Source organism: Ascaphus truei, chromosome 8 (genome assembly GCF_040206685.1).
Source record: "Ascaphus truei isolate aAscTru1 chromosome 8, aAscTru1.hap1, whole genome shotgun sequence".
Lineage (NCBI taxonomy): Eukaryota > Metazoa > Chordata > Amphibia > Anura > Ascaphidae > Ascaphus > Ascaphus truei.
The window spans coordinates 71,437,605-71,547,246 of NC_134490.1; the positions used below are offsets into that span (position 1 = coordinate 71,437,605).

Genomic DNA, 109,642 nt, shown 5'->3' on the forward strand with positions numbered 1-109,642 from the left:
ACCAGCTAAACACAGATAACTGGATACTACATACAGGCATACCCCGCATTAACGTGCACATATATACAGGCATACCCCACATTAACGTACGCAATGGGCCCGGAGCATGTATGTAAAGTGAAAATGTACTTAAAGTGAAGCACGACCTTTTCCCCACTTATTGATGCATGTACTGTACTGCAATCGTTATATACATGCATAACTGATGTAAATAACGCATTTGTAACAGGCTCTATAGTGTCACCGCTTGCGCACAGCTTCGGTACAGGTAGGGAGCCGGTATTGCTGTTCAGGACGTGATGACAGGCGCATGCGTGAGCTGCCGTTTGCCTATTGGGCGATATGTACTTACTCGCGAGTGTACTTAAAGTGAGTGTACTTAAAGCGGGGTATGCCTGTATAATATATCTTAATATATAAATTTGAAATTTGTGGGGTTGTTGGTAGATGTGGTGAATCTGATTGGTCCGTGGGTCTGTCACTCAGCCTCTGGCCAATCAGTTTGGTCCATATCCCTGCCCCGCCCCGCACGCCTCTCATTGGCCTGCGTGGCTCTATGACGTCACCCAACTGCCACTCTCTTCTCCTCCTCACTCGCAGCTCACCTTCCCCCTCGGCCTCACCCAACTGCCACACACACGCACCCAGCGGCCTGGACCGCCGGCTCCCCCCCCATCATCCCCCCACCCATCACCCCCCCAGCTCACCTCCCCGCCGGCTCCCATCATCCCCCTCCATCACCCGCAGCTCACCTGCCCACCGGCTCCCCCCCCTCCATCACCCCTCCTCACCCGCAGCTCATTGCGCGTGCGCACAATGCTCCCGTTACCTAGGGAGGGAGATGGGCGCGTGGGGGGTGGGGTGGTGGATGCCAGTCATGGCGCCACCGCCGGACTACATCCCCCAGCTTCCCCTGCGAGCGGGTGACGAGCCGGTCCCGTGACCCATCCCGCCTGGCTGCTCCTTCCCTTCCCTCTGGTCCCCTTCCCCACGGCGCTCCCTTGCTTGCTCGCGTGGGGAGGGAGATGGACGTGGGGGGGTGGGGTGTGTGTCTGTGTTTGATACTGTGTGTGTGTTTGTGTGTGTGTGTGACACTGTGTGTGTGTCTCACTGTGCATGTGACACTGTGTGCTACGCAGGGGGGGGGGACCAGAGCTGCGCAGGGGGCGGACCAGAGCTGCGCAGGGGGGGCAGAACTGCGCATGGGGCGGACCAGAGCTGTGCATGGGGCGGACCAGAGCTGCACATGGGGCAGACCAGAGTTGCGCCGGGGAGGGGGGGCAGAGCTGTGCAGGGGGGGACCAGAGCTGCGCAGAGGGTGGGGGGGCACGAGAACGGAGTTGCGCAGGGGGGGGTGTGGGAGACCGGAGCTGCGCAGTGGGGAGGAGCGGAGAAAGAGACGGGGGAGTGGAGAGAGCAGGGAGAGCAAAATTTTAATCACAGGCAACGCCGGGTCTCTCAGCTAGTCAATAATAGAAATACATTTGAAAACATGACTACAAATTCCTCAATTTAAAAACTATTAAAAGACAATAAAATCTTCATAAAATGAATCAAATAACATGAGTTATCTACAAAAAGGACTCATTAAAGCATGAAGGACAGGGAGTTCCAGCAAACAAGGTGATGCAAATGTACTAGTGTTTGTAAATCTGATTATACAGCAATAGACTGGAACTATCATACGCTATAAAAAGGCAGCCACATCAATACCTACATTGAGTCCATGGGGTATCAGGGTGTTCAGTTTGTGTATCCACCATGTCTCTCTCTGCCGGAGTCTCAGATATCTATCTCCCCCTCTATCCCTCTTAGTTTAAGTCCTTAAGTCCTTATAATGACAATCCGAAAAGTGTTCCGATAAATGTTCAAAGCCCTTATTGATGTTCCTTCTATGCTCTAGGAATCTCTCGTGTAACGTTCTTTTTGTTCTTAATATATATAATAATTTACAGGGGCATTCAATCAGGTATACCACAAAGCTGGTCCAGCAGTTAATAAAATCTTTTATCAGAAACTGTTTCTCATTCATAGTGCTGGCCTTATTGTTTGAAGCAATACATCGACAAGTGATACATGCTGTGTGACCGCATTTAAAACAACCCTCAAGCTTCCTAGAGGATAGCCACGGTAACGTACTCGCAGACCCTCCTTTATCCTTCAGTTTGAGTACTGTAGGAGCTATTGGAATAATAGCCTTCAAAACTGGATCACTCTAGAGTCTAAAGGATCTGCCAATGCCTATGGGTGATTTTATTAATGAGCGGAGCTGCCTCGTTGTACCTTGTGATAAAGGGCAAATCATTATTACTGTAACCATATGTAGCTTTCCTTTGAGTTTTCTTTACTCCTTTCAGTAACACTTGCCTATTCAGTAGTTCTATATTTTTCTTTGATTCCTGAGTAATTTCTTTTTTATAGTGTTTCTCCGCAAACCGTTCAGCTAGAATACCTGCACGTACATTAAAATCACTGTCTCTTGTGCAGTTATTCTGAATCCTTTGGAACTGACCATAAGGGATGTTCTCTATCCATTTCAGATGGTGGTTGCTGGTAGCTTATTAACGCTTGCTAAGATATACCCAGTGATAACAATAATTCTAAGTGTGCAATGCAAAATATAAAGAGTGTGTAGGTGTGAATCCACATACAGTACACACTCAAAACACAAAATAGTAACTTAGATGAGAAGAGGACAGTGAAAGTGCCAAATCAAAAATAGTTAGTGAATACAACTAATGTGGAAGAGTCCACGTGCTAAACAAAGCTCAAATCAATAGTTCAGAAAAGGAAATGATATGTGCAGTGACAGGTCCGCAGCGTCTGGAGGGATGAACAACATCCACGGAAATCTAATTGAAAAAAGAAGCGCGTACCACATAGCATAAATCTGTGTTGACATTTAATATCACAGTAAAAGTTATCAAGATTGGCACACTCGCAAGTGTAAGAAGAACATGCTCATTTCAGAGATTAACGATTTCTCACGGAGGTGGTAATCATCTGTTGCAGTCTTGTTATGGTGCTGCATGGAGAGCTACCATCCCGCTAGCTGGTCCAGAGTCCTCGATTCAGTCCGTGGGATAGGGGATGCCCCTGGCCGTCTAGGGGAAAGTGACACAAAGTTTGTAGCAATAAGTGCCCAACCAAACGAGGACGGCTAGTTTGCGCTAGTGTCTGGGAGCACAGCTGCTCACGAAAGCGTGGTGACGTAGCACACAATCATCCAGGTCACAACGCGTTTTGTCACACGCAACGTGACTTCGTGAGGGGAGCGTAACTTCCCCTCACGAAGTCACGTTGCATGTGACAAAATGCGTTGGGACCTTGATGATTGTGTGCTACGTCACCACGCTTTCGTGAGCCGCTGTGCTCCCAGACACTAGCGCCACCACCACTACAAGCTCAGAGCAGTTCTTTGTACCAATGAGGCACCCAGTGTTACTGTGTGTTTGCCTATAGAGAGCAATGTCTCCTGTTCTGAGTGGTTCACCTACCCATGTTTCGTTCCCCCCTGCTTACAATCTCTGATTACCTCTGCCCGTTCTGCAGCCTATGCATTGAAGATACTTGGAATGCAATGTTTATTGCATGATCTTTAATTATTTATCTGTGTTTCAAGTGATTCCTTTGTTGTGTTCACATTTGGTTTGCACTTAGTTGTACACAGACTGTGGTCTGGTTGTCAGGGACTCGTATTATGTCCCTTCAGGGTGTGGTTGATTATCGTTGCTAGGCAACAGCTAGGGTGACTCACAGGTCTCCTGCCTGCGCACTCTCTTTGGAGTGCACAGGGTTTTGGGGGAAGGGTATTTAAAGATAGGTATCTCACTATTTGGCTGTCCTGAGAAAGGCTCCTGAGAGAGCCAAAACGTGGCTGTGTAATAAACGCTTTTATTTTTATTCACAAGATCTGAGGTACCTGCTATTATATATATATATATATATATATATAGTCATGGTATAGAGATTTGCACTCACGGTTTAGTTTAGGAGGCAGATGCTTGTCCCATACGTCGCATATAGACGTGTGGTAACCAGGGGATCCTGATGACCAAAGAAGACAGCACACTGCAAGGTTGATGTCAAAAAAGTGTATTGTGGAACACAAGGCCGCCAAGTAGGACCTTCTGTAGGACCGAAACAGGGTTTCTGGATGTATTTTTGCTTTCACTAATACACTTTGATTTTCAACACTGAGTGCTGTCTCTTGTTTACCAATCCTTGGAACGGTAACGTATAACTACATTCTCTATATGGGACGTGCACCTGTGGCTTACCAGCACCTATTGGAGTGCCAACTGCCTTATCTGACTATATATATACATACACACACACACACATATATACACTGTATATATTTATATCATTTTCCAGAACCTTTTGCATCATTATAGTTAATGTAACTACTGTTTCCCCACTGTACCAGGCTGTGTAATATGGTGTTGCTTTTAAATAGATGGTAATAATAACCATATAAAATTTACTAACCATTTTGAGTAAGAAAATTACAAATCAAAAGGTAAATCTCCCCCATTACTAGACATTTCTCAGGGGACTCCCACCCACTCACAGACTGCAAGAACAGTGAAGAAAAAAATACAAAATTCCCAATATTGCTTTCTCACAAAACTCCCTTATTCCTGTGTTTTTCTCACTAACTTATGCATAGGGGAAATGGCTCTCAGCATTCACAAGCCCAGTTACTACATCATGCCCAAAGAAGTTTGTTTTTCCTGCTTACACAGCGCCCTGCGTTGCCATGGAGCCCAGGGCAGGACGCGATCTGCACAGTAGTGAAACTGAAGATTCCTCATCTTCAGTTTCCTGGAAAATGGCCGCCGTGGTCCCATGACCGCCATTGAAAGCGTTCACGTGGTCGCAATGTGCCGGAGGGGCCGAGCCACTCAGGTACCGGGGCCCCTCCAGCATTCAAAGAGTTAACAGACTTTATTGCATCTGTCCCTTAATCCTCTCACTTCTTCATGTACTGTTGTGTGAAAAAGAAAGTACGCCCTCTTTGAATTCTATGGTTTTACACATCAGGACATAACAACAATCATCTGTTCCTTAGCAGGTCTTAAAATTAGGTAAATACAACCTCAGATGAACAACAACACATGACATATTACACCGTGTACTTTCTTTTTCGCACAACTGTATGTGTATATCTTTATTTGTATAGTGCATTCCATGTACATAGCGCGTCACAGCAGTAAGGCACGCGATGGTATCATAGGCGCAGCAGACATAAAAGTAAATATTAGGTGAAGGAGTCCCTGCCCTGAAGAGCTTGCAATCTACTGTAAGTGGTAAGTAAGGAAAACTTACACTGATAGTAGATGGGTGTTATGGTAAGTGCGTCTGTGAGGGGCAAGTACTTTGGGGCTACTCAAATGCTCCACTAAATAGGTGTGTTTTAAGAGGGGTCTTAAAGGTTTTGAGAGAGGGTGCCAGTCGTATATTGAGGGGAAGGGCATCCCAGAGGCAGTGAGTGAGAGCAGTTTTAGGTGAGGAGAGGGCTTTAGATGCAAAAGGGGTAGACAGACATCATTGAGCAGAACACAAGAGGCAAGCTGGTGTATAGCAATACAATAGGGCTGAGATGTAAGGAGGAGCAGAGGAGTGCATAGCCTTAAAGCAGCAGTTCAAGCTGTCATTTAAAAAATAATAATATTTTTTTCATTCAATATGTGCATCAATACAATCTACACACTGTCACATCCCCTTCCCCTTCTGAAACAGCATCACCTTTTAAGCCCTGCCCTCTCTAGCAGTGAACCAATTGAATCTAGTGCCTGCCTGGTCACATGATCTTCCTCACAGAACTTTGGCTGTCAGTGCCACAGAAGAAGACCTAAGATGCATTTATTGACCCCGAGCCGAATCTTCGCCGATCGATCACATGAGAACGGATCGATCGGCAACTTAGCTAATCACTTGTCAGTGTGTAGATTGTATTGATGCAAATATTGAATTAAATATATATTTATATATTTTTTAAAGTGACAGCTTGAACTGCTGCTTTAATTCTTCTGGAATGCAACAGCTATTACTGGTCATTACCAACAATTCAGTGAAAAGATTCAGTTAGACACCTTTGTCATTTCATTAATGTGTCTGTCTCTCTCTCTCTTTCTCTCTCCCTTTCCTCTCTCTCTCCCTCTCCCTTCCCTCTCTCTCTCTCTCTTTCATCTTTTTTCTTCCCTCTCTCATTTCCCCCTCCCTGCCTCTCCCAAACTCTCTCTTTCCCTACCCCTCCTCCTTGTCCAGTACACATTCTCCCTAGGGCGCTCTGTGTCAGGAATCGGTAATGAATACGGCCCCCGCTAATCATACAAGAAATGTAATTCAGCTCCTTCCAAAGCAAACAAGCAACAGAGACTGAAGTTACAGGAGAGAGGTGGATGTTTTCATGTTACAGAGCAATTACCTTTAAATTAAAACACAAGGTTGATGTTAACCAAAAATATCTGACATTCAAAAAAAATCAAGGACTTCTTGTGCCTTTTAACCCTTTTCCCAGAAGGAGACCCAATTTATATAAACCAAATAATGTGACACACATTAGCTATCTTAATTAACCTCATGGCTGCCGCAGGGGTCAAAACTGTTTAGAAATGGAAATGAAAATGAAATCCATATCTGCTCAATTCTTTCTTATTTTTTACAATTATAGCATCACCATAACTAGTCTTAATACATTCTGATGGAAATTCCTTTTAAATGTGATGCAAAATCTGTAATCAAAGAAAGTCGAATTACATCAGAATCTGTTTTCGCGACATCGAGCCCAAAGAGAATAACATGAAGGAGCCTACCGTAAGAATATGAAAAGATCCATATTAAAGCTGCAGTTCAGTCTTTTTTTTTTTTTTAATTTAGTTTTTTACTTCAATAGTTTCATGTGGGCAATCTCTACTTACCTAAAGAACTGCATAGCTGCCGGTCAATTCGTTCTCCGTCTATTGATCGGCAAAGTTTGGCGACATCTTTAAATATGGGGAATGTAAATCGTTGCTATAGGAACAAGCATGCTTGTTAAAATAGAATACAAGAAAATTGGTCTCTCAAAGTTGTTGTTTTTAAAACAGAAAATGCTAAAAGTATTTTTTCTTACTACAGAACTGATTTATTAAAAAAAAACACACATGCAGGATATTGCCTGAACTGCAGCTTTAAGTATTGTCTTCATTCTTTATTTTGTGCAGCCACTTCCTGGTTACGGTTACTGAATAAAGCTCTCAGTCCAGGATTCCTAGTGCCGAAATGCAGGGTATCGTAATCCGATGCAGCGTTACTTGCCATTGACTTGAGTTAACCCCAGATCAGGGTGCGATGCCCCTTGCCATGGCTTAGTGAGTCTCAGCCTCAGACCCTTATTTAACCGTGTTCGATCGCATGGACTTAAACAGGGACGTTAGTGTGAGAACGTTTTGGGTAACATGGCGCCCAGGGTGGCAAACGCAGCTCTTCCCTGATCTCTTCTTGCGTCTGTTCACATGACACATAACTGTTGTAACAGAGCTTCCTCTCGGCTGCTGGTATCTTCAGGGACATATACACTATCCTTGTGCAACAGGGATCCTTTATTTAAAAATGAATTACAGCAACACATCACCTGGATTGGGTTGCCGGCACCACCCTTTACCATGGGCACTTCACTTAGAGGGCAATGAACACATTATGGGGTAGGTAGACTTGTTATAGGAACTGTGACCGGTCTCTGGAAGGTGTGAGTTTACAAGGAAGTCTACTTTTTTAGCCAGAAAGTCATCCTTCCACCTCCGCTTGGACGAGTTTTGGGAAACTACTCTAACTTGTCCTCGCCTCCAGCTGGTAAGTCCAGGAGCAGGGGTGCAGCTGAACCCCATAGCTATCGTAGCCTTGCATGGTTAACTAAAAACTGGAACTGCAATAACTATGAAATTAGACCTCTGAACTGAACTTAGTACTAACTTAGCCCAAGCTCAGCACCCTTAGGCCGAGTCCATAGAAAGCAGGCCGCGCTAAGCCGTGCGGACGCTCTGCGCTGAGCCCCTCAATGAGGATGCCTTGAGAGGGGACTCACGCGAGCGTCCGCAGGCGTGCTGAGGCGTTGGATTTTTCAGCCGACAGCCAAGCTGTTTTTCAGAGCGAAAAAACATCCAATCAGCGCGGAGCAGCGTCAACGTCACGGCGTCGTGACGTCGGTGCCGTGACGTTGACGTCGGTGCGTCGCGGGCGATTGGCCCAGCGACGTCACTGCCCCGCCTCCCTCAGTCTCCCCCCGCCTCCGATCGCGCCCGCTGGCTCGCCTGCATGGGCATGAAATCGCGCAGATTTCAGCAGGCGAGCCTCAGCGTCAGCGCGGTCCAGCCCTGCTTCCCTTCTATGGCCCCAGCCTTATATAACCCCTCCCTTTAAGCTTCCACAACATGCCAGAAACCATTGCTGAGTTCCTCCAGGGTGGCCAAAGTCACACATATGTCACAATGTTGCAAAACCTTTAGTTCTTACACATATTCCCCCAGCAACAACCCTAAGAAATGGATTTAACCCTTTAAACCCCAATAGATTCCAAGAGTTCACAATATACTACTCTAACCAATGAGCGTTCAGGTTCATTGCACTATTGACGATATGATTACACATGTAGTGTAAAACACAAGTGCACGTTCAGTCCTTAAGGGCTAAGAACAGGACAGGTTTTCAGCGAAATACAGATAACTAACTTTTAGTGATAATGAACTTTTCAATGCCAGAAGTTCAGCAGGACGTGAGTGACACTGGACTTCTGAGATCGCAACCATGTGATTACTTGGGTAGCGATCACATGGTCGCAACCGTGACCTGGGTGACAGAAACAGAAGTGAATTGGACTCCACTTCCATTTCGATCAGGGCCCAATGGAGCAGTTAGCCCCTAGAACATGACGAGTATAAGTATGATTACGTACCGAGTACTGCAGAAGGGTCTCTGACTTGCTTGGGCCTGGTAATGGCATAGCAGGTAATGCCAAATGGTTCATTACTGTTTGTGTTTAAAAAGCTGTCCTGCTAGTAGCCCATATGATCTGAACCTTAGCATCCCTGGATGTAAAATGCAGGAATAACACAAATATGCTACTCAGAAAAGTAACCATTGGGAGAAAATTGCTGACACGAAGAGCTTACAATCTAATTTGTAATGTACACCCGAAACATGGAATTTGATGGCAGATAAAAACCGCTGGGTCCACCTAGTCTGCCCATTTAAATCCCTAGTGTAAAACGTCAGACTATTTGATCTTTGGCTTTATTTCATAACTAGGATTATCTTATATCTATGCCAAGCATGTTTGAATGACCTTACAATACAGGGATAAAAGTAACTAAGGAGATGGAAATCCATGAGCATCACCTCCAATTGATATTGTGGAGGATGTCACGAGACAGTATCATAAATAGTAAATGCATTTGGCGTGTAACTAGGTATCGGGAACTGTTTTGAGGACACTGTACTTTGCTCCGTGCCCTTGAGTTTCTGTATTTTTGGCTGGTTTCGCTTTTCTTTCCATTGCGCTTAATCTCTGCAATTGAGGCTGTTTTCAATTCTGCCACTGTCTCTTTGTTCAGTCTCATTGGTTTGCTTGTAACTAATTAGTTTGTCTTTTTATTGTGTACCCTTATTTACACTGCGCACCATTTCTTCCCCTGCTCCTGTGTGTGTCTGCGAGCAGAGCTTGGTTATGTAAGAAGGACACATTGATACCGTGGGATAGTTGGACACACTTCTTCGACACTTCCGTTTTATGAATTGTTATTTGCACTTTGTCATTCCAGGTGTCTTTTGTGCTGGTATCAGGGTGTTTGCGGTGTCCCTATGTGCTTTTGTGCTGGGATCAGGGTGTTTGCGGTGTCCCTATATGCTTTTGTGCTTGGATCAGGGTGTTTGCAGTGTCCCTATGTGCTGGGATCAGGGTGTTTGCGGTGTCCCTATGTGCTTTTGTGCTTGGATCAGGGTGTTTGCGGTGTCCCTATCTGCTTATGTGCTGGGATCAGGGTGTTTGCGGTGTCCCTATGTGCTGGGATCAGGGTGTTTGCGGTGTCCCTATGTGCTTTTGTGCTGGGATCAGGGTGTTTGCGGTGTCCCTATGTGCTGGGATCAGGGTGTTTGCGGTGTCCCTATGTGCTTTTGTGCTGGGATCAGGGTGTTTGCGGTGTCCCTATGTGCTGGGATCAGGGTGTTTGCGGTGTCCCTATATGCTTTTGTGCTGGGATCAGGGTGTTTGCGGTGTCCCTATGTGCTTTTGTGCTGGGATCAGGGTGTCTGCGGTGTCCCTATGTGCTGGGATCAGGGTGTTTGCGGTGTCCCTATGTGCTTTTGTGCTGGGATCAGGGTGTTTGCGGTGTCCCTATGTGATTATGTGCTGGGATCAGGGTGTTTGCGGTGTCCCTATGTGCTTTTGTGCTGGGATCAGGGTGTTTGCGGTGTCCCTATGTGCTGGGATCAGGGTGTTTGCGGTGTCCCTATGTGCTTTTGTGCTGGGATCAGGGTGTTTGCGGTGTCCCTATATGCTTTTGTGCTTGGATCAGGGTGTTTGCAGTGTCCCTATGTGCTGGGATCAGGGTGTTTGCGGTGTCCCTATGTGCTTTTGTGCTGGGATCAGGGTGTTTGCGGTGTCCCTATCTGCTTATGTGCTGGGATCAGGGTGTTTGCGGTGTCCCTATGTGCTGGGATCAGGGTGTTTGCGGTGTCCCTATGTGCTTTTGTGCTGGGATCAGGGTGTTTGCGGTGTCCCTATGTGCTGGGATCAGGGTGTTTGCGGTGTCCCTATCTGCTTTTGTGCTGGGATCAGGGTGTCTGCGGTGTCCCTATGTGCTGGGATCAGGGTGTTTGCGGTGTCCCTATGTGCTTTTGTGCTGGGATCAGGGTGTTTGCGGTGTCCCTATGTGCTTTTGTGCTGGGATCAGGGTGTTTGCGGTGTCCCTATCTGCTTATGTGCTGGGATCAGGGTGTTTGCGGTGTCCCTATGTGCTGGGATCAGGGTGTTTGCGGTGTCCCTATGTGCTTTTGTGCTGGGATCAGGGTGTTTGCGGTGTCCCTATGTGCTGGGATCAGGGTGTTTGCGGTGTCCCTATGTGCTTTTGTGCTGGGATCAGGGTGTTTGCGGTGTCCCTATATGCTTTTGTGCTTGGATCAGGGTGTTTGCAGTGTCCCTATGTGCTGGGATCAGGGTGTTTGCGGTGTCCCTATGTGCTTTTGTGCTGGGATCAGGGTGTTTGCGGTGTCCCTATCTGCTTATGTGCTGGGATCAGGGTGTTTGCGGTGTCCCTATGTGCTGGGATCAGGGTGTTTGCGGTGTCCCTATGTGCTTTTGTGCTGGGATCAGGGTGTTTGCGGTGTCCCTATGTGCTGGGATCAGGGTGTTTGCGGTGTCCCTATGTGCTTTTGTGCTGGGATCAGGGTGTTTGCGGTGTCCCTATGTGCTTTTGTGCTGGGATCAGGGTGTTTGCGGTGTCCCTATCTGCTTATGTGCTGGGATCAGGGTGTTTGCGGTGTCCCTATGTGCTGGGATCAGGGTGTTTGCGGTGTCCCTATGTGCTTTTGTGCTGGGATCAGGGTGTTTGCGGTGTCCCTATCTGCTTATGTGCTGGGATCAGGGTGTTTGCGGTGTCCCTATGTGCTTTTGTCTGAATTCATAGCCAGCAGAATGACACTATAAACTCTGGTCAGTTTTCTACAGCTATCATACCATTCTCGACTCCTTTTCTCTGTTACAGTTTAGCAACTCCTGGAATATCCTCCAAAATTATTAGGTTGTGATATTAACTCTTATTATTTCAACTGCTTACTGGAAATGTTTGTTACTTTTGGTTAACCCTGTGTTTGCAAGAGGGATCTTTGTTCAGGCGGTGAAGAAGATGGACTGTGGTTGGCATTTAATTGGTTCATGGCTCCCACAGCCCTTAATCTTAATTTTCTAATCCCTTCCATACCCTCTTTCATGTTTTCAACCTGTCCACCTTCTTCAACTCTTAGATGCTTATTCACCGCAATTGGCCCGAAACCGCCTATTTACGTTAATGGGATATTGTATCTGAATAAGCCCATTTATTGGACAGAAGTCAGTCATATAAATAAGAACCAGCAATCGCCTCTGAAATGGAAGACCCAACAAAAGCTCCATGTGACCTTAAGAGAGTCACCTCCTCCCCTTCTCCAACATTTACTGAATATTGTAGATTTGATTGTGTACAGTGTAAACAAAACAATGTGTCCCAAACATGCCCAGACTTGTAGGCGAAAGGAAAGTACGAGGTGGACATGGAATGAGGATCAAGTTCTGCATTTCAGTTTCTGTCCTGTCTCAGCCTTGCTCTGAAGGTATGAAACTATCGTAGCATTGTTAAAAACAAAGTCTTATTATTACTCTGATGTGTATGTTCTGGAGCCAGCACTTTCAGCATAATCACTTTAAGAACAACTAAATATTTTGACTCCATCATCATAGATACATTTAAAAGTGTCTTCGCTGGCTAAAGAACAAAATGCCTTCAAGGCAAACAAGCCTCAGAGACAAGAAATGTACCTGGGATTAAGTTTTAATTACTTAGTGAGTAGCTACCGTTTAATGAAGTCCTCATGTTTCATCAATGAACAAAGGACATAGAACATGGACTTAAAGGGGCAATTCTTCCTAGGACCAAGGTGAATGAATACCAGAGACATGATGCTACAAGGTCACAACTGGGTGATTGATACCATCTTCATCCAAATCTAATGCCTATAAGTATTTTTTTACATTATTTTTAATGTTAGACTAGGGGGATGGGGGGAGGTTTGATTTCATCTGACTGCTCCCTTTTATCTGATGCTAATGTGTGATCAGCAAGTGCTTGCAGACAGAGCCCCCTCTCACCCCTTAACTTTATGATTCTCTGATAAGGACAGGGTGGGATAACGGGAGGAAATCACATGATTGACACACCACCAATCAGAGAGCCATATGTAATTCACCCAATTTCCCCCCAAAATGAAAGCAGACAAATCTGTTAGGCCTCGGATATAGTACAGGCGCGCATGGCATGACGTCACACGCGCCTGTACTAGAAGCGATCCGTGACCTGTAGGATTGCTTGACGGGGGCATGGCGAGGGCAGGCTGGAGGCGTGGCGGATGCTGTGACGTCACGTGAGTGGTTCGCTCTTATTGGCTGAACCGCGCATGTGACCCGGCCGCTGTGTGGCAAAATCAAAAAAATTTGTCTTGTGAAGTATCGGCCGCCCCGTCGCTCTTGTACGCTCTGTGGCCGTGTGCATTGCCTTCCGGCATTTTGTTTTTGGCGCGCGCGGCATCGCTCTTACTATGGATGCGGGCTTAGACTTCTTTAGGGAAGCAAGTTAGACTGTTACATTTCTGGACGACTGTGTGATTGCACCTTTAATGATTTATGGGTGCAGGGAGACAGACTGGGACCCAGGGTTAACTAACATAAGGGAAACTCAAAGGTATAGACTTAGAGTTATACAGAAGCGCTCACTGAATAGACATGAATCATGATCATTCAGAGCCTGGCTCATTTAGGGCTGAATGGCTAAGCCGGCATGGTTCAGTGGACCGCGCTGAATAGCATATGTATAGAGAGCTTGTGACCTCTAGGACTGGGTGGTTTAGTGGGTACATAGAAGTGACCAACGATACAACTTTCGGAGCCAGAGATTGAAGTGCAAAGACCACAAGTAGGTCCTGAGTACCACTGAATACCACTGAGTGCCACTGAGTACCACTGAGTGCCACTGCTTTTACATTTACAAACCCAAACGATCACTGGTGTTTTTTATTTACAAATTTACTGTTTCACTTTCTTTTTAAAGACAAAGGGACGCGTGCTGCAGATTCAGACACAAGACACAATATCTGTTCTGTCACTTTATTTAGGAAGCTTTTATTGTCTCCGTGCCAGAAAACGCACAGCAGCCCTGGTTATCTTTTCTGTCCGCCTCCCTTCTCTTTTCTACCTTATTCCCTACTCTGACTTCACTTCTGCTCTCCTCCCTTTCTGTCCCCTCATCCCCATATTCTTGGTAGAATGTATTCCTTTCCATTTCTCTCCATATCTTCTCCCTACTGTATATCCCTCTCCCACCACTACCCGTCTCTCCCCCTTCTCATTTCTCTTCCTCTCTCTTATTCTTTCTTAGTTGCTTCAAGGCTGCTGAATGCATTTTTTTGGTACATTACGAAATCATAACCAGAAAAAAGAGAGAAATATCTACAGCAGGGGTCTCAAGCTCAGTCCTCAAGGGCCACCCACAGGCCAGCTGTTATGGCTATCCTGTTTCAGCACAGGTGGCTCAATCAGTGGCTCAGTGGAAGACTGGAAAAAAATATAGGGAGGACCCCAATATATCGAGGCCACTAACCAGGCACTATGGAGTGTGTCTAGGAAAGAGGGTTGGACGCCAGTATAATAAGTGATACAGGTAATAAAACCAATATTAGGGCACCTCCGATACTAACAAGGGGAGTGGGGTACTGGAAAACCGGTAGAGGTACAAGGGGACACCTCACGAGGGGGCGCCCCCAAGTAAATCACGGCCCGGCTACCAATATAACCTCACCTGTCTTCCCTGTGTACCGCGTGGAGGTCCCTTGAAAGCCGTTCCTGTTTTCAGCTGAAAGCTTGATCCTGGAGGCTCTGTAGGCTGGAATCCCGCTTGTTGGCGTCTGCGTGCTCCAACCGGATATGACGTCACAGGTAAAAAAGTAGAATACTTCCGAGGTTCACAGCACCTTCACTCAGCCAATCGTATGAATGTAAAAAACTTTATTAGCAACCAGCAATGTACAACAGCATTGCTGGTTGCTAATAAAGTTTTTTACATTCATACGATTGGCTGAGTGAAGGTGCTGTGAACCTCGGAAGTATTCTACTTTTTTAGTGGAAGACTGAACCAATGATTGAGCCACCTGTGCTGATGCAGGGATATCCATAAAACCTGGCCTGTTGTTGACAATTAAGGGCCGAGTTTGAGACCTCTGGTCTACAGTATGATCAGCCCACTGAGCTCATTTGCTCACCCAGAAAAAAAATCACCCAGAAAATTAGGTTTATTAAGAGAGAAAACACTGAAACATCTCCTGAAGTCTGAAGAACATCACAGGCACGGCCTAGAAAGAAAAGAAAAAATAATTAGTGCCACATAGTGGCCGGCACGTGGAAGCACCAGAGACAAGCGAATCTTGCCAAGTATTAGCAATACTGTCTGTCACTCCGGGGACGTGTTCTAAAATACATTGCATTGGATCGACATGTAAATTATTCATGGATCTTCTAAAGATCCCTAGATCTCAGGTGGTCCTGCCAGATCCATGCTAAATACAAAGCTAGGAGCACTCACATCGCAAGCAGGATGTTGCCTCTGAAGCACAGTTACACCGTGTAGGGGTAATCTTTGCAAAGTGAACCATGGCCCCGCGTTTGGACCAAAACGTTGATCCGTCCACAATAAAGCCACTTTTTTTGTTATATTTTAAAGACCTTCGGGGTGCCGTTTTTTTCTCAACAGGAATCACTTTGCCTGTCCCGTCCTTGAAATGTGAATTTGGCACTATAGCGCTAAGGTAATTCTTCCATATACAGTATAGTAATTGCTGCTTTTTGGCCCTTTAGTCTTTCCCAATATCCCAGTTACTGCAACCCTGATGTAGCAGTTTTATTGTTCCCTTTTGGTGGGATACACATATGTCGGTCAATAGAAAGAGGTGATCTGGCACACAATCAATGAAGCACTATAATGTCACCTGCCGGTGCCCACAGACCAAGGGGGGTCGTCCTAGGAGGTCCCCAAGTGGTATCAGGGTAAAGAGAATAGTCCAGGTACACGGTCTTATCACAAAGTAGAACATTTAATCCAGCATAAATCCAACGTTTTGGCTGCACACAGGCAGCCTTTGTCAAGGTTCTCACCGTGTGCCTGGACTATTCTCTTTACCCTGATACACATATGTCGGAACATCTAATAATATTCTCCACCGACACTGCCATTAAGTGTTATGGAAAATATGTGATATTCTGATTATAACAGGAACAATGAGATTGGCTACATATGTATTGTACTTGCGGTGCTTTTAATAGTTGTTGCATAACAACCTGTGGGAAATCTGGATTGCATGTAAAGGTGGTCTTTTGTTATAGAGATCAGTAATGGGTTCCATTTTCCAGGATATGGTGCGGGCTGCTCTTTGGAGAAAGCAGGAAATCGTGGGCCTCATTTTGGGACAAGTGGGGTCCAAATATTGTCCGGGTAAGGTGGTGGAGGCCTATTAAAAAGCTCATGCTCCTGGTGAAGATGACCACCCTGGGCTATTTTCAATGAATCAGCTAATGCCTTTTCCTGACGTATAGCATTTTTATTTTGCTGTTGCCACAAAAGACACGCATGCACGCGCACGCGAACAGGAGCCCAGACAGATTACAGAGTGTAGGAGGCAGACACGGAACATACCGTGGATCGCGGTGGCCATTTTTCCCGCTATCCCGGTTATAACGCGGTTGCATCGTGTGGACCCCGAGCACCGCGTTATAACGGGGTTCAGCTGTATATATATATATATCAGTCCAGAAAACAAGGCACTCCCATATGCGTAGATAAAAGTGGTATATAGTGTGCAGACCGTCCAGCAGCACATCTGATATGAGAAAACAGTACAGGCACTCCAAGATCCAAAGGTGACATGTATTCCATAAGTAATAAATATATTTCAGTTTTGGACCCTTGTGTGTCTGTGTGTATGTGTGTCTGTGACAAGACTGTAACAATGGTATTTGGGACCAAGGCTACATTTTTGAGGCTTCCAATGACTGAGCTCCAGATCAGAACCAACGCTAACACCACCCTGACTCCTGTTACTAGTTTTAAATACCTGGGCATATGGTTTGACCCCCACTTAACATTCAGGATGCACATGGATACCCTGACATCCAAAACCTATGCCAAACTTGGTGTACTTTACAGGAACAAATCCTCCCTAAGTCTGCTGGTCAGAAAGCGTATTGCACAGCAGATGCTAATGCCAATTATCAACTTACCGTGCACCCCAAAACTGGAACAATCTACCGGACACTCTCACAGCCGCCACCAGTTTAAGTTCTTTCAAAACTAAAGCTGTCTCACATTTTAATCTGGTCTGTAACTGTTACATACGCCTATAATATATATTATCTCTAACTATGCAAGCTATGTCTTGTATATAATGTATACCCTGTTCACTTATGTAATGTATTTGTAACCATATATTATTTGTCTTAACTCTGTGCCCACGACATAATTGGAAATGGAATTAACTCTCAATGCATTACTTCCTGGTAAAACATTTTTATAAATAAATAAATAAATAAAGTATATATTATATATAGCTATGTTGAAATAATATTTTTAAATAATAATACCCTATATTGCGCACCAGGTCTACATTCCTGATCAGTGGAGAGCTTCCCCATATGTGATATATATGCAACTCCTCTTTGGGATTACTATGGCCTTAGGTGTTAACTGCGTTGGTCTAGACAGTTATAATGCCCTTTGCCATCACATGGTGCTAGGCAACTGGGTAGAATCATAGCCTGCCCAGTTGTGCCTGTGTGACAGTGACATCATAGTAGGGTATTTATAGTGAGAGAGAAGGTTCTAAAGGTCAGGTCCCAGAAGGAGTCACAGAGGATGGACCTCACTGTGAATAGTGTATTTTTTTTACATTATGTCGATGAGTCTAGGATATAGGGTAAGGATCCCCTTCTATGGTTTTATAGTTAGGGACAGTGCCCTACTTAGATAGCATTCCCAGGAGTGGCTCCACACTACTCTTGCCTCAAAGGGGTTCTGCAAGACTGAGCCCTGAGGCATAGCTGGGTCAACCCAATTGGAGTGTCCATAGCCGACTCTCACCCAGACAGCCACGAGATGGCATTCAGTACCCGAGATGAGGATACTGACAGCAGACAGACAGAGAGTAGTACAAGGCTGGCAGAGGCCCACAGGAGATGGAGCACTACCAACGCTACACAGCACAGGGATCAATTTAATAACCCATAAGCAGCCAAACATAAGCACCTCCCTAGCGGTCTGAGATTGGGGGAAGCTAGGGAAGAGGATACAGACAGCACAGACAGCGAACACTAATGAGACTATGCAAGGTATAACGTATATGTAGGGATTGAGACTTTATCAACGGTGATAATAAAGCTGCTGTTTGTGTGAATAAAGTTCCTGACGCCCACCATTGCATTACCAACGCCCCCAGCCTGCACTAACCCAGCCTCCTGTCACTTTTATGATTGTAATATACACACAAAAAATATAAAAATTGTCTTTGCATGTGTAGACCTATATTAATTGCAGTAATATTAAACGTTAAGTTTTAACTGCCCTGGTTTGCACCACTAGTGTGCTTCTTCCTAGAGAATAGTTGGTTTTACCAACCATATCTCTAATTTTGATAATATTTCAATTCAGCACACAGGTATCACCCATTGCCACTCTAGGCATTAGGGCAAATCTATATTTACATTGTATTGTATTGTATGTCTTTATTTATATAGCGCCATTAATGTACATAGCGCTTCACAGCAGTAATACATGTGGTAATCAAATAAATAACACATAATATAAATAACAGATCATGGGAATAAGTGCTTTAGACATTAAGGAAGAGGAGTCCCTGCTCCGAGGAGCTTACAGTCTAATTGGTAGGTAGGGAGAACGTACAGAGACAGTAGGAGGGAGTTCTGGTAAGTGCATCTGCAGGGGGCCAAGCTTTATGTGCCATGTGTTCAGAATAGCCACAGTCCTATTCATATGCTTCTTTAAGCAAGTGTGTCTTAAGGTGGGTCTTAAAGGTGGATAGAGAGGGTGCTAGTCGGGTACTGAGGGGAAGGGCATTCCAGAGGTGAGGGGCAGTCAATGAAAAAGGTTTAAGGTGGGAGAGGGCTTTAGATACAAAGGGGGTAGAAAGAAGACATCCTTGAGAAGAACGCAAGAGTCTGGATGGTGCATAACGAGAAATTAGGGCTGAGATGTAAGGAGGGGCAGAAGAGTGTAAAGCTTTAAAAGTGAGGAGAAGAATGGAGTGTGAGATGCGGGATTTGATCGGAAGCCAGGAGAGGGATTTCATGAGGGGAGATGCTGAGACAGATCTAGGAAAGAGTAGAGTGATTCTGGCAGCAGCGTTAAGGATAGATTGTAGGGGAGACAGGTGAGAGGCAGGAAGGCCGGACAGCAGGAGGTTACAGTAATCAAGACGGGAGAGAATGAGGGCCTGAGTCAGAGTTTTAGCAGTCGAGCAACAGAGGAAAGGGCGTATCTTTGTTATATTGCGGAGGAAAAAGCGACAGGTTTTAGAAATGTTTTGAATGTGAGGGGCAAATGTGAGAGAGGAGTCGAGTGTGACCCCAAGGCAGCGTGCTTGGGCTACTGGGTGAATGATCGTAGTTCCAACAGTAATGTGGAAGGAGGTAGTAGGGCCAGGTTTGGGAGGAAGTATGAGGAGCTCTGTTTTAGCCATGTTGAGTTTAAGGCGGCGGAGGGCCATCCAGGATGATATAGCAGAGAGACATTCAGAAACTTTGGTTTGTACAGTAGGTGTAAGGTCGGGTGTTGAGAAATATATTTGTGTGTCGTCAGCATAGAGGTGATAATTAAACCCAAAAGATGTTATTAGGTCACCTAGAGAGAGTGTATACAGAGAAAAGAGAAGAGGTCCCAGGACAGAGCCCTGGGGTACCCCCACAGAGAGATCAATAGAGGAGGAGGAGGTATTAGCAGAAGAGACACTGAAAGTACGATGGGAGAGGTAGGATGAGATCCAGGATAGAGCTTTGTTCCGAATGCCAAGAGTATGGAGAATGTGAAGGAGAAGAGGGTGGTCCACGGTGTCAAATGCTGCAGAGAGGTCGAGTAATATGAGCAGAGTGTAATGACCTCTGTCTTTGGCAGCATGGAGGTCGTCAGTTATTTTAGTGAGGGCTGTTTCCGTGGAGTGAGCAGTACGGAAGCCAGATTGTAGAGGGTCTAGGAGAGAATAGGTGTTGAGAAAATGGAGCAAGCGAGCGAATACAAGACGTTCAAGGAGTTTAGAGGCAAAAGGCAGGAGGGAGACAGGTCGGTAGTTAGAAAGACAGGTAGGGTCAAGCTTGCTGTTTTTGAGTAATGGTATGACTGTTGCATGTTTGAAGGAGGATGGAAAGGTTCCAGAGCAGAGGGAGGAGTTAAAAATGTGCGTGAGCGTAGGGATTATAGTAGGAGCAAGAGGTTTTAGGAGATGGGAGGGAATGGGGTCAAGAGGGCAAGTGGTAGAGGGAGAAGAGGCGATCAACAGCGACACATCCTCCTCTGAGACAGTGGAAAAAGAGTCAAGGAAGGCAGGAGGAGAGTTAGGAAGAGGTGTAGGATGGGAGGAAGAAACAGAGGGGATGTTCTGACGTATGGATTCCACCTTTTCCTTAAAATAGTCAGCAAAGTCCTGAGCGGAGATGGAGGAAGGAGAGGCAGCGGAGGGTGGTTTGAGTAGAGTATCAAAGACAGAGAACAGTCGGCGTGGGTTAGACTTGTGCATGTTGATTAGTGAAGAAAAGTAGGCTTGTTTAGCTTGCGAGAGGGCAGAGTTGAAACAGGATAGCATAAATTTGTAGTGAAGGAAGTCTGCGAGAGTATGAGATTTCCTCCAGAGGCGTTCAGAGGAACGAGTGGAGGAACGCAGCATGCGCGTGTGGGAATTTAACCAGGGTCTAGGGTTAAAAGGGCGAGTGCGGCAGAGAGAAAGCGGGGCATGTAGATCAAGAGAGGAGGACAAGGCAGAGTTGTAGTTCCTGACCAGTTTGTCAGGGTCTGTAGCAGATCTGAGAGAGGAGAGGGAGGAGTGTAACGTGGACTCAAAGTCAGGTAAGTGAATAGAGCGCAGGTTTCTGCAGAACCGGGGTGTAGATGGAGGTGGAGAAGTTGAGAAGCGAGATAGAGAGAATGAGATGAGGTGATGGTCAGAGAGAGGAAAAGGGGAAATGGAGAAATCAGAGAGAGAGAAATTTTTAGTGAAAACCAGGTCTAAGTAGTGGCCATCCTTGTGGGTGCTGGCTGCAGCCACTGTTGAAGGCCAAAAGAAGAGGTTAGAGAAAGAAAGCGGGAAGCCCAAGGGAGAGAGGGGTCATCAATGTGGCAGTTGAAGTCCCCAAGGAGAAGAACAGGGGAGTCTGAGGAGAGGAAGAAAGAGAGCCAGGATTCAAAGTGAGAGAGAAAGGCAGAAGGGGGATGAGTAGAGGTAGGTGGGCGATACATGACCGCCACATGAACAGGGAGAGGAGAGAAGATCTGGACAGTGTGAACCTCAAAGGAGGGAAAGGCAAGAGAGGGGGGAATAGGAATAGTTCGGTAACGGCAGAGAGAGGAGAGCAGGAGCCCCACACCTCCTTTGACTTTGATTGTATTACTCAATAGTGAGTGGTTTGTCCTTTTTTGAAGTTACACATACACAAACCCTGATTCCTTACCTCACATGCAAGGGGCATTATAACTTCTCTCAACACGCTCCTCTGTGGAAGATAAAGAGTTCAGTTAGGTAATGATTTAAATATAATACTGTAATGAAAATAGCAAGGGATATTAAGTATTGGAGCCAGTCTGGCACTTCAGGGGTTAATGTGGTTACAGTGTGTCTTAAAAGTACAAAGAAATGTTTATGGCCTGTCAAACCCTTGACCAGGACTAGTTAAAAAGGTCTGAAAGGAAAGGCTACTACAGAGTGTCAGGGGGCGTGACGAACCCTACTGTTGAAAAATATGAAATATCCAGATACTGTATCATGGACCTGACACCTATTCTGAAGTATCCCAGATACATATTTGTAAATGTTGCAATTAAACAAATCAAATGTCCCCTTCATGTCAGGAAGCAGCAAGGGGCCAGATATCCATTTGTAGCTCAAATTTAGGAGCAAGTCGGTCTCGTTACATTCAGCAAACCCGCCTGAATCTATTGATGTGACTCACGTGTGTCTCAGTGTCATGGCCATAAAGTTATGAGGCCTATTATACATTGAGCCAACTTTTAAACGTCAAAAGGGAAGTGTTTTCTTTTCTGTCGTAAAACTGTCAACTCAGTGGCTGATTTACGACAGGGTTGGGCTTATGTTGCTAAAATGGGAGAAAAACGGTACATAAGACTTAGCAAGAAGTTATTAAAATTAGAATTGAAAAGAGGTGTGTTTTGGGATCAGACACGTGAATTCCCCAATTTTCTATGCCAGTGACCTCTCTGGGAAAAACCTGACATGTGGCAAAGTTTAGTTATTTGTACTTACAGTATGTTTTATCCTTTTATTTTAAGAAACTGTTCCGCATTTATTTTAACTGTATGGTTTTGTAATCATTTTTATGTAATCTAAGCACTGTCTTTTTATATATTAAAGTCAAACTGTATCAAGGGATGCTTTGGGCTCTGAAGGAACTGTTGCACGCTTTGTAGAGAGTATTTACATTTTCGGACACATTTTACTACAACAGATTTTTGTGTGATAAAGGCATAGTTGTTTCTTTAATGAACAGTGACCTTAGACTCTGCAAATTTACTTGATATTTCAGGGGTGGTGGCAACGTATAGATATGATTCCAATCGAGTAAGGGAGGAGAAAGGTGAGTTGGCTAGAGTAGCCGTGTGTATTAACCCTGGTTGTATGTCTAAGTTACGTGCTCACAAGTGTATTGTTCATGACAGATGGTATATTGAGACGAATTGAGGGGAGATATTGTTCATTTCAGAGACCTTTTGTGGAAAAGTGGGCCAGCTAGAGAGCTGTGTATTAACCCTTGTCCCATATGCAGGTCACATCCTCACAAGTGTGCCGTATGTGACAAATACATTCTAAGCTCTACTGGTCAGTGGGTTCTGTACATTCAGAGGTACAACCATGTGAGCACACAGCATCCTCTGGCATTCAGAACATAATCCTTCCCGTAAGGAAGGCTTCCCTCTTATGTATCAAGGAATATGCCAACTCACTGGTTATGTAATAATCATAGAGGATTATTAGTGCCGGCTTCAGGTTGCTCACTGGACATTCCTGCTCCACTTCAAAGGAGAGAGTCACCAGGGTGGAGTCGAGCTGGAGAGAGTCAGAGAGATAGAGGGTCAGACAGATAAAGTCAGAGAGATGGAGAGTCAGAGAGATAGAGTAAGAAAGATAGAGAAGAGGACAAAAGAGAGGAGGGTAGGGGGGGGAAGGAGAGAGGAGGAGGAGGGGGGGGAAGGAGAGAGGAGGAGGAGGGGGGGAAGGAGAGAGGAGGAGGGGGGAAGTGGGGGGAAGGATGGAGGAGGAGGGGGGGGGGGGGGAAGAGGGAGGAAGGGGGGAAAGAGGGAGGAGGGGGAAAGGATGGAGGTGGAGGAGGGGGGAAGAGAGAATAGGGGGGAAAGGAGAGAGGAGAAGGGTGGGGGGAAAGGAGAGAGGATGGAGGGGGGAAAGGAGAGGGGGAAGGAGGGAGGGGGAAGGAGGGAGGGGGAAGGAGAAAGGAGGGAGGGGGAAGGAGATAGGAGGAGGGGAAGGAGATAGGAGGAGGGGAAGGAGAGAGCAGGATGGGGGGAAGGAGAGAGGAGGCGGTAGGGGAAGGAGAGAGGAGGAGGGAGGGGGAAGGAGAGAGGAGGAGGGAGGGGGAAGGAGAGAGGAGGGAGGGGGAAGGAGAGAGGAGGGCGGGGGAAGGAAAGAGGAGGGCGGGGGAAGGAGATAGGAGATGGGGGGAAGGAGAGAGGAGGATGAGGGGAAGCAGAGAGGAGGAGGGGAGGAAGGAGAGAAGAGGAGGGGGGAAGGAGAGAGTTGGAGGGTGGAAGGAGAGAGGAGGAGGGGTGGAAGGAGAGAGGAGGAGGGGGAAAGGAGAGAGGAGGAGGGGGGTCCCCCGAGATAAAGTGAGAGAGTACACGTGTCCCAGTGAGATGAACACTTCAGTGCACAGTATGCAGCGCTGTGCAGATATTTTGTTCAGGGGCCAGTCCCCGGCTCGCAGAGCTTGCTATCTAATTTGGGTTACTGGAGGAGATAAAGGGACTCGCTTAAAGTCACAAGGAGTTGATAATGGTGTTTCGAGCTGGTTTACCCACCTCCAAGCACTATCACTGAACTACTCCTCCCTACTTGGTGTCATAAAGCAGGACAGATCCTAATTTGCTGCGTTAAAAACAGAAATCCTAAACGTCTTCATAAGACTACAGATCACAGAAAAAATATATATACAGAACCATGTTTTTATACTGTGTGCAGCACCATGTATACTACTACCCCATGTACACTGCATACTGTGCACAGCATATATAGCTGTATCCTTAGTACCTTATTCAGATATATAATGACGGCTGATTTGCTGATTTCTGTTCTCTTCACCACTGGATTGGCTAAAAGCTGAAAGGAAAACACGAGAGGGAGTGTCAGAGACTGTGCAGAGAACGCCCACAGAGAGACTGCTAAGGACTGGGAATTGTAGAGAAACTGTGACAGAGCAAGAGGATACTAGGAGAGAGTCTGCTCAGGGATAAACCATGAATAGAGAGAATTAGAGAGACTACTTACAGCAGGGGTGGGCAACTCCAGTCCTCAAGGGCCACCAACAGGTCAGGTTTCCAGGATAACCCTGTCTTTGACTGAGCCACTGATTGAGGCACCTGTGTTGAAGCAGGGTTATCCTGAAAACCTGACCTGTTGGTGGCCCTTGAGGACTGGATTTGGCCGCCCCTGGCTTACAAGGACCTAAAGATATTACAAGGAAGACAGCAGAAACGCTCCTCAGATACTTGTGGAACACACCAGAGTGCAAAAGGAAACTGCACTACAATAGTCACAGGTGGAGACACTCAAGCTAGAATGACAGATAGTGGGAGAGCCATCACAGAGACAGCGGGGACATATAATATAGCCAGGACTCACATTATTCACGGATTGTGTCACAGCTGCATAACCAGACAGCAGCTTCACCTCAATCAGAGCCATGTTAGACACCTTGCGGCTCCCGATATAGCTGAAATAAAGGATCACACAATTGTATTCATTATGGGCAGTGATTCCCAACAGGGGTTAAAGCCAGAACACCCTAGGGGTTCGTGAGGTGTCTCCAAGGAGTTCATCTAAAAAAAAATATGTAAATGGTTGGTCCTAGGCAGTATAGTAGATTCCTGAGCATGTGTCAGGACTGTGCACTTAATAAGGCCCCTTAGTGTGGGTGGTATAGTTGTCACATACAGCAGGAGCTTCCAAAGTCGCTCCCTACAATGCTATGCATCCACAGAGGCAAGGCATTGTGGGGCGTGACTTTGGAAGCAGTGATTGACAGATATACCACCCATGCTGTCTGCATGCACTGAGGTGCCGTTTGGGGCCTTATTAAGCATCTGTTTCCTCCACGAACTCAAGACACTATGCTGCCTGTGATCGGGAAAACATTTATTAGCAATAGTGTGATGACGAGTTGGCAATAAAATTGAGTAATTAGTGCTTCATGGAACAAATATTTTCTAGCAGGGGTTACACAATGTAAAAAAGGCGGAGAACCACTGATTTAGGGCAAATATCTATCTCTCCACCCTACCGCGTCTGAATTTAAATTAAACAACTTTCCTTCCAGACCTTGTGTATTTTATGGTAGATTCTTAGCAAAAGGGCCAGCAGCAAATAGCAGAAATTAAATTTTTTTGTCCTAAAATATTGTGGCCAATATTTACTAAACAGTGCTACCCCATAAGACACTTTTCTACCTATAGACACCTTATGGAGTATTGAAGTGAATGAGCTGTAATGTGTCTTCTGGTGCTGGAAAGTGTCTCATGACATAACACTGCTTAGTAAATATGTCCCTGTGTATTTTAAAGACCTATCGGTATTAAAAGCATAACTTCATATTTCTTACAAACACTTTGTTTTTGGATGCAGTTTCTTCAACATAAACTCAAAGCAAAGTGAGATTTGGAGTATTCTGTTTAGAAAGTGATTGCGCCGAAAAAATAAAAGGCATAACAAAAATCCCTGTACGCGACGGGAGAAGACCTGCCAGCAACTCCCTGACACTGTGCAGACTGTTCTGACCTTTTTAGATAAATTGGAACACATGAAAGTATATTAAATATATTTACTATTTTCATCATTTGATTGTGTGATAAAGCCTCTATAAAAGAGTCTCCTTGTCCCAAAGAGCTTACAACCTAAGTAGCATGGTGGGAAACATGCAGAGATAGTAGGAGTAAAAGTATCCATATCTCACAGTGAAGCAAAGTGCATTAGTGTATTCAGGTAAAGATAGATTCTACAGGAGTAACACCTCCCAAAAAGACCCAGTGGGCTGCTCACCTGACATCGAGGGTTAGGGTGAAGCTTGGCAGAGGGTGTGGGGGGCAGTTGATGGGGGTGGTCTTCACAACAAGAGAAAATTTCCCCTCAATATGTGGTTGTGGGATGTTATACCTGAGAGTGAACTGTTACACAGATAAATGGGTGAGATGGGAATGAGAGCGAAATAGGGTTATATTTACTAAAGTCCCTTAGCTGCAGAAACTGTGCAAAACACAGATAGTGAGAGAGAAACTGGTGGAGAAAGAGTGCAAGATAGAAAGTTGGAAAGGGGAGCACAGAGAATAGAGGAACATTGTAGAGTAATAAAGGGAGAGAGACAGAAATAGAAAAGACGAGTGGGAAATCTAAAAAAGAATAAAGGAAACAGATAAAAGGGAGTGAGCCTTACACAGTATGCAGGGTGTAACTGTGAGAAAGAGATACCGTATGTAGAGTGATAGAGAGGGAAAGAGAAAGAAAGAGGAATATAGGATGAGAAAGAGAGGATGAGAAAGAAACAGACAAAAAAATAAAAGAGGGAGAGTGTGTGCATCTCCTCTCACCTGCACATAGGCACAGCCGTTCCCTGTGACTGACGTTGTGTAAGTCGCGGGTATATGTGGCAGATTTTCCTGCTTCAGGAGGAGCCAGTTTTCTGAATTCACCAAAATGTTTCCACTAAAGCCCATGCTGGAGCTGACAGTGATAATTGGGCTACTGCCTGGGGTGTAGGTGCGTCTTGCATACATTGAGAGGGCTTGTAGAGCTACCACGGTGTCCTGCAGGGACAGGGATCACGACAGAGGTGAGGAGATGCTGCATTATAGTGTAGGACAATAGGGTTAGTAACAGCTCCCTTCTCATGTGATAAGAGGGCGTCTCGCCACTTGGAGATCCTTGATGAGACTCTCTATTGTTACGAGATGTATGTTCCCTTAACCTTATGACCCTGATATAAATGAGGAACTACTGTAAGTTTAAATAAAATGTGTGTTTTATATTACAAATGTAAGATGAATTCACCATGAATTATGGATGAATTGAACTTTCAACACAGTAGAGCACAGTGCAATGTTTAGCTCCTAGTCTGTGCAGGAGACACCTGTATTGTTACAATCAGGGCTGCACACTTGCTGCGCCGTGCGCATGCGCGGCACTTATAATTGGCTGTGGATAGTCAGCCTTTCTATAATAGGGCCAAGCGCGCGCCAAGCATTGAGCGCGGAGCCGGCCGACAGGGGAGAAAACAGGGAAAATAATGTTTGCGCGCTGCTACCACCGCTGTAATGTGTGTGTGTGTGTGTGTGTGTGTGTGTGTGTGTGTATGTGTGTGTGTGTGTGTATGTGTGTATATATATTTATCAACATTGCACAATAAAAAATTTTTTTATTCATACAACATGTCTTTTTTTTATTTAAAAAATATTATTTAATAAATTATTAACTCACACAATCTATATACACACATACACACACACACATACACACACACACACACACACAGTACCTTCCAAGACTGTTGCTCACAGCATACAGTACACACAAAAAATGTGCGTCACGTGCGCACGCGTTCGCACTGGCACGCGCACCCGCATCTACTATAGAACAAGCTTTATAGGGTACTGGAGATTTGGAAATTGAAGCATTATAATTGGTCACACCCAGGATATAATGGAGATCAGAATGTATCATTCAGAATATGACATGAGATCCTGTGTGGCTGGTAGTCTGGGGCTCGGTACGCACCGTGTAATGACATGAAGGTGGTCACAATGTACCCCCATCAATGGGGGAAGCCAACACCACGTGACAAGCATTAGCAGTGAGCTCACTATGTACGGAGAGGACCATTTAATACTCAGGGTGGGCATGTACATTTTTGTTTAATGGATTTTGGTTATTTAAAGAAATTGCAGCCTTACTGAAAGCACAAGTCTAAAAATTTGCATTCTGTGGGCAATCCTCCTGTTGGGTTGGTAGAGTTCCTCCTGTAGAGAACCTGTAAGTGTGTCAAGGGTTGATCTATGGCTGGAGTGGATCCAATTGGTAGGAACAGCAGGTGTCGGGGTCACAAGCAGTGGTCGGAAGCAGGCAGCAGATTGCGTGGTCTGGGTCACAAGCAGCGGTCGGAAGCAGGCGGCAGATAGCGTGGTCTGGGTCACAAGCATAGGTCGAAGGCAGGCAGCAGATAGCGTAGTCTGGGTCACAAGTAGAGTTCAGAGGCAGGCGTCAGATAGTGTGGTCAGGGGGTCACAAGCAAAGATCGTCAACGAGGAGACAGGACTGGGACTCAGGAACAGGACTGGGACTGAGGAACAGGGTGATAGCAAACAGTAACAGCAGCAAAGTAGCAGCAGCAGAGAATACTGGAACCTAGCAGGTGTTGGAGGAACCAGTATAAACAGGCAAGGAGGAACAGGAAAGGGAGGTTTATATAGGTTTGGCTGCAGGCAACGGACAGGTGCAAAGGTGTCATGTTTCAGATTCTGGAAGGTTATTTAAGAGAGCTAGCAAGAGCAGCAGCAGTCCCGGTGGATGTGCATGGGTGCTGCAGGCTAGAACCTGACAAAGTGGGTGCATTAGGCTAAGGCCCCGCTGCCTCAGTCAGCGCGCCTGCACTGCATGCAGGCAGCGCGCTGAGAGGAGGCAATTGACCGCTACTAGCAGTCTGTAGGGAGCAGGTGCTGGAGGGGGGGGGGGGGGCGTGTGGTTTGAGCGGGGGGGCATGGTTTGAGCGGAGGGCTCTCATGCTGTCCCTCCCCCCCCCCCCCCGTCGGTCCCTCTCTCACTCCTGGAGCCCCTCACACTCTGAACTAAAGCACGCCAGGATTCCCAGGGGCGAACAGCACTGGAGAGAGAGACCTAGCTCTGATAGAGGGTCCCCCCTGCTGACACAGACATGCGGCTAGCTGTATGTGTGAGGACATGTCCCGGTATATGTGGCAGAGGTTACAATCACTCAATGGCGATACTCTCGCACTCTCTCAGCCCCCCACCCACCTCCCCTCCCAGAGCAGGGGCAGCCTGTGAAACAAGCACCAAAGGAGGATGGCGCTATGCACGGCTGCACAGACTTCCCTCCCGTAGCTCCAGACAGCTCCACTCCTCATTGGCTCACTGCGAGGCCACGTGACGCGTCGCCGCTTGGGATCACGATCCTCGTGTATCCCCTGCTGGCTGACGCGTCACAGTGCGCAGCGAGCCTTGCAGTGAGGAGGGACTGGGGCTGGCTCGGAAGGAACTCAGGTCTGGTGAGTGATGCGGCCGCGCGCGCCGCCGGATGCAGTGGGACCCAGGACTTACCTGAGTGCTAGAGAATTCTCCATTAGCTTTCTGCTGAGAGGTCAGCCAGCGGACACCAGGGACAGCTTTCCCTAGATCTGTCGGAGAAGGTTCTGACTGTGAGAGCAGTGCCAACAGCACATAGGATGTTGTCTCCACGGATGCTGGCTGCGGGTTGGACCACACCGTATCATCTTCCAAGTCCGGGTACTGCGACCAGTACATTTTTTTGGCTGGAAGACACCAGAAGATAGTGTCCTGAATTTTGAAGCCTTAGCAGAACCCATGAGTTTGGTTACCCCTAAAGATGTGCAAACGTGGGTTGTTCATGATGTAATTCAGCAATGATAGCAAGTACAATCAGTGGTCATTTTCCTCAAAATTCATTGCATTTTTAAAGACTCAAATCTTTGATAACGGGTCTTGAAAATGCTAGTGTCTCTATCTGGACCTAATGGCTTATATTTATTATGCAGTGCTACTGTAAGCCATAAGACGTAAGGTATCTTGCAACACCAGAAGATGTCTTGTGCCATAGCACCGCCTGGTAATTATTACCATTATTTCATGAACTTTCAATACATGTAATTGCATGTTCATCACACTGGGATCTCAAAAATAAGTTGTTGTTTTTTCGCCATTAAGATTTAGGGTTACAAATGGGGTTTGGTGTTTTTGTTGTTTTTGCTTTTTGAGACATTTTTGCAAAAATGATCTAAACTGATAAGCCTTTCCAAAGACAAATTCAATGTAATTGTTATCTTGTGTTGCAGATTTTCTAGCAATATGCATATGTCAGAAGAATTTATCTCTGGACAACAGGAGATAATCCACCCTGTTATGCAGTGTGATGTGATCCTCGGTAACCAAGCATCCATCAAACCGAAGTGAAAACACAGCACTGCAAGGATATGAGAAGGAAAAGGCTTGCCGTACCTGACTTGATGGCCAGTTGGTCAAGCTGGTCCAGAAGTTGTTGTCTCTTCTCTGTGTCCCCAGACAGAGTGAAGGCATATGCACAGATTGCCTTAGTGTAAATGCTGGTTTCTGGAGCCAGGCTCTTTTCAAGGTACGCCTTGGAATTATCTACTATCTCTTGCTGTAAGAGGGGACAATAACAGAGCAAGAAAGGAGACAAAGAAGAAGTAGGAAGTCGGAACAAAGGACAAGAGGAGACAAATAGTGAAAATAAAACAAGGAAATTAAAGCATAAGCAAAAAAGCAAGAAAACAGGAGTCAGAGATGGGAACAGAAGACAAAAGGCAGAGAAGAGGAGACGGCAAATATGTATTTATAAGAGATATGAAGGAGTGAGAGTGAGGTATAGAAAGATGTAATGAAAAATAGGGAGCTATACAAAAATTCAAGTGTGCCAGCATAGTGTGTAAGTAAAAAGCACACAGTCATTGATTAAGTGTGTGGGAATGTCAGAGATGTAGAGGATCCAGAGCTTGAGAACATAAGAAAGAGAAATAGATGACACTTACATATCCTGGGTTTCTTATTTTCAGAAGTGCTATTACGACATATGCTGTGAGAGAGAGCTCGTCATTCACCCCACCCTGAGATAGATGAGAAAGGGATCAGGAGGAAGAACAGAGACAGGGGCAGACTGAACTATGCTGGAGGAAATATACCAACATTCAGTTTGTTTTTGCCCCAGCGATAAAAGCCAATGAAATGTTTCCACTGAGGAATCTGTTGATATTTTCATATTTAAACAGGAGTAAACTGATAAATCCCCAACTAGTGGGAATATAAATACACCCACACTGTAGCTGTTTAAAGGCTTTTTTTGTATCCTTCCCTTTAACAGCTGATTAAGATCTCTGCATGTTAGAAAGCGGGAGAATTATCATGTTAGACAATGGAGTTATCATGAATATACACCTTTGTATGGAGAAGCTGCTCGGGATACACTGTTATCATGGGAAGGCACTATTCGTTTATGACGTTGAGTTGTAATTTTGATGCATGGGTTGAGAAGACCTGTTATTGTCCTTAGTAAGGATGAAGAAGATACTGGGCTTCTGGATCATTGTATTGGAAAGAGGCTTTCTCTTTCTATAATGAATTATTGATATTATTTTATTAGACGCTCTTACTGTATTTAATGATATTGTATCAAGTCTAAGACACTCTTCATTACACAGATGTTGCAAGATTTACTGTTCCCCTGAACTTGGGTAAATAAGTTAAATGCGTCGGCCCTTCATTGCATATCAGCTGACTGCATTTGGAAGCGGTGTTTAAAAAGCGTCGGCTCCTTGAAGTAACAGGCACAATCACAATGCAACCACTGTGATTTGCTCAAAGGGGCTATATAACATATCAACAACCTCATTACGTAAAGCACATAATGAAGCACGTAAGTGCGAAATGCAGCACGTAAGTGCGAAATGCGTAGAGGTCACGTGAGGTTGCTGCGAGCGTTCCTATTGGCTGAGCTACAGACCAGTGGAGAGAGCACGTAAGATCTCATCCTGCTGATGGTCTTTTTATACACATTATAAGTTTCGTTATTACTTTTTGTTTGAATGTTTTAATAAGCTGTTGTCTTTTAGAGGACTTTTTAAAAAAAAACTACAAACAACTACTGTATTTGCAAACTGATTCTCGGTGCGCTTTCTGCTCCTTGTCTTTGCGAACTTGTGGGGAGCCTAAAAAGGTTCTTACAGCGTAACATCTTTTTGGTCTCCCTTAAGAAAAGTTGCATGATCTTAGAGTGAATCCTATAACAGAGCAAATATTGGTGTGTAAAAACCATATAATGCTACAATATTATTGTGACGATAGGGGTAAATGTGACTGTGTTTAATAAAGGTGAAGTCCGCCATTACCCCTACGTGTCAGTAATACATCTGTATTATGTTATATGTCTATATGTATTCTGCAGCCTGCTTCCAGCACTTCAGGGACCAGAGGTTCATTTTGTTTTCATTTTAGACTGTTGCAAAGTCGTCTGTGATCTTCCCAAGTAACTGTGTTTGTTGTTGCACTTCCCCCCACAAATCAGGGGCTGGGGTCATATTGCAAACACCTGGGGGGAATGGGGGGGAAGGAGACCCCTAGATAGTGAGATTAGATCGCAGCTAGCTGCTAGTTTCTGTTGGCTGTGAGCTCAGATATCTTTAGTTGAAGCAGCTGGGAGAAACTGCGGTGTCCACTCCAGTGCTGGTGCCAAGCCTGGAGTCCTGTTGCAGAGGACTTCAGGAAGGAAAAACAGGGTAAATATCTTTAGGGAGGTCTCTGCAACCAGGTTTATAGGGTAACCCCAGTTTACCAGTTGTGTGTGTGTGTTGCTTTACTGTAAATAGTTGTGGATATTTCTTTTTCCAATAAATTAATATTATAAACTCTGTTTTTCTGTCTGGCGAATTGATCCCTCGTGTGATAGTCCTGGTCTTTCATGACAATTACTGTATTATTTATACTGTTAAGTACTTGAGCTATTCAATAGTCTCTACGCGGCCATCGACAAAGCTATTTACTGTGCCATCTGGTGGACAGATACTGGAATTGCAATAAAAAAAACACCTAACAGTGGGATGTCATTTCGTAGGCTAGTACGTGGAAAACCAAGTCTTCCCGCTGGTGGAAGTTTGCTGCTTGCCCTGACACTACTGGGAACATTAATAAGTCTTGCTACATCTTTACATATCATGATATGAAACCAATCTAAGTTCTACATATTTTAGTAGGAGGGTGATAAGAGAGACACATAACATCTTTCTGAGTGGGATGATAACGACAGAATACCGGCAGGTCAAGGTGATACAGTTGTCCATCATTCTTGAACGAGCCATTGGGTTGCTGCTTTCCTTTCAGCCAGTTCACAGCATCCGCTATGTGTTTGCTGTCTATGAATATAAATTCTTGTGCCTCATGAAAACTGTAAGCTATGAAAGCCGTCAGCCTGGAAAGAGAGAGTCCAAGGAGTATGGAGCGAGGAGAAAACAAGAGGATGCAGGAGAGATGTAAAGACGTTAGTGAAAAGAGAGTGATGGAGAGAAAGCAAAAAAGTATGAGTGAGGTATGAAGAAGAAAGGATAGAGTAAAAGAGTATAAAATAGATATAAACAGAGAAGATGGGTTAAAAAGAGAAAGAAAACAAGGGATAAAAGGAGAAAAAAAGATCAAATAAGTGGAGCAGGAAAGAGAGAAATATGGTCGATAGTTAGAGGGTGCTGGAGTTCTCACCATGTATTTCCGGAACCATCAGCTATCCCAAAAGCACTATAGGAACCATCTGGGTGCTTGTTGGCCATCTGCTTCTGGTAACCTGGAGACAACAGAACCACTTCTTGCTTGACTTAATCACTCTACAATAGGTTTGTGTCCCTTATATAATTCGGGGCTGCCACCTCTGAAAATAAATCCTGAAACAGATTTCAGAGGTGGCATAGGGTAATGTCTGAAAGGGAGAGGGACGCCATGCCAACATGCGACATTCAAGATTACAGTGATGGAGATGTGTTACAGATCATTTGTAGTAGTCCTTGGGACAGTGCACAGTCCTTAAATCTCTCCAGGCAGTAACCCTCTGCTTCTCAGATCCTGTGCTTACCACTTATCATATAGCTGTTTGCTTTCACTACAATCTCATCTGTCAGCTGCCCAGTGGTCTTCAGGTAAACCATAATGGCAATGTTGGGAGAGAAGTTGATCATTATCTGCTCCCCGCACCCGGACGGCATCTTAAGCAAGCCACCTATGTTGTTCAGAGGAGTCCCCATCACATCACCTGAGAGACAAAAATACCTTTCAGCACCCTGGACACCGCAGGTGGAACAGCCTCACCAGGGTGGTGATGTACAGTAGCAAAACAAATGTGGAGCAAAGTTGACTCAAAGTGGGCCGTTTCCATCCTGCGTTTGTTTGCGTCAATGCATCATTACTTTACAATCCGAAACCTACAGTATAAGCATTGTAAAATAATTGTAATGCTCGTTTGTAGAGGTGGGAAAGGCTTTATTTCTAATTATGTGATCAGCACGTACAACAACATTCAGAGCCCACATTGCAAAGAAAAACTCTCTGAATATCTCCTCCCCCCCAAAAAACAAAGAGCTGCATTTTTGCTTTTACCATGCTTACATTTGTTCCAGGAACGAGCACTATTATTTTTGTGAGCTTCCCTCAGTAGGATTTTCCCCTTTAAATTGCTCCATGCTGAAATACTAATGCAGGTGGCAACCCATGGATTTATTTCTGTGACATTTGATTTTTCAATTGATATATATATATATATATATATATATATATATATATATATATATACATAAGACTTTGATAAATTAGTCTTAATATATTTGCAAAGATGTAGTTGGGGATTGATACATCGAACACAGACACACAAAGTCTTGACTTGACTCTGATAACCATGTATTACTCCAAAATGCAAGAAACGCTGAAACAACTTAATGAAAATGAATATTATCAGTGGCAATGAGTTACTACCCACTAAGGTAGTAGGTGGGGTAGGTAGTGTAGTTTTATGTTTATATTAACCCCTTCGTGGCCCTTATTGATGATCCAGTCATGGAAACCCATGACTAGTTGACCTGTCTGCTACTAAGGGGTTAATACGTACTGTAATGTATTTTATCATCTATTTCAGGTTGTTTTCGCTTATCTTGCTTATGTATATAATGGCCAATATATACATAGGAAAGACAGGACCAATGTCAGCGTCAACTAGGTGATGTATATTTTTTTATTTTTAAATATGTTTGAGGCAGGGTGTTTCCGGAGCTGAGCCCCATTCATTTCAGGTCCAGGGGCCCCCTGCGTCCCAAGATACCCCCCTCCATAGGCTTCCTATTGGCCCACGTGATCGGGACATTGAAACTGAAGAGAGATACCGGCACCCCTTATGGAGGTCAGTATCTCGGAAAATAGGGGGTCCCGGGAGCTGAAATTAATGGGGTTGAGCTTCGGAGATCCCCTGCTTCAAACCTAATAAAAATTATTTTAGAATCAGCTCTGATTTTTTTGTTGCCAACTCAGTGGGCAGTTTTTAGTGTGGGGGGTGTGGGGGGGGGCAGATTTAGTCTAAAATATCCAGGAAAATCCGGGGAACGGATTCAGACTGTTCCATCCCTTTTTATACCCGGGGGAGTCTCATGCCCTCGGCCCCGGGAAAGCTGTTGGAATCCCAAATAGTGTCCCTCAACACTGCAGACTATTCTTACCTGTCACAGTGACCACTGCTGTCTGTGACCCGTCCACTGTGTCATCAGGAATACTCAAGTGAATCTCTTCTGATTCTACAAGAGAGAATAAACCAATATCAGAAGAACAGCTCTGTCTGAAACCTGCTCTGAAGCCCCCTCTGCTATTCCTGCACTGACGCCCCATACAAACACACACTTAGTGTTCCCCTACTGACTTTCCCTACACACACACACACACACACACATCTGTCACTGTTACTCCCACCCTGCAACACCCCAAGACTTGTCTGCACTAATCCCTCTTGGGCTTCTCAAGCGATATTTATAACAAAATACATTGTTCCATAAAGGGAATGACATACCCAAAGCACACAGCAGAGAACTGTGTGTCTTCTCTACTCTCATTCCTTCCGGCTGCAAAGAGAAAAAGGCATCAGATAAAAAGAACGAGTTTCCAACTCTCTTTGTCACCCAGCGGCAAGATAGACTGCATGAGCCATAAGCCCATTCTGTTTTTGTGTTAATGTTTCATCCTGCAGTGGGAAGGGTAGAGTCTTCTGAATCTATGTCACTTTGTCACCTGTGCAGTGATTCAATGAGCCTGCATGAATGGGAGATACTGTTCTTTCTGTTTCAGTGTCACCTTGCAGTGTGAAGGACAGACTCAATGAGACTCTGCTGTTTATGTCGCTATTTCACTCACCAGAATGAGTGACTGACCAGGTAGGTGATAAACCCTTCTGTGTCATCTGTCAATCGGAGATGCGGACTGGGTGTCCTGGTAGACCAGGACTTTTAACACCATATATATTTAAGATATCAGTCACCGGGCAAAACACAGTAAGTGAAATAAAATGAGGGTTTTATTTTGAGAAATCCTCAAACACACAGAACTACAAAATACAAAAAATATACACACTTACACAGGTCTGGGGGATGAAATCTACCTTTCCTAGGTGCAAGGACCCACTTCAAATGGGTTTCCCCTGTCCTCTTCTCTGCTCCAGGATATCAAAGCTCTGCACACAGCAGTCCCTCTGAAATATATCTCCACACGCCTTCCAAGAGGTGAAATCTGATTGACTTCTGCGGGAATCTCCACACTCCCTCCCAGAGTGTCTCTCCCTCTGGGGGTAACTCAGATGGTCCTCTCCCTCTGAGGGATAACCCATGCACTGTCCAGCAACACCCCTTATATACCCCATGGTGGCTATTGAACAAAGGCAGCCAGCCAAGAGAAAACAGTGCCTGGGGCTCAGACCTAATAACTGATTCATTTAACTAATCCCCTACCTTTGTTCTGAACTATTTCTATGGAGAGCTTCAACTGAGCGAATTACTAGTCTTTCTCCATATAAATAACAGGTACATAATTTAATTTACATTTGCAGGGCTAACATGTTAATTTCATCACCACACAATACCAAACTACTTTATCTAGCTGGGGAGAATTGCTAACACATGCATACATACTGTACAGACATAAGATAATTGTGTAAAAGCCAGGACAGCTATCCCAAATTCCATGTACTTCCCCAGACATTACATACATTGGCCTGAAATATACATTACTTAGCCAGTCAAATTACACCTTTATTTTAGGGGGAAATAGCTGTGATTTCTCTTTATTAGATCAGCCAGTGACCCCTACCGTCACACTGGGTTGGTGATAGGTCCCTGATGTAACACAACATTTGATTACCTCTACCAGCAGACGCTTCAGAACTGTGTCTGATTGTCCCTTTTGTGGCACTACAGGCTTCTGTCCATCACACAAATCATTAGTGTTCAAAGCCTCTGCGGTAATGAGGATATCTATTAACCCTGTGGAGAAAACAAAAATAGTATAATTAAGGAATAGCTATGCAAAGTGTCAACTTGCACAGAGATCATATTGCTGCAGGTCATAGCAGGGCCAGTCTCTCTATTACACGCTCACTGCAGGACCAGCCTCCCCCTTAAACACTCCCTGCAGGACCATCCTCCTCAATACACACACTGCAGGAGTATCCTACTCCTTACACATTCACTGCAGGACCATCCTCCTCCTTACACTCACTGCAGGACCATCTTCCTCAATACGCACTCACTGCAGGACCATCCTCCCCAATACGCACTCACTGAAGGACATCCTACTCCTAACACACTCACTGGAGGACCATCCTCCTCAATACGCACTCACTGCAAGACCATCCTCCTCAATACGCACTCACTGCAGGACCATCTTCCTTCGTATGCACTCACTGCAGGAGCATCCTCCTCCATAACCACTCAATGCAGGACCATCCTCCTTCTTATGCACTAACTGCAGGACCATCTTCCTCCTTACACTCACTGCAGGACCATCCTCCTCCTTACACTCACTGCAGGACCATCCTCCCCCTAACGCACTCACTGCAGGACCATCCTCTTCTTTACACACTCACTGCAGGACCATCCTCCTCCTTACGCACTCACTGCAGGACCATCCTCCTCAATACGCACTCACTGCAGGACCATCCTCCTCCTTACACACACTGCAAGACCATCCTCCTCCTTACACTCACTGCAGGATCATCTTCCTTCTTATGCACTCACTGCAGGAGCATCCTCCTCCATAAGCACTCACTGCAGCACCATCCCCCTTCTTACGCACTCACTGCAGGACCATCCTCCTCCTTACACTCACTGCAGGACCATCCTCCTCCTTACACTCACTGCAGGACCATCTTCCTCAAAACGCATTCACTGCAGGATCATCCTCCTCCTAATACACTCACTGGAGGACCATCCTCCTCAATACGCACTCACTGCAGGACCATCCTCCTCCTTACACACTCACTGCAGGACCATCCACTTCCTTACACACTCACTGCATGACTAACCTTCTTCTTACACACTCACTGCATGACTAACCTTTTTCTTACACATTCACTGCAGGACCATCCTCCTGCTTACGCACACTGCAGGTCCATCCTCCTTATGCACTCACTGCAGGACCAACCATCTCCTTACACACTCACTGGAGGACCATCCTCCTCAATACGCACTCACTGCAGGACCATCCTCCTCCTTACACACTCACTGCAGGACCATCCACTTCCTTACACACTCACTGCATGACTAACCTTCTTCTTACACACTCACTGCATGACTAACCTTTTTCTTACACATTCACTGCAGGACCATCCTCCTGCTTACGCACACTGCAGGTCCATCCTCCTTATGCACTCACTGCAGGACCAACCATCTCCTTACACACTCACTGCAGGACCATCCTCCTCAATACGCACCCACTACAGGACCATCCTCCTCCTTACTCACTCACTGCAGGACAATCCCATTCCTTACACTCTCACTGCAGGACAATCCTCCTCCTTACACACTCACTACAGGACCATCCTCCTCCTTACACTCTCACTGCAGGACAATCCTCCTCCTTACACACTCACTACAGGACCATCCTCCTCCTTACACTCTCACTGCAGATATATAGGAAACTGGTGCTTCAGACATGAACAAGTCCCTTTAGAGTATAAGGAATCTGCGTTAGGACCACTCCAATAAACACTGTATGTAATATGAATTCCTTAATGGGGATAGGGGACTAGTACCTAGTGCTCCTGAGCACAAATATAAAGTACATAGAATGTCCCATACAGTAAAAGATAAGGGCATAGAAACCCACAGGCATAACTCACTGTTAGCTTCCAAAGTCCACAGGTGCTGTCCCCACGCAGTATTCAGCGGCGTTCAATCCACCAGAGTAAAGCAGCAGGAACAGGTGAAAAAGGCAGTGCACTGCCTAAGAAGCAGGAGGAGGCTCACGGTAGCATAAAAAACACTTATATCCATAATTGATCAGACATAGTCCACACAGTGTTATCTGCTGCTGCTATGGGGGGGCTATGTCTGATCAATTATGGATTAAATTGTTTTTTATGCTACCATGAGCCTCCTCTTGCTTCTTAGGCAGTGCACTGCCTTTTTCACCTGTTCCCACTCTCACTGCAGGACCATCATCCTCCTCCTTACGCACTCACTGCAGGATAATCCTCCTCCTTACACTCTCACTGCAGGACCATCCTCCTCCTTACGCACACACTGCAGGACCATCCTCCTCCTTACACTCTCACTGCAGGATCATCATCCTCCTCCTTACGCACTCACTGCAGGACCATCCTCCTCCTTACACTCTCACTACAGGATCATCCTCCTCCTTACACTCTCACGGCAGGACCATCCTCCTCCTTACACTCTCACTGCAGGACCATCCTCCTCCTCCTTACACTCTCACTTCAGGATCATCCTCCTCCTTACACTCCCACTGCAGGATCATCATCCTCCTCCTTACGCACTCACTGCAGGATCATCCTCCTCCTTACACTCTCACTGCAGGACCATCCTCCTCCTTACACTCTCACTGCAGGACCATCCTCCTCCTTACACTCTCACTGCAGGACCATCCTCCTCCTCCTTACACTCTCACTTCAGGATCATCCTCCTCCTTACACTCCCACTGCAGGACCATCATCCTCCTCCTTACGCACTCACTGCAGGATAATCCTCCTCCTTACACTCTCACTGCAGGACCATCCTCCTCCTTACGCACTCACTGCAGGACCATCCTCCTCCTTACACTCTCACTGCAGGATCATCATCCTCCTCCTTACGCACTCACTGCAGGACCATCCTCCTCCTTACACGCTCACTACAGGATCATCCTCCTCCTTACACTCTCACGGCAGGACCATCCTCCTCCTTACACTCTCACTGCAGGACCATCCTCCTCCTTACACTCTCACTGCAGGACCATCCTCCTCCTTACACTCTCACTGCAAGACCATCCTCCTCCTTACACTCTCACTGCAGGACCATCCTCCTCCTTACACTCTCACTTCAGGATCATCCTCCTCCTTACACTCCCACTGCAGGATCATCATCCTCCTCCTTACACTCTCACTGCAGGATCATCCTCCTCCTTACACTCTCACTGCAGGACCATCCTCCTCCTTACACTCTCACTGCAGGACCATCCTCCTCCTTACACTCTCACTGCAGGACCATCATCCTCCTCCTTACACTCTCACTGCAGGACCATCCTCCTCCTTACACTCTCACTGCAGGACCATCCTCCTCCTTACACTCTCACTGCAGGACCATCATCCTCCTCCTTACACTCTCACTGCAGGACCATCCTCCTCCTTACACTCTCACTGCAGGACCATCCTCCTCCTTACACTCTCACTGCAGGACCATCCTCCTCCTTACACTCTCACTGCAGGATCATCCTCCTCCTTACACTCTCACTGCAGGACCATCCTCCTCCTTACACTCTCACTGCAGGACCATCCTCCTCCTTACACTCTCACTGCAGGACCATCCTCCTCCTTCTTACACTCTCACTGCAGGACCATCCTCCTCCTCCTTACACTCTCACTGCAGGACCATCCTCCTCCTTACACTCTCACTGCAGGACCATCCTCCTCCTCCTTACACTCTCACTTCAGGACCATCCTCCTCCTTACACTCTCACTGCAGGACCATCCTCCTCCTTACGCACTCACTGCAGGACCATCCTCCTCCTCCTTACACTCTCACTGCAGGACCATCCTCCTCCTTACACTCTCACTGCAGGACCATCCTCCTGCTCCTTACACTCTCACTGCAGGACCATCCTCCTCCTTACACCCTCACTGCAGGATCATCCTCCTCCTTACACCCTCACTGCAGGACCATCCTCCTCCTTACACCCTCACTGCAGGATCATCCTCCTCCTTACACTCTCACTGCAGGACCATCCTCCTCCTTACACTCTCACTGCAGGACCAGCCTCCTCCTTACGCACTCACTGCAGGACCAGCCTCCTCCTTACGCACTCACTGCAGGACCAGCCTCCTCCTTACACTCTCACTGCAGGACCATCCTCCTCCTTACACTCTCACTGCAGGACCATCCTCCTCCTTACACTCTCACTGCAGGACCATCCTCCTCCTCCTTACACTCTCACTGCAGGACCATCCTCCTCCTTACACTCTCACTGCAGGACCATCATCCTCCTCCTTACGCACTCACTGCAGGATAATCCTCCTCCTTACACTCTCACTGCAGGACCATCCTCCTCCTCCTTACACTCTCACTGCAGGACCATCCTCCTCCTCCTTACACTCTCACTACAGGACCATCCTCCTCCTCCTCCTCCTCCTCCTCACACCCTCACTGCAGGACCATCCTCCTCCTTACACCCTCACTGCAGGACCATCCTCCTCCTCACACTCTCACTGCAGGACAAAGCCCTCCATTAAATAAACAATGGAAGTAAAGTGCTGACAGTGGCAGAACCATTCTTCCCTTCACTTATTTTCTACCTCAATCTAAAATCAGGCAAATACCAGGAGGCAGAATCAGTTCTCCATGCGTCAGTGTGTGTGATAAACCAGGAATAGAAAGAATTGGAGAGACTGCTTACAGCAGAGGGGGCCAACCCCAGTCCTCAAGGGTCACCACCAGGTCTCGTTTTCAGGATATCCCTGCTTCAGCACAGGTGGCTCAATCAGTGGCTCAGTCATTTTGACTGAGCCACCTGTGCTGATGCAGAAATATCTTTAAAACCTGACCTGTTGGTGGCCCTTGATGACTGGCGTTGGTCATCCCTGATCTAGTAATGATCTATATGCGCATACCTGACTATATAATTTATAAACCCATGACCTGTCTGAACTAATCACATACATCTACAGTGCCATACCCACATTCATTTAAAGTATCTGCATATACAGTACTGTATGTCTGTGCAATACTCACCCAATCAATGGGCTGTCTCTGTGACAATATCTGTCTGTGTTATGTTCTGCATTGTCATTTTAATGTTTCTGTCTGTATGATAATATGCAGCGTTTTAAGCCCATGCATATGTCTGTGTGATGCTCTGCAGTAATAACTCCATGCATATGTCTATGTGATGCTCTGCAGTAATAACTCCATGTATATGTCTGTGTGATGCTCTGCAGTAATAACTCCATGTATATGTCTGTGTGATGCTCTGCAGTAATAACTCCATGCATATGTCTGTGTGATGCTCTGCAGTAATAACTCCATGTATATGTCTGTGTGATGCTCTGCAGTAATAACTCCATGTATATGTCTGTGTGATGCTCTGCAGTAATAACTCCATGCATATGTCTGTGTGATGCTCTGCAGTAATAACTCCATGCATATGTCTGCGTGATGCTCTGCAGTAATAACTCTATGCATATGTCTGTGTGATGCTCTGCAGTAATAACTCCATGCATATGTCTGCGTGATGCTCTGCAGTAATAACTCTATGCATATGTCTGCGTGATGCTCTGCAGTAATAACTCCATGCATATGTCTGCGTGATGCTCTGCAGTAATAACTCCATGCATATGTCTGCGTGATGCTCTGCATTAATAACTCCATGTATATGTCTGTGTGATGCTCTGCAGTAATAACTCCATGTATATGTCTGTGTGATGCTCTGCAGTAATAACTCCATGTATATGTCTGCGTGATGCTCTGCAGTAATAACTCCATGTATGTCTGTGTGATGCTTTGCAGTAACTCCATGCATATGTCTGTGTGATGCTCTGCAGTAATAACTCCATGCATATGTCTATGTGATGCTCTGCAGTAACTCCATGCATATGTCTGTGTGATGCTCTGCAGTAATAACTCCATGCATATGTCTGTGTGATGCTCTGCAGTAATAACTCCATGCATATGTCTGTGTGATGCTCTGCAGTAATAACTCCATGCATATGTCTGTGTGATGCTCTGCAGTAATAACTCCATGTATATGTCTGCGTGATGCTCTGCAGTAATAACTCCATGTATATGTCTGTGTGATGCTCTGCAGTAATAACTCCATGTATATGTCTGTGTGATGCTCTGCAGTAATAACTCCATGTATATGTCTGTGTGATGCTTTGCAGTAACTCCATGCATATGTCTGTGTGATTCTCTGCAGTAATAACTTCATGCATATATGTCTGTGAGATGCTCTGCAGTAATAACTCCATGCATATGTCTGTGTGATGCTCTGCAGTAATAACTCCATGCATATGTCTGTGTGATGCTCTGCAGTAACTCCATGCATGTCTGTGTGATGCTCTGTTTTGTCGCATTGCTCCAAAACCAGCGCAAATAGCTTAATTTTTTACTCTGTGTGACTCAAACACCAATGTATCAAAGTGCTTCTCCACTAGCTCCATAAGCACTTTGGGGAGAAGTTATAGGAGTTAGGGGAGTAGAGAGTCAAAGCAATATTATAATGAAACGTGTCCAGAGGTCTGCCTATAACTGCAGTTTATCTGTCATTGCGCCATATAAATATGCCAGGGTTTGGTGGGGTTAGCCCCTGCTCCAAAGAGATCTCCATACATATGCCGTTGTTCATAAATTGATGCAGGTGCTCTGTGTTTAGTGCAATTGGCACTCTTTTTGGTACACATCTCCCCCTGTCTCTTACAATCTACATACCCAGTTCTATTGGTCTGATGGCCCAGGTGAAGGTGTAGGAGGGGTCACTGCACAGACAGAAGCTGTAGGTACATTCTGCACATGGTAGAAGCACAAAGTCCGTAGACTGGAACAGACTCACTTGAACCTGGAGCAGAGCACAAAGGTAAAGTCAGCGGTAGAGCTGGGAAGCATGGGAAGGGGGTGTTCTTAGCCTCTTGTAAGCTCCTTCTCAGATAGCAACAGGCATATTGTCCAGTCCAGTCCAGTATGATTGTGTTAACCTCTTCCCTGCTGGAAGGCTGCAGATCATCATTTCATTAACCTCTTCCATTCACATAAACCATCTTTTTAATCAACCCTGACCCCCTAAACTGAGAGCAACAAATATTATCCCAATCTAGATTGGGAAAAGGTTGAGCGGATATATAAATCCGTAATGGCAGAATAACACTCAATCACTAATTCACACACCATAAGGATCCACCGAAATGATCAGGTAGTGTACAGTAAATAAAATGTAATACACAATTATTTTTCTCTGCTTACACCCATGTAGATCTCATCATCACTTAACAATGCAACTACAAATTGTACCAATCAGTTTGAAAATAAATAAGATGTATTTATGGATGGCAGGTCCAAAGATGGCTTAATTACCTGGACACTTAAAAGTCTATGGGGGCTTCCTCTGTAAGCTGCGAGAGCTCCAATCCAGTGCTATCACATGGAAAACACCATTGTTTCAAGAGCTTTCTGTGCGATTGTGCTGGATCTAATCTATCGCAACTTTCAGAATAAGCCCCTATGTATCCCTCCTAAAGCCAGAAGCAGGGAAGGGGCATTTTAATATAGGTTCCCTGGTCTTAACCTCCCCAGAATTCAACACTAATGGTCTCTATTGAAAAGGACACTGAACTGATAGTCTATGTGATCGGATCCGGTAGCATCAGGTCTTATGTTATTATTAAGTACATCGGTAGCACAAGTCATTTATTGAAAACTCATACAAAACTGAAAGTGGTCCTCTTTCTTATTCTGCATACTTGGAAGTTATCACCACGTAACATTATAAACTCCTTATATGAGCTAAAAGTCACATTGATGGAATGGGTAGGAGAGAGAGAACATTGTAATGAAGCAGACTAAGGCCGAGGGCATGGTCAGCGCTTCCCCGCTGAGCTCACGCTTACCGGTGAGCACCTGCAGCCGCAATGAGAGCGGCTTTAGCAGGGGCTCGCGAACGCTTGCGCAGGCGTGCAGAGGAGACAGTGAGATTTACATTTGCACGCTGAGGGGAGCGGAGGGCGGTTACGTGAGCGGTTCACCCAATGAGGGCGAACCAGTTCAGTGACATCACTGGCCCGCCCCCAGACACACCCCCAGACGTGGGCGCTCTAAGGCCAGGGAAAGCACCCGCTTTCCCGCAGCCTCCGCGCACCTCCGCATGGCTGAAGTCCCTATGGACTCAGCCTAAGTGTGTAACAAGGTATGGAGTTTATACAGTTATAAGAAACGATCTCACAAACCCATTCTCTGTATGTTACAGGAAAGAGAAACATTGAGACAGGGGAAGGATGGATGGTAAAAGAAAGAAAGATGTTGACAGATATGGATAGAGTTAGACATACTCCTGCACTCTTACCTTTATGCACTGCTTCATGTAGTTGAAGACGGTCGCCTTGAGATTGCAAGTCTCCCCTCGTACAACAGAGTATGGCAAAATCACGTCTATAAAGAACGGTTGGAAGACTATCAGAGAAGCTGGGGGGGAGAAGCCCAGACCCCCTCCCCCTGTGCACAAGGCATCTGCGTGCCACTCCGTGATGGTATCTGGGGCAGTTATCCGCTTGTCTACCTGATTAGAAGAGCTGCAAATAAAGGGAAAGATGACAAAGGGAGATATCGTAATGATGGAGACAAAAAGGGAGAGAGAAAAGAAAACCTGATGAAAGCATTTAAGTATAAAAGGCTAAGGCTTTTCTCTGTTCTGGAACCCCGACTGGCACAACGTCCTAATAGAACAAAGTGGTCTAGTGTACAATTCTTGAAATAAAGGAATCCAGTTGAAGACCAAATGTCAGGGTATAGCACACATACTGTAGTTGATTTTCCCACCATTGACAGTAACTAGGGAGGCTATGGGCTTTGTGGCCTAGATAATCAAACTTAATATTTATTTATAAAAAATGTTTTACCAGGAAGTAATACATTGAGAGTTACCTCTTGTTTTCAGGTATGTACTGGGCACAGAGTTATAAAAATACATTGTTACATTAATGTTACATTGTTACATTAAAAGAACAGAGGTTATACAGTCAATTCAATGACATTTCATGGATAGCTAGAGTTGGAAAATTGGGTATAAGAGATTAAGAGCTTGTGAGTTTCAGATTGAAATAGAGAAGCTTTAACATCACCAAACATCAGCGAATGGCAGCAAATGGCTCACACCCTTTAGCTGCGCCAAAGGCTGTCCGCCTTTGGAGCAACACAGATGTACACTGGGGTGGTTGAGATTCAATGCAGCTGTGAATACAACATTCTTTGTCTTCTTGGCTCATTAAAATTCCAGTAAGTAGGGTTGACGTTCCACAAAGTACAAGCAAATGTTAACTCTTAGCACGCTGGTCCTGCGCAGAGGGGAGCAGTTCTTAGGGAGCCCAATCAGGCTGTACGCCTTTGGGCAACGCTCCCAGTAAAAAATAAAATACCGGGTCTTATTACCACAATTTTATCACTGACATCATCAAGATTGCATTAATAATTTGCAGGGTGCAATAACACATGTTGTGAATTGATGTGATAATTAACACAATGTGTTAATACCGCATTAATTACCAGATTGTGATCGTATGCTTAACATTTCTACCATAGGGTTCTGTAATATCAATTAATACAGAACCCCATGGTAGAAATTACATTAATATGTTTGATGCCTGTGCCTATCATGTTATACCACAGATATCAAAGGGCTTAATATTACTAAAATGACACTACCTAAACTAGTAATGCATTGCCAAGCTCCCCCCTTGGTTGGAAAAATCCCTGGTGTAATCTTAAAAGGAGGGAACCACATGGTATACCAAGCAAGGTATTGGTTGATGTAAAGTACCATGTGGCCCCATTACAAGTCTTCTGCGATATGGGCCCTCGCAGAAGATAGTAAGTTCATCCAGTGGCTGAAGAATACAGAAGAAGAGGACTGAAGAAAACAAGCAAATAAAGAAGAAAATACTCATAGATGAAGATTCTTTAAGCAACTTTCATTGAGGATCCCACATCACAGGCCACGGATGACCACAGATGGCCTTGGATTACAAATAGGCCATTGGCCTTGAATTACTTTTTATGTTATTTTAATGTTTTTTGTTTAGGACATCGGGTGTTGGATTTGTTTTATATTTTTTATTTTTAAACTATCAGGCCTTGGATTATTTTTTATGGCTTTTTTTATGGTCGGGATTAATTTCCAGGGGGCTACAGCCTTTAAGATTATGGGGACCTTCTTCCGCGATAGGGTAAGTAAGCAAATGTTCTTACAGGTATAAACCATTGATTGTCACTGTGGCTATGTAAATAATGTTTTTAAATTAATATTTCTACTTAGTATTTGTAATTGTAATCTGTTTCTTTTTTAATTAATGTAAGGTTTTATTTTTATTTTTAGTGGTCAAAAGCCCTATTAGCCACATTTGGCTAATAGGGAGTTTGGCCACTACTCAAGAGTGGGGTCAGGCGGTTAGATTGTTTGGGGGGTAGTTGCCCTGGGGAGGGTGGTTAGGCCCCCCAGTGGGTGATGGTAGGTTTTAACCCCTGGTTTGCCTTAGCGGTTAGTAAAGCATTACATGACAATGCTTTATTAGTTACTAAGGTAGCCAAGGGGGTCAGGAACTGGTCTTCCTGGTTAATATTAACATCTTTTCTAGCCCTTAGGGGTCAGCTAGTCATGGAATCCCATATGAAGGTAAATGTGTTCTAGTTAATATGTTATCACCTATTTCATGTTGGTTTAGGTTATCTTGCCTATGTATGCAATAGATATATTGACCATTATATACATAGGCAAGACAGACGTAACAGCAGCCTGGAGTAGGTGATAACATAGATGATGTATTCTTGGTGTTAGGTGATCTTGATAATTATCGGGAGTTGATGACTGGCAAAGTGACAACATTTGCGGTATTTAGTCATGTGGTTTCCACTCAATATTTTTATCAGCCATGGTAAAAAAAATCATTATTTTCAGTGGTACAAAGTTGATGACTTGCACCATAAAAATACCGCTCTCCACCCCCACCCCCCCTCTGAAAATACCCCCAAAAATTGTATCGGCCCCTGATGTGTCAAATTGATTTTTTTTCTATCTGAAATGCAACATTTATGAAGTGTAATTCTACTGTTTTAGAATTTGGCGTGTGCTAGAATTCTGCGCTAAAAAAATACGGAGAAAACCACACATTTTTAATACCTAGACCTGCACCAATATGCAAATGTCACCAGACCCTAACTCCTCCCACTTTCTCCATAAATCCCTCATCTTGATGCAGAAAGATGCAGACGTCCCCAAAAATGCTACAACTTAGATTAATACACAGGTGCTCCCTGGCGCATGTCAATTTTGGCGCGAGTTGCGTCAAAATAACGACTTTGCACTGGAATACATCTATAATACATAGGGCTAGATACATTAAGCTCCGGTAAGCCAAAAATCTGGTATAGTCGCCAAAATTGTTTTTGTTATGGTGCAATACATCCATATCGGGAACAGTATCCACATGACTAAATACCGCAGTTTTAGCCAATCACAGGCTATTTTTCTCAAGGAGGAGACATTCACTTAATGAGCGGGGCATTGATGGAACCGTTATGAAAGCCACACCACAGGACGCTTTTAGTCTGGACACTCCTCATGATACACTTAAGGATATAAAATATCTAAAGTGCAAAGAAATTGAATTACATTTACTGTACATGTGTAATGCTCCCCGCCCGGCCCCTGGGGAGTTTACATCGGATAGTCTATGTATTTGGCTTCCTCAGTGTATTTTAGCGATTGCCAAATAGAGGCATTACGCCTGCCCAGAGGCAGATCTTAACGACCTCTCACTAGTATTCCAATTTGGGAGGTCGATGTGATAGCTGAAGAAGCTGAGGATCTCACGTGGATTGACAGGCATGTAGCTCGTTTTCTTAAACAAAAAAGAGCCTGTTTAGGCCAGCACTATATTTATTACCTCAAGTGCACAAAACGCTTATCAGCCCACCTGGGCAGCCAATAATTGCAGATACCAATTGTATTGCACAGCCATTGGCTCAATTTGTAGATAGTTTCCTTCAGAAATGAAACTCTGGCACATTTAAAGGACACCTATGACGTGTTGCTTAAATTAGGTGCATGCCCTATCATTCCATGTGTTGATATTCTTGTCCCTAAGGATGAAATGTTTATATACCAACATACCGAATGATGGTTGTAAGGAATCGGGGAACAAGCCCCTTGCGGCAATTGCATCCCGCTGCAAGTGATCCAAGAGCGCGTCCCCCGCGGCGTGCTTCCTCCTTGCCTCCTGCTGAACAGCCTCCTGCGCACCTTACAGAGTGTGCGCGCCCACGCAGGGCTTTCATAGTTCCTACGGAGCTTGGCTCCGCCCCTCCACTTGTGCACTGCTCCCCAGCTGCGCATAAACTCTAGTATTGCCCTCACCTGTCTCCTGTTTCTCACAGCCTATCCCTGCCTCCGCAGAGGCCGCTCTTCCGCTCCACCCCCTTCTCTCATTGGACTCATGTCTCCATATATGCTCAGCTCTGTCACTTCCTCTTTGGCTGAGCATAGTTATTGGTAGACATATGTTCCCACGTCTCCGCCTTGGGCCTTGTGCTTTTCTTTTCTTGCTTCTTGCCTCCCTGTGTATCGACCCGGCTAGACTTTGGACCCTGCTTGACTACACATGAGGAAGTCACACACGTGACGAAACGCGTCAGGACATTGTGACATAGTAACGCTCAGCAAGGAGGAACGGAGAGTTTGCTGTGAGGTGCTTCAATCTCTGAGATCAGCCGCGGTGTATATGCGACGCCAGTGAGGCAAAATAATCATCGCTGGCATCGGGGAGATCGTGGAGCCTTGCTGTGGACCCTGGTTATCAGAGCTGCACACGCCTCAAGGCTTCTCCAGTTTGATTCAGCACAACATTGTTTGTGATTCATTACCTGACTCGTCCTCCAGTTGGTGACGTCTGCTTACAGCTGCTCTCAAATGAGTGCTTTGCATTTCCCTATGTGAGTGCATGTCCTTGCGACTCTTTTACAATAAATCTGCATCCAGTATTATGCTATGGAGCTGGCGCTTCTCTTTCTTTTTTCTTTGTAGGTATCCATGTGATCAGGCTAGATCACATACAGTAGAAGCTACAGCCTCCTCCATAGAACTGTTTTCCGGAACTGGACTTCTCTTATCACATCTTCACTGGGATTGGTTTGAACATGTATATTGATATTGTTGTTATTATAGCACTATTGTTATTTATGTCACTTTCTACACAGCGCATATATAAATACACAAATCAGTTCGCTTCATTTTTCAAGCACATTTGGCCATTGCTACTTTCAATTAGTTTTTTGTTATATACATATACACACACACACACACACATGTATGTAAATTGCCCTGTATGACTATACTGAGTCCAGCAACAACTGATCGGTTGCACATCGGTACCTGTGGGGTGAAGGACTCCTGGAAGACAGTGGAGATTACCAAGAAGAGAGAGAAAAAGATGGAATTGGTTTTGTTATTGCACAGAACGTGGACAGAGCAGCGAGCAGAGGAAATATCACAGAAACAGGAGAAAGGACACTTACCCCATTGCCAGTAAGTCAAACATCCAGGTCTCAGGGAATTTTTTTCGGAGTCGGGGTGGTGGCTTTACTGCCTGTCCTGATTGTAGTGTAATAAAATGTAGTGTTCCATTTGAAAAGTCCACCTTCTCCGGAATGACAACTACTGTAAAAAGACAACAAGCGGATTTTGAGATGGTATTGAATGAGTACTGCACCTTATTTTTACCTTATAAAGTCTTATGTATATTGGCCCAGTTTATAATTATATACCAGAACAGTCATATACTAGGGAGGAATGACTCTCTTCACCTTTATTTATTTTTTAAATGGTGTCTGTCATCTTTACTACTACTACTACTAATAATAATAATAATTATAATAATTTATTTTGTACATAGCACTGATGTAAACAGTGATATAAAGTTCACAAGCAGAGCTGGTACTGGGGTTTGAACCAGATGTCCCTGCTTGAAAGACAGGGACATTACAATTAAGCTACTCTCTCAGCCATACCTATTAACGTTTGTGAAAAATGATTGGTGCCTGTAAACTTATTCATATTCATAACCTAAGAAGAAACTGACAGTATTTACAGAAAGTGAGGCAACATACAGGAGGCATAGTCCCTCTGACTGGAGATAGACTCAGCGCTTGAGATGTTACTCAGTGCTAAGGTGAGATGTTCACCTAATATCAGCCGATACGAACTGTTATTGTCTTTTTCTCTACCTTTCTGACACTTGACCGAGTCCCGGATCATCCCTACTGGAGTTACAGGAAAACATGGGCTGACCTGGTCTCATCTGAGAGTAGTGGCATCTGTTGCTGGTACCGAGCATTGTATGTACAGTATGCATGGACAGAGCATGCGCCTGTAATAGCAGGGCAGTTTACCTTCTTTGTTTATAACATGGGCATAAGGGTGAAGTCCCTGATGGAGGTGCTCATATTAAGTGGTAGGACACGTGTTTTCAATGCATGTGATGGAAATGACAGAGCTCACCTGTATTTATGGGCAGTAGTAACGTAGGATAACATTCCACTGGCTCCCTGATTCTCCAGTTGGTAAGAACTTTCATCCCCGAGTCCTGTGTTATGAGATGAAATAATTACTTGTACAGACCAAAGGGACAGAAACATTCACTGAACTATCGCAGAGGTGCTGGTCTATATAGGGACAATTAAGTAAGTGGATAAAAAAAATGTGGTACTCCTTTCTATTGGTGAACATTACATTTGACTATCGCCCTAATCTACTCTGTGTATGATCTGTCTATTTAGTCTCAATCCCAGAAACACTTAGCTGAGTCACGCCCGTACCTTTATCCAGCAATACCTCGCAATGTTCCAAGCAATACTACGTTCGTATTCCTACACTTATCTCCTTAATCACCCAGTAATACACTTTGCAGCTATTCAGTGCTAGAGGTGTGCCAACCACTCTCTGGCAAATGAAAATTAGGCAATTTTTGACACTTCATAAAAAATATTACGTATGTTCCAAAATTGCTGGACACGTTCTCACGTTGAAAGTGTTGGAAATTAGGCAATGCATACATATTGAAAAGAGATCGCTTACAAAAATTAGCTTATTGGTAACTCTAAATTGAAATGGGACAGAATTCATCAAGCAATTAGCAGCAACATCCATTAATTCTATATTTAGCAAAGTTGGGAATGAATGAAGTTCCCAGCCATTGTGTAGCTCGGTGTTTTTTTAACCGTTGGGTTCCCCAGGCATCCCAAAAGGGTACCCTGCAATTTTCTGGTCATTTGAAAATTGCATCAAATACAGAAGAATGTACAATGCATCTGATCAGAGTTGCTATTAGAGAGGGCTGGGGGTTCCTCAGAATTTCACTTGGGGTTCCTTAGCCAAAAAAGGTTGAAAACCACTGGTGTAGCTGGTTCACACATCTCGAGATTGCATGCAGATTAGAGGTGGGGAGATACCTCGAAAATGCTGAAGGTGTCGGTGTGAGCCGGCATGGGCCCTGGTAACGATCTCTTGGCACGTGAAGCATCACTTATGAGAGGTACAGGATGAGAGCATTCCTGAAACTCGGCCACTTCAGATGGATAACCCTCAGGGCTAAAATGAGACTGCAAGAAATCCACCTAAAAAGTGAGAGAGACCGATGAGAGAGAGAGGAGAAGATGCTGAAAGGGGGGGGGGGGGGGGGGGATTAGACAGAGAGGGAGAGAGGTTGACAGAACGTGGTGAGAGGATGATTGAGAGAATGTCAGTAATTGAGTGTGTGTGAGAGACAGACAGATAGATAGAAAGAGAAACTAGAATAGTGAGTAACAAACAGAAGGTTAATGAAAGAGAAGGGCAGTTTTGCTGTATTATCAGTATATTGCACAGTACACAAAAGAGACAAAAAGGTCCCAATGCGACATCCAACAGGACAAATGCTTTAGTACATTAATATGTATTTTATCTATATTCTTTCTTCAAAAACATGGGTCATTTAGTTCAGTACTTTGGCCAAAATATTTTAATCCTATACCCACGTCACGGGTACCCCATTCAGTAGGTCCTACACGACCAATATTATACTGTCTTGTACATCTCTTCCGCTGCATAGTGTGTGGGAAGGAAACACACGCTGCAGCTTACAGCAGGGGGTGAGTGACATGTGTGCAGTGCCTAAAGGGGAAAGGCTACTGAGAAATACGATTAGGTGATAAAGCTTATTTTCTCTTTCTTATTCATAGTAATGACTATTCACTATTCAATTTTCTCTAGTCCAAGTAAGGATTGATAACATTTGACTCATTCCTAAACCATTATCTCATTAGGAGATTTCTCTACAGTACCTAAAGTTTCCACATCCCCAGAAATGTTTCGTACTGTAAGTATTGTTGGTCATACTGGTGAATTTTCTCATCAATAATACATCCCAAACTCTACTAATATCTTGCTTATTAATGGGAGGTTCAGACTGTCTCCAAGCTGCTGCTATAGAGCATTGTAGTATATAATTAACTTGGATATAAAGCAGCAGTTATTGTTATTGATATTACCCAAGAATAATTACTAATCTTCCAAAACAGTTTGTACGGTCAATTATTTGTTAATACAAGGGATAAACTAAACTGGTCCCCGCTGAGTTTCTATATCACATAAATCCGGTTGTGATTTTTTACAACAGATTAATCCCGCCGGCTGGTTATAAAAAATGACTACGGCTGATTAATCCTTTTTTCTTTCAATACAACAACGGATCAAAAATGACCACGTTCCTCGGGATGGATTTACGTTAAACACACAAGGGGGGAGGTATTAAAAATCCGCAAACCAAGCCTCATTGAGGGATTTTAAATAATCCACGCGGATTAAAGTTAGAACAATTTGATGGCGAATTTTAATGCTCGGATCGGATTTTGAATTAGAAAACAGGAAATTCCAGGAAACGGGGGTGGACTGGGTTTCCCATCTCTATGCACTATTTGTGATGGAATATTATGTTGGTCCAATAACAGGTATCACAACCTAAAATTAATCTGCATTACTTCTGGGCCAATCTGGCTATTGGTACAATACTTTCAACAATATCAGAGAGAGGAAATCAGAGACAATGGAAGACACTTATACAGAGAGGGAGAAATAAAGGAGTGAAAGAGAGAGGAAATAATGTGGGAAGAGAGAAGGAGAGAGACCAAACAACAAATAGTGATTGAAAAAGAAAGAAAGGTGGGTGCAGGGGGTGAGAGACAGAGGTAGAGAAGAAGACTGTTGGAAGGAAATAGACTAAAAAGATGACAGGAGAGAGGATTGCTGATGAAACGATGTAGAAAGACAGAAGGAGAGAGATGAAGCAGTTGGACAAAGGTAGACTCACAGTGTCTTCAAGACGTTTTTCATCTGGCCGCAGCAGCAGGATACTCTTATCCACAGCACGGAGACTGCACAGGGACCCCGGAGATGCACTCATATGGAGGTTAAGTTCTGACCCAGGAAGTGTCTGGTCCTCTGAAAACTGCAGGGAGACCTGTGCAGGGAGGGACGGAGAATCATGGAATAATGCAAGAAAGAGGCAGAGAGAAAGGGAGAGGGAGGAGGGATAGAGTGAGAGAGCATGACAAATTATACCTTATTTACGTAATAAAAGTTGTAGCTAGCTGAACCATTAACAACCAGGTGCAGAAGTATGAACTAAACTGGTCCCCGCTGAGTTTCAATATCACATAAATCCGGTAGTGATTTTTAACAACAGATTAATCCCGCCGGCCGGTTTAAAAAAATTACTACAGCAGATTAATCCTTTTTTTTTTTCAAAACAGCAACGGATTAAAAATAACCACGTTCCGCGGGATGGATTTACGTTAAACACACCGGGGAAGGGCGAGGGGGGGGGGGGGTATAAACTGAGCCTCATTGAGGGATTTTAAATAATCCACACGGATTAAAGTTAGCGACTAGCCGCTATGGCAATGAAGCTGTTTTTATTTTAATCACAGAGTATTGTCGCAGGGGGTGTCCAAAGCAGAACCACATTCATTTCAGGTACAGGGACTCTTGCTCCCCAAGTTACAGGCCTCGGGGTATTGGGTGTCGGTATCCCCTTGCTTTGTTTAATTTTCCGGCGTCACATGACATTTAAAAGCATAGGAGTTACCTGCACCCCACACTGGTGCCTGTAACACAGGAAGCAGGGGGTCCCTGGACCTGAAATGAATGCGGTTCAGCTCCGGAGACCCCCTGCTACAACACTCTGTAATTAAAATATAAATAAAAACACTGTAATCGCCTGTAAGAGCTGTGCAGGGGGCTGCGGCTCTCTCTGCAGCTCTCTCCATGCATTTATTACAAACTGCGGCCAGATCGCACAGGGAGAACTTACAAAAGGCTGAGATACCATTACTGCTATCCCGAGCCGTATTGGTATTTTCCTACCTCACGGTTTGTGACTTGCGGTATTGCTTTCTGATTCTCTCTGTATACCGTGATAACACAAATTTACAGTGATAACCACTTCTTTGAACATGAACAGTAAGATGCCTTATGGCTTAGTGCTGCTTTACAGACATGGCCCTAAAAAGTGGTGTGGCTAAAGGTACAGTATGGAGGGAAAGCCGACTGGAGCCCCTTTGACGACATGGCACATGACCGCCGAGTACAGGCTCTCACCCCACCCCTCCCCTTCTTCCCTGCTGCCTGGTGTGCTCTGTCCCCAGCCTCTCCCCCCCTCACTGTTTCAGGGGGTGATGTGGGGGCATGGGCTGGGTGATTCAAATCCTGTGCAGGGGCAGGAAAACCGGTCTGCGCCCTGCCAAGAAGGTTCCCGCCTACCCGCCCCTTTGTTATATGTGTTACAGGTACGATTGGATGGTTATTCTGGACCCAGGGTCATGTCTAGGGTATGAATGGACCCAGATAGCTTCAACTCAGCCCCCTTTCCAAAGCACACCAAGTCCTGTTATATTTTCTTCACTTTATTAGGAAAGCAGCAGTAAATACAGGCACTTGTGGATGTGATGTTGTGTTGGGAGAGTGCTTCTCTGTGGATGCCTTGTAGTTAAGGGCAGGTGAAAAGGATTGGGCCTTGCCGGGAGGAGTGTAACATAGAAGGGGTACTCACTCAGCCAGTGTCAGGAAGTAAAAGACAGTGCGGGGGATCTGGATAACAGGAATAGTCTAAGGAAAGACCAACTGTCAGCAAGACAGGGGGGAGGGCAGAATAGCCCATTCTGAGAAAAGATCTCAGGGGTTGCTCTAGCAACTCACTGGCTACATGCTCATAGGCAGAAAATGTAACATAGTAATATATCACACAGGCACAGTGTGTGTGTGTGTGTGTGTAGATCAAATTCATGCAGCTGAAACTAAGGAGCTGACAAGCAGCAGATGCAAGGGGGGTCAAACAGAAATGGCAGAGATGTGAATTCCTACATGTACATTATCTATTTGAATAAAACTGCAACCGTTGTACCTCCAGAACTTCGTTATGTGGTTATTCATATGTAAGTTTACCGGGAGGTGTGGGTGGGAAGGGGAGGTGTGGGCAGGGAGGGAGGGGGAAGATTAGGCAGGGAGGATAGGGGAGGTTTGGGCAGGGAGGGTGGGGGAGTTTTGGGTGGGGAGGGGGAGGTTTGATAGGGGAGGGGAAGGTTTGGCGAGAGGATGGGGGAGGTTTGGGCGGGGAGGGAGGGGGAGGTTTGGGTGGGAAGGAAGGGGGAGCTTCCTTGCAAGCTCCAAGGATAAGGGAAACAAATGTGGAAAATAAGAAACTATTGTAATGAGAGAGCTGGCAAACCTTGTTGGGGAAGCAGGTTTCAATAATGAATACAGTGCTGTCAGCGACCAGGTTCCCATTGGGTAGGACAGTATATAACATCACGGTGGCCCTACGTCCCAACTGAGCAGTGGCACGAAGGGGGACAGCCATGGAGCCCTTCAATTCTGAGAGGAAAAATAAAGGGGCAAAGTGGGATAATTACTGTGTACCCGTGCCATGCTAGTACACGTACTTAAACACTACACACATACATATACCATCACATACACTGGCAGTGTCATATACACATCGGTATAGCATCACATATACTGCCAGTGTAATAAAAACATAGATATAGCATCTCATACACTGTCAGTGCTAATACAAATCACCCAAAAATCTACTCGCCCAACCAAAAAATCTACTCGCCACCTAGTCTGGCCCTCAACCCCGCCCCCTGTCCCGCCCCCAACCCTAGGCCCGCCCCCAACCCCGCTTTAAAATAAAATATATAAATAAAATACATTTAATAAATTCCTAGTCAGAACAACATTCGTTTTTGACATAAATGTATTTATTGTATTACATTATACTACAATTAGTCCTTGTTACGTGTGTGTGTGTGTGTGTGTGTGTGTGTGTGTGTGTGTGTGTGTGTGTGTATGTGTGTGTGTGTGTGTGTGTGTGTGTGTGTGTGTGTGTGTGTGTGTGTGTGTGTGTGTAAATGTCGGATCTAGAAATAAAAGCCAGGTGTGAATGACTAGTTTCCTGAACCCCTTAACCAGTGTCTGGAGAGAGAGGGAGAGAGAGAGTGTGGGAGGGAGAGAGAGAGTGGGAGAGAGAATGTGTGGGAGAGAGAGAGAGAGTGGGAGAGAGAGAGAGTGTGGGGGAGAGAGAGTGTGTGGGGGAGAGAGAGAGTGTGGGAGAGAGAGAGTGAGTGGGGGGACACAGAGGGGGAGACGCAGAGGGGGGAGACGCAGAGGGGAGAGACGCAGAGTGGAGAGATGCAGAGGGGAGAGACGGTGGGTGACACACACACACAGAGGGTGGGTGATACACAGAGAGAGAGAGGGTGGGTGGCTGACTGACTACTTGTGGTCTCTCTCTCTCTCTCTTTCTCTGTGGTGCTTTAAATGTTGGTGGGCTCACATCACTCACCCCGTATCTCCGGAGCAGATCTCTTCGGCTGATAACTCTCCTCGGGGTTCCCCTGAGCCGGTGTCATCTCCGGAGGAACACAGGCACCTCACCCTCCCTCACGGAGCAGTGTCGACCATCTTGCTCCGGAAGGGGGACGGGGGACCCCCCTCCACACACAGTGGAGTAGGGGGAAGCACCAAGACTCGGCTCTCCAGCCTCCCCACCCCATGCAAGCACGGGAGGGGGCCAGCACGGGAGGGGGCAAGCACGGGAGCGGGGCAGCACATGGGAGCGGGGCAACACGGGAGCGGGGCAGCACATGGGAGCGGGGCAGCACACGGGAGCGGGACAGCACATGGGAGCGGGGCAACACGGGAGCGGGGCAGCACATGGGAGCGGGGCAGCACCCCACCCAGGTGCACAGCCGCGCAACACAACCCCCCCCCCCCTCCATCTCCCGCAGCCCAGGGGGAGGAGATCAGGGGGAAGGGGCTAACCCCGCGCTGCCTGCCGGCCCGCTTCCCCACATTAACCCAAACAGGGAGGGCGATTATTTATTTATTTATTTAAAAAAAAAAAATTTGGCGCGAGCAGGGGAATTCATAGAGCCGCAGCAACGGCTCGCCAGCGGCCAAAATCCACTCGCCACGGGCATGTAGTTATAATTAATTGTCGAACACTGTATATATATATGTATATATATGTATATATATATATAAAGCAGAAAATAGCCGTGTTAGTCCAGTTGCGATAGTGCAGAATAAATTAGTTCTTCAGTATTAGGTGATACCTTTTTTATTTGGACTAACAATTTATGTCATAGGACAAGCTTTCGAGAGTTCTCCTCTCTTCTTCAGGTCAAGCAATACTGATTTACACAGGAATCAATGGCTAAAACAGTGTATAGAGAGAGAAAGAAAAAAAAAACAGATATTTACTGTAGATAAGTTAGGGTGTTAAGTGTTTGAAGCCAGGAGACAGTGTCAAAGAAAGGTGGGGAGGGGAAGGGATGCTGGGGGGGGGGGGGGAGGGAGAGAAAGTGTGGATAAGAGTTGAGGCAAGCAGGATAATTACAGACAATTTTGGTAGGGTGTGAGAAAACCCATGTCCACATTAAGTCCTTTGGTTTTGGTGTCAAAGAGTCTTATCATTCTGAGCTCAAATGTTTTCCGTTCTTGGGTGCTTTTAAACATTCCATTGAGGATTTTGATTTTTAAATCATTTATGGAATGATCTGGTTGTGAGAAGTGATGTCCCACAGGTGAGCAGTATCTTCCTTCTTCGTGATGGACTATAGAGTGTCTGTGCATATTCATTCTTCCTTGTAATTTTTGGCTGGTTTCCCCAATGTAGCAACCTTGTTGCTACATTGGGGAAACCAGCCAAAAATTACAAGGAAGAATGAATATGCACAGACACTCTATAGTCCATCACGAAGAAGGAAGATACTGCTCACCTGTGGGACATCACTTCTCACAACCAGATCATTCCATAAATGATTTAAAAATCAAAATCCTCAATGGAATGTTTAAAAGCACCCAAGAACGGAAAACATTTGAGCTCAGAATGATAAGACTCTTTGACACCAAAACCAAAGGACTTAATGTGGACATGGGTTTTCTCACACCCTACCAAAATTGTCTGTAATTATCCTGCTTGCCTCAACTCTTATCCACACTTTCTCTCCCTCCTCCCCCCCCCCCAGCATCCCTTCCCCTCCCCACCTTTCTTTGACACTGTCTCCTGGCTTCAAACACTTAACACCCTACCTTATCTACAGTAAATATCTGTTTTTTTTTCTTTCTCTCTCTATACACTGTTTTAGCCATTGATTCCTGTGTAAATCAGTATTGCTTGACCTGAAGAAGAGAGGAGAACTCTCGAAAGCTTGTCCTATGACATAAATTGTTAGTCCAAATAAAAAAGGTATCACCTAATACTGAAGAACTTATATATATATATATATCTTGCCTACTTTCCTGATACTGGACATTTCATCACATCACTGTGATTGGTTTGACACCCATTTCCCCATTTTGTCACAATTTTTTATTGGGTTTTTGTCACTTTTTTTACTCACCATAACTTAACTCAGTATTATGGTTTAGCCTATCCCATAGCCTCTCTTGCATTCCCAGTAAAATCAACCCCACACTGATGAGACCCATCAAGGTCGAAACAGCTGTCTGTGGGTGGTTTTCTGGGTATGCACCTTAACCCTGCTGTGCTCAAAGCTGTGGCCATGCAGCAAGCTTAAGCCTATAGGGAACCATGTTAAAAATGGTTATTGAGGCAAAAAGTGACACTGTGTGCTCATTTGCATGTCATTTCCCAGAATCCCTTGCTGCAGTGGAAGTGCTGTATGCTGGGTGATAATGGGGAAAGGCGGGGTTGCAGACCTGCCTAAGACATGCAGATGAGCATACAGCTATATTTGCATATATATATATATATATATATATATATATATATATATATATATATTTCACATATTTATTGATTGCCTATCACATCACTTATATTTACACACTATTAGCGCTACTCTTTGTTTGTGTTGTATGTATGTGTATATATATATATATACACACATACACACAGAACATCATACATTGCCAGTGCTATATACTTTATAGATGGAAACAGCATCACATACACTTCCAGTGGTGTGTGTGTGTGTGTGGGTGTGTCCAATAAAGAATATCACTTGTGAGCACATTCACATGTCTTAGAGAGGTCTGCAACCCTGCCTTTCACCATTATCACCTAGCATACAGTGCTCCAGCTGCAGCAAGGGATTCTGGGAAATGACATGCAAATGAGCACACAATGTGTCACCTTTTGCCTGGAATATCCATTCACATGGAGCCCATTTAAGCTGATGCATCGCTGTTCACACAGCTTTTAAGCACAAAGCACAGTATGGTATATATATATATATATATATATATATATATATATATATATATATATATATATATAAAAATAAATAGATGATACCGTTCTGTGGCTAACGAAATGCTTTTATTTGTGCGAGCTTTCGAGATACACTGATCTCTTCTTCCGGCGATGTTACAATGAATGAAGCAAAAGGTATACTTAAAATCAGTGTCTCTTGGAATGTTATCTGTGCTTGTCCAAGAGACACTGGATATTCCAAGAGACACTGTTTTTAAGTTATCCTTGCTTCATTCATTGTAACATCGCCGGAAGAAGAGATCAGTGTATCTCGAAAGCTCGCACAAATAAAAGCATTTTGTTAGCCACAGAACGGTATCATCTATTTATTTATATATATATATATATATATATATATATATATATATATATATATATATATATATATATATATATATATATACCATACTGTGCTTTGTGCTTAAAAGCTGTGTGAACAGCGATGCATCAGCTTAAATGGGCTCCATGTGAATGGATATTCCAGGCAAAAGGTGACACATTGTGTGCTCATTTGCATGTCATTTCCCAGAATCCCTTGCTGCAGCTGGAGCACTGTATGCTAGGTGATAATGGTGAAAGGCAGGGTTGCAGACCTCTCTAAGACATGTGAATGTGCTCACAAGTGATATTCTTTATTGGACACACCCACACACACACACACACCACTGGAAGTGTATGTGATGCTGTTTCCATCTATAAAGTATATAGCACTGGCAATGTATGATGTTCTGTGTATATATATGTGTACATATATACATATATAATGTATATATATATACACACAGGATATATATATACACATTCACTGCCAGTGCCATACTAATATACACACATTGAAAACAACATACAAGGTCAACAATATACACACGTAAAGTCAGCATCGTTTGCATTGCCAGTATTATATACAGTACACACAATAAAAGTATTACATACACTGTCAATGCTATATACAGTATACATACATACATGCCTAATTGCATACATGGTCTAGGCCATATACACATAAATACATACATAATCACCAAACATACTCCCAGTGCTATATACACATAAATATATCACAAGACGTACAGTACCTTTATTTGAGGAGAGCAAATGTCTCATTCTTGCGTTTTGAACAATTGAACCCTTTGCCATGACCTGTATAGGAGACACATAAGATACAGTATGAGAAGTGGGGAGGGAACTCCCCCCTTTCCAAACACGTAACACAGAGTCCAGGTTTCCAGAAATCCCACATAGAAGGCTGCGTATGTTCCACTAACTCCATTATTTTATACTGTAGCACAAGAATGGGTTTCAGTATTTTTACAATGCACTGAGAGTGGAGAGTAGCTTTAGATGACATTAGAATTGTAATAAATAAAAATACTTCAGTGAGAGTCATATTATGGGGAGAAAAGACCATGCACCCCCCACCCGGTGCAGACCAAAAAAAAACAGGTGTCACACATTTATTAATTCTGTGCTCATCTGTGGCAAGCGGATGCAGTAATCTTTAATGTTGCTCTCATTACAGATGCAGCGGCTGTTATTGAAACACTTCACGCGGTGTATACCTCGGAATACCCATGTCATTAAATATAATGAACAACCAACTACAGACCTCTACATACTGCAAACCTACAGGCAGAGCCAGCTATTTGAGGGACAACAGCTTCCACCCCACACACACTAAACATGCAACCGTCAAGCCATACGATACAACCGGATATGCGCCAACACAGCAGACAGAGGCCAGTGGATTACAGCCTTGAAATCGTATTTCATAAACCGTGGATACAACCACAGAATGGTAGACCAGCAAATCCACAAGGCCACCAGAATACCAAGAAGTGATCTCATTGAAAACAGAAAGAGAGAGACAAGCGACAGGGTACCTTTGGTGGTCACATATAACCCACACCTAGAAGCCCTACGCAAGATCACCAGGGAACTACAACCCATTTTCCAGGAAGATACAAGACTGCAACAGATCTTCCTTGAAACACCTTTATTATCATACAGACAACCTCATAATCTCAAGGAAATGATGGTGAGAAGTAAAGTATTCAACAATACAACTGAATGCGGGACAAGAACATGCCAGGACGCAAGATGCAAAACCTGCGCAATGCTCCACACAGCAGGCACACAGGAACACAGAAATCTGGAGTACAAAATCAGAGGAAGGTTCACCTGTTCCACCAGCAATGTTGTGTATCTTATCCTGCGCATGAAATGCCCAGGGGGCTGCTACTACTGTACATAGGTGAGATGGGGCAGGGGCTAAACAAGAGAATGAATCTGCATCACCACAGCATCACACACGGAACAAGTGACAGACCTGTAGCAAACATTTTTCTGACTTTGGCCATAAGATGAACGATCTGTAGGTGACCATACTCAAAGGTAATCTCAGAACACAGAAACAGAGATGGTTGCATGAATACAAATTTATTAAACTGTTCGGGAAACACTCACCTAAACCGAGACCTTCGCTTCATGAGCCACTACCCTGACACAAGAGAACTCTCTTCCCGCGGGTGCTTAGGCCCATGTCTATAAACACTGTGCTATATGAATGCAAACACACCTGTCTCTCACACATACAAATGTACAATGTAATTTTATCCCTCGCACAATTCCTCCCATTGTGCGAGGCCTCTGTAACTTTTTACTTACCCTGGTTCCTGGAGAGAGAAAACAAACGAAAGAAAACAAACAAGGGAAAATGAACGAGAGAAAACGAATGAGAGAAAACGAACAAGAGAGAGAGAGAAAGATTGCTCTATTGGACCAGTGCATGCAGCAGGGCCCAGCAGAAACCAGGACCTGACATTGCAGAGAGAAGCAGGCAGACAGAGACTACTGCAGAGAGAGAGAGACCAGCTGTGCAGGATTTACAACAGGTTGGAGTGGTTGAGGCTATATCCTGCAGCTATATTTTGGTACCACAGTTTGTTCTTTGTGAAGCACAGGCCTGCAACACATACACCAACTTATGAGCTCCAACATTTGTGCTAGCACACCAGAATCTATAGGCCAGTACAACCAGGATGGGGAGGTCTGACAGTGATAAACTCTATAAGGCATTTGCGCAGCTCCCACACTGTTATTGTATTTTGTTTATGTGTATATCGGTGTATGGGGTGATTCTGCAGTTAAGAGTCACAATACTGATTTATATGAAACATGTAATGTTTTATATATATATATATATATATATATATATATATATATATATATATATATATATATATATATATATATATATATATATATATATATATATATATATATATATATATATATATATATATATATATATAGTGTTCGACAAACCTATACATTTGCTCGCCCCGGGCGACTGGATTTAACCCCCGGGCGAGTAAATATTGGCCCAAGCAGCACACGTTTGGTACTAGGTGGCGAGTAGATTTTTTTGTGTGGCGAGTAGATTTTTTGGTGATTTGTCAACCACTGTATATATATATATAAAAAAAATATATATATATATATATATATATATATATATATATAAATAATCAACACTAGTAGCATTGCTGGGTCTGTGGGACTGGGCAGGGTGGCACTCACCACGTAGTTAAATTCCACGTAATTCCTCCCAGCTTCGAATTCCGAAGGCTCGATGGTGAAATCTGCCCAAAGCTTCACATCCTCATCACATGACACAGAGGATGGGTCACTCCGAATCTTCAGTTGGCTCTTCCCTTCCGTGTAAAACCTAGATACTGACGTGTATCCCTCATTATAAGTTGGGTTCACCTCCCCGGTATCAGCCACAGGCTGGCTGGGTATGTGCTGCCCCTGAATACACAGACAGATATGATGAGCTGGGACAGAGCTGTGTGATCAGTCAGTGTATACAGCCGCAAAACTAAGGTACTTATTGTTGTGGGATTGGCTAGTATTGGAATAGCTGCAAAAGCAGGAAAGTAGGGTGTTCAGTTTCAGCAGGCATAGCGCTCTGTGTGTGAGGCCAGTACTGGAATAGCAGAGATTGCAGCAGGGCAGGGTTGAGGTGCAGGGATGGTGCTTTGTATGCTGCTTAGTACTCACCCTCAGATTTGTGTACTTATTTTCCCATGAGGAGGTGTCTAGTGAAAATCTAGCTATTCCATTCTTATCGGTTGTATAAGTATCATCTGTCCTCACTTGGTTAACATACAGGATAAGATCCTCGTTAGGCATCGGGGACCCATCAGCACCTGTGAGGGACATCTACAGGAAAGGCACAACCTCAATAACTATATGAAGTTTCTATTATATACTCCCCCTAACACAGGGGTGGGCACACCAGTACTCAAGGGCCACCAACAGGTCAGGTTTTCAGGATATCCCTGCTTCAGCACAGCTGGCTCAATCAGAGGCTCAGTCGACGTTGCCTACCCCTGCTTTATCGCCTCATTAAAGATGCACATGGTTACATCAGTTTCTGTATTGTATTTTCACATTCTATCACCTCTATGACTATAGCATTGTGTGTCTATCTATGGCACGTAGAGTTTGACAGAGGTGTGGCTCAAGTAGATGATGATACTGTGTTAGCCCATAGAGTAGACAGAAAAAAAGGCTTTTGTGGCAATAAAGAAAGTAAGTGAAAATCATACATTTAATGCCTAACCGATGTATAAAAAGAGCGCAAGTTTTCAAGACGACTCACTTCCCTTCTTCAGGCATATTACAACAAGCTGATAAAGTGAGATATATTTATACACAGCACAATATATCAATAAACTTAAAATATATGTGAAATAGTGTCATGCAAATTGTCTATGTTACACAGTAATGCAAGAAGGAAATGCAGTTATTGTGAGGATTTGCGCTGCAGCCAAGATGGACGATGGACCAGGATGCTCTCGTCCCAACTAAGATGACCACCAAATAAGGAAGCCAGCCTCTCTCTGACTCTTGATTGTCAGTACGTGCTCCATGGCTTTACATAGCTGCTAGTTGCTCTCATCCAGTGCCCGTGCAAAGTATTGCTAAACTGGGTGTGCTTCCTTGCTATTGATCTTGTCTGTGACCTTTGCCTGCCTCAACCTCAGAACTGTGACCTGACCATTCTTGCCTGCTGTCTTCTTCGACCACGGTTCAGGACCTGATAATTTTGTCTGACGCCTGCCTCGACCCCAGAATTGGACCCGACCATTCTTGCCTGCAACCTCGACCAGGAACCGGACATCACTACCTGTGCATTTCTAGGCCTCTGATCCCAGGTCAAGGTTGGTCTATCACACCCTACCTCTGCCCTGCGGGTTCGTATCTGTTACATTTGAGTACGTCACTTTGTACTGTCAAGGAGACAGACCTGCTAGGCAGAGATGGAGAGTATAGACCAACCTGTAGCTGGGATCTAAATCCTGAATCAGTAGAATAGTGGGTTCAGTTCCGGGGTCAGGGCAGGATAGAGAGAGAGAGGATGGTCGTGATCACAGTTCTGAGGACAGGGCTTTAGAGAGGCAAAATAGTCCGGCGGCAGGGGTCTGAGGCAGGCGAAACAGCAATATGGCTTCCAGCACGAGACTAGGCAAGGAGTACCATGCACAGGCAAGGAGAGAGGGGAATAGATGCCTTATAAAGGGAGAAGGCAGGTGTGAGCAATCCAGCTCAAACAGAGGCTGACTTCTTGCCTCGGCAACCATGTTAGTAGAGGCAGTGAAGTCAGGGTGCATCCATGTTAGAGATCCCTATAGTATCCTAACTTGCAAACAGCAACGTTACAGTTATATAGTTAGAGGTGTGAAGTGTATGAGCAAAAGTTGCAAGAAGCTCTCAGAAGTGCTCACTGTATGTGCATCTAATGCAGGAAAGCCTCTTCTTGGAATGTAGATAAAGGTAAGATTAGTAAAATCTAAAAAAAATGAGTGGTAGAATTTTTTCATAGAGAATGTGACATGGAGAATTTATTCTGGTTTCAACCTTATGTAGAGGGGGGTTTATATTCCTATGTTTTTCTGTTTCTTTGGATTTTGACGTTTCCTTTATAGCTGTAAGGGTTTTTATAAATGTTATGATCATCTTAGAGAAAGCTATATGTACATTCTTTCTGTGGCCTCTAACCAGCCCCAACACTTATTTATCTTTCTTACATATATTTATATCATCAGTGTATTTAACACTTTACATAACATTTTTCAGGCATAATCCATGTCACATGGAACAACGGACAATCTAATTATGATGCCTTATACAAATGGATATAAAATACCAAACATAACAGACCTAAAGGAGCCGACAGTTGTATTTGAATCAAGTTCATCTGCTTCAAAAGACACTCCTACCAACTACTTAATGCTACTTCCATAACCATATGTGAGGTTGGAGAGTGGGGTTTGGTCTCTTACCTGCCCCCGATACAGAAGTCCTTGTCTGTAGGTGGAAGGAACACCCAAGAAGCTCACTGTGGTGATGACCGTTGAGATAAAGATACTTGTTTCCTTTTTTATCTCCACACCTACAGGACAGAGGTATTTAGTATGGGACTATAGGGAATTGGGAATATCTGGACTGTTACAGCTGTGTGATACATCCAGAAATAACTCTACCTATGTTCCAGACAAGATTCTGCTGCACAATGTCCTGAATGCCTCATTCTTCCTCTCGTGTCCTCGTATTGGATGAATTGTATTTTCCCCATAAATCCTCCCTATACCAGTCTACTGCTTTCTAAAAATTACCCAGAGTCCCACCTCTCTTATAGCCAGAATCACTCCATCCTATCCTTCACCTGGACAGAAGTCTTCACAACTATCCTAGCTTTCCAAATCTTCACCAAGAGTCCATTATTTCTTTTTTTTGGAATCCTTATACTCCCTCTTTGACTGTGTATATCAGTAGGGCCTATCTCCCATTGTTGATCATTGGTTACCTGTCCCGTCTTCCTCGAGAACAACCTCCACGTCCACATAATTATCGTATCCATTGGATTTCAGTTTGAAGAAGGTTGTGTCTGTCTGCTCAGAGAAGTGCCCATGCACATCGGTCTACAAAGAAAGAGGAGCAAATAAAGAAGCCAGAGCCCAGTTGAGCTTTCAACTGCAAGTCTCTATGATGGAGGTGAGTTCATAAACTACTGTGTGACCATATGCCCCAATAAGCTAAAAATCTGTACAAGCCTCCTCCCACTCAGACTCAGGGTACTACTCTCTCACCTACAAGTTCCTCACACTCAGGCTTTACATACTGAGTGCTCTCAGTGTTACACATATATAGTGCGCTCTCCTTTTAGCCTTTGATTTTTATCTTGCTGCTATAAGCCGTTCCGCCACACATTATATATACATCACAAAGGAAGCAGCACTCATGTAACAGCAATCACTGGCCTGGGTGCACTGAACCTTTTGATTAGTAATATAAAAACTGTTCATCAGGCACTCATAGGAGACTTCAATAAGTGAAAATATAGATATATTACCTGATCCATTCTCTACCTTTGTAGTAGACCACCCCCGCATCCCCCCTCAGCTGTACAGCTCCTCTCTTGATACAGACGCTGCCCCTCTACATCCAGACCCTGCCTTACCTCTCCATTGATTGGTTTACAGATGTCTGTCTTTCCTCCATTGGGGATGGCTCTGCGGCACATCTTTCCAGTCACACGGCCTCTCGCAGGCTTCCCATATGTATATCTAAAGGACACAAGACCCAGTGACTTCCATGCGGCTCAAAACCCACCACACACCAGGAGTTGAGGGATCACTGGGTAACTCCATGCTTAGTGGGTAGATAGCAAGCCTGGAAGACAGTGTCATCACTCCTTGTGACCTTGGGGAGGCCATCAAATATCCCCCTGTGTCTCGGGCACATGTTCTTTGGGGCAGAAATTGCTAATGTTATTGTTGTTCCCATTGGCTCTGTGATAGGTGAGGAGTGCATTTGGTACCTACTTGGCCCTCACGATGATGAGTAAGGTGTCCTGTTGAATAGTCATCTGGGCAGGCATGTCTATGGTGAGATCAAACCTCGGGAGCTCTGTGACACACAGGCAATACAGTAATAGAGTATGGTTACATGGCATCAGATTCCTTTCACATGTCCTCTCACATCTCTGTTCCCCCCCTGCCTTCCATTACATACTTTGCAATGCACTACTGACCCCTCTGGTGGCAAAAATCATAATACCCTTTACTGAGGATGAGACACAGGGAAAGCATTCAGCATTTTAACAGCGTTTTCCTCATTGCAGCTCTGATCAACAGCCTTGCAGATATATTCCATGATACGATGGAATGTTCAATAAATCCTGCATTTGGCTTTTGCTGGGGGTTAGTAAGGAGCACATAAGGAACTGAGCAGAAAACGATGAGTGATACGGAGTTATTTAAGGGGACAGAACCTCCAGAATGGCGAATCCTCATACTAACGCACCCAGACCCCGGATGGCCCTGAGGAAAGGGAACCCCGCATTTTGAACTATTGAACAGCTCTGTTCTAATCTATTGTTTTGTGATAATTTTACACTGAATGAAGCTCCTTTATGTTCCTGGTTTATTCAAAGGCGAATAAACAAGCATTCTCAGATACCCCACATGTCGCTGCCTTGTCTTCTGCAAAACAAGTCAACTGTGTTTCCAGAAACTTCTGGCAGAGTGGTAAAAAAGTAAACATTGTCTTATTGCTGCTTAAGTGGAGCTGTCCCTGTATCTCTCCCATCCCACCACCTCCCCAAATACTCCTCTCCTCACCATATTCCTCCACACTGAAGGTGGCCGTAGTTGGTTCATTATCTGGCACATTTATCTTGTACACCCCTGGCAGCGGCTCACTAGACAGAGCATAGGACAGGTCCACAATGCCTCCCTGGGGGACCACGTTCTTCCACTGACCGATCCGGTTCCCCTTGGGGTCCTTTAGTGAATCAGGAAAGAGAGGAAGTGACCTCCACTCATTTAGAAGCAGGGGCAGTTTTGTATTAGGGTGATAAAGCAAAATAAGTCATGTATCCCTGTGTGGCAGGACGGGAATCACCGAGGTGATAAATGGCTGTGCAGAGTCATTTCAATGGAGACCAAATATAGTAATAATATTTATTGCAGGTTCACTGAACCTGACAGGTAAAATAACCAATCCAAAACAAAATATAATCTAAACACAGTCACCTAAGTGACAAATGAAGCTAGTGAAACCAACATAATAATATGTGCATCAACAGCTATCTATAAAACCCACATTGCTACATATGCCATAAAAATGATATATCCCCCTGACAAAGTACACTGTTGCAAAACGCGTTGAGGTCACGTGAGGCTGTTCCAGCGAGCACACCCATTGGCTGGGCCAGAGACCAGGAAGTGGCAGCGGAGGATCCACACTACCAAGTGAAGGTGCAGTCTGGACAGTTACATCAGTACCGACCTTGGCATCCCGCTATTCCAATTCCATGGTTAGTGTCTGCCCCCCCCCCCCACTCCCTCTGTGGTACATTTTTTATCTTTTATTTTCTTGCCACCCACGTTGTCATCTGACTATCATTTTTATGGCATATGTAGCAATGTGGGTTTTATAGTTAGCTGTTGATGCACATATTATTGTGTTGGTTTCACTAGCTTCATTTGTCACTTAGGTGACTGTGTTTAGATGATATTTTATTTTAGAGTGGTTATTTTACCTGTCAGGTTCAGTGAACCTATAATAAATATTTATACTATATGGCTACTGAACCCCGGTGCGCTGTGTGCATATTTTATAGTTTTTCTGAGAAAAACCTTCGGGCTATCTCATATAGGAGTTATTGGGGGGTGGCTCCATGCACCCAGCAGCAAGGGGATCTGTCTTCTACCTACATCATACATCAGACTGCACGGGCTCCTTGATCTTTTTTCTTCATTTCTATGAAGGTTTGACTGCAATTGCAGTTCGCAAATGAACTAGAGGGGGCTGGGAAATTCCCCTTTCCTTCATTGGAGCAAACAGAGAAAGCAAATGAGATTATAGTAGGAGTGGGGTTGTAGGTTGCATCACATCTTTAATCTGAGGTTTATTATTAGGAAATAGATGCCAAGTTACTCACCTGGAGTTCAATCAGGTTAATCTGTAAGAGAAAGAGAGGCATCCAAGTAGTCTGATGTTAGAGTGTGGTAATATAACCTGAGAAACATTTCTAAGTGTAACAATATATACAGCTTCCAATGAGGTGAGTACTAACCCCAGATCAGATCCAAGTACAGTAGCTCTCCAGGTCCTTCCATCAGTAAATGGAATAACTTTGTGTATGTATTTGTTGCCACAATCGAATCTAATACGGCAATCCCTAGCCTACCCACATTTTACAAAGCCAATCATCCCACCACATGAACGATATGACCACATTTGGGTTACAGATACATGTAAACAGAACCCAATCACTGTGCTTCTTGTGAAGCCTGTAGAGTAATGTACCAAATGGGAGGGCACGCTGGAGATAATGAAGATGCTGTTACCTTTTCATTACTGGCAATTAGGTCCTTATTGAAACGAACAACACGGAACTTCACTGGAAACGAGAGATATGTCTGAGTAAGTCATGAGGGTGAATAAACCTCAGCTATACTGATCAGTACTAATATTCCAATCTATGTTTTAGGACATTCCCATCTTCTGGAAATAATTTTGACTTAAAAGCTATTCCCCCTCTATAAGAACATCTCCATCTAACATTGCACAATCTATGGAAGAAGCACTGCTATAAGAATATCCCCCTTTATACTGTAAGAACATTTTCTCACTGTCCCAATAGTCTCCATTTTAATAGAATGATGTTTTATAAGAACAATCCTGATAAGAATATCCTCTTACATCCCCAGTGTGCCCTTTCCAAGGAAAGGAACCCCATTTTTTGTATAAGAATACCCTTCCTCTTTTGATAACATCTCCTCACATCTCAGACTCCCCCTAACTGTGGGAAGAATCAATGTTATAACAACATAGCCCATTATACGCATATTCTCTTAGAACCCAGAGAAGCCCCAACCTATGGGAGGATCCCCTGCTATAAGAACATCCCCTTTTACAAGCAACCCATTTTATCTCATCTTCTACATCCTCAGCAATTCTCACTTGTCTGTCCAGGCAGGTAAATGGGTTTGTCTGTCTGGATGAACATTTTAGTCTGTGATGCTCTGATTAGAACTTTCTTGCTCTCTGATTGTCCACTTCCTCCTGACACAGCAATAGTGGCCACTTCCTGTGCAGCCCCCGTGGGAGGTGGAACCTGAGAAAGCAGAGACACCTCATGTCCATACTGCACAGTGGAAAGAACAGTTCTTGTACACAATATAATGCTTTCTGACCTTATGGGCCATATGAAATAAGTGTATGCACAGTATGTATACTGTTTATATATAGCAGTTCAAAAAGATGTCCCTAGGGACAAACAACTGGCTGAGTAGACAACACAAGATGCATATAAAAAAGCCGTGGATAGATATCCCCAATCACAAGTGGTAAACTACTTACAACCGTCTTGTAGTCAAATCCTTTCTGAAGAAAGGTTGGGATAGGACCTGTAACGTTGTATCTGCTTCTGCTGTTTGTCCTATTAAAACTGCTATGAATGCGACTACATGAAGGTTGTAAGTAGTTTACTACTTGTGATTGGGGATACCTGTCCATAGCTTTTTTTATACACGGTCTGTATAGCGCCACCTATGTACGTAGTGCTTTGCAGAGTTAATATACAGACCATACAGAGATAATAGACAAAGTTAGAGCATCAGTGATAAGATTGTCACAGAACCTCTAAAGAAAGAGTACACTTGTGGCACACACCCAAGGGCTAATAAACTGTAACTTGTATTTACACAATAAAAATGATTAAGTAACACATCATAAGAAAAAAAAAAATGATTACAAATATTTGTGTAAACTTTAAAAATGTAGGAAGGATCTGCAGATCAACCGGACGTAACATTAACAACCAGGGATAGCAATTTCTATATAAAGAGACCAGGTAAACAACTTGCGTCTCGTGTGATCAAGATGATAATAATGGGCCTTTGTAATGACAGGTGGCCTAGGTAATGTAAGTAGAATTAACCAGCTTAAAAAGAATAAAGTCACACTTCATGTGACGGTACCTAGTGGGTGATAACGAGATACTGTAATATATCGTCAATGCACAAGGAGTATTATAAACACTTTATGTGTAATTAATAATAGAACCCCTAAAAAGCTAAGTCAATGTAGTGACCATCAATAAGTGCCCAGTCCTGGTTAATCCTCCGCTAAATGTACAGAGTTTACAATCTAAATGGAATACAGACAATAGTAGCAAATTCAGTAGAGAAGATACTTGAGGGGGGAAAGTTAACGCTTTAGGAGCACAGGGACTAGCCTCAGGCCTAAACTAACTAAACGCTTCGCTGAGGAGGTCATGACCTGATGATGGAGAGGAATGTGGATTGGCAAATGCCGAGGGTGAGGGAGTTCAACAGGTAGGGCGTCAAACGTGAAACAAGAGATGTGAGACTAATGGAGCAGAGAGGAGACAGCCTTCAGCAGAGCAGAGCCGTCAGCATAGCCAGCCAATCAGAGAGTAAAGCATCTGGATGGCCAGTCAGGATCAACCAGAAAAGGAAAAAGGTTTAAAACAAATATACTGTACAACAAAAAAACAGTTTAGAACAGAGTGAAATAACTCTCTTAGAAGCATTTTGGATATATTGTAAAATATCGAGCTGGGAGGTAGGAAGGTCAGAGAGGAGAAGATTGCAAAAGTCTAACAGATAATAAAGGCAGCTTTAGTTCAGCGACCAAGGAAAAGGAGAATTCTGGCAATGTAGCAGGGGAAAATTGGAGAGGATATAGCAACAGAATGACTATGATTAGCGACAAAGAGGAAGGAGTGAAATATTACACCTTGGCACAGTGCATGGGAGACTGGATTCATGGTAGTATTATTGACTGTGACAGAAAATGGAGCATTGGGCCTGGTTTATGTGGCATTATGATGAGCTCCTTAAGGGTAGTTTCCATGGAATGAACGGTTCAGAAGCATTGGGTCGAAGAGGCTGTGTGTTGAAGAAATTAAAGTAAGCGTGAATAGACAAGAAGTTGGATGCTAAAGGCAGAAGAGAAACAGGGCAGTAGTTAGAGGGGGAAGTATGTTAAAGATAGGTATGACATTGCATGTTTGAGTCAATGATGCCTGAGCAGAACGAGGAGTTGGACATTTTTGTTTTAGTATGGGGAGCAGTGTGGAGGTAAGAGGTTGGAGGAGATGAGAGGGAATGGGGTCAAGATTACAAGTAGTGGAAGGAGAAGAGTCTAGTAGCTCTGAATTACACTTCTGTGACAGGTGAGGAGTCTAAGGCAGAGAGAGGGTGTTATGAAGGAGAGGGGTATGAGATGCAAGAAGGATATCTTCACGAATTGGATCTTCTTTTGTCTTGAAATAGTCAGTGAAGTCTCAAGGTGTAGTTGAGAGAAACTGGTACAAGAAAGTTGCAGGAGGGAGTCAGAGTTAGAGAAAATGAGATGTGGTTTAGATTAGTGAGATGGAGAGAAGTAGTGTTGTTTAGCCTGAAAGAGGGTGCAGTTGAATCAGGAAGGAGACATTTGTAGTGGAAGAAGTCAGCGTGAGTTTGAGACTTCCTCCAGAGGCATTCAGAGGAGCAAGTACTGGAACGTAGGATGTGAGAAGCCAAGGTGGAGGGGTAAAGCAATCAGAGAATTGTAGGTACATAACAATAGGTAGTGCTAAGCCTTAAGACACTTGACAGACAATTTGAAGTGTTGGTCCTTTTCTTTATAGCTGGTTCGAGTTCTGGGGGACTCATGCAAATTTCTAAAACTAAACAAATTTTAGAAAAATAAAAAAATAAAACTTTAAAATAAAAAAATAAAAACATTGGAGAAAGTTTAAAAAAAAAGAATTTCTAAAAAGGCAGTAAATTGACTGTATAAAAGGGGAGATTTGGGAGTGCCTCATAAGGGAGATTTGGGAGTGTAGAGCACTAAAAATTAACATTTGAAGTACTAACTTCAAGAAATGAAAATCCACTGAAGTGGCAACGGTGGTAAGAATAAGCAGGACTTACTCCAAATAAATGGGACTCCCTGAAAATCAGGCCTCGGTGTGACCATGTATTTGAGAAAAGAGCTTACACTGTTCTTAAAAAAGAATTCAAAGATGTTTAGAACCATCGAGCTATGAAAGAATGATGCTGACACTACTACATGGACACTGTGCTCATTGCAAATGTATCTTTTGCTAACCTTGTCACTGAGAGATGGTGGCACCTTGTGTTTACTGTGCATATTTTGGACTCTCATGACAGATGTTAAGGAATTACAGCATCACTTACTGGTCTCTATGTGTATTTCATATTATTAATATCTGCATAAAGATTGTATTCATATCTGCATACAGATTGATACACTGTGTTTTAGGCTGATTACTTCACTATTGTGTGTATCGGGGCTGCAGAGAGAGTTAATAATTTACTGTCCCAACCATTAGAACCCGATTTAACGTAAATAGGTCTCTAATCACATTGTTGTCATTTGACACGGATACTGTATGTTCACAAGTACAGTAGACTTAACCTATTTAGGAAGGGCAGACTTTACGGCTACACAAAATGTGACAGAGACAGGCGGGGAGGGTTATTCTTCCCCTAGCAACATGCACCCTTAGAAATGTGAGCTTTAAACTTTACCTGGAATTTGGCACATTCCAGCTGCCCTTCACCGATGTATCTCTGGGTTGTGAGAACAGTGGTGCCTGTCTGAGTCATCAGGGAAACCGTCAGCTCTATCTTAGAGTTTGGGGAACTGAGCTGGACACACACAGTCTCATTGGATGGGTAGTGCAGAATCGCTGGCAATGTCACCATGTATCGCCTGTCAGGAGAAAGAACGGACTTATATGGAGTAAACTACTGTACACAGAAACAACTAGGAGAGGGCTGTTCTAAATTATTGGTATCAGTCAATAATGTTACTATCCCAGGAGGTCATTACAGAGACAGTTATCGTAACTTTTTGAGATATTGTAAAAGGCAGTGTACCATCTGTGATGCCTAATATTAAATAATTTTCTGTGTCTCTATATACAATCTCCACACATAAATGTTGCAACTGAAGGAGGGAATGCTTTATATATATATATATATATATATATATATATATATATATATATATATATATATATATATATATATATATATATATATATATATATATATATATATATAGTCAAATAGAGCAGTTGGAACTCCTTAGGTGCTGATAGGCTGTAGGTGCTTGCCCCATATGGATAATATAGACATACTGTACGTTACCGTTCCAAGGTCTGATAAAGCAAGAGACAGCCCTAAATTGTAGAAAACTTCACAAAGTGTATTGGTGAAAATAGTGGTACATCAAGAAACCCAACGTTTCGGTCCTCCAAAATGGGACCTTCCTCAGGGAGATTTCTACAATTGAGTGCTGTCTCTTGCTTTACCAGACCTTGGAACGGTAACGTATGTCTATATATATATACATACATACACAGAAGAAATGATTTGTGTGATAGATTTGTCATAATAATAAGAATGAGAAACGCCGACATGAAGGGCAAGAAACAGATAGATTAAAATGAATGAGAGCAATATAGAAAGAGTGGAAATGCCTTGGGGACTACTACGTCTATCGATGACACCGACTGGAATAACGAGGGATGGAGAGAGTGGGGAAAAAAGGACAGAGAGGGGGTTATTATCATTCTATAAATGCTTGATATCTTACGAGTTGCCACTCTGGCCAGTGGTCAGTCCAAGCAACATGAAGCTCAGGACAAATGCCCTCGTCATCTTGGGGTCCCGGCTGTGAAGCTGCAGATTATTCTCTCTCTTTCGCGGTCTCTTTTACACGCTCACTTTATCTTCCTTCTTTTTGTCTCTCTGCACTAAACTCAGGTTGTCGTTCTCTGTCTTCCCTTCTCTCTCTATGTCATATCTATGGTATATAGCTCTGTCTTCAGCTGTTTCTCTTTATTTCTATAAAGCCAATACCTCTCACAGGTTATGTTCCCCCTCTTTTTATAGTCGCGTAAGAGGAAATTCACAACATCTCCAAATGAAACTTCCTTCTTTACCAACTGCTTCTTACAGGGAGTTATTCTTATAGCAGCCAACACATTGCAACATTGATAGGCACAATTACACAATGTAATTGGCATTTAACATACAGATAATTAGTGGGCTTTAAGGTCTGTGTCTTCCAAAATAGGGTGACAAAGGGATACACAAAGAAGGGATCTACTGTATGATCCATCTAGTCTGAGTCTTCCATACAAGCGTAAAAATACAGGTCTCGGCAGAGCACTTAAAAAATAGAAAATATGGACCAAAAAAGAAGCATGCGCAGTCTGCAGTGTTGGTCCCTCCCGCTAGAAACTGGAGGTCCCAGGAGGTAAGCTGAGCAATCAAGGACATTTATCATAGAAAAATGATGACTGTGACATGAAGCTGATATTTCAGTCCAAGCTGGGCATGAAATAAAGTGTTCAATTGACCTACAGTCTAGTCAGGGGCTACTGTAGTCACGCTGGCATATGATGTCAGAAAGAGCCGCAACTCATGCAACTACTTCGTACGTAAACACCCCCCCCAAACAATGGAGCCCATCACTAAGCAAATCAAAGGTTGCTAGCACTGTTAATTTATGTTGTAAAAAAAATGTAATACATTCAAAGTGCATGTACTGGTGCGCTAGGCGTGGGCCCACTTCATGTTAGATAGTGTAGTTAACACGTGTATTCCTAAATACCTTATAAATCATATACCTGATAAGTGATTTCTATACAGAGGCGGTAAATACCAAAAATATAATAAAAATAAAATACAAATGTATACTTAAAACCATGAAGAACACAAAACCACAGATAAATGCGTCCCCTGTAGATGCAGACTTGCAGCAAACACACAGATATGCTAAAAGTAATATCCCTTCATGAGCTCACAAATGTGTCAACATGAAACAAGTGTTATACAATACAGGGGTGCGCAAACTGGGGGCGCGCCCCCCAGGGGGTGAGAGAATTTGAAGGGGGGGGGCGCGGGAGGTTACAGAGGCCTCGCGCTCTTCCCCACGGCATTTAAATGAAATGCCGGGGGCGGCTTGAGGTCTCTGTAAGGCCTTGCCCCCGCTGCCTACTACGGACTAGAGCCCTCCCCTCAATGGCGCCGGGCCCGCTGCGAGGGGGGGCCGCAGCACTGGGGCGAGAGTTGCTCCTGCTCTCTATAGAATTGAGAGCAGGACTCGCGACGAGCGATTAGGCACGCCCCCCGGCGGTTTAGCCAATGAGGGCGAACCTGCCGGGTGACGTCATGGCCGTGCCCCCGTCACTCCCCCGACAGGCCCCCCGGTCTCTCTGCCTGCAGTGAGCCTCAGACCGGGGAATCGGCTGAACGCGCCGCCAATATCGCGGGCGCACGTTACAGCGGCGTTACCGGGGCCTTAGCCTAACTCTGTAACTCACTTACCTGCTGGCAGCCAGGTCAAATGACGCGGCGGGGTCATGTGACGTCACATGACCCTCGACGTCATTTGACACTGAGCCGTCGGGAGAGGGAGGGCGTGAAAGCTGCGGCTACCAGGAAGGGGGCCGCAGCTCAAAACGTTTGCGCACCGCTGTTATATGGTATATAAACAGATACAATATAAGCTAAACACTATCCTCTTGAGTGATTCTTGTATTTGAAGGGTAGTTAACCAAAGCAGCCCAAGATGTCAGGATACCAGTCCTCCTCAATAAACCTCATACACAGAAAAAATAGAGGGCGCAAGAAATGTAAACTATCTTTATATAGTTGTATTGATATACTGGAGGAGAAAAGAAACCCAACATGTAACACTCGTGCTCCCTGAACTGCATGATTAGTTGTTTTAAATGTTTAAATACAATCTTTAATGATCATAAGTACTAAAACAATGGTGGTTAAAATGAACAGACACTAGACAAACACTGATGATCTTATATCGAGTGTAGTGGGACACCCTGGATCACAAATACTAAAATAGATAGTTGAACTGTATTAAATCAATTATCTGAAGGGGTCTGAAATGCAGATAACCCTTAGTTGGTGTAAATAGGCTTTTAGTAGAGAGGGTGCTGCTGACAGCCACTAACGTTACAAAACCCTGTCAAAACTTTAATTGAATACGTGTGATCAGTTAGTGAGTACAGCAGACACTAGTGCAAGCTGCATGTAACAGGAGTGTTGAAGGCTTGTGACCTGCACCCAAGGAGTACACGTAATAGTACACAGCACATACAGTACTGTATATCAGAATAAAGACACCAAACTCCTCTTAATGACCCTACTTTGGTGTAGCAATATAAGATACTTAGCAGCCACAAATGTTGTAACTTACCGGAGACGTCTCTTCAAACAGAAGATCGTGGACTTCTTTGCATCGGCTGTTGAGGAGCAAGTGTCTCCGGTGAGTTCTTTCCTTCTTTTCTTCTTTCTTTTCTTCTGTCTTCTCTGCAGTATAATCCAAAAGGTGCGGAGATGTTACCCTAATGTTTTCTTAGGCTCAAATGAGATGGGACAGGTCTTATATAAGGCCTGTGATGTCACATTTCAGTGTCAAATGGTACACCCGCAATCCGATTGGTTGGTGTACCATGTGACAGGTTCCATTTTTTTTTCTAATGATGTGACATCATCAAAAAGAGAGGGAAGCCAGCTAATCGGATAGTAGAAGGGTAGCCTCAAACGAGGAAAGTGGAGCACAGCATAGGGACCAGCAACAGGAACCAGCACACCATAGGTTAAAAATCTAGTTTATTGGTCAAACAAGGGGAGACACCAAAAACGGGGACGACCACCCACTCTGACGCGTTTCGGGCTAAGCCCTTTGACAAAGAGTATTATCAGATAGTATATGCTTCCCTCACTTTAAGATGATGTCACTTCAGCAAAAAAACAAAATGGTAATCGAATTGCTAGATATACTATGTCATGCCTTTCCTTTTGACAAAGTGACAGTGTAAAAGAAGGCACTAAACACTAAAAGTGGTCACTAACTAAACAGTGACAATCAACATTAAACAATAATTTATATACTCACCTGAAGAATAGTGACAATCAATGTGCAAAAACAGTGATGTAAATAAATAAACGTTGTGACACCCTGCTCAAACCCACTGGTGGGTTTTGTCTTCACTCGTCCCCAAAACGTAGAATTAGCGTCTCAAAATCCAGGGGGAGCATGTAGGGAGAAAAACAACAAAACACAACAGACTAAGTGCAGACCAAAATATGGTGTGGATAAAATTCTGTGCAATCTTGGCTCTCTTGTGCAGCATACTCAGAAAATGTCAGTGGTTTTAGGGCAACATCAGTATACTGTGGTCAGTGTGTTCCTCTGGACTCGGGTGAGGATGTCCTCCATATCAAATTCCGATGAAGTGTGGAGATGCAAAGAAAAGAAATGCATCCATAGTGCAGATCAATATGGTTAAAAGGTATACATTTTATATAGCACTTCAAAAATGCCTTTCCTTTTGACAAAATCAAAAAGGGAGGGAAGATAGCCAATCAGGTAGCATGCCCCCCTCCCTTTTTGATGATGTCACATCACTCCAAAAAAGGAAAGGCATCACATGGTATATCTAGCAATCAGATTGCTGGGTATACCATGTGATGGCTTCCATTTTTTTCCCTTGAAGTGAATGGGGGTACTTGGCCCAGGGTGGGTGGTTAGGCCTACCAGTTGGGTAGCAGGAGGGGTTAACCCTCCTAATGAAGGGGTTAACTCCTCCCGCAACCTAGGCCTAAGCACCCGTCCCCTCTAAACCAGCTACGCTGGCTTAACCCCTTCATTGCCGTAGCTAGCAGCTAGCCACTAAGGTAATGAAGCTGTTTTAATGTTACTTTTAATAACATAGTATTGCAGCAGGGGGTCTCCTGAGTTGAACCGCATTAGTTTCAGGTCCGGGGACCCCTGCTTCCTGAGTTACAGGCCCGGTATCTCCCTGCATTGTTTAAATCTCCCGCGTCATGTGACCGGGACATTTAAAGGCACAGGAGATACCGCTCTCTCTGTGCAGCTCTTCCAGGCTGCAGTTTAAAAGCCAACACAAATCGTGCAATAAGTCTTGAAAAACAAAGTAGCGCTGCATTTTTTTTTTTACCGAACTAGACAAATGTGGTGATTTTTTTTAGTGAATACCGTTTTGACACATATTTTTTATAGTGCGGCAAGAAAATGGAAATCCGCTCGGCAATGCACTGAACTTATCGAAGTTTAGTGAATATGTCCCTTAGGATGGTAAAAAAAAATGGCTACCATTACATCAGCTACACATAGAAGGGGGAGCCCCCGCACAGCTGAGAAGTAGCAGAGTGAGGTGCTCACTAGGTAAGGTAGAATTGCATACAGGAGAGAAAAAAGAAGCCTAGTATGTGAGCACTCAATCACAGCAAAAGGGTTGTGATAATATTAAAAATATTCTTTATTGTCATCAATGAATATAAAATAAAGGGGTTTAAAATCAGATCGTACAGCATAGACTGTGATCAAAATAACATTGCTGTACCAGCTCGGTTGATTGTACATATGGGAGATAATATGACAAGTAATCAGAATCTCATACTGTAGATTAACAGCCTGTTATGAAATAGAGTATTAGGGGCCAATAATTGAAACTGCTGTATGTTAACTGCATCAAAAGCCAGTAGTATCAATGATATAATATGAATGTAGCTAAGTAACTCTGAGCTACAATGAGAAGGTGAAACTGCTACAAATAATGGTAAATGCAGATACACCTCAGAGTGTAAGGAGATACAAAACCGGCAGGTGTGCAGTGTCCAATTAATATTGGGTACTGCCTAGCAGAGAATGTCTCCCTCCGTGGGAGCACACAGCCCTATACCGTCAGCAGGGATAGAGATATAATCACTGCTGCGGAAGGTATGACATGTGAGGGTATAAATCATATGTCAGAGTCAAGGAGGCAGTGTTTCTACAGGAGCATATTGTCCTTGTGTATTTGATATGTTAAATCCCTGCTGCATGTAGCAGCAGCATCGTAGCCCAGTGTGAGTGAGCGGCTGTGCCGTGGAGTAACTATGGATTACGTCCAATCACTGACAATTCCCAGCTGGTAATAGAAGCGGACCCCCGGCAGATGTATGGCCCCGTGAATAGATCCGTAGAGTGAGTATATACACCTGACGGCTACCCGCAAAATCCCCCCAAGATGTTAACAGAAGGAATAGATGAATTATGCATAAATAGCACGCGGGAATCACCAGGTAAAGTGTTTCTCGGGCGCATCCAAAAACAGCAGGGTAAGTAACCATATTACATCAGCACTGATCATAATATATCAATGCTGATGTGCTCGAGGGCATGCCCAAATAAAGGCAGCAGGATAAAGTAAAGGTCCCCTATATAGAGAGATACTGCGAAGCTATATTGCTGCACACAGGGTCGTATTGTAATACTATAGACCGCAGGGACTCCGCAACGTGGATCAATATCGGTGAATGTTGCGGTCACAGTGATGGCGTCCCGCGTGTGTGGGGGAGTATGGCCAACGCGCGCGTTTCACGTACTGTAGGAAAGCTTCTTCAGGGCGCCTGGAATCGTCGATTGATCCACGTTGCGGAGTCCCTGCGGTCTATAGTATTACAATACGACCCTGTGTGCAGCAATATAGCTTCGCAGTATCTCTCTATATAGGGGACCTTTACTTTATCCTGCTGCCTTTATTTGGGCATGCCCTCGAGCACATCAGCATTGATATATTATGATCAGTGCTGATGTAATATGGTTACTTACCCTGCTGTTTTTGGATGCGCCCGAGAAACACTTTACCTGGTGATTCCCGCGTGCTATTTATGCATAATTCATCTATTCCTTCTGTTAACATCTTGGGGGGATTTTGCGGGTAGCCGTCAGGTGTATATACTCACTCTACGGATCTATTCACGGGCAGTGGATATTCACAGTTGAGTGCAAATAGCCGCACGGCTATTCGCACTCAGTAAACATCCCAGCCTGGAATCGAACCCTTGTCCCCTTACGGCTATTCGCACTCAGTAGAACTTAACTGAGTGCGAATAGCCGAGCTGTTATGAACAGGTTTCTATGCCTTTATTCACCAGGAAAAATCAGAAAGTCTTATAGCTCAGTGGTTAGGCTGCAGGCCATTCGCATAGTGGACCAGGGTTCCATTCCTGGCAGGGATGTTTATTTTTTCCATTTTATTTTCTACTGAGTGCGAATAGCCGTGCGGCTATTTGCACTCAGTAGAACTTAACTGAGTGTGACTAGCCGAGCTAGTAGAACTTAACTGAGTGCGAATAGCCGAGCTGTTATGAACACGTTTCTATGGAACTTAACTGAGTGCGAATAGCCGAGCTACTGAGTGCGAATAGCCGAGCTAGTAGAACTTAACTGAGTGCGAATAGCCGAGCTGTTATATACAGGTTTCTATGCCTTTAATCACCAGGAAAAATCAGGAAGTCTTATAGCTCAGTAGTTATGCAGCAGTTATGCAGCAGGCTATTAGCATAGGGGACCAGGGTTCGATTCCTGGCAGGGATGTTTATTTTTTCCATTTTATTTTCTACTGAGTGCAAATAGCCGAACTCAAAAGAAAATAAAATGGAAAAAAATGAACATCCCATCCCGTACTAATGGCCTGGAGCATAACCACTGAGCTATAAGACTTTCTAATGCTTTTCTAGGGCACAGAGGCATAGAAACCTACTGACAGTACAGTGTTCCTAACAGCTCAGCTATTCGCACTCAGTTCAGTTGAGTGCAAATAGCCGCACGGCTATTCGCACTCAGTAGGAAATAAAATGGAAAAAAATGAACATCCCAGCCAGGAATCGAACCCAGGTCTCCCGTACTAATGGCCTGGAGCATAACCACTGAGCTATAAGACTTTCTAATGCTTTTCTAGGGCACAGAGGCATAGAAACCTACTGACAGTACAGTGTTCCTAACAGCTCGGCTATTCGCACTCAGTTTAGTTGAGTGCAAATAGCCGCACGGCTATTCGCACTCAGTAGGAAATAAAATGGAAAAAAATGAACATCCCAACCAGGAATCGAACCCAGGTCTCCCGTACTAATGGCCTGGAGCATAACCACTGAGCTATAAGACTTTCTAATGCTTTTCTAGGGCACAGAGGCATAGAAACCTACTGACAGTACAGTGTTCCTAACAGCTCGGCTATTCGCACTCAGTTCAGTTGAGTGCAAATAGCCGCACGGCTATTCGCACTCAGTAGGAAATAAAATGGAAAAAAATGCATGCGGCCCATGCACAGGCCTACAACGCGATCTGCGTTCTGAGGGGAGAGAGAACGTTTGCGATGGGAGGGGGCGTGGCGGTAGGTTTGCGGGGGCGTGGCCATGATGTCCCGCGGCTGGTACGCCCTCATTGGCTGAACCGCCGGCGCGGCCTGGCCACGCCTCCATCGCAAATGCCAATCTCAAACTCCCCTGCCAGCTTGGGGAAAGGTGAGCGATACGGTAGGGACTGGGACGGAAGGAACTGGGTGGGCGGGGCTGATCGCACAGGCCTGCGCTGTAGTACTTACTTGGACCGCAGCCTTCGGAGCAGCTTACGCGTGCGTGCGCAGGCGTGTGTAAATGCCGGCGACAGCCAAGTTTAAATATACGCGCTGAGGGGAGCGGAGGAGGGGTCACGTGACACCAAACATCCAATGGGGATGAGGGACTAGACTCGTCTCCCGCCCCACCTCCGCCACACCCTCGCCCCGCCGCCATAGCACGCTCACTGCCTCACCTGGCAGGCCACAAAAAAGCACCAGCTTCTGTAGGCGAGGCAGAGCAGGAGCGCGGCCCGAGGCACCATGCCAGAGTCCTTAGGCGCGCTGCTGCTTGGCACTGAGCCTCTGCAGCCGCAATGAGAGCAGCTTTAGCAGGGGCTCGCGCACGCCTGCGGAAGCGTGTCTTAATAAATCTTTAGTTTCTTAGCTTGCCAGAGCGCAGGGCCGGTCACGTGAACGTTTCGGCCAATGAGGGCGCACCAGATCCGTGACGTCACTGGCCCGCCCCCAGACACGCCCACGGACGGCGCGCGCTGTAAGGCCATGGAAAGCACTGCTTTCCCTCAGCCTCAGCGCACCTCCGCACGGCTTCAGTCTCTATGGACTAAGCCTTAGGCTGCGGCCTGGGAGGGAGCGTGGCGTGCTGGCACACGAGAGCTGCGCCCTTGCTCGGCCGTGCAATTTGTGGCTAGGTGCACGCTCATCTGGGGGCGCGGCCACAACGGCACTGAGCTGGTTCGCCCTCATTAGGTGAACCTCTTGGAGGCGGCAAATTCAATTTAGCTTGCTCTGCAAGCGTCTCAAGCCCCGATGCTCACCCTGGCCAGACACATAAGGCCTTGGCCAGGGTTCCTGCTGGCGTGCGGAGGCGCGCTGAGGCTCAGGGAAAGCGGGTGCTTTCCCTGGCCTTAGACAGCGCGCCATCTTAATCAGGGCCGCCAACAGCGGGGGAGAAAGGGTTCTGGCGTCCCTGACCCGGCCACCCGGGCCCCAGCGCGGCCGGGCGCCTGTTAATAAAATAAAATAAGAAATTGCTGCAAAAAAATGGTGGTGTCTCCCTGTGGTAGCGCCGGATGTAGTCATGGTTAAGTTTCCGGCACGCCGGCGTCAGAGGGAGCCCTGTTTCACGTGGGAGCTGGCGAGACAGGTGCTTCATGGCTGATGTCAACTGCTGTGACCCCCCCATCGGCCCAGCATCGGCCCGCCACCGCAGCACACTGGTGCGCGCGTGAGCAGTGGCGTGATGCCTGCAGCGGGGCTGGAGGCAACTGCTGTGACCAGCCTCCGGGCTCCCCGCTGCACCGCCACCCCCACCCTCTGCACCGCCACCCCCACCCTCTGCACCGCCACCCCCACCCTCTGCACCGCCACCCCTCCCTACCCCCCCATGACAGGGCTGTCCCGCCACACACCACAGCCGCTAGACAACCCACGCAGCCGCGGGAAACCCCTGTACTGCCGTCCCCCCGCAGCATTGTTCTCTCACCCGCAGTACCGCCACAACCACCCGCAAGCACCCTTGCGCCGCGCCCCCCCCCCCTGCTGGTAAGTCTGATTTTTGGGTGTGTTTGGGTAATTTTTTTAATATTTATTTTATTGCAGCTATTTTTTATATTAATACACATTCCTAGTGAGAGAGACAGAGATATCTATATATACACATATATATATATATATATACACATATATATATATATACACACATATATATATATATACACATAAATATATATATACCACAAAAAGTCACATAAACACACTTAATACAACCTTTTTGTATTAACAATTTATACATTTACATGGCCAGATAGTGGATTTACCCTCTGGCCGAGCAACTATTGGCCCAAGCAGCACATGTGTTTTTTTTTAAATTTCCCGCGCTTGCTGAAACAAAAAAAATACTCCCCCTCCCTACCATCTGATTGGCGCGCGCTCCCAGGCTTTGTGGGCGCGCGGCCAGACTCTATATATTAGCCCGCCCCCAACGAGCAGCCATTCCACGGAGAACACGGACACAGTAAGTATTATTTTAATTCTTTGTGCCTTCCCTCCTGTCCCCCGCTCTTCCCCCCCCCCCCCCCCCCCCGGCGGAAGATGAGAGCGGGGATGCCTCCCATGTCCCGCTTGCCCCTGTGTAAGGCCGCGGGGCGTTCTCCTGTCCCCCGCTCTTCCCCCCCCCCCCCCCCCGGCGGAAGATGAGAGCGGGGATGCCTCCCATGTCCCGCTTGCCCCTGTGTAAGGCCGCGGGGCGTTCTCCTGTCCCCCGCTCTTCCCCCCCCCCCCCCCGGCGGAAGATGAGAGCGGGGATGCCTCCCATGTCCCGCTTGCCCCTGTGTAAGGCCGCGGGGCGTTCTCCTGTCCCCCGCTCTTCCCCCCCCCCCCCCGGCGGAAGATGAGAGCGGGGATGCCTCCCATGTCCCGCTTGCCCCTGTGTAAGGCCGCGGGGCGTTCTCCTGTCCCCCGCTCTTCCCCCCCCCCCCCCGGCGGAAGATGAGAGCGGGGATGCCTCCCATGTCCCGCTTGCCCCTGTGTAAGGCCGCGGGGCGTTCTCCTGTCCCCCGCTCTTCCCCCCGGCGGAAGATGAGAGCGGGGATGCCTCCCATGTCCCGCTTGCCCCTGTGTAAGGCCGCGGGGCGTTCTCCTGTCCCCCGCTCTTCCCCCCCCCCCCCCGGCGGAAGATGAGAGCGGGGATGCCTCCCATGTCCCGCTTGCCCCTGTGTAAGGCCGCGGGGCGTTCTCCTGTCCCCCCGCTCTTCCCCCCCCCCCCCCCGGCGGAAGATGAGAGCAGGGATGCCTCCCATGTCCCGCTTGCCCCTGTGTAAGGCCGCGGGGCGTTCTCCTGTCCCCCGCTCTTCCCCCCGGCGGAAGATGAGAGCGGGGATGCCTCCCATGTCCCGCTTGCCCCTGTGTAAGGCCGCGGGGCGTTCTCCTGTCCCCCGCTCTTCCCTCCCCCCCCCCCCCCGGCGGAAGATGAGAGCGGGGATGCCTCCCATGTCCCGCTTGCCCCTGTGTAAGGCCGCGGGGCGTTCTCCTGTCCCCCGCTCTCCCCCCCCCCCCCCCCCCCCCCCCCCCCCCCCCCCCCCGGCGGAAGATGAGAGCGGGGATGCCTCCCATGTCCCGCTTGCCCCTGTGTAAGGCCGCGGGGCGTTCTCCTGTCCCCCGCTCTTCTCCCCCCCCCCCCCCCGGCGGAAGATGAGAGCAGGGATGCCTCCCATGTCCCGCTTGCCCCTGTGTAAGGCCGCGGGGCGTTCTCCTGTCCCCCGCTCTTCCCCCCGGCGGAAGATGAGAGCGGGGATGCCTCCCATGTCCCGCTTGCCCCTGTGTAAGGCCGCGGGGCGTTCTCCTGTCCCCCGCTCTTCCCCCCCCCCCCCCGGCGGAAGATGAGAGCGGGGATGCCTCCCATGTCCCGCTTGCCCCTGTGTAAGGCCGCGGGGCGTTCTCCTGTCCCCCGCTCTTCTCCCCCCCCCCCCCCCCGGCGGAAGATGAGAGCAGGGATGCCTCCCATGTCCCGCTTGCCCCTGTGTAAGGCCGCGGGGCGTTCTCCTGTCCCCCGCTCTTCCCCCCCCCCCCCGGCGGAAGATGAGAGCGGGGATGCCTCCCATGTCCCGCTTGCCCCTGTGTAAGGCCGCGGGGCGTTCTCCTGTCCCCCGCTCTTCCCCCCCCCCCCCCCCCGGCGGAAGATGAGAGCAGGGATGCCTCCCATGTCCCGCTTGCCCCTGTGTAAGGCCGCGGGGCGTTCTCCTGTCCCCCGCTCTTCCCCCCGGCGGAAGATGAGAGCGGGGATGCCTCCCATGTCCCGCTTGCCCCTGTGTAAGGCCGCGGGGCGTTCTCCTGTCCCCCGCTCTTCCCCCCCTCCCACCCCCCCCCCCCCGGGGCGGAAGATGAGAGCGGGGATGCCCCTCAAGCGGGTAGGGGGGGCGCCTGGTGGTGCTGGTCGCGGCCTTAACCCCCCCCCCCCCCTTTCCGTGTGTGTCTGTGTGTGTGGTATATATACCTATATCTATATACCTATATCTATATATATAGGTGTGTGTATATTTATATGGGAGTGTGTGTATACAGTACTGTATATGTTGCAGTATTACTCAGTGCCAGTCAGCCAACACATACAGTACTGTCAGCATCGGTCAGCCACACGTCGGTCGGCCATCCACGCCCCGGTTGCTCGGCCAGCCACGCCCCGGTCGGTCAGCCCCCCCCCCCCCCCACATGCCCCTCTAACTCCCCTCTCGCACTCTCTCTCTCCCTAACCCTCTCTCTCGCATTAATGTATACAATGGGACCGGAGCATGTATGTAAAGCGAAACTGTACTTAAAGATAAGCACTACCTTTTTCCCACTTATCGATGCATGTACTGTACTGCAATCGTCATATACGTACATAACTGATGTAAATAACGCATGTGTAACAGGCTCTATAGTCTCCCCGCTTGCGCACAGCTTCAGTACAGGTAGGGAGCTGGTATTGCTGTTCATGACGGTTGCATGACTGAGCTGCCGTTTGCCTATTGTTCGCTATGTCCTTACTCGTGAGTGTACTTAAAGTGAGTGTACTTAAAGCGGGGTATGCCTACAGATACATCTATCTATTTCTCTATGTATATGTGTGTGTGTGTATATATGTATGTATATAGATATATAGATATAGATATAGAGAGAGAGAGGAAAAAAGAGGAGAGAGCGCACGCCCATAGCGTAAAGGAGTAAATTTAATGAAGGGGGAGGGGGGGTAAAAAACGCACTTACAAGAAGTACAATAAAATCAAGCATATGTGATAATAATCACCACCATCCGGTCTAACTGCAAGCTCTTGGGGCAGTCCCAGGCTCCGTTGGTGAAGGAGCAGCGTCTCAGCAGGTTTCCAGGACTGATGTAAATCATCCGGTCAAAGTGCAGACTTTTGGGGCATTCCCAGGCTCCGTTGGCAAAAGAGCAGCGTACCAGCAGTTTCCCAGGGCTGGTGTGCTGTAGATAGTCCAAGACAAAAGTTCCGTATTGGTAGTGCCTGTAGCACTAGCGCTTGGATCAGTCCACTCCAGCGCTGGGTGTAGACTTCAATGTCGGTGCGTCTGACGTCATGACGCTCCCTGACGCGTTTCGTCAGTCTCGGCTAACTTTTGCGTCATGACGTCAGACGCTACCAATACGGAACTTTTGTCTTGGACTATCTACAGCACACCAGCCCTGGGAAACTGCTGGTACGCTGCTCTTTTGCCAACGGAGCCTGGGAATGCCCCAAAAGTCTGCACTTTGACCGGATGATTTACATCAGTCCTGGAAACCTGCTGAGACGCTGCTCCTTCACCAACGGAGCCTGGGACTGCCCCAAGAGCTTGCAGTTAGACCGGATGGTGGTGATTATTATCACATATGCTTGATTTTATTGTACTTCTTGTAAGTGTGTTTTTTACCCCCCCTTCCCATCATTAAATTTACTCCTTTACGCTATGGGCGTGCGCTCTCTCCTCTTTTTTCCTTTTTAGATATCTTGTGGACGTGGTGGTCCACACTGAGAGCTGCCGGAGACCCTGCACACCAGCATCCATATTAATCATCGGAACTATTTGAGGACTGGTTTATCCTTTCATTTGCTTTTTTCATGTGTTGTTGCTGTATGTTAGTTATGGGCCTATCTTATGTTTATAGGTCCGTATAACCTTTACATTATTGCTTAGACAATTTAGGTTTTACACTAGATAATTCCTACGTAGACATACATAGTGTATATGTTCCTTAGAGGCGCAGCTTTTTTCCCTTCTGTTTGATTGATATATATATATATCAATCAGAGACCCGGCGTTGCCCGGGATGTAAATGCGTAATAGGTAGCATCTACTATATATTTCTGAAAGTGTTCTATGTGTCCGGGTCTGTATGTGTCTCCCTGTGTCCCTCCCCGTGTCCCTAGCGGCAATCTCATTGGACCTTGGGCCAGGCCAATGAGATTGCTCCCTTGGGCCGCCCGCCCCCGCACACCTCTCATTGGCCTGAGGCAGAGTGAAGGGCACACACACACACACATCACTATACACACACACACACACATCACTATACACACACACACACATCACTATACACACACACACACACACACACACATCACTATACACACACACACACATCACTATACACACACACACACATCACTATACACACACACACACACACACATCACTATACACACACACACACACATCACTATACACACACAACCCCCCCCCCACACACACGGTGTTACATACATTAGCGGGGCTCACAGTGTTAGCAGCACATCTCCCGCTCTCTTCCCCACCGGTCCCGGAGGCTCCGCCTGTTTCCCGCGCTTTCACCCCTCCCCCCCTCCACGTGGGAGCTGCCGGACGGGTGAGGGAGCGGCCTTCACCTCCCCTCACTCCACTTCCCCTCCCTCCACTTCACCTCCCCTCCACCCCCCCCTTAACCTCTCCACCCTCCCCTCCGCCCCCCTTTCACCTCCTCTCACCAACCAACCTCCCCTCCGCCCCCCTTCACCACCCCTCCGACCTCACCTCCCCTCCTTCAATGCCTTTCGTCCGCCCTCCTGCCTTTTGCCCACCCGCACTTCTGCCTTTCACCCGCCCACCGCTCACACCCCTGCGCCACACAGCCGCCGCACGCACTCAACAGACACCCGCCACTCGACACACACCCGCCGCCTCTCACCCACCCCACACACTCGACACTCACCTGCCGCATCCTGCCCCTACGCAACAAAATCACTGACCAGCTGTCACCCACACTCGCCACACACCCGCCGCCTCACACCCTAGCAGGACCCCGACCAACAGCCAGCACTCACTATCCATGCGCCACCCGTACTGAACACCCACCTGCCGCCTCACACACGCTCACACCCTAGCAGGACACACGCCTCACATTTTCACATCACTTATGTCACCAAAATATACATTGTACTGTGGTGTGTTTACAATAAACCATTTTTATACAACATCGTATTAAATTTTCTTCCATCTTTCTTTTCAACATTATTATCCAACCTTTCCAACACATAGTCACCTATTGTTCCACGATTTATAAATAATACTACCTATTACGCATTTACATCCCGGGCAACGCCGGGTCTCTCAGCTAGTTATTTATAAATCGTGGAACAATAGGTGAGTATTTGTTGTAAAGGTTGGATAATAATGTTGAAAAGAAAGATGGAATAAAATGTAATACGATGTTGTTTAAAAATGGTTTATTGTAAACACACCACAATGTATATTTTGGTGACATTACAGATGTAAAAATGTGAGGCGTGTGTCCTGCTAGGGTGTGAGGCGGCAGGTGGCGCGTGGGTTGTGAGTGCTGTCTGAGTGGGGGTCCTGCTAGGGTGTGAGGCGGCGGGTGGCACATGGGTTGTAAGTGCTGTCTGTGAGTGGGGTCCTGCTAGGGTGTGAGGCGGTGGGTCAGTGATGTCGGTGCGTAGGGGTGTGTGGCGGCAGGTATGTGTCGAGTGTGGTGGGAGTCTGTTGAGTGCATGCAGCGGCTGTGAGGCGGTGGGCGAAAGCAGAGGCAGGAAGGCGGGTAGGAAGGCGAAGATTGGTGGGAAGGGGGGGAAGGGTGTGGGAGGGGGGGAAGGGGGTAGGGTGTGGGAGGGGGGGAGGTGTGGGAGAGGGGAAGGGGGTGGGAGGGGAGGAGGGAAAGGGGAGGGGAGGAGCGGGGAGGGGGAGAAGGGAGGAGCGGGGGGGGGAGAAGGGAGGAGGGAGGGGAGAAAGGGGAGCGGGGGGGGGGAGCAGTGGACAGGAGGGGGGGGCAGTGGACAGGAGGGGGGTTGGTTTTCATTAAATTGACGGGTCCCTCATCTCCACTCCCCCTGTATCTTTCTCCGCTCTTGACCCCCCCCCCATGTGTAGCTCCGGTCCCCACTCTACAGTGTCTGAGAAACAGTGTAACACAGACACACACACACTGTCACGCTGTGACACACACACACTCACCTCTCCTTCTGGCCGCCGCCTTAGTTAGTCCGCGAGGAGGAATGGGTCTTTCCGTCCGCCGCCATCTTAGGTGCCGCGTGGCAGCGGTAGGCTGCCCTGGCCAATGCCTGTCCCCGCGCCAGGGAGGAGTGAGTGTGATGGGGGGGGAGAGGACAGAGAGAGAGGTGTGTGTGTGTGTGTCTCTGTGTGTCCTTTGGCCCGTCACTCCGCCTCAGGCCAATGAGAGGTGTGCGGGGGCGGGCGGGCCAAGGGACCAATGAGATTGCCGCTAGGGACGCAGACATACAGTGCTTTCAGAAATATATAGTAGATATATATATATATATATTTATTTTTATATACATATACTAGCTGAGAGACCCGGCGCTGGCCGGGACCTAAACCTCCTCTCCATGCTCCAGTTTCCCTGACCGCCCCCCCCCCCCCCACCCCCTGCACAGCACACAGTGAGACAGTCGCACAGCGAGACACGCACACACCCAGTGAGACACGTGCGCGTACACTGTGAGACGCGCACACACACACTGAGATAACGCTGGTCCGGAAGGCGCTTCTCTCCAATCCGGGCACTCAGCCTGGTCGGTCACTGGCGTGGGGGGCAGAGCATGCAGCGCAGTCCGCCGGGCGCATGGCACCCAGGAGCATGTGCGAGCCGGCATCGGGAGGACAGTGAGGCGCCCGATGAGCGGGAGCAGCCGCGCGTGTGCGTGCACGGCCAGGCCGCTGGGCGGCTCTGAGCACACGTGCAACACGCAGGGGCATCAGGGAAAGGGAGGGGGGACCGACACAGGGGCCAGTGGGGGGGGAGTGACACCCGGGTGAGTGGGGGGGGGAATTACACCTGGGGCAGGGGGGGACAATACCCGGTGGGGGTGATACCCGGGGGCAGTGGGACTCAGCGGGAGACAGAGAACAGGAGGGAGAAGAGTGGCTGGGCGGCGGTGTGTGTAGGAGGGCCGGTCAAGGTCACAGAAGCAAGTCAATGAGAGGATGGCAGACCACGGAGCAGTCTGATTGGCCAGAGCCTGAGCGACAGACCAATCATATTGCCCCTAGAGACGGACATACAACGGTTTTAAATATATATATAATCTATATATCTTCCCTATACCTACACCGAAATAAATAACCTATACTGCTTTATTCCAGATCTGACTCAATCTTCAGACGGGACACATTGGAACCCCCCCCTAACCCAGAACACAGGTAAGTAACGCCTCCCCTCCAATGTATAACATTGCGTGACTGAGGGTACTTGGACTTTGAGGTACTGTGGATCAGGTAAGATACCAATGGTGATTACTGCTTTAGACATTGGGAAGTGGGAGCATCCAGACACACATGTAACAAGGACTACTTGTTGTATAATGTAATACAATATATTTTTTTTTTAAATGAATGTTCTTACTATGAATGTATTAAATTTGTTGTATGTTTACTTTTTTTTTAGGTCGGGTAAAGGTGGCGAGTAGATTTTTCGTTTATATGTCTACATTTCTGTCTCTATCTCACGTTGCCCGTGATTTAATTTTCCTGCTTTCCCTGTCTTTCTCTGCTCCTACCTGTTGCTCCGCTCCCCCTGTATTTTATTAGTGTGGATGTGTGTGCATGTATTGGTGTGGGATGTGTTTCTTCCTCCATCAGCTTGTCATATTCCACTCTCCAGCATTATTCCTTTACCCCTCCCTCCCCTATTCTAACCTTGCTGGACAGTGGAGGGGATATGCTAAGGGTGGTCTGACTGGGTGGGTTTTATGTGTGGGTGGGTGGAGGTTTATAAATACATGATTAGGAGGGGGAAGAGAGGGGACTCGTGAGGTAAAATGGGTGGGTGCTTGAGGACAATACCGCCGACATGGGGGGGGGGGCGGGGGGGACCCTGCTTCAAATGGTTGTCCCGTCCGTAAGATTTCTGTTGGCGGCCCTGATCTTAATAGACACATGCATAATAGCATGTGGAGTGAACCAGCTAAGCATAGCTGTATGCATTAGGTTGCACCAGTAACATATCCATAACCATTGCAGCAAACAATCAGAGGCTTTATAGAACTGGATACGGTCAGAGCTGTCTTGAGGATTAAAATACTAATTTAGTGATCCTCTATTTGCAGCTCTGAATAGAAATATATAATAGCAGACTTGAAAAAATTGGACAATGGTACAATGTCATTAGTATACTATTATCTTTTTTTATTAGAACAATATTGCCTAATACGTTGTTGTGATCTCTTGTACAACCTCTGGGATCTAACTGTTACTACAATTCTACTCACTATCGACATGTGACATTCTGGCAACTTTTTTAGTGGCACCTCTGGGTAGATGTGGGCGAAATATGAAACGGAAGTGACGTCACGTAATGGGCGCCGCTCCGCTCACACGTCCCCTGTCACATGTGGCGGCGGCGATACCCGCCGGCGCCGCTCCTATTCGCCGCGCACCCCCCACACCCCTCCTCACACCTCTTTGCTGACATGCGGCGGCAATAGCTGCCGCTCCTAAGGACCGCTGTTCTGCCGCCCGCTGCCATGCCGCGCATGTGCAGTTGTGATGGCGCCGCTGACGGACGCCACACATGCTCAGAAGCGGCTGGCAGCGGCGTCGTTCCCCCCACACGCTCCTAACTGACGTGGGCGTTTGCGGGCCCCCTGCGCCTGCAGGAAGCTGTGGCACACGGCGCAAGCGGCGCAGGGCGGGCTGGGCAGTGGACGTGTAATCTCGCCCGCGGCCGGTCACTCATGCCCGTGCCTGGCGCATGTACCCCGCGGGGGGAGAGGGGTGCGCAGAATTTGCAGGAGGGGGGAATGGGGGAGAGAAGTGCTGCGCAATTTTACACCCCGCCCCTGGCTGCAGCAGGACACACACACACTGACTGACCCACACACACACACACACACACACACACACTGACTGACCCACACACACACACACACACACACACACACACACACACACACTGACTGACACACACACACACACACACACACACACACACACACACACACACACACACACACACACACACACTGACACACACACACACACACACACACACACACTGACTGACCCACACACACACACACACACACACACACACACACTGACTGACCCACACACACACACACACACACACTGACTGACCCACACACACACACACACACACACACACACTGACTGACCCACACACACACACACACACACACACACACACACACACACCCACACACACTGACCCACACACACACACACACACACACACACACACACACACACACTGACTGACCCACACACACACACACACACACTGACTGACCCACACACACACACACACACACACTGACTGACCCACACACACACACACACTGACTGACTGACACACACACACACACACACACACACACTGACTGACACACACACACACACACACACTGACCCCCACACACACTGACTGAATGACTGACTTACACATACACTGACTGACAAACATACACACACAAACACACACACACACATATTCACACTCAGTGCAAATAGCTAATAATACATGGGATGTGTGCCGAGCACGCGCATTATAAGTCAAATGTATTTGCGTTTTGTCAAGGAAATTGTATTTTGATTTTTAATTAAAACATCACCAATACAAATACAATTTCTGTGACAAAAGTCAAAGAAGTTTCACTTACTATGCGCGTGCTCGGCACACACAGGTTTTTCTTTATACAGTATAGTGCTGTGACTGTGATATGTGCTTGTTGGATATATGTTTTTTGCATCCTGATGATATAACTGCCACTATATGCATAATTATGTATACCAATTCTATAACGTGTTAAGATATATGTGATGCACACCATTGATCATAATATCTACATGCATAATTTCAGGTGGATTGAACCAGCTAAGCATTGCTGTATGCCAGTGTGTCCCAATCATGTCTGTTTGGAGGAAAGCTTGAAGAATTGTGAAAAGTCTCGGGGAACCCCTATCTGGCTGACATATTAGGTTCATTTTACACCTCACAAGCACCTCTATTTCCCAACCTCTAACCATGTACTACGCTCCCCTCCATCTTACTCCCTCTGCCGCCTCACATGTATTTCTCCCCTGCGTCTCACTATTACTCCCTCCTCACTCACCCCCTACCTTCCCTAAATTACCCCACTGTCACTCTACATCCTGACAAAATACCAAAACAGCTATCCACCATAAATACATAAAACTACTCTGCCCCGCAAAACGTTTTAACAAAGACCACTGCCACATTTCATTTAAAAAAGGCCACCATAGATGAATACATTTTACAAAGACCAAATTCACCCACAATACAGATTTAACAAAAAAATTATGTTTCCACGATTAAAATCATCATGTCTATTAACATTTTATAAGATACTAGCTGAGAGCCCTGGAGTTGCCCGGGATGTTTGTGGTGTGGGGGTGGCATTTGGGTGTGGGTGTGGTCCACGCGGGCGATGGTGGTGTGCGCTGTTACTGCAATTCTCAGCCACCATCAGCACCCACATCAGCACCTTTGCACCTCCCCCATCGCCACACCCACATCAGCACCAAACCCTCCCAAATCACCACCCCGATACAAAGACAATCAGTACAGCCACCGCAGCATTACCAACGCACACAGCCATGGCCCACGTGGACCGCTCCCCACCCAAATGCCACACACACACCACAAACATCCATGGCAATGCTGGGGCTCTCAGCTAGTATGGTGTGTGTGTATAGAGATAGAGATGGGACAGATGGAGGGATCAGGCTGGAGATGAAGGAAAGTGTGTGTGTGTGGGGGGGGGAGCTGCTTACCTTACAGCATACAGCAGCTCCCTCATGGGAGCCTCGGACCGGAGCCGGACAGAGGACATGTGGAGGGGGGGGGGGGGGTGAGCAGCACGGAACATGTGCAGGGGGGGGGAGTGAGAGGTGTGCAGGGGCGGGCGGTGAGTGTGTGAGGCCAATAAGAGGTGTGCGAGGGCGGGCGGGCCAAGGGACCAATGAGATATCCGCTAGGGACAGGGAACACAGTGAAACATACAATGGTTTCAGAAATATATAGTAGATGGGAGCCTTGGATACTCCTGACAAGATGAAGGAATCAATCCCACAAATATCAACTTTGAGATAAAGTATAGTTCCCCAGACTCTAGAGCTTTAGCTCAGACATTGACAGTTATAGGAATCAAACTCCCAGGGTGGATACACCCTTCACCCCTCTTCACCCCTCTCCCCTCCCTCTACACCCTCCATGTCTTCTCTCTTTGAGGACCTCAATTTTAACAGCCACGGTTGGCTTTCTTTTACCCCCAAATTTTTTTATTGTATTAGGCTGTGAAATTTGTTTGTCAAACATTTCCTGTATTACTGCCTAAAAAAACTTATTGGAAAAAAATCTGATCATGTCCCCCACAGCACCCCTTATCTTCATAACTCCCCCATCACCCATATAAATCCTCATACACCCACCCTCCCCCGGCATCTCAAATCACTCCCCCCTGTATCTGACTTTAATCTCCCCATCCCCATATGGCTACCTCAGGTGGCGACGAGCCGGCAGGAGGCAGACAGCAGAAGGCGGCTGCGTGAGGCAGAGAGAAAAGGCGGCTGCCTGAGGCTGAGAGACTGCGGAGGCAACCAGAAGGCGGCTGAGGCAGTGAGAAGAAGGCTGCGTGAGGCAGAGAGAAGGCGGCTGCTTGAGGCAGTGAGAAGGCTGCGGAGGCGGCTAGAAGGCGGCTGCTTGAGGCAGTGAGAAGAAGGCTGCGGAGGCAGAGAGAAGGCGGCTGCTTGAGGCAGAGAGAAGGCGGCTGCTTGAGGCAGAGAGAAGGCGGCTGCTTGAGGCAGTGAGAAGGCTGCGGAGGCGGCTAGAAGAAGGCTGCGTGAGGCAGAGAGAAGGCGGCTGCTTGAGGCAGAGAGAAGGCGGCTGCTTGAGGCAGTGAGAAGGCTGCGGAGGCAGTGAGAAGAAGGCTGCTTGAGGCAGAGAGAAGGCGGCTGCTTGAGGCAGAGAGAAGGCGGCTGCTTGAGGCAGTGAGAAGGCTGCGGAGGCGGCTAGAAGGCGGCTGCTTGAGGCAGTGAGAAGAAGGCTGCGGAGGCGGCTAGAAGGCGGCTGCTTGAGGCAGAGAGAAGGCGGCTGCTTGAGGCAGAGAGAAGGCGGCTGCTTGAGGCAGAGAGAAGGCGGCTGCTTGAGGCAGAGAGAAGGCGGCTGCTTGAGGCAGAGAGAAGGCGGCTGCTTGAGGCAGAGAGAAGGCGGCTGCTTGAGGCAGAGAGAAGGCTGCGGAGGCGGCTAGAAGAAGGCTGCGTGAGGCAGAGAGAAGGCGGCTGCTTGAGGCAGAGAGAAGGCGGCTGCTTGAGGCAGTGAGAAGGCTGCGGAGGCGGCTAGAAGGCGGCTGCTTGAGGCAGTGAGAAGAAGGCTGCGGAGGCAGAGAAAAGGCGGCTGCTTGAGGCAGTGAGAAGAAGGCTGCGGAGGCAGAGAGAAGGCGGCTGCTTGAGGCAGAGAGAAGGCGGCTGCTTGAGGCAGTGAGAAGGCTGCGGAGGCGGCTAGAAGGCGGCTGCTTGAGGCAGTGAGAAGAAGGCTGCGGAGGCAGAGAAAAGGCGGCTGCTTGAGGCAGTGAGAAGGCGGCTGCTTGAGGCAGTGAGAAGGCTGCGGAGGCGGCTAGAAGGCGGCTGCTTGAGGCAGTGAGAAGAAGGCTGCGGAGGCGGCTAGAAGGCGGCTGCTTGAGGCAGTGAGAAGAAGGCTGCGGAGGCAGAGAGAAGGCGGCTGCTTGAGGCAGAGAGAAGAAGGCTGCGGAGGCAGAGAGAAGGCGGCTGCTTGAGGCAGTGAGAAGAAGGCTGCGGAGGCGGCTAGAAGGCGGCTGCGTGAGGCAGTGAGAAGGCTGCGGAGGCGGCTAGAAGAAGGTGCGTGAGGCAGCGAGAAGGCGGCTGCGGGAGGCAGAGCAGGAGGTGGCTGCATCACACAGTATCAAAGACTATAACTGGATACTGACTGTTTGTGAAACGTGTCTCGAAGATAAAAATACACATTTTTAGCGTTCTTCTGTTTGCAGCACTGAATAAGGAAGGTCACGCGCTTTGCGTGTAAATTTTTTTGCCATGTCAAATGTGAACTTGACAGAATCTTGCCTGGAGTTTTCTGTTGGCCGTTGTTTTGAATCTTACGATAGGCTCAAAGAGACTTTGGAATCATTGTGTCAGCGCACCCATCAGCTGTTTTCTATCCATTCAAGCTTGAAATTTCAAAGAAGTGACAATCGTCTTGTTTATACAAAAATTCATTACCGATGTAAAAATGGTATTAAATCACGACAGACGGGAAAAGGATTGCGACCCAACCAAAGTTATTTTGGCCTAGGATGTAAGAGTGAAATTGTGGTTGTATACAACAAGGTATTAGATAACCTGTCTATAAAAAAAGCTTGCTTTGAACACAATCATGAAGTTTCACAATCTGTGTTTTCGTTTTATCCGGAGCAAAGGCGGCTGACCGTCGAAGCTGAAAAATTCGTGTGTAATGCCTCTGCCTTGCGCGCTAATCAGAAGTTAGTCGCAGAACAGGTGCGTACTATATTTGGCAAACATGCAACATCGCGCGACATTTCAAATTGCATTGCCAAGAAACGCAAAGATGTTACACTGTCACAGGTAGAAAAAGTGGTAGCTTTTCTTGACAACGCTCGTCTGAAGGATCCTGATGCTTATCTGCAAATCATAACCGATGATGCTACTAACTTGGTTGATGTGATTTTCTATCAATCTGGTGAAATGCGAAATTGGTATTGTCAGTTTCCTGAACTTGTGGAGCTTGATGGCACGTATAGGCTGAATGACTCTGGTTACGTTTTATACCTATTTACTGTGCTGGATGGTAATGGCATTAGTAGGGTTGTTGCGTGGTGTTTTCTAAGTATGGAAACACAAGAAAATGTCAGATTATGTTTTGAGGCATTTCTAAACTCTAATTCTTCAGTTGTTGGCAAAACTACCGTTGTTCTTCTAGATAAAGATTTTGAGTCGGTTGATTGTACACACAAAACATTTTCTAATGCTGAAGTCCTTTTGTGCCAAGTGCACGTTGAGCGAAACTTTAATTTGCTGCTTAAAGGATTGCATCTTAATCGTATGGAGTTGTCAGCGCTCGGCATGGCGGACGTTACCATTGAGTCTTTGAAAACACGCATTCTGAAATGCCTGAAAATTCTCTTGTTTACCCATGATTCCAGTTTGTTTGATAACGTTTGGTGCAACTTGTTGTCGGATGACTTGGTACCCGCAGACTTCAAAAGCCGTTTCACCAAAAATTGGTACAGTTGTCGGAAAATGTGGGCATACTGTTTTCGCAAAAATTTAAAAACTTTTAAGGTGAATGATACCAACCGAATTGAAGCGCAAAACAAGCACATAAAAGATGTGGTACGCAAATACTCGTGCATGTTCGAATGTGTGAAAGGCTTGTTTACTTTTTGTAGCTTGCATAAGTTCAATGTGGACCATCGTGAGTATTTAAGCAAGTGCAAAACGATTATTGTAGAAGAGGGTGCCGATGCGCTTGTTGACCTTGTAAAGAAAATTTTTTCAGAGTTTGCCTCTCGGCACATTTTGCAACAGTATCATGTTTTTCGAGAAAAACAGTCACTTTTTTCGGTGTGTGTGGATGGTAATGGTGCCAGGGTTACGTTTGGCTCTGTTGATCATTATGTAACAGGCGATTGTTTCTCTATTTGTTGCTGTGAATTTTTCAGTCAAATGAATCTTCCCTGCAAGCATATGTTTGCTGCCAGGGATTACCTTAAATTGACGCTTATTGATGTGGATGTTGTTTCAGATCGTTTCAAAAGGCAAAATGTTTCAACCACCATTTTTCCTAGTATTTTAAAACCTGCAAAGGAAAACATCATTGTGACTTCTGTTAAAAAGGTCAACACAAAACCCCCATTGACCGTTTCGGAAAAGTATTCCACAATGTATACTGTGTGCAAGCGTATTTGTGACTTGGCAAGCAAACTCGGCAACGAAGATTTTAATCTGAAGCTGGCTTTTATGCAGCAGATTTACTTGAGCTGGAATGAAGAAGGCTTTCCATCCAAAACACAGAAACCAAGTGAAGCTGTGGTTGTTAATGACGAATGTGGGATTCAAAATTTTATGGAAAGTGAGCAGACATCCAAAGAACATGCATTGTTTGAAAAAAAACAAGTTTCACCTTCTGCAGTGCAAACAAAACCTGATTTAAGCAACATTTTCTTTAGAAGGCAACGGAAAATTGTTGGAAACGTCAAAGGATTAACTGCTTCTCAACGATCATTCAGGCGAAAGAAGAATTTGTCCCATCTGAAGCTAACGGAAGTTGAAGAAAATTCATTGCGAGTGGGTTCATCTATTATTGAAACTGTAATTGTTAAAGCAGCACAATTGATTAAACTTGGGCACGGTCGCAGTCATCCGCAGGACCCTCGCATGGCTTTCAAACGTACGCTTTTTACAAGTAGCAGAGAACCAGTTGTGCAGATTATACCGTTTGAAAACACGTATGTTACTGTTAAGACCAGTGGAGCCAACACTATCAGTTTGTACTGTGGCAAAAAGCTAGATGTGGCTGATAGTGACAAACCTGGTAATCGGTTTATGAGTTTGTACTCCAGGGCTGCTTCCTTGTTAACCTTTCCTGAATCGCCTGCTTCGTGCATTGAATTTATTGCCTGGCCCACTACTGAATCTAACTGTCCTCGTGAACAGGCACTAATAGCTGTAGCATGTGCGGTTGATTTGTGCAGAGGGGCTGATCCAAGTTCCAAAGTGTATAACCTAGGGCAAAAATTCTCAGAATATGCCATTCAATGCTTTAGGAACTTACATTTTATGATTTTTCCGTCCTCAAAAAATTTTGAAAGGATCTCACAACATAGTTCAGTTCGGGTTGCACTTTACTGCGTTTGCAAACAACCTGATACGGGTTTGTTAAAAATGATTAACTGTCATATGTGTGATGATTGGTACCACCCTGAATGCACGGATGTGCCTCCTACGTACGATCCTGTTTGGGTTGACTTGAACTACCCTTGGGTTTGCAAATTTTGCAGTGATGAGCCTGCCGCCCAAAAATTAAACAATCCTGTGCCCTGCTGCCCTACACTAGATTTGCAGCTATTTCCTCAAGGGGGGATATTTACAGCTGATGGCAACACTGTAGTGATGCAAAATACTTGCAGTATTGACGCTTGCATTACCCCATTTCATGTGCTTAATATTGACTCATCGATGGCCTTACAACGCTACTTTTTATCACATGCACATAAGTCTGTGGAAAAAATGGGAGAAGTTTTATCTCTGTCAATTTTTGGGAGATTCAGTGAGGCCAAAATGTGCTGGTTGAATCACATAGGAAAAAAACCTGCAGGAAATGTGATTGACGTGTGGGGCGATTTGGACAACAATTTCACTTTGTTTTTCCAAGATTTAGTTCTGACTAAAGTTTGCAGCATTTGCACAAATTCTGAGTGCAAATTTTTTGAATCGGAAAACATTGAAAAGGGTATAGCATTCAATCGTCTGGTCACCAATTCATTCCAAGGCACTTTAGAAAACGCTGTGCAGCAGTGGGCAGAACCTTATTCATCAGATTGCCGCTATTTTTTTCCCGAATTAAGTACATGTGGTGACACTATCGTTGACTTAACTGGAAGCTGCCCAGGGATAAGGAGTTACTCCCACCGTGAAATCATTTCTGAAATTCCACCATTTTTAATTTTACAGACTGGAGATTTGTGCTCATTGGAAGACTTTTTGCCTGAACATTTGGAATTTTTTGGCACCAAGTTTGATTTTGTAGGAACTGTGCATCACAGAACAAATCATTTTCTCAGTTCTGTTGTTTTCAAAGGCTCACGGTTATATTACGATAACCAGTCTAAAACGCTGTTCAAAACTCCCTGGAAAGAGCGTGCCTCCATTGCATTTTATCTGAAGTCTGATATTTTGCATTGATTTTTGCGGTACAGAACTAGGCAGACGCATGTTGTGCGTACCCTTGTTTTTTTTTTAAACATTTGGTTGTGAAGTTTCCTGTCAGCATGCAATAACTTCCCTAAACTTGAGATAGAGCATGTTGACTTGAGTTCTTTGTTTCGTCGTTTGAATTATGCATCAATGTTGATTAACATCCAAAAACTTGAGTAGGGCCTCATTGTTGCTGTAGTTTTTTTATGCGTGCTGTTGCTTTGCCGTTTGATAATTTTGTTGCATGAAGAGTATAATAGAAAATGTTGACAAAACACGTAAAAAAAAAAAAAATCAAGAACATGGCCAATAACCAGAGTTGTGCAGCCGCAGGTTATCTCAGCTCCAGCGGGTGATAAGAAGTGTGTGTGTGTGTGTGTGTGTGTGTGTGTGTGTGTGTGTGTGTGTGTGTGTGTGTGTGTACAAGTGTGTGTGTGTGTGTGTACAAGTGTGTGTGTGTGTGTGTGTACAAGTGTGTGTGTGTGTGTGTGTGTGTCTGTGTGTGTACAAGTGTGTGTGTGTGTGACATAAATTACTAAAGCAGAGTCAAAGGCAAGGTTTAATAACGTTCCCAAGGTAATGTTAGTTTTTCTATAATTGTGTACCCATCCCTAATGGAAGACATACAAACAAAAAGAAATTTTAATAGACATGGAGAAAAGGTAAGATATACTTTTTTAACCAAAGGTTCCTCCAGATGGAATTGTGGGTCTAAAAGATTCGAATTAGATAATCCTTATATATTTCCCATGTCTGTTTTATATTCGGCCTGTCTGGAGCTGGGCAAATACAACCTGCATGAACCTTCCTCCCAACTCACCCCACCCGTCAGTGGTTACACGTTCTACAATACTTGCAGGTAAGATGCAGTGCTTGAATCCATGCTAAACAATTAACTTACTAAAACTACAGTATGTACTGTTACCCATGTCACGCACGTTTCCACCAAAACCCTTTGACCCTCCAAACCTTGTGTACTGTAAAACATCTAGTCATACGACAGTGAGTCGCCAATTACACTACATGAGTGACTCTAGCCATTGAGTTGAGTACTTTTGATCATGCGTTGTGTAAACAGACGTGCGGGTTTTGCCGGGACTGTTGCTGGTCTGTGCCGAAAATGTCCCTGTTTTCGGGCATGGTCCCGGTTTTTAGGTGCAGAGCGGAGTTGAGGCGAGGAGGATGTGGTGGCGGTGAGGAAAATGCGCCACCAGCATGTGAGTATTTTATATTGAATAATTAATGAACCACATGGGATTGGATTGAGGATGTTCGCGGTGGGGCTTTGTGCAATGGCGTCTGCCTCCCCATACACACACGTCGCTGTGGTGTGTGTGTGTTTAAATTGGAATTAATTAAATTAATTTGTTTGTGTGGCTACGTTGAAATGCAATTTTTGAAGCATTACTTATTTAGTGACATGTACAAAATTCTAGATGGGACAAATCAGCAATGTAGAGACAAACTGAAACGAATGTGACGTCTCCGCTGGAAGGTAGGGTGACACAACTTGCCTGTTTCGCCATGATGGACTTTTTTTTGTAGTCCTGTCCCGGAAATGTGTCCGTTTTTCTCCCTTGTCCAGTTAGATGCGTAGCTGGCGTTTGAATGTCGCCGGTGCATGAGTCAGCGTTGGCGCAAAGACTGACTCGGGAGCTGGTGAGTATTTCAATGTTTGAAAAAAATGGAAATGGGATGCATAGAATTGGCTGGAGTATGGCAGGGCCGGGGCTTTGCCAGAATGCCGGCTGTGCCGCAGGGCATTTGTTGAATATAAGGGTGGGGCATTGCATAGCACCCTTGACATCCTTCAACCAATCCCCTGCGGCCATGATTGAATTCTACCAAAGCACCGGCCCTGCCATACTCCTTCAACCAATCCCCCATTCAACCAATTATAGAATGCTGGGGAGGATGGGGGGACTAGGTGCTGGCGTTGGTTATGAGGTGATGGGTGAGGGCCAGGGGGAGCGCCGAGTGCATCGCACACCACCAGGCAATAAGGGTGCAGGTGATTGTCTCTTTTGAGGCATGAGCACAGGGGATAGGACGGATGCCGGGCAGAGTGGGTGCGTGCATTTTTCCATGGGATGGCAGTGATGGTACAGACCCGTGACATTGACTGCCACGAAGAGGACAGTGTGTCAGACTGTCTGTAGCTGCTCAGTCTGCTCTGTATGAGTCTTCTTCTCTCCCTCTCCTTGTACCGCTCCTTCTCCCACTTTTTCTCTCTCCCTTTCTCATTTTCGCCCTCTCCCTCTTTCATATCACTGTAATCCCAGGGGCAGAACTTTGATTTATTTTTGGTGCAAATATATCGCATTTAAAATTAAGTTTTGAACTTCATATTTGAGTTTGTGCACCCTTTTTCATGCAGTGTGTGCACTCACAATGGACACTGTGTTGTCTGCCACGAGGATGACTTTTGCCAGAATACCAGTTTACCAAAGGTTAGTACAGAGAATAATAAAAAATAAGTTTAAAAGCTATTTTCTCATCCTATTTTTTTGGTCAACTGTTTTAAAAAACACAATAACACATATATTGACATATGTTCGCTCAAACATATACGTGGTGTTTGCCACGAGGAAGACTTTTGCCAGACCACCTAAAAACATTCATCCCGGTACCCTAAAACGTAAAAATAAAGATTCCGAAACGCAATTGTCGTTGACAATCCTTTCTCTCATCCCTATATTGTGGGTATGTTCTAACTATTTATTTTCTTATTTTTCATATGAGGAGGAAGTCCCTAACCTTCAGACACACACCAGGAGCGCTGGTTTACAGACGCTCACAGGCCGATAGTTGTGAATTGCAGGCACAGATTTATCTGGTAAGTACTGCAAACATTCTTTTTCGATGGCCTTCGACATTTTATTTGACGGTTTACATCAAAGTGCTCCATCTTTCTCTAGCGCCCCCCTGCAGCCCATCTGCCTCACCATGCTGCCCCCTGCACTCCATCAGCCTCACTAGGCCGCCTCCTGCACTCCCCATGGTTCCTGCAGTCCACCCTTACTCTCTGCCTCACCCACCCTCACTCTCTGCCTCACCCAACAAAACTCTCTGCCTCACCCACCCTCACTCTGGATATTTTAATGTACCCGGTATATATTAAGTGCCCTATAAATACACTGAACTAAATATACCTATACTGCTTTCTTCCAGATCTGACAATCTTCCCAAGGGAGACATAGGAATCCCAACTATCCCCAGAAGACAGGTAGGGAACACCTCCCCTACAACATATAACATTGCGGGAATGAGGTACACTACCTGTTTTTATTGTGTTTGTTTTTGTGTTTTTTTTTCCGCCCACATAAACTTGATGCCCCGGCTGTAATGTACAAGTTGATGGTCCCATGCAAAGGCCCCACCTCAATACACACAATCGCAAACTGCGGCACCCACCTCTATACACACACACACACTGCAGGGGTATCACGTGATGCAACACTGTTTGCCGTACGTCTCGTTGGCATGGCAACGGCGGCGTCACGTGAGGTCATTTGTTTGAGAACAAATTTTTGACGGTGTCCTGGCTGTTTCAAATTAAAAATTTGGTCACCCTACTGGAAGGTGGAAGATAAGAGCTGGCAGTTGAAGGCACTCTTTGTCTCTGCCCACCCTTTCCCACCACATAGCACCCGGTGATCTGTCGCCCCTCTCCCATCTTTCGACGTGTATTAGCTCAGGGGGAGTATTCAGGAGATGGGTGATCTCGAAGCGACACACAGTGACGCGCGCACACACGCATTGTAACGCACACGCAGTGTAACGCACCCACACAAATTTTTGTGGGGGTTATGCATGATTTCTGTTGGCGGCCCTGAGGGGGAAGAAAGTAGAGATTTAATGGGAAGAGGTAGAATGAATAATATAGCATCTAATAAAGCATCAATGGTGACTTTATTAGATAAAGATCATTATAATATTCCTTTTTTTGGTATGTCCATTATAATATTCATTTTTTAGTAATGTGATGTGTTGTATTAATATTTATTTTTGAAGTGTCCCATCTTTTAAGTGTCAAAATGTGGCCACCCTAATCATGCTGTAAACCAGGGTTTCCCAAACGTATTTTTTTCAATGACCCGGTTATTTTTGAACGTCTCCTTCGTGACCCACTAAAAATGTTATCGCCTATACTGGCCTTTAGGGCCTGCACAGACACAAACACACAGCCACTGATACACACGCAGCCACTGACAGACATATGTAGAAGTTGCAAGCATATTTTATCCATTATGTAATGTCCTCCAACCCTACCAGTGCCTAATGCCCTCCCTTGACTAATTCAACACACAGTTACTGTACAGTATATACTGTAACGTTATAGTAGAATATAGTATATACTTTAGTGAGACACACTGAAGGCCTTCCATCATGTAATCCTGGTGAAATAATTTTGTCTTTCAGAGATTCATCAGAACGGTAAGGGGGGGGGGGGTAGTGCAAACTTATTGAACTGCGTGCATAATGTAATAACAGTCAATAGTTTGTTATGCTCTCACCCTCTCTAAATGGCAAATTAAGTACAGTACAAAATCCAAGAGAATGAGAATGTGTATGGAAAGAAGTAAGTAATATTTAATGTCATAATTTATCCAATATTAATACCGAGTGTGACACGTAAACACTTGTACCCCCTCTCCCAATCGCAGATTGGTGTGGTGCATGTAGATACGTATGTTACCATGAGTGTGATGCGTGTACCTGTATGTTCACAGGGGGCCAGAGACGTCACAGTTGGAAACCTGGGGTGCACCTGGAACGTATTTGTTCAGCGCCAAGAGGGATCCTCACAGTGGTGGGAATAGGCCCAACTGGAAACATACCATTAGAAACACACACAATGATGTATGCTAACATATTTTCTAATAGCAACAATAATATACAGTAGAAAATATATTGGTAATCAAATCCACACATGCAGATTTTGAACATATGCAATGCACATATAATCCAGAATTAGATAACTCCCCTAAATATGGTAGTGGGGTATAATGAACACAGTTCAATAATAGTGCTCTAATGTCCATAGATATTTCAAAATGTAGATGTAAAAATAATTCTTGATTGAAGATGGATAATTGGCTGGATGTTAGTGACGTGAGTAGGTAGGTATATTGGTGGGTGTATGAGCAAAACCTATAATTAATGTCCTGGGATGTATAGTGGATGGAGATATATACCAACCCCTCCATCTGCACTCCCTATTTGGACTAAATATGCAATCACCTAAGTGCACCAAACATATACCTCCATGTACAGCATAAAGTACATAAACTCACGTGAACCATGCCTGTAGTATCTTCCAAATGGCGTGCTTCTGGAAAGTTAGATTACACCTCAGGTAGCCACAGATGTAGAGATGCAGAGCACAGCAGAGAAGCAGAATTCCATAAGGCAGCAGCGGTATAATAAAAGATTCCTTTATTAACATATCATGTTGCAAACAGGGATGGGTGCAAAAAACCTCCTATTACGTGTTTCACGCCTGTGTGGCGCTTCGTCCCAACTCCCCTAAATCCCCCAAAGTCCAAGGGCTGCAGGTACTCCCTCCCCATGGGTCAAATGCAGCGCTGCCCCATTATAATGTTGATGCACTTTAGTAAAGATACTTTACGGTGTTCCAGGACCCCAGGATGATGAAAAACTAATGATTTGATAGTTTAGCTGCTCCAGTGATGCACTGCAGCACTGGTGGTGTTGACTCCTGCAGATGTCCCACCTCAAAGCCCAGTCTCGCACTGGATAGAGGTGGCATGCTC

The 109,642-nt window shown here is 45.8% G+C and overlaps 2 protein-coding genes across 5 annotated transcripts; one reads left to right on the forward strand and one right to left on the reverse strand.

Annotated features, from left to right (window-relative positions):
• Positions 1–14,909: 14,909 nt before the first annotated feature.
• On the reverse strand, positions 14,910–79,860 carry LOC142501946 (alpha-2-macroglobulin-like protein 1). Of its 2 annotated transcripts, none has more exons than XM_075612574.1 (36): positions 79,739–79,860; positions 76,036–76,219; positions 72,434–72,587; positions 71,818–71,870; positions 71,409–71,429; positions 70,084–70,246; positions 69,286–69,370; positions 68,922–69,027; positions 68,268–68,382; positions 67,744–67,853; positions 65,456–65,617; positions 64,973–65,203; positions 62,470–62,533; positions 57,338–57,483; positions 54,923–55,072; positions 53,028–53,192; positions 52,078–52,162; positions 51,096–51,237; positions 45,877–46,102; positions 44,253–44,379; positions 37,477–37,598; positions 36,137–36,188; positions 35,793–35,867; positions 34,166–34,342; positions 33,799–33,880; positions 33,358–33,514; positions 31,086–31,160; positions 30,535–30,697; positions 29,620–29,831; positions 26,880–27,095; positions 26,335–26,459; positions 24,922–25,012; positions 24,331–24,399; positions 23,013–23,115; positions 21,506–21,547; positions 14,910–15,135 (listed from the first exon to the last, which is right to left on the reverse strand). In XM_075612574.1, the coding sequence occupies exons 2-35, from the start codon at positions 76,210–76,212 to the stop codon at positions 21,507–21,509; spliced, it is 4,242 nt and encodes a 1,413-aa protein (XP_075468689.1). In that variant the 5' UTR covers positions 76,213–76,219; positions 79,739–79,860; the 3' UTR covers positions 14,910–15,135; position 21,506. The 2 variants fall into 2 exon arrangements, with proteins under 2 accessions (XP_075468689.1, XP_075468687.1); XM_075612572.1 differs by lacking the exon at positions 79,739–79,860 and adding an exon at positions 77,108–77,376.
• A 19,712-nt stretch (positions 79,861–99,572) lies between these two features.
• Positions 99,573–109,534, forward strand: LOC142501947 (uncharacterized). 3 transcript variants are annotated; one of them, XM_075612575.1, is made up of 8 exons: positions 99,573–104,724; positions 105,021–105,082; positions 105,302–105,360; positions 105,451–105,524; positions 106,243–106,315; positions 106,608–106,701; positions 107,037–107,091; positions 108,288–109,534. In XM_075612575.1, exon 1 carries the CDS (start codon positions 99,966–99,968, stop codon positions 103,851–103,853), a length of 3,888 nt encoding a protein of 1,295 aa, XP_075468690.1. In that variant the 5' UTR covers positions 99,573–99,965; the 3' UTR covers positions 103,854–104,724; positions 105,021–105,082; positions 105,302–105,360; positions 105,451–105,524; positions 106,243–106,315; positions 106,608–106,701; positions 107,037–107,091; positions 108,288–109,534. The 3 variants fall into 3 exon arrangements, with proteins under 3 accessions (XP_075468690.1, XP_075468691.1, XP_075468692.1); XM_075612576.1 differs by having other exon boundaries at positions 106,611–106,701; XM_075612577.1 differs by lacking the exon at positions 105,302–105,360.
• Positions 109,535–109,642: the final 108 nt, after the last annotated feature.

Coding starts and splice junctions, on each gene's coding strand:
- LOC142501946 (XM_075612572.1), bottom strand. CDS start 77,172: ATGACGAGGGCATTTGTCCTGAGCTTCATGTTGCTTGGACTGACCACT. Junction 36,189..37,476: donor TGAAGCGTCTGCTGGTAGAG/GTAATCAAATGT, acceptor TTCTCTTTGCAG/CCGGAAGGAATGAGAGTAGA. Junction 26,460..26,879: donor ACGGCTGTGCCTATGTGCAG/GTGAGAGGAGAT, acceptor TCTGTGTAACAG/TTCACTCTCAGGTATAACAT.
- LOC142501947 (XM_075612575.1), top strand. CDS start 99,966: ATGTCAAATGTGAACTTGACAGAATCTTGCCTGGAGTTTTCTGTTGGC.